At 39.0% G+C, this 144,179-nt stretch overlaps 1 protein-coding gene and 2 long non-coding RNA genes across 8 annotated transcripts; 1 reads left to right on the top strand and 2 right to left on the bottom strand.

The window, feature by feature from the left end:
• Positions 1-39,516: 39,516 nt before the first annotated feature.
• LOC122675661 lies at positions 39,517-81,067 on the bottom strand. Its single transcript, XR_006335316.1, has 6 exons — positions 81,006-81,067; positions 73,129-73,251; positions 72,747-72,875; positions 71,530-71,731; positions 40,365-40,639; positions 39,517-39,966 (listed from the first exon to the last, which is right to left on the bottom strand). It is a non-coding gene; the product is annotated as an uncharacterized LOC122675661 (long non-coding RNA).
• Positions 41,137-88,043, top strand: LOC122675660. Its single transcript, XR_006335315.1, has 4 exons — positions 41,137-41,264; positions 57,223-57,305; positions 69,958-70,077; positions 87,918-88,043. It is a non-coding gene; the product is annotated as an uncharacterized LOC122675660 (long non-coding RNA).
• Positions 88,044-99,521: 11,478 nt separating this feature from the next.
• On the bottom strand, positions 99,522-105,910 carry P2RY1 (purinergic receptor P2Y1). Of its 6 annotated transcripts, none has more exons than XR_006335311.1 (2): positions 103,356-105,910; positions 99,522-101,869 (listed from the first exon to the last, which is right to left on the bottom strand). XR_006335311.1 is itself a non-coding variant. In XM_043874645.1 (2 exons), the coding sequence occupies exon 1, from the start codon at positions 105,268-105,270 to the stop codon at positions 104,149-104,151; it is 1,122 nt and encodes a 373-aa protein (XP_043730580.1). In that variant the 5' UTR covers positions 105,271-105,910; the 3' UTR covers positions 99,522-101,869; positions 104,112-104,148. The 6 variants fall into 6 exon arrangements, 2 of the variants coding, with proteins under 2 accessions (XP_043730580.1, XP_043730581.1); XR_006335313.1 differs by having other exon boundaries at positions 99,522-101,627; XR_006335312.1 differs by having other exon boundaries at positions 103,644-105,910.
• Positions 105,911-144,179: the final 38,269 nt, after the last annotated feature.

Raw genomic sequence — 144,179 nt, 5'->3', positions numbered from 1 at the left:
AAAAGTCCATAAAATCATACACTTAAATTTTATGCACAGTACTTTGGATGCTTGGATAGAACCAAGATCCTAAGCTTCTTAGCAGCTTTCATACTTACATGCAGCTGATAATATATTAAGTGCATTTTATGATTTTCTTTTACCAAAGTATCTTGAAAATTATGACAAGCTAATTAAATATCACTAAGATCTTGCATAGTGCCTGGCATGGCCAAAAAAATAAAATGAAATTTACATGGAAACATGAAAAAGCTTGAATAGTCAAAGCAAGCTTGAGGGAGAAGAGCAAAGCTGGAGGTATCAAACTAACTGATTCCAGGATATACAACAAAGCTACAATAATCAAAACAATATGGTGCTGGCACAAAGTAGACACACAGATCAATGGAACAGAATGAGTGAACTCAGAAGTGAACCCAGACTTGTATGGGCAATTAATCTAGGACAAAGGAAGCAAGGATAAACAATGGGGAAAAAGACAAACTACAATAAACGCTATTGGGAAAACTGGACAACTACATGCAAAAGAATTAAACTGGACTACTCTGTTATACCATGCACAAAAATCAGTTCAAAATGTATTAAAGACTTAAATGTAAGAAGAGTCTTAGAAGAAAACCTGGTCTTAGAAGAAAATATTTTCTGACATTGGTCTTAGCAATATATGTTTTATATATCTCTTCAGGCAAGGGAAACAAAAGCAAAAATAAACAAGTGAGGTTAAATCAAATTAAAAACTTCAAGGTGAAGGAAACCATTAACAAAATGAAACACAGCCTACTGAATGGGAGAAGGTATTTGCAAATGACCTATCTGATAAGGGATTAATAGCCAAAGTATGCAAAAAACTCATGTAATTCAACATAAAAAAAAACAAGCAATCCATTTAAAAAATGAGCAGAAGACCTGAATAAACGTTTTTTCTGAATAAGACATACAGATCAACAGGCACATGAAAAGATGCTCAACATCAATAATCATTAGGGAAATGCAAATTAAAACCACAATGAGACACTGTTTCATTCCTGTCAGAATGCCAATCATCAAAATGATAACAAATAGCAAATACTGGCAAGGATATGGAGAAAAGGGAACCCTTGTGCAGTGTTGCTGGGAATGTAAATCAGTACATACTTCTGAGGAAAAAAGTATGGTGGTTTTTCAAAAAAAATAGAAATAGTGTATGATCCAGAATTTCATTTTAGGGTGTTTACCCAAAGAAAACAAAAACACTAATACAAAAAGATATATATGCTCCAAAGTTCATAGCAGAATTATTTATAATAGCCAAGCTATGGAAGTAATGTTCAGTTCAGTTCAGTCACTCAGTCGTGTCCGACTCTTTGCGACCCCATGAACCGCAACACGCCAGGCCTCCCTGTCCATCACCAACTCCCGGAGTTTACCCAAACTCATGTCCATTGAGTCGGTGATGCCATCCAACCAGCTCATCCTCTGTCGTCCCCTTTTCCTCCTGCCCCGAATCCCTCCCAGCATCAGGGTCTTTTCAAATGAGTCAGCTCTTCGCATTAGGTGACCAAAGTACTGGAGTTTCAGCTTCAATAATATGAATAATATTTTTGCAATAATATGGATGGATCTAGAAGGTATGTTATCATGCTAAGTGGAATAAGTTAGACAGAGAAAGACGAATACCCTATGATATCACTTATATATGATATCTAGAACACAAACCAAACAAAACCGACTCATAGGTACAGAGAAAGAAACAGGTGGCTGCCAGAGGGGAGGGTCGTGGATGGTTGGGGATAATAGGTACAAGGGGTTAAGAGGTACAAAGTTCCAGATATAAAATATAGATGCCACAGTGGTTTTATGTTACGAGGTCAATAGCAGTATAATAGCTGTGTATGGGGACAGATCACTAGACTTGCCATGACGATCATCTTGTAGTGTGCATAAAGGTCAAGTCACTTTGTTGTTCAACTGACAAAAACGTAATATTATACATCAACCATATTTGAATAAAAACACATTGAATTGTCAGTTAAAGTATGCATAAGTGAATGTGGAGGATAAACATAACTCACCTTTAAATATCTTAATATCTTATGGGTCCATATATCCCTAAACTTTATAAAGGTCTCTATGCAGTTAAAAGTTTAAAATAAGGTTGTTATTTTAACAATATAAATAAGTTTATGGTAGCTTTGGGAAAAACATTTATTCTATCTATTTTGATAATGATATTCCTAACTGAATATCCATTCAAAAGCCCCTAAGAATAATTAAATAGATTTAAACACCATATGAATACATGAAAGCCAGTTTTGTATTATTTTTATAATTTGTAAAGAGTTTAGTTTTTAAAGATGCACTGGGATGAAAGCAGAGAAATGGTTTGTGTTGCAGGAACATCATGACGTAACTGGAAAGAGGAGAGGCTTGGTGGAGGGCAGAGAGCCGTGAGAGAGGATACGTGGATTTGAATCCACATTTTGCTATAACCTGTTTTCCTACATCAGATGGGTCCTTGGTGGCTTTGTTTATTTCTGTAGATGGTTTCTAACTTCCCACCCCCGTAACATCTAAACTTCAAAGGAAGGAATTCACAAGTTAAAAAGATAGCCAAGTACATTGGAAAGTCCCTGAAGGCAATCATGACGGTAGTGATGATGTTCTAATGCTCTCTAAGGCTCACCCAAGCTTCGGAAGTCTGATATTCTGTGGTTTGTTCCCGGATTTGCTATGAGATGTAACTAGTACTTAGTGAGCTGGCCTGTGATTCCATCCACTAGAGGACAGTAGTAAATGTGCACAAACATCTTCAGAAGAGTGACTCACTGAGATAAAGCCTGTCCTGCAGAAAGATGCTATGCAGCGGAGCACATGAATAAAATACATTTAGGGTCAGCAATCTGAATAAAGCCACATGCATTAGAGGGCTGTAGAAATTCCTTATCTACTAAATATTTAAGTACTCTAGTTCATAAATGGGCAATTGCTCCAGGACCAGCTCCTCTGTAAGAAGTCAGCCGTGTTGAGAGTGAAAGGCCCCTGCAATCATCCTCAGACAAGCAGCTGTGCCTATAGAGGCAGTGAGGGGAGCTGCCGGCCGTCCAGGGCCGCTCCCAGCCCGCGGCAGGCTCTAACGTCCTGGGGTGTGCCACATGGTTTATTTTTTTATCTCTACAGCCCAGCCCAGCCCAGCCCCTTGTGTTCGATAAGTGCGTGATCAAATCTTACTCTCCAGCCCTAGTCATCTCTGGACTTGGTTCCCTGTTTCGCTACTTCTCAGCTTTTTGATTTTTGGCAAATCACTTGACTTTCCCAACTCAATTGCTTTTGGTTTTGTGGATTCAAAAGTTTCTGAGGATCCGTTAACATCCTCAGTTACGTATACAGCAGTCTCACCTTTTGAGACATTTTCTGTATTTCCTTACTGCCCTCCCCGGCCTGAGAACAAGTGAGGCCTTTAATTGTGCTTCTTAACACAGTTTCATGCTAGATTACTTCTTTTCCTGATATAAAGCTTCTGATTAGGTCAAGTAAGTTCAGAGGCAGGGGGACTGCCTAAATGCGTGCCTACATGTGCGCTCAGCTGCTTCAGTCACCTTTGACTCTGAGACCCTGTGGACTGCAGCCCGCCAAGCTCTGTCCATAGGAGTCTCCAGGCAGGAATACTGGAGTGGGTTGCCATGCCCCCCGCCAGGGGATCTTCCTGACCTGGGAGTTGAACTTGCATCTCCTGCATTGCAGGCAAATTCTTTACCTACTGAACCACCTGGGAAACCAGCCTAAATGGATACCTATAAGTGAAAATCTTAATCTTTCTGAAACTCACATACCTTTTTGGTTTGGTAAATCTCTCTTCTTTCAGCTTTTTATTTATTTATATATTTTTGGAGTACAGTCAGTTAACATGTTGTGACAGCTTCAGGTGGACAGGGAAGGGACTCAGCCGTCCATTCAGATGGATCCCTTCTCCCACAAACTCCTCTCCTATCCAGACTGCCATCTACATGGTGGATCATATGGTGTCTTCTATAAATATAATTGGGCTTCCCAGGGGGCTCAGTGGTAAAGAATCTGCCTGCCAATGCAGGTGACAAGGGTTCAATCCCTGGGTGGGGAAGATCCCCTGGAGAAGGAAATGACAACCCACTCCAGTATTCTTGCCTGGGATACTCTATGGACAGAGGAGCCTGGTGGGCTACAGTCCACTGGGTTGCAAAAGAGTCAGACACAACTTAGCGACTAAACAACAGCAACAAACGTAATTACTAAATGCAGAAATGGCTTAATACCATCAGCCCAGAGGAAACTCCCAGGTGGCTCAGATGGTAAAGAATCACCTACAGTGCAGGAGATCTGGGTTCAGTCCCTGGGTCACGAAGATCCCCTGGAGAAGGGAATGGCAATCCACTCCAGTATTCTTGCCTGGGAAATCCCATGGACAGAGGACCCTGATGGGCCCCGTCCATGGAATCGCAAAGAGTCAGACATCACCGAGCAACTAACACTTTCTCACAAGCAATAGCATCCTGTCTTAAAAAAATCATTACAGTAGAATTCTAAATTTTCTAAAATAATTGTAGTAAATCAACATGTGCCCTGTGTATTGACCAAATTTGATAACAGTATTTGTATTGATGAATCTGTAATTAAAGATAAATGTTCTGAGTATTTATAGGTGATTGAAACAAACTCCTCTGTTTATAACATTCTTAGTCACTCTATAATTTCCCCCACATTTAAGTGTTAATTTTGTTAGAATTAGCATGTACCGTCATCCTTACTCCCAATGCAATAAGATGAAAACAACTTCAGCGTCTGAACCATTTATCTGTCAGTGACGGTGAAATAAACCCATAGCTGAAATAGAATTAAGAAATTAAGTGTTTTAATTTCAACAAAGGCAAAATGACAGATTGGTTTTGGAGTAGCTGTTGACAAGGCATAGACATAATGCCTATGACCAGTATAGACATGACATTTTATTTTCTGATTTCATAAGTAAGTGGGATGTGTCAAAATTCCAGTTCTTCTTGCTCCATCATGAGAAATGCAGAGATGATTGGACAACCAGGGCTTCTTCTTCCGTCTTAGAGCCTACCTTCTGTAAGAATCAAACAGCATCAATAGGGCTGGAAAGGCCCATGAAAGAAGACACTCAAAGTACAGAAACAGATTTTTTTTTCTTTCCTCCAAAGTTGCTCTGTGTTTCTAGGCCCTCTCTCTCTCTGTCAATTTTACTCAAGGTTTGTTTTTTTTTTTCCCCCCGAGGAATGGTTTCTTCTTAAACATAAATGACTATAAAACATTTTTCAAGGGGATGTCTTTTTGGGTTAATGCAGTCTCATCACAATAGGGGACCCCGACTGTGTTTGACCAGAGCCAAAGAAAAGAAATTCCCTGGATACTTTTATGTAAACCAGGTGGATAAATACACAGAGAATACTACACCAAATCTACAGATGTTTGAAGGTCTCAGAATACAAGCTAGATGCTGAAAAACCGGGATGTGAATGTTGAAGTGAAGAACAAAATCTTACCTGATAAGGGAGGTCTATTTGTAAGAATCTCTAAAACAGAAGACATAACTTCTCCCTTGACGATTCCATAATACTTTCAGAGCCAGATTCTTTGTAGCGTGGTCTACAGGTGCTTCACAATTCTGCCCTACCCAAGTGCCACAACTTTGCCCTTGTTGCTCCTAATGCCCTCCATGCCCACATCCCATCCCCACCCACAGTCACCATTTCCAGTACTTCCTTCCCCGAGTCTTTGTGTGGCTGCGTCCTCTGCCAGAAATATCTTTCCTCCACTTCAGGTGAACTGTGACTCAACCCTCAACAATAACTCGAATGTCAATTCTGAAATTAATAGCTTTCTGGGAATCTCTTCTCCCTAACCCAGAGCAGAATTAAGTTCTTCCCTTCTCTGTACCCCTGCAGCCCTGGCGTTTGCCTGCACATGGCACTTGACACGCTGCATGATGACAAAAATTATGAGGTATCATCAGTGCCATTTGCTTTATACCATCTTGCATGTGTTCATCTCCTCTACTAGCAACTGAGCTAAACTCACATTGCAGGGCCTGGAACACAGTATACTTAAATTGAATATTCTCAACCTAATTATTAAAATCCATACCATTCATGTTCACAAATGTCTTCAGACTGCCAGTCTGTTGTCTTAAAAAAAAAGAGGGAAGACTGTATCACCTTGCATATATTTGTTCTTTGAGTACTTGTTTATTTACTGATGAATCATCAGGGTACTTTTAACATATCAAAATTTTTATTGAACTTGGCAAAATGATAAGTTCATTCATTTCCTTCTATTTCCCAAGCTAATGACTGTATTTGTTTTATTTTAAACACCCTTTTAAAGGAGTTTTAAACTCTGTTTTAAACTCCTATTTATACACACGGACAGTTTTTTAGATTTAGGGTCAAGACACCCAGCATGTGAGAAATGGAGAAGCACAAGGGGCCAATGGAAACATGTAAGTTAAATTTAAATTGGCTTGAAAGTCTGCCTTTTGTTGGTAGATCATTAATTCATATGAGTTGTGAAGTGATATAATTTAATGTTAGAAAATACCAGTCTTTTTCCATAATTAGAATGACTTGGAAGTGGAGTGATTTGGGGAATATTTAGAAGAGAAAAGATAATACAGATAAGATTGTTGAAAGTCAGTTTGGCCAGATGGTTAGATGTGGGAGTTAGAATCAAAAAGAGGAAAATCCCATCCAACAAATATGTATAGACTTTGGCAACCGGGTCCTAGAGACAAGTAACCATGTTAATCATTAACTAACATATTAAATTAACATTAAAAAGCCTGAACAGTGGCTGAGATTTTGACACCCATCTCAGGGAAGATTCTTTGTTCTTACAAAAGAGAAGTGCAAATCTTTTTGTAGACCTAGCTCATTTCTTAGGTTGGGTGGGAGTGCCTGCCCTGACTAGAAAGGGCCTCTTCAGTCATATCTTATTTCAGGAACAGGAGTTACCATCTGAAAGGCTGAGATGGAGCTGTGGAGGGTGGGCATTTCAGCCAGAAGGGACAGTCAAAGCAAAGTCTCATTGTGATCATCAGTACGAGGTTCGGAGTGTGGAGGGTAGTGCTCGAAGGAGGGATTCGTTGAGATGAAGACGGCAAGGCAGCAGGGATCAGGCCCCGGAGACTTGACTTGCTACATTAAGAATCAGATTTGGGGAAAACACCTGCAGTGATTTTTCTTCCTGACACGGTCCACTGTGCAGAGAGATGGGATGGTTGGGGACATGAGCTTTGTTTTCCCCAAAATGTTATTTTCTGGATTTCTCTAGTCGAATTTTGACAGAAGTAATCTTCTGAAGGCATTTTATCTGTTCTCATAAGATGTTTGTAGATGCATATAGCAGTGTTTCAGGCCTCCCCCTGAGGGAACACCATGAGGAAGAGCTTTCTGGCAGTTGTAAGGAGCTATGTCACATGTGCGGTAAAGAGGATGTAGTTTGTAAGGCAGGCAGAGCTATTTCCAAGAAATCAGATTCCACCCAAAAGCTTTAGACACAAGTGTTAACTGCAGAAATGGCTGAATACCCTTGGTTATGGCAGGTACAAAGAGTCATTCTGAACCAATGAGGTCACCAACTTCAGTGCAAAAAGGCTGAGTCATTGGCAGTTACGTTTATGAAATACCTCCCAGACTAGGTAGGATGCTAGCTTTCCCTTGCCTTGGTGTGATTTAAACAACACAAGAGAATGTGAGGTACCACTCCTTCCTGTAGCTGCCCATAAGACTTTCTGTAGTGATAGGTTTCTACTGAAAAAATGAGCTTAACCACATTTGCTCACCAAAGTCCCCTTCTTTGAGGGTCAAAACTATAAATAGTCCTACAGTGAAAACAATATCCTGTTAATTCATAAATCTGTTATCTGGGTGTAATTTCTACCGTCTTTTGTTCAGTTCTTAAAATAGTAAAATCATAAATATGAATCCTCAGTTTCTTTCCTTCCTTCCTTTTTCCTGCCTTACACACACACACACACACAAAGCTAGGCAAATACACATACACAAAAATGGGGGATATATTCCTCTCAGAAGTATTTCTGACAGCACATTTAAAAAGGAGTGCCTTTGGCTTTTAGACAAACATACCTTTTCCGGATAATAGATTCTATCCAGACAGGTTTAGACACAAAACCTCAGCCACCGACTGATTGCAATAGGTAAAATTAGGTCTCTGAATGTATTATCTTGGTGTTTTAGAATTCTTAACTGAGATGTACTTTCAAGTATGTATATATAATTTATTTGGTGTGATGGCAATTTAGATACCAATAAGAACTTTAAAAGGGAACATGGGGAGATGGCTCAAGTAACTATAAAGAACTTAGTATTTGTATTTAAACTTCAACTCTTTCTGAATCATTATTCCTTGATTCACTTGTGACAACAACCAGTGTTGCTGGTCAGCAACCAAATCCAGGTTTTTCTGCTCACTTTATGGCTTCACCCTTCCTTGTAATAAATGATGTGTCAGATTGGCCACTGGGCAAGTGGTCCATTGCCATCCTGGGGGAGAACTTGCTAACTGAAACAAGAAGAGAAACTGTAGTGGTTACCAGGTCCCAGGCCCTAGTACAGTACTTATTCATCTCCCCCTACCTGTTTGGGGAACCATCTTATCTTACATTTCAAGCCCTATGGTTTGGTTGAGGTTTTCCTTACCCTTAGCTTCATTGATTAGTTTGGGGTTGGTTTAAGTCAATCAGCATTTCACACCCCTTTGACTAGAGCAATTGATGGGGGAGAGGGCAGTGAGCAGGCCCCAAACACTTGTTTATCTGTTAGCAGAGAAAAGTTCCATTTTGTGGACTTGCAGGTGAAAAAGTATGAATCCTGCGGCAATAATAGCTATCTAGAAACCAAGGACACCTTACTTCAGAATGAAGATGAAGAGCCAAGTTCAGAGATGTAGAAAATCAGGCCTCAGTTAATTCACTGAAGCCCTTGAATTAAGGCTCATCTAGTCCTTATTCTTGGACTTCTCATTACAGCCCTCAATGGCTTCCCTATATGTTTAGGCCAGTTTTGTTGGGTTTTAAATGGCTTGCTATGGAAAGAATCCTGTCTAATGCTTCATGTTGTATTGCTCAGTCATGTCCAACTCTTTGTGACCCCATGGACTGTAGCTCGCCAGGCTCCTTCTGTCCATGGGGATTCTCCAGGCAAGAATACTGGAGTGGGTTGCCATTTCTTTCTCACTAATGCTGCATATCACTTTATTATTGAAGCACCAGCTTAGACTTTTACCTTCATAGTTGTGACTCCATTAGAAGGATAATGACAAGTAAAATCATGACCCACAGCTATCAATGACATCAAAGACTAGTATCTCATCTTTATTGATATTTATGATTATATATGTATGTAATCATGTGTATGTCTGACTCTTTGTGACCCCACAGACTGTAGCCCACTAGACTTCTCTGTCCATGGGGATTCTCCAGGCAAGAGTACTGGAGTGGGTTGCCATGCCCTCCTCCAGGGGATCTTCCCAACCCAGATCTCCTGCACTATAGGCAAATTCTTTACCATCTGAGCCATCAGGGAAGCCCAAGAATTCTGGAGTGGGTAGCATATTCCTTCTCTAGGGGATCTTCCTGACCCAGGAATTGAACTGTGGTCTCCTGGATTACAGCCAGATTCTTTACCAGCTGAGCTAACAGGTGAATATGTATATGTGTGCATATATATTAAATATGTATGTGTGTATGTATAATTGTATATCAAAACAAAGCTGTTTTTGGTGAATTAATGTCTTTTTGATTAAGCGACAGGAGATTGGGTTTGCTGATTCTGTGTCCGGTAATCCATAAAGCATGCAAGTACAATCATGTAACTTGAATGAGGAAAATAAGCCTCAGGAAGATCTAGATCTAATATTTTAAGGATTAAGCAGTGTTGGGAGAGAAAGGCATGCTGATTAATAAGGACCCCTCTAGTGGCCATAAACAGGTAAACAGAGGGAATCATAATCGTATTTTCTCATCTGTCCTGCTCAAACACTTTGCTTCCTCTCATACCCTGCAGCTGAAGTTGTCTCATTGTGTCCAAGTGAGCTCAAATAAAGTTGGATGATGAAGAATTGCAGCCCAGAGGCAAGCAGCAGTCATGTGCATTGAATTGTAGCTTGAAAACTGACAGGCTTAAAATGGCTCCTAATATGCGAGAAAAGGGATGGGGTCAGCTGTTTACTGTGTAATGTTCAATGGCCCCATGAAGAATCTACTAGAGGAAATGTGACGCCTTGTTAAGAACCAGTAGCAGAGGCTAGGAGAAACAGTGTCTGTTATGCCATGTTTTACTGCATGAACATGAAGTTTATTTCAAAGAACCCTCACAATACTGTTAACTAGTATTGAGAGTGTAGCTGTAATATAAGCTGTTCAAAGTATTCTACATTTTGTATTTACACAAGTGAAAGTGTTAGTCACTCAGTCGTGTCCAACTCTCTGCAACCCTGGACTGCAGGCTGCCAGGCTCCTCTGTCCATGGAATTATCCAGGGGAGGATACTGCAGTGAGGTGCCATTTCCTTCAACAGGGGATATTTCTGACCCATCATACCTAGTTCTCCTGAAATACAGGCTGATTCTTTAGTGTCTGAGCCACCAGGGAAACCCCTTGTACAGAAGAAGGCTTCTAATATATCTGCTTAAAAATGTAGCAGTTAAACCTAGGCAATTAAATTAAAAAGTAATAATAAAGATAATATGGAAAATTAGGGAGTTCCCTGGTGGTCCAGTGGTTAAGAGGGGCTTCCCAGGTGGTCAGTGGTAGAGAATTTGCCTGCCAATGCAGGAAATGCAAGAGATGCAGGTTTGATCCCTGAGTCTGGAAGATCCCCTGGAGAAGGAAATGGCACCTTGCCCCAGTATTCTTGCCTGGGAAATCCCATGGACAGAAGAGCCTGGTGGGTTACAGTCCACAGGGTCACAGTCCATGGAAACTGGGATGGAATGAAAGAAAATAAAGAGAAATAATAATAAATATTTCTTCAGATTCATGTTAAAATCATCTTGAGTTTCTGAAAGGAGAATAAATATTAATTGATAAGAAGTAAATTTAAGGTTTACTCAAAACAATATAAATGTGATAATAATTTGAAATGTTTTGTTTGATGGGAAACTTTCAAGATGAATTTGACTATATAGTGTGGTTCTGATAACAGGTGGGCAGACATGGCCCTTTGAATTCAATGTGGCCAAGCACTCTTCTAGCTATTATGGACACATTAGAGAATAAAGCAATAAGGACACTCTCCCTGACCTCATGAAGTTTACATTCTCTGGTACAGGGAAACAGGAAATGAACCTGAGAAATAACTATATTATATATATAGCACTTCCCAGGTGGCGCTAGTGGTAAAGAACCTGCCTGCCAATGTAGGAGACATAAGAGATGTGGGGTCTGTCCTTGGGTCGGGAAGATCCCCTGGAGGAGGAAATGGCAACCCACTCCAGTATTCTTGGCCTGAAGAATCCCATGGACGGAGAAGTCAGTTCATAAGGTGGTGAAGAGTTGGACATGACCGAAGTGACTTGGCAAGAATATAGTATGTAGTATTGACAGAAGATGTTAAATGCTATAAAAGACACAAGAAGTAGAACTGAGCTGCTGCAGTAGGGGGTTTATTTAAATAGGGTAGACAGTGATGCTTCAGCAAGTATTTGAAAAAAGTAACAAAAGGAACCTCATGGATATCTGATGGAAGACTATTACAGACAGGAAACAGCAGCGCAAAGATTTTGAAGAAGAAATGTACCCAGTGTGTTTGAAGAATAGGAAGGAAGTCTAAGTGTCTGGTGCAGAGTAAAAGGGATACATTAACAGATGATGAGATCAGACAGGTGTGAGATGGAGTCTTGTAAGGATTTAGATATTTTTAATTGAAGTATAATTGACATATAATATTATATTAGTTTCTTCAATATCTTGTAATAACTTATAATGGAAAAGAATCCGAAAAGCAAAATATATATGTGTGTGTGTGTACTCACACACACACATATATATATGTAAAACTGAATCACTTTGCAGTATACCTGAAACATTGTAAATCAACTGCACGTTAGTTAAGAAATTAAAAAATTAAAAATAGCATTAGTTTCAAGTGTATAATGTAAAGACTCCATATTTCTGTATAATAAGAAATGATCAGCATAGTATATCTAGTTAACACCCATCACCATACATAGTTACAGAATTTTTTTCCTTGTGATGAAAATTTTTAAGATCTACTGTCTTAGAAACTTTCAAATAATGCAATTCAGTATTATTAACTACGGTCAACATGCTCTACATTAGTCCCCATGACTTATTTTATAGCTGAAAATGTGTCCCCTTTGACACCCTTCACCCTCCATGCCCCTTTTCTGCCTCTGGTTACCACCCAGAGGTGGTTCTCTGTATTTTTGAGTTTGGATTTGTTTGTTTTGTTATGTTTTCAATTTTTCCACATAAATGGCATCATGTGGTATTTGTCTTTGTCTGACTTATTTCACCTAGCATAATGCCCTCTAGATTCATCCATGCTGTTGCAAACATTAAGATTTCGTTCTTTTTTAGGACTGAATAATATTCCATTGTGTGTATGTATGTGTGTGTATATATATATATACACACACACATAAATATATATGCATACAGTCACATATTCTTTATCCACTCATCAATAGATATTTAGGCTGCTTTCATATCTTGGCTGTTTTAAATAGTGCTACAATGAACATGGCGGTTCATATATCATTTCAAATTAGTGTTTTTCATTTTCTTCAGTGAGATACCCAGAAGTGGAATTGCTGGATCATCTGATAGTCCTATCTTTAATTTTTTTGAGGAACCTCCACACTGTTTTTCATAGTGGTTGCACCAAGGATTTAGATTTTTAATGTGCATGAAATAAGTCCTAAGAGAGTTTTGAGCAGAAGAGTGGCATGACCTAATTCAGTGTTTTAACAGTGTCACCCTGGCTCCATTGAGAAGAGACTGTAAGAAGGAAAAGGTTCAGGAGTATCAATTATTGCAATAATCCATGTGACGGTTGATGCTGATTTGGATCATGGTATTAACAGTGGAGGTGGTAAAAGTAATGCTAGATATGCTTGGAAGGTAGAACCAGTAGGGATTTGGATATGTGACAATGAAGGATGGAAGACGAAGAGGCAATAATTATTACAAGATATTTGAACTAAGTAATGCAAATTTGCAGAGGTCATTTCCTGAGATATTAAGACTGTATGTGGAGTAAGTTTGGGAGGAGTTAGATGAATCTGGAGTTCAGAGAAATTCTGACCGAGAGGTCCATTTTTGGGGGGGCACCTGTGTGAAGTCATGAGACTGAATGTATAATGGCAAATAGATAAGTGAAGTTTCTATTTTAAGCAATTTGCAAGACTAAATATCTATAAAAATTCCTTCTGGTATAGAACACTTAAAATGCAAAACATCTAGATAAAACATAATAAATTTTAAATAAATACATCTGAGCTCTAGTAATGAAAGCAATCAGAAGCCAGATAAAGAATAAAGAATGATTGCACAGTGGTAAGCTAAATCTAGAGTTTCTTTGGATCTGAGGGCATCTCTCAGTTTTTGAGGGCTCAGAGCCTGGCTTTTAACTGGGCCCACATATTTAGGACTAGAAACCAAGCTGCAAGGTCCTAGAATATGGTGGACAGATGACACATTTTAGTAAAACAACTTGAAATTACTCTCTTAGAAAGTGCCTTTGTTGTTGTTTAGTCACTAAGTCATGTCTGATTCTTTTGTGACCCTATGGACTGTAGCCCACCAGGCTCCTCCATCCATGGGATTTCCCAAGTAAGAATACTGGAGAGGGTTGCCATTTCCTCCACCAGGGGATCTTCCCAATCCAAGGATTGAACCCATGTGTCCTGAATGACAGGCAGATTCTTTACCACTAAGCCACAGCTCATTAGGATAAATCAACCCACCACTGGAAAGGAAATATCCCCTCTGGGGGATAGGCTGGGTGGTGGGAGTGAGGAGATATAGTAGGAGTTTGGGATTAATGGATACACACTACTATACATAAAATAGATAACAAGGACTACTGTAGATCTATAGTCAGTAGGAATTATACTCAGTTGCTTTAATGATCTCTACTGTGGCAGTCCCCAACCTGTTTGGTACCAGGCATCAGTTTTGTGGAAAACAATTTTTCGATGGACTGAGGTTGGGGATGTGGTTTTGGAATGATTCAGTCACATTACATTTATTGTGCACTTTGTTATTATTACATCATCTCCACCTCAGATCATCAGGCATTAGGTCCTGGAAGATGGGGACCCCTGCTATAATGGTAAAGAATTTGAAAAATATATATATATAAAACTGACTCACTACTAAACACTTGAAACTGACACAACACTGTTAATTAACTACACTTCAAAAATACTTAAAACCTACAGAAACCATGTTACAATAAAACCAAAAAAAGAGAAAGGAAATAGTAATAGACTTAGCACTGGGCAGAGGCATGGCCTTATGATTAGGGGGCAGAATTGAAACCACTTACATGGTCCACAAACCCGTCAGTCTGAAAGTTAAGTTTCTAACGTTGTCCTGGGTTGTTGGTGATATCAGCAGTAAAGCAAATGCAACACAGTTCCTCTCTGAAGGAGTTGATTTCATTACTTACCCGTGTAAGATATTTCTTCTCTCTGACTCTTTCCCCCTCCCACTTTTATCACGACATTCTTCCCATTGCCTCTCTTGTCCTTTATCCCATTTCATTTTGATTGTGTGCTCGGCAGTTTTACTCAGTGTAGAGATTCACTTTGGAAAGAGAGCCTATCAGGCCAGGCTTCAGAGGTCACAGAAACGAGACTGCTCGCATCCCTTGTAGTCCCAGGACAAGCCCTTTCATCCACCTGCCCAGAGTAGACAGGACCCACTGAGGTTTTAGCCGTGGCTCCTGACCTGATCGACTGCGCTTTGTGCACATGTTAGCTCTCAGAGTTCCTGTGTTCTTAGACACTGACTTCTTTGACATTGCTTCCTCCTGCATAATATGGGTCTTAGGGATGCTGGAGGATTGTCTTCACTCACTTGCATTTTTGACCTTATGAGGATAACTTGTCTCCTAGTTATTCTAAATATTGTCTTTCAGTCTTTGGTTTTGCTATCAATTTTCTCTGTTTTTATATGGGGATTTGGGATGTGTCAGAGACAATGCTCACCATTGTTACTATCTTCTAGAATGCCCATTTAAATCTTTTGAAAAAAGGAAATAGATGAGGGAGAATGAATATGTATATATATATATATATATATATGGCTGAGTCCCTTTGCCTTTCACCTGAAACTATCACAACATTGTTTGTTAATTGGCTATATATCCTAATACAAAATAAAAAGTTTTTTAAAGAGGAAATAGAATGACTTAGTTTTTATAAACATAAACTAATATATATTCACATATATGTAAATATATATGTTTTCATAAACAAAAATCAAGACAGTTCTTAGGAAATGGTATATGAAGAAAGAGCAAGCAGAGATGGCTAAAGAGTAAAATGCATTACTGGAAATAATTATAACGTGCAGCAATAAGACCAATCTCAGGAAAAATTGCCAATAGTAACAGATTTTCTTTGTTGCTCAGCATCTCCTGGTTCTGTGGTCAATGCCCTCTTCTAGCTTGCCACACCTAGTGTCCCAGAAACCTGTATTTTGTTCCATGTAGGGCCTACCGATAACTACTTTTTGATCCTTATTTCCCATTCAACCATAATTCAGTATTAAGAATGTTCACTAGTGTTTTTGGAATGAACGCTAGACTAAGTGGAAATCTCAGTTTAGCCATTAACTGACTGGATCAGCTCTGATAAATCAGTCCCCCTCTGTTCTATAGATGTGTGTATATAATTATGGATGTGCTTGCTTGTGCTCAGGTACTCAGTTATATCCGACTCTGCAACCCCATGCACTATAGCCTTCCAGGGTCCTCTGTCTGTGGGATTTTCCTGGCAGGAATACTGGACTGGGTTGCCATTCCCTCCTCCAGGGTGTGTTCCCCACCCAGGAATTGAACTCACATCTCTTACACCTCCTGCATTGGCAGGCAGATTCTTTACCACTAGTGCCATCTGGGAAGCCCATAAATTATAGATAAATTTTAATAAAAATGAAGAAAAAATAAAATCCAGACTATGTAATTCTTAATCAACATATAAGCATGAAGCACATACATATGGAAAAGAAGCTTGAGAGACATGGGGCCCATTCATCCCATGTCCTTTTTTATCTGATTACAAAACTCAGCTCTGAACTCTTAGAAATCAGCGTGGAAAAAGTACATTCATGGCTCTATGTGCTTTGCTCACCCATGATGCTCTTACACAGCATGACTTTTCTCTCCATGAGACACAAGGCTCTGGCCACCCTGTCAAAAATATAGTTCCTGACTCCACTCTACTATATGTTTCCTAGCTGGTAATATTCATTTCCCTTATAGAATTTATCACCTCTCCAGTTATTTTATATGTCTGTGTATTTGTTTTTGACCTGTCCTCTTCATGACCCAGATAATCATGATGGTGTGATCACTCACCTAGAGTCAGACATCCTGGAATGCAAAGTCAAGTGGGCCTTAGGAAGCATCACTATGAACAAAGCTAGTGGAGGTGATGGAATTCCAGTTGAGCTATTTCAAATCCGAAAAGATGATGCTGTGAAAGTGCTGCACTCAATATGCCAGCAAATTTGGAAAACTCAGCAGTGGCCACAGGACTTGAAAAGGTCAGTTTTCACTCCAATCCCAAAGAAAGGCAATGCCAAAGAATGCTCAAACTGCCACACAATTGCACTCATCTCACACTCTAGCAAAGTAATGCTCAAAATTCTCCAAGCCAGGCTTCAGCAGTATGTGAACTGTGAACTTCAGATGTTCAAGCTGGTTTTAGAAAAGGCAGAGGAACCAGAGATCAAATTGCCAACATCTGCTGGATCATCGAAAAAGCAAGAGAGTCCCAGAAAAACATCTATTTCTCCTTTATTGACTATACCAAAACTTTTGACTCTGTGGATCACAGTTAACTGTGGAAAATTCTGAAAGAGATGGGAATACCAGACCACCTTACCTACCACCTGAGAAATCTGTATGCAGGTCAAGAAGAAACAGTTAGAACTGGACATGGAACAACGGACTTGTGCCAAATCAGGAAAGGGATATATCAAGGCTGTATATTGTTACCGTGTTTATTTAACTTATATGCAGAGTACATCATATGAAATGTTGGGCTGACTGAAGCGCAAGCTGGAATCAAGCGCAAGCTGGAATCAATGCCAGGAGAAATATCAATAACCTTAGATATGCAGATGGCACCACCCTTATTGCAGAAAGTGAAGAAGAACTAAAGAGCCTCTTGATGAAAATGAAAGAAGAGAGTGAAAAAATTGGCTTAAAACTCAACGTTCAGAAAACTGAGATCATGGCATCTGGTCCCATCACTTCATGGCAAATAGATGGGGAAACAATGGAAACACACTTTATTTTTTGGGGCCCCAAAATCACTGCAGATGACTGTAGCCCTGAAATTAAAAGACGCTTGCTCCTTGGAAGAAAAGTTATGACCAACCTAGATAGCATATTAAAAAGCAGAGACATTACTTTGCCAACAAATGTCCGTATAGTCAAAGTTTTGGTTTTTCCAGTAGTCATGTATGGATGTGAAAATTAGACCATAAAGAAAGCTGAGCACCGAAGAATTGATGCTTCAGAACTGTGGTGTTGGAGAAGACTCTTGAGAGTCCGTTGGACTGCAAGGAGATCCAATCAGTTCATCCTAAAGGAAATCATTCCTGAATATTCATTGGAAGGACTGATGCTGAAGCTGAAACTCCAATACTTTGGCCACCTTATGCGAAGAACTGACTCATTGGAAAAGACCCTGATGCTGCGAAAGATTGAAGGCGGGAGGAGAAGGGGACAACAGAGGATAAGATGGTTGGATGGCATCACCAACTCAATGGACATGAGTTTGAGCAAGCTCCGGGAGTTGGTGATGGACAGGGAGGCCTGGCGTGCTGCCGTCCATGGGGTCACAAAGAATCAGACACGACTGAGCGACTGAACTGAACTGTCCTTTTAGTGGGCTGTGAGCTGTAAGGTCTCTGCCTGTTTTCAATAATCTGTGCCCAGTGCCCAAGCATAGTAGGCTCCCAGATATTGGATAAATCTCAGTGCAAATGAAAAAAGTGAATGAATGGAACACATGGGGAACATTTTGCATGGGACTAGTCTGTGATGTTTGAAAGTGGGCACTGGAACCAGAAAATAAGTTGTTCAACAAGAATAATGTCTCTAAACTTAAAGTGAAAGAACAAAAAGTATAAAGAAAACATAAAGGTTCCTAGAAAAGCACACTGCATGGTTAGACAGAACCTGGGAACGGTTGCTAAGCAGGAAAACAAAACCTTCAGATAAGTGAATCAAGGTATTGGTTAAGTAAAAAATAATTTGATAAAATATGATGTTATTTGAAGCAAATTTTATTATTTAAACAATTTATGGCAATGTGAAAAAAGCTAAAACTGGAAAAAAGTAAGTTAGAGTTAAAATTTCCTGGGATGTGTAGCAGTAAAAGAGACACTGAAGGAAGGGCATAAAAATTCATTTCTAGTGAAGAATATGAAAGGTGCTGTGTAAAATGAGAGTAAAGAAGTCATGGCCAGGCACTTCCCTTGTGGCCCAGTGGTTAAAACTTCACCTTCCAATGCAGGGGCTGCAAGTTCGATCCCTGGTTGGGATACTAAGATCCCACATGCCTCACAGCCAAAACACTAAACCATAAAACAGAAGCTATATTGTAACAAATTCAATAAGGACTTTAAAAATGGTGCATATAAGAAAATCTTTTTAAAAATTGAAAGAATCATGGCTACAAACACTGAAAACATGATTATCATGAGTAATGGAAATGTCACCTGAAACAATAGAAGATGTAACTCAAGTCATGAGTCTGAGTAGAAATTGTAAGCTAATGACGTCTTGTGTAATTCTCTAGTTCAAGCATCAGCAAAACTATTGAAAAGTATTCCATGACCATAGCGCATATGTCAGACCACATACCCAATAGTGTATGTTTGATTAAAATATTAGAAACAATTGTTTAAGTTCAGGAAAAATGGATTAGCCGTGTGGTTGGTGCAATTTCAAGACCGGAAGCCTTAGAGGAGGACAGGGGTGAGGGAGGGCATGTCCCGCGTTGGCTCTATGGTCACACTGGTTAATACTTCCTCACAGGGGCAGATGATCCTCTGGGAACAGACAGACAGTAGGAACATGTAGCCAAACCGCACAGCAATTGAAATTCTTAGCATGAGGAGTCTAATCCAGCTCCTGCTTGATTCATCACTTCCCTTACTCGCATTTTCCTGTGTCAGGAAGACGGGACACAAAATGCATGTTTCCCTAATCTCTGTGAGTCAATGTCTTGATCAAAGTGTAATCAAGCTGTGTACAAGTTATACTAACAAACTGAAAAGACACATGACTCCAGTCTATCTTCTCTGAATTGGAGGAGATTCTTAATATTTACCAGGTAAGACTTTCTGAAAGTCAGGTTACTGCTGCAGCTGATGAGAAAGTGCCTACTTTGGCACATCTTCCAGCTCTAGGCAAAGTCAGTCTCAAGGGCTATTCTTTAAGCCTGAAAAATGTTTTGAGGGTGATCCTATGAGGGTTTTATTTAAGAATGGAATCTTCTAAGCCTAAAATTAAAACTGTAGCAATGATAAAACTAAGAGAAGAGAGGAAGTGAGTTAGCTACCTGCTTATGAGCCATTTATTCTAAACGGATAACTTGAAGGGTTTTGTCAAATCCATAGCTCTTCAGCAAATCTATATCCTATGATGCTCCACTTATCCAGCACCACCAGGAAAAACTGGTTCGCATAGATCAAATTTCCAGATAACAGAAGCAGCAGAACTACTATTTGAAATACATGACCTAACACACTGATTTGCCAATGGAGGATTCTGAATTTAATAATCATTCCTTCTTTCCCTGAGAGGCTGATTCAAAACCGTCATAATGCATTGTCTTTAGTAATAACCTGGGGCTCCACCAGAATGTGAAGGACTAAAAGATTTTCTTCAGATCAAATGGGCCCTACATATTCTACTTCTGTAGTTTAATCAGATTTTAGAAAAATTTTTTGTCTTATTCTTTGGGCATTTTTTCTCTTCTCCTGTTTCCTTGTTTTTAACTTCTTGGCTTCTTACAACTGTAATTTCCCAGTTTAAAAGCTTTTTCTCTTAGAGTGAATTACTCTGGCTTTATTATAACTGTTTTGCCATAGCATTCATCACTCAAAAGTACTTTTTGTTTAAATCCAAGTTTGCTGATGGGTTCTAAATGGTTGTGGATTTCTGAAATCTCACATCTAAAAAATACATTTTTCTTTTTTAGTGAATAATTTGAAAAATAAGATAAACCAGTATTGTTTGATGCTCAACATGTAGAAATACCAGTTCAAGGATAAAAGCATGGCTATTTATGAGAAGAGAGTAAATGACAATTTTCTGCTTTAGTTCTCACCTGCCTATTATTCAATCCACAGAACTTTGAGGAAGTTTAGAGTATTCCTACTGGATTAGAATATTCCACAAACAAACAAATATAATTTCATATTCCAAGTTAATGGGCACTGTGTAGAACCACAGCAGATATGTTCTTTACATCCTTTCCCATATAGATTTTTTTTGGTGAAACTTTGCCTGCCCTGCTGAAGCCAGTATTGTATGCATCACATTGTAATGAGGAGAGGAGGGCTTACTATTTACAGTGAGTTAGACGTGATACACTTGATTGAATTCTAAAATATTCAAAAGGATTCAAAAAGATTAATCTGAACAATACATTTCTTTGAAAAATCCACAACCTAAGCTTTATAATTTATTTTAGATAGTTTTGGGTTCTTGTTCCTCCCTCACTTGCGTAATCCTAGCCTGGAATCTATGCTTTCAAAGACCACATAGAGAAAAGCAACAGTCATAACCAAGCGCAATGACCCTTGAGGCTCCAAACTGTCTCTATAGATTAAAACTTCTGCTAGGAGAAATGCAGACTGTGAGGAGAAAAACAAATTTTATCCAAACCCTGAGCTAAGAGCAATGCTCTGAAGTTAGCCTGAAGAATTGTACAACAGGAGATCTAGCTCCTCTGAATTTCTACTTGGTTGTCTCAGGGTTCCATCCTTCTCCTATAATATCTGCTTACTACCCTGTTTATTCATTTCACTCTTATTCTTTTAAACTTTATTGTATAATTAACTGTTCTAAATATATACTTCTCCCTTATATGCAGTCCTTTCTGCAAAGAGATCAGAGGCTCTGAAAAGGTTTCTTTGGGAGTAAGCATGTTCAGAAAATTTCTTTTAACTGTATCATTAATCCTCCCCAAATTTCTGTGGATTGAATAATACACATATGAGAACAAAGCAGAAAACTGTTTTTTATTCTCTTCTCATCTTCCTTTAGTAGTGTACACAGTATCCAGAGCAGGAAATGATTACACATCTTGAATTTTGCGAACTTTCCAAAAGGTATGCAATAGTCACTTTGCCTTCAATAAAACTGCTTAAAACATAGAAATAAAGCCAAAAGCAAAGATATATCCATACCTAAATTCTTTAACTATCCATGAAATCAGATATCAGGCAAACACTAGTTAAGAAGATAGTAGAGAAACATGTAGTACATAAAAAATATTTCTCAGGAGTCTTTAAGTAAGTTAATGCATTTTAATTAAGTTTTAATTTTTTTCTGTTTATTGACTGCTTCATATATGAAATAAGGATATAAAATATAAATAAAACCTTTTCTTATCACATAGGTTTCAAGAATTTTCTGTCTGTTATTTAATTTGTTTGGAAGTTTCTTTATAGTCATGGAAGTTTTATATATACATTGTCTAAACTATCTGTTTTCTTCACTTTGTCTTTTTTGCTTTGGGTATAATGCTTTGAATAGCTATTCCCTCACCAATAATGCACAATCACTCTTCTAAATATACTCTTCTCTTTTCTTTATGGGTTTATTTAGCTTTTACGTTTATTTGGAATTTATTTTAGTGCATAGCATGATATAAGGATCCCACATTTCTCATATGTTAGGAACACACACTCCCAACAAACACAAACCAATAATTTTAGAACATGTCACATTCTCTGAATTGGAGTCTGGGATTAATTCTTATAGAGTGAATCTGAAGTTTAAAATGTTTGCAATCGATCAATAATCTTTCTTTTAAAATTAAGATAGCTTTCTTGAATACAATGTCACTGTATTTCTGAATTTAGAGATATATTTATTAAAGTTCTTATTGAGTGCCGATTATTACCAGGAACTAGGAACTGTGGATAACTGAACTATATAGATCTATAGTCTCTATCCTCAAGCTCATGACCTAGCTGGGATGGGGCTGGGGAGAGGATTGTGAATACAAGCAGACACCTCCAGAACACTGTGGTAAAGCCTATGCCATTAAGCTCTGCCAAAGTTACCTTTGTGGCAGTGAGGGCTCCCAGAGGAGGAGATATTTGAGCTGTGTCTTGGAGGATAAATGGGGATTCACCCAGAAGACAGAGGGAGGAGGCATTCCAGGTCAATAGAGCAGCAGTTGGCAAGATGCACTTGTGAAGTATGCCAGCACGTTGGAAAATTATGAGAAATTTGCTATAATTCAAATAAATGTGCCTGCAAATATGCCATGCTTGGAAGGGTCATTGTTGTGGCTGTTCAGAGGAAGTATTAGAAGAGAGGAGAAAGTGAAGGTCATTGATGGAGAGTTATTTTTTAAGCCCTGGTGAAACATGATGAGTGTCTGAACTGAAGTCATTACAATAGGGACGAAGAAGGAAAGAGAATAGGAAAGAGGGAGTACTCCGAAAGCAGACTCCTAGCTTTTGTTTGCTAAGCAGAGTAGATGGTGGTACTAAAGTCAGGATGTAAGTGATAGGAGGCACAGCAAGTTTAGACATTACTTACCTCTGTATACCTGAGTTTCAGTCACCCAAAGACCACCCAATTGGTTATTGATATCTGGAATATAGCAGAGATACCTGAGCTAAATCTTTGGGCATAAGGGATGTGAATCAAAAAATCAAATGTCTACAGGTTATAGTTACTAAGTAGACAAAGTAAATGAGTAAAGTGGATAATAAGGGGTCGTGGGGACTGTCATGAGCTGGAGAGAGCGTGCCCTGTCTATGGGGGATAGCTGCTACTCAGGTATAATAGGTTATTGATGTGAGACTCTGGGGGGGGGGGGGTGGCCAGAGCTGGCAACTTTTTAAAAAAGGGAAACCAGAAACCTGTATTTTATTATAGGCTTTCCCAGTCTTGAGTTAGTGTAAGATTAAAAACTTGTGAGCCAAGCAAATTAGTTGCCTGGCCTCATTAAATCAATGGATACCTCTATTTTAGATGGTAGTGTCAAATGTAAATATGAATGAAATTCCTAAGAAGAAGGTAGTCTATAGTGAGGAAAGGAGAACCTCAGAGTGAAACTCATAAAAGCTTGAGGTTGAAGAGAGAGCCTTGAGCCAGATACTGCACAATATAATTCATATTTTTAGTGGAGAAAGAGTAAAACTAACATTCCACAACATAAAGATGTGTCTCATTAGAAATCCAAGAGTACCAACTTCAAATAAGCCCTCAATGGTGGGCAATCCTACATTTCTTTCATCAACTCACCCTCATCCATCTTAGACATCATTTCAAATCTTCTCCACAATCTTTAAATCTCTGACCCTCTCGATTAATTCCAACTATACCCTCTCTTAGCTGGTGACCCCATCTAATAGTTTATACAGAAAATAGAAACTATGAGATAGGCTCCTGTATTTAGTTTCAGGGATATGAGAAATTCCTATGCTCTCCTGTTCTATCCTGTTCTCCTCCCTCCAGTCTCTCCTAAATCTTACACTCTCAGTACTTTCTATGATATATTCAGATACCCATCTTAATCTTTCCCTAGGTTTTAAAACACATCCAGGCTTCTCCCATTAACAAGAATGAAAAACAAAACAATCACTTGAGTTCCAGCTCACTCTAGCTTTCTTCCCTTTTATAGTTAAGCTTCATGAAATAATTCATGAAACACATAAAACACACCCTGTCTCCAGTTCCTTTTCTACACTCATTCCTTAGACTATCTGATCTAGCTTCTGTTTCAAAACCCTACCAGACTGTGTCTTGTTAAGGTCACCATGGTACTAAATCTATTGAAAGTTTTCAGTCCTCACTTTTCTTGTCCTCTTAACATCATTTGACCTTCTTGGCCAGCCTATGGTTTCCCTGGCTTCTGTGATACTTGGCTTCCCTGGGCTTCCCTCCTACTCCTTCTTCAGATCCCATATTATTCTTCATTTCCCCAGGGAATCTTGCCTTGACTGGCTCAGGTCTCACTATTATATGCTCTCTGAGGACAGTAAAACTCTCCTTTGTAACATTTTTCACTGTGAAATTTTATATTTGTCTGTGTGCTCTCCCCACTTATAAGCTGAAGATAGGTAGGAAATATGCTGTTTTCTCATCATCATGTGCACTCTGGCTGGTCAAAGTCCTGACAGGTTACTATCTATCTATCTAAAGAATGAATGACTAAATAACTGAAAATGAGTGAATTTAAAGCCTGAAACTACAGACAATAGAGGCTGCCTCACTTGTCTAGCATCTTATTTCACATTTGGATCATTTTCATTTTTATTAATGAAACATGCAAAATATATTTCAGAAGTTTAAAAGGGGTTATTTCAGTCTATTTAATTTTGAATTATTTTTATTTTTACTTTTTATTCTTCAACTCACACTTAGTATATGATATGACCTCTAAGTAGAGTGACACAAAAATGAACAAGAGTTTGTCTCTACTCTGAAAGGCATATTTTTTTCCTTTTTATGTATTAACATTGAAATCAGAAATAAAATTTAAATTATCTATTAATTCAAACAGTTGCAAATGCAAAGAGAATAACAATAAGAATGATGAAGAACAAGAGGACAAAAGGGTTAGAAGTCTTAAAAATCTCATTGAAATTATATAAAAAGGCTTTGTTACACCTAAGATATTTTTACATTGTTAAATACGTTCTTGTGAAGGATCTATATCTAGAGAGATGTATAAAGGATCTATATTTAGAAACTAGTATGAATGAACACTTTCAGTATGAGAAATGAACCAAATGTTATTACTTATGATCATCAGCTATATTCATTCAACAAGCATTTTTGGAGCTCCTGCCTTTTGCTAAGGTAAGCTAGGTCACATCTGCAAGACCAGCTGAATGTGAGATTGAACACAGCGGGGAGAAAAAGATCAAAGGGCAGAGAGACTTCTAGATGTGTTGACTGCATGGGGAGGGATGAACAGGAATTACTTTTTTGGAAGTTTTCAATTTAGGCTGTTGATGTGTAACTAAATCAGAGCATTTGACAGTGTGCCTACAGTGAAAACTAGAGTTCTTGCTTATAAATATCATCCTGGTGATGACTGACACGTCACTAATGGAAGGGCAGGGAGGAGTCAACAGTGTTGGAGGGTCATGGAGAGATCAAGCCATATAACCAATGAAAAGGCTTTGAGATTTTCTAATTCAATATATATGAGAATCTAGGAAGTAGATTCAGAAATTAGAAAACAGAATTTTCTGAAAACGGAATGTGTCAACTCAATTCAACCCATGTCAGACAGCCCTGTGTTCAAATCCAGTGTTTTCACCTTCAATATATGACATTGGTCAAATTTACTGAACCTCTGAAAGCCTCAGAGGCTTCTCATCTGTGAGGTGGAGATAACAATACCTGCCCCCACAATGTTTAGTGAAAGTGAAGTTGCTTAGTCGTGTCCGACTCTTTGTGACCCCATGGACTGTAGCCTACCAGGTTCCTTCGTCCATGGGATTTCCCAGCAAGAATACTGGAGGGGGTTGCCATTTCCTTCTCCAGGAGGATCTTCCCAACCCAGGGATTGAACCCCGGTCTCCCGCATTGTAGGCAGACGCTTTACCGTCTGAGCCACCAGGGAAGCCACAATGTTTAGGGAAGAATTAAATATGATGCTTAGTACAATGTCTTTCACATTGTATAAATGCCAAATATAGCATTGAGGAGGAGGACAGTGGTGACAACCATCCAGTGGTGACAAACCATCATGTGTTTATGAGGGCCAGGAAAAGAGAAGAGAAAAGAGGGAAAGAGATTTTGATTCAACATAGAGATGACATTTTAAAAGACTAAGTTGTCTAGATGGAGAGGTGAACTGTAGGAAGGGTAAATTTCCCATCATCAGAAGGAAGGATTAGATGCTCATTTGGTGGCAAGCTGAAAATGAAGTTTCAAGCATGAGATATAAGTTGACATTCTAGATCTATGACTTTATTATAGCTCTATATTCTGTGAGAGATCAAATTGCCAACATCCATTGGATCATTGAAAAAGCAAGAGAGTTCCAGAAAAACATCTACTTCTGCTTTTTTGACTATGCCAAAGCCTGACTGTGTGGATCACAACAAACTGTGGAAAATTCTGAAAGAGATGGGAATACCAGACCACCTGACCTGCCTCTTGAGAAATCTGTGTGCAGGTCAGGAAGCAACAGTTATAACTGGACATGGAACAACAGACTGGTTCCAAACAGGAAAAGGACTATATCAAGGCTGTATACTGTCACCCTGCTTATTTAACTTATATGCAGAGTACATCATGAGAAACTCTGGGCTGGAAAAAGCACAAGCTGGAATCAAGATTGCTGGGAGAAATATCAAAAACCTCAAATACGCAGATGGCACCACCCTTATGGCAGAAAGCAAAGGACTAAAGAGCTTCTTGATGAAAATGAAAGAGGAGAGTGAAAAAGTTGGCTTAAAGCTCAACATTCAGAAAACTAAGATCATGGCATCTGGTCCCATCACTTCGTGGCAAATAGATGGGGAAACAATGGAAACAGTGAGAGACTATTTTTTTGGGCTCCAAAATCACTGCAGGTGGTGACTGCAGTCATGAAATTAAGAGATGCTTGCTCCTTGGTAGAAAAGCTATGACCATCCTAAACAGCGTATTAAAAAGCAGAGACATTCTTTGCTGACAAAGGTCCATCACAGTCATTGCTATGGTCTTTCCAGTAGTCATGTATGGATGTGAGAGTTGGGCCATAAAGAAAGCTGAGCGCTGAAGGATTGATGCTTTTGAACTGTGGTGTTAAGAGAAGACTCTTTGAGAGTCCCATGGACAGCAAGGAAATCCAACCAGTCCATCCTAAAGGAAATCATTCTTGAATAATCATTGGAAGGACTGATGCTGAAGTTGAAACTCCAATACTTTGGCCACCTTATGTGAAGAATTGACTCATTGGAAAAGACCCTGATGCTGGGAAAGATTGAGAACAGGAGGAAAAGGGGACGACAGAGGATGAGATGGTTAGATGGCATTACCAACTCAATGGACATGAGTTTGAGCAAGTTCCGGGAGTTGGTGATGGACAGGGAAGCCTGGCGTGCTGCAGTCCGTGGGGTCACAAAGAGTTGGACACGACTGAGTGACTGAAATGAACTGAGACTCTGTTTGCTCTATGATTATATCGGTTCCAAAGGAATAGGACATGTAGTGAGCATAATTTGGGGGGAGAGGGGGAAACAGGCAACTTTCTTATCAGATTAATAGAAAATCAAATGATCCCCAACTGGATAATGACGATTTTGTTGTCAAATGCAGACTGGAAACTATTACAATTGACCCTTGAACAATGCATGGGTTAAGGGCACCGGAACTGCCCAGTGGTAAATCCTAGGGTAACTTACGGTTGGCTTTCTATATCCATGGTTGCTCTGTATCCAAGGCTCCAAATTTACAGATTCAAGCAACTATGAATCATGTAGCACTGCAGTGTTTACTCTTGAAAAAATCCATATATAAGTGGATCTGTGTGTGTGTGTGTGTTGTGTGTGTGTGTGTGTGAAAGTCGCTCAGTTGTGTCGACTCTTTGTAACCCCATGGACTGTGGCAAGAATTCTGGAGTGGGTAGCCTATCCCTTATCCAGGGGATCTTCCCAACCCAGGGATCAAACCCAGGTCTCCCACATTGCAGGCAGATTCTTTACCATCTGAGCCACCAGGGAAGCCCCATAAGTGGATCTACACAGTTCAAGCCCAGTGTTGTTCACGGGTCAACTGTGTACTCAAACACATCCTTATGCCACTTCTGCCCACACACTGAGTTTAACTAATAGCAGCCTCATTTCCTTCACTGTAATGTCAAAACTTTAGGAAAAATAAAAAGAATTTTATCTTCAAAAAATGTTGGGACCCCAGATTTGTGGAAATAACAGTTTGTATTTTCCTAAGAATAAAACCCTGGATTTTGAAAACAGGCTTTTTGGTGGGTGATTAGTAGCATTACCAAAGATTTATTCAATTAAGAAAATCATTACTTAGAGAAATCTTTTAAGTGGCAACTCTCCAAAAGCATTTCGCTTTACTCTAAATGTGTAAAGTCCACATAGGATGAAATGCTTATTAATGCAGCCATTTCTGAAGACTGTGTTCTTTTCGTTGTTTTTAGAGTGTGGTCATGAGTGATGGAGCCCTCCCCAGTTGTTCTTGTGATGGTTCATATTTAACTCTCGAGATGACTGACTAGGACTACAGCTGTAAATTCTAGCTCGAAGCCTAAATGACAGTCACAGTCCTGGACTCACTCTCACAAGCTCAAACAAAGAACTCAGGGACTCTAAACATTGGGATAAGATTTAACATGACATTATTCTTCTGAGGAAAGTATTTCAGATAAATCTTCCTAGTCTCTAGATGACAGAGAGTATAGGCTGCTTTGTGCAATAATCCCTCAGAGGAGAAACTTTGAAGGAGTCCTATTTTTCTTATGGCATATGGAATCTGAACATGTGAATTGTTCTTACATACAATCAGCTCTAAATTCTCCAGGGTAAGAGTTCTTTCTAGTCTTAAACATACTAAAGAGACCTGTTCTGGATCTGATTCTCTCCCAGGCTAGCCGACTTAGATATAAAGTGGATTTATAGTTCACTCGCATACATCCTGAGTGCAGTGTTGTATGGAGGACAACACTCCTCTGTTCTGAATAAGAAATAAAATCACCAGGATAGCTAGGGTCTTCTAGGGTTATCTCAATCACACCCTATATCTTGAGTCGTAATTATGAGAAATGCATCAAAGCAACTCCTCATTTGTGTATGGATGAAGAGGAGGAACAGGTCTCTTTATCCTTGAAGAGTAAATAAGGGGTATAGAGCAACATGTAAGCAGTCTGGCATTCTTGGATTTCACAGTCATGGTTCTACCTAGTCTTTTGTGATATTATTAGACCCTGGCTGGCAGTGTTTTATACTTCTCCTGAGGCATAAATGTCACTTGAACATGCAGCAAAGCCAGAAAGTTTGGATTAGCTAGTGAGCAAATTGTTTGCTGTTGTTTAGTCATTAAGCCATGTCTTACTCTTTGCAACATCATAGACTGTAGTCCACCAGTCTCCTCTCTCTATCCATGGGATTTCCCAGGCAAGAATCCTGGAATGAGTTGTCATTTTCTTCTCCAGGGCATCTTTCCGACCCAGAGATTGAACCCACGTCTCCTGCGTTGGCAGGCAGATTGTTTACCACTGAGCCAACAGTGAGCAAATGGATAAGTCCAACTGACTACTCAACATCCACATCTCAAGGCACCTTTGTCTTCTTCCTTCTGGGACGTATTTACAATAACTGGAATAAAGTTATTTTATAATAAACCTTTGTTACTTAGGAAATCTGGTCATGAAGTAGGAAAGGAGACATTTGAACTTGAAACTGTGTATAATGCATGCTCACTGTAATGGAAGCATGATTGGATCACATTTTGAATTTTGTCCAAACTTTTTTCAGGCTTCCCTTTTGGCTTAGCTATAAAGAATCTACCTGCCATTTTTTTTTTTTTTCATACCTATGAATTTAGGGGATTCCCAGGCCCACATTTTCAGAAATATCTTTCATGGAAGCAAGGAGTTAACTGTATTTATAAGAAAGATGTGAAACATATCAAGGCACATGGAAAGGCATTTGCAGATAAGAAATAAAATTTAATTTCTGCCTTCCAGGAAAAGGCTTCAAGGCAATGTCTCCTTTTTCCAATGTTTGATCTCTTATAAGATTTATTTGGAGGACATAAAAATTATCAAAAAATATTTTGTAGGATCATCTTAAATGTTGCCCTTGTTGTTGTTCAGTCACCAAGTCATGTCTGACTCTTTGCAACCCCATGGACTGTAGCACACCAGGCTTCCCTATCCCTCACCAACTCCAGGAGTTTGCCTAAGTTCATGTCCATTGAGTCAGTGATGCCATCCAACCATCTCATCCTCTGTCGTCCTCTTCTCCTCCTGCCTTCAGTCTTTCCCAGTGTCAATGTCTTTTCTAATGAATCGGTTCTTCACGTCAGGTGGCCAAAGTATATTGGAGCTTCAGCTTCAGCATCGGTCCTTCAAAAAAGTACCTTACAGAGAGAAAATATCTAAAACAATCCCCCATTTCAGTCAATAAGACTCAGTTAAATTTAGCAATATAAATTCATCCTGAAAATTCATTTCTAACAAAAATTTTAGTATAAAATACAGATATCATTTGACAAATAATTATTTTACCACTTCATAATATAGAAAATAAGATAAATTTTTCCTATGAAAGTACCTTCTGATTTGTTGTGAAATCCTTTGGTGGTTCCTCATTGCCTTCAAGATAAAGTCCGTATTCCTTCTCTTGGTTCATAAGCCCCTTTATTGCCTACCAATGGAGCCTCACCTTGAACCACACACACCAACTTATATTTCTCCAAGCACCAGTCACACTGAACTATTTGCACTTTGGACCTTTTGGGCCTTTGTTTATGATGGCTTCTCTGTCTGAAACTCTCTCCTCAGTCTTTTGACCTTCACAACTTGTTTCAGAAACATGTCTTCTAAAAGGCCCAAGAACCTCCCCAGTCTGCACTCACTGTCCATCAAACCCTTTCCCAAGGACTCCATGCTTCTGTGTATCATAGCAGTTTTGATACTACATCCTAATTGTCTACTTGTCAGTTTTTATCATTCATTCATTCAAGCATTGCACAAATACTGAATGAATATTAACCACGTGACAGTCACTCTTTGAGGCACTGAGGACAATGAACAGAAAAACTACCAGCTATCATGGAACTTGGCTTCTAGTGGGGACACAAAAAACAATAACACACAAACATACAATAAAATGCCAGGCAATCTTAAACGCTATGAAAAAATTAAAAACTCAACAGGGTAAGGTAAACAGGGAATAAGTTAGTTCTGGTGAGGACAGTGGTTGCTTTTACAAACAAAGTGGTTTATTTTTAGAAAGATTGTCCTGAGAGACCCTTTAATGAGATGGCAGGGTTTTTTTTTTTTTTTTTTTTAATTGTTTATTTTCTACATAGATTTGAAGTAAGCAAGAAAGCAAGCAATACTGGTGTTTAAATGAAGCTGTGTTCTAGGCAGAGGCAGAGGAAATTATACATGCAAAAGGTGTGAAACAAAAATATTCCTGGCACATTTGAGGGAATAGCAAGGAGGGCAGAATGGCTGTCGTACATACACTCTGTGAGGGAGAGGAGTAGAAGATGGCATAAGAGAAGTGTCCCAGGATGGTCAAGTAGAACAATGGTTCTCAAGAAGGCTGCACATTAGAGGCAACTGGTGAACTTAAAAAAATGTAGGAAAAAAAAAAAAATGTAGGACAGCCCAGTCTCATCCCAAGAGAGTCTGAAATTAATAGCTTGGAGTAGAGCCCAGGCATTGATATTTGTTGTTGTTTGTTTCTCTATCATTCTTTTCAAGGTTTAATAAACTTTTAATTTTAGAATAGTTAGGGGGTAGATTTAAGGTCCACTTTTTAGAGGGAGTGGGCACAGATATTTTTAAATAGATCCTGTGATAATTCTCATGTGTAATTTATTTTGGGTATTTTAGGCCAGTGTAGGATTTTGACCAGCATTCTGACTAAGATGGGAAGGCATTGAAGAAGTGTGAACCACTGAGTAATATGATCTGACTTGTGATTTCAAAGAATTTCTCTAACTTTATAGGGGACTATGAGGGAAAGGGCAGGAGCAGTGAGATCAGTTGAGAGATTCTTTCAGTAATTCAGGTGAAGAATCTGTAGATTTTGGGACCAGGGCTGGCTATGTGCTACCTGTATGGAAAAGGATCATGATTTCTTTATATCTTCAGGGTCTAGCACATGTAACAGATGCCCAATCAATATTGCCTGAGTGATTGTGAAACAGATGGTTTATGTACTGCTCTTTGGGAGACAGCACAGCTCAAAGGGTAAGAAGATAAGAAATCTGGGAAGGTTCTAGGCCATAACATGGCCTGGATCATTTACAACTGATTAAACAACTGAAAACTTACATTCATTATCTACAAAATGGGAATAACAGTCCTTCACGGGGTTGTTAGTGGACTAATAAAAAGAGTCAGATATAAGGAGTAAGTTTATACTGCTGGTAATCTGCCATAATTACTCAAAGCTTACGTACACCTTGTCATACAACAGTGATAAAGAGTGTGAGACCTGGGGTCCTAGAGACTTGGTTCTCATCCCAGCCTTAGTACTTATTGCTTTGGCCAAAGGATATCACCTCCGTAAGTCTCATTTCTTCACCTTAGAAATGAAGACAATAGTTCCCATCTCATAACATTGCTGTGAACATCAAAAAATACCATATAAAAATACTTTGATTCCTAGCATATAATAAACTCTCAACATTCAAACTACTACTGTTGCTATATCATCACTAGAGTATGTTCTCAGAACATTTTCTCATTTAATACCAGTGTGCTGCATACTCTCTGTTTGCCCCCCCAGATCCATTCTCCACTCTGCTCTGGGCCTGGGCAGCTGACCTTTATGGGCCATGTGAGGATAGTGCCCAGTTGAAAGGCAATCAGAGGACATCATAGGGTAAAAGGAGAATGATGGTAGAATATCAGTCCCCCTCCAAAACCTCCCCCTGCTATCGAGTTGATGTTGGCTGTGTTTTCTTGTGGTAACCCTCAGCTCCGGGCCAGAAGGCCTCTCTCTCTACATTCTCCGCTTCCATTAATCATTGTCTTTTCTGCCCTTGAAGGCCATGAGGTGGCACCTAGCCAGGGCACTGTCCCTTTTTCTATATATGTACTCACCCTCTAGTAAATAGTCCCTTTATTGGAATCGTCAATTATTTAATTTGGGTGTATATCAGTTTCCTGTTGAAATCCTGACTAATACATCTGGAAATATGTGTCATTCCCATTTTGAAGGTGATGACACTGAACCTTTAAAAGATAATACTAAAGATAGTGAGAAGAGATTTCAAATTAAACAGCCATGAGTTCAAATACTGTGGGAATTTGAGCAAATTTCTTGAACTCCTTTTTGCTGTGTAAATTATGGAAAATTACTTTTAGCTGCGTGAGTTTGGACAAGTTATCTAAACTCTCCAAGGCTTAGTGTTTCCTACTACCACATAGGATTTCTGTATTGTAAATAATACTGCTTTTAAAATAATTATCATAGTATCAACCAGAGTGGTTAATTTTTTAAAAATGTTAGTTTTATGTCCCAAGAAGTCCCCACAAGTCATAATCTTTGGCAACTCCTCTGTCCATGGCATTTTCCAGGCAAGAATACTGGAGTGGGTTGCCATTGCCTCCTCCAGGGGATTTTTCTGACCCAGGGATCGAACCCATGTATCCTGCATTGGCAGGTAGATTCCTTACCTCTAGCATCACTTGTTGTTGTTCAGTCACTCAGACATGTCCAACTCTTTGGAACCCCATGGACTGCAGCACACCAGGTTTCCCTGTCCTTCACCATCTTCTAGAGCTTGCTCAAATTCATGTCCATTGAGTTGGCGAGGCCATCCAACAATCTCATCCTCTGCCGTCCCCTCCTCCTCCTGCCTTCAATCTTTCCCAGCATCACGGTCTTTTCTAATAAGTCAGCTCTCCACATCAGGTGGCCAAAGTATTGGAATTTCAGCTTTAGCATCCATCCTTCCAATGGATATTCAGGATTGATTTCCTTTTGGTTTGATTTCCTTGCAGTCCAAGAGAGTCTCAAGAGTTTGCTCCAACACCACAGTTCAAAAGCATCAATTCTTTGAGTCCAACTCACATCCATACATGACTACTGGGAAAACCACAGCTTTGACTAGACAGACCTTTGTTGGCAAAGTAATATCTCTGCTTTTTAATATGCTATCTATGTTTGTCATAGCTCTTCTACTAAGGAGCAAGCGTCTTTTAATTTCATGACTGCAGGTACCATCTGCAGTGATTTTGAAGCTTTTCTTGGGAAGACCATAAAATTTTTGATATAGTTTGGTAATTTCTGATTCAATATCAGTGGTTTTTTGAAGGCTAATTTTTCTCTTTGTATTATCTTGTAAGTACAGCTGTGGATGTAAAAAGTGTCTTGGCCTAGTGTAGAAAGTTTTCATCAAAATGACATTTACTAATGATAGCAATCATCAATAGCAAATCTCCCTTTTAGATATTAGCTTTTTCCTATTGGTGTATTTGATAGTTGCTTATCTTACACAGTGGGACAGATTTAATTCAAAGCTATTTCTGAAAGCTTTTCAGGAGATAGCAAACAACTTTTTTCAACAGCATTTGGTTTAGAATAACTGTTTCCACATTGGGGATTTTCAGTGATTATCAGAAATCATTTACAATCCGATTGGCAATGCAAGTGGCATTGAATGGCTTTATTGAATCTGGCGTTTTGTCCAACTAGTATGTTGACTGGAATATGTCAGCTCTAGGCATATTACCATTTTGTAACACAATGTAACTGTCACTTGGAAATTTCATTATAGAGTGGTGCTCTGGGCTTGATCCTACCAGGAAAAATATAAATTGCTTATTAAAGAAAATTAGACTCTCAGACTGCCAATTCAAAAAAAAGAAGTCTTTTTATTTTAAAGAATTCATTCCCATGGATTTTAGAGGTGAAAAATAGGGCAGAAAGCAAGCTAATTGGCTATCCATGTGCACCAAATACTCTTCATAATTTATTTAAACATCCCAACATTTAAACATCTTGCAAAGCAGGAATTACCTCCAGTTCACTGAGGTTCAGACTGGTGTCTGACCATGAATAATCCATCTTGGAAGTGATGGATGTAGGTCTCAAGTGTAGGCTTTTCTGATTTCCACACTCAATCCACCCCATCTAATGACCTATGTTATAAGTGCAGAAATTTTTAGAAAATGGCTCTTTAAAAATGACTAAAAATCTCATTTTTCTTGATATTTAGGTAATTTTCTCAACTACTAACTAATCTCAAAGCTTCCTCTCCCATTCTATTGCTCTATTCTCAAGTTAAGACCTCTTAACTGGATTGCTATAATATCATTTTAACTTATCTTCCTGAGTATTGTTTTGTCCACAGCAGTACATTATTTATATTAATATTTTAAGCACAGAGACCTGATTATTAATTCCTATTGATACCTTTCTATGACTCCTACCTGCAGTTCAGGAGACCTGGGTTCAATCCCTGGGCTGGAAAGATCCCTTGGAAGAGGGTATGGCAATCCACTCCAGTATTCTTGCCTGGAAAATCCTATGACAAAGGAGCCTGGTGGGCTACAGTCCATGGGGTCACAAAGAGTCAGACACGACTAAGCAACTAACACTTTCTTTCTTTTCTTTTTTTTTTTTTTGCAACTAACACTTTCATAGCTCCTTATCACCAATGAGATAAAGTCAGAATTCCTCAGTTCCATGTTTGGCATTCCTGACTAAGTATTCAGCAATCAGGGTAACTTCTCATACCCTTTGTTCCCAGAATATGGAATTTTCCTAAATCTACCACACTTTTCCATGCCTCCCAGTTTGGACATGTTTCCCTCAATACTCACCCCCAGCTTACCCAGAGAACGTTTATTTATCTTTCAAGAGCTTGGTAAAAATCCCCCTTTCAATGAAGTCTTCCCTGTCCTTTCCAAATGATTTTATGCCCATATTATTATTTCTCTTTGTAAGAACAACACTATACTGAAGGCTTTTTGTTATGATTTGTTGTTTCCTTTTTGCCATTTTGTTTCCTCCTAGCAAATTTTGAGCTCTTTGCAAGCAGGGACTATGTCTAGATGTTCAATAATTATTTGTGAATTAACAAATCTGTTGAAACCTTTAGAGTTAATTTCATGCTCTCAAGCAAATACCTTTCAAAATAGCAACTTCAGGGACCTAATTCGTTATATTGATGCTTCTGACAGAGTTCCAACAGACTTGACTTGAGATCTTCTAAATGGGCCCTGGGTATGCCTAGAAAGTGATAACTGCTCACACTATAAAAAGTTGGGAAGAGGGCTCAAGAAGAAAGAGAAAGAAAATATAAGAAGCAGAGAGCAAAAAAAGAAATTGCCCAGAGAAGAACCTGGATGTCACAGAGTTGAAAGAGGTAGAAGCTGCATAAAAAGTACAATCTATAGAGTCAATGCAATCTCTATCAAGCTACCAATGGTATTTTTCAGGGAACTAGAGCAAATAATTTCACAATTTGTATGGGAATACAAAAAAACCTCAAGCAGCCAAAGCAATCTTGAGAAAGAAGAATGGAACTGGAGGAATCAACCTGCCTGACTTCAGGCTCTACTACAAAGCCACAGTCATCAAGGCAGTATGGTACTGGCACAAAGACAGAAATCTAGATCAATGGAACAGAATAGAAAGCCCAGAGATAAATCCACGAACCTATGGACACCTTATCTTTGACAAAGGAGGCAAGAATACACAATGGAAAAAAGACAACCTCTTTAACAACTGGTGCTGGGAAAACTGGTCAACCACTTGTAGAAGAATGAAACTAGAACACTTTCTAACACCATACACAAAAATAAACTCAAATGGATTAAAGATCTAAATGTAAGACCAGAAACTATAAAACTCCTAGAGGAAAACATAGGCAAAACATTAGCTGACATAAATCACAGGAGAAGCCTCTATGACCCACCTCGCAGAGAAATGGAAATAAAAGCAAAAATAAACAAACGGGGCCTAATTAAACTTAAAAGCTTTTGCACAACAAAGGAAACCATAAACAAGGTGAAAAGACAGCTCTCAGAATGTGAGAAAATAATAGCAAATGAAGCAACTGACAAAGAATTAATCTCAAAAATATACAAGCAGCTCCTGCAGCTCAATTCCAGAAAAATAAACAGCCCAATCAAAAAATGGGCCAAAGAATTAAACAGACATTTCTCCAAAAAAGATGGCTAATAAACACATGAAAAGAGGCTCAACATCACTCATTATCAGAGAAATGCAAATCAAAACCACAATGAGGTTTGATTTGACCACGCACCAGTCAGAATGGCTGCTGTCCAAAAGTCTACAAGCAATAAATGCTGGAGAGGGTGTGGAGAAAAGGGAACCCTCTTACACTGTTGGTGGGAATGCAAACTAGTATAGCCACTATGGAGAACAGTGTGGAGATTCCTTAAAAAACTGGAACTAGAACTGCCATATGACCCAGCAATCCTACTGCTGGGCATACACACCGAGGAAACCAGATCTGAAAGAGACACGTGCACCCCAATGTTCATTGCAGCACTATTTACAATAGCTAGGACATTGAAGCAACCTAGACGTCCATCGGCAGATGAATGGATAAGAAAGCTGTGGTATATAAACACAATGGAATATTACTCAGCCATTAAAAAGACTGCATTTGAATCCATTCTAATGAAGTGGATGAAACTGGAGCCTAATATACAGAGTGAAGTAAGTTAGGAAGAAAAAACACCAATACGGTATATTGACACATATATATGGGATTTAGAAAGATGGTAACGATGACCCTATATGCGAGACAGCAAAAGAGACACAGATGTAAAGAACAGACTTTTGGACTCTGTGGGAGAAGGTGAGGGTGGGATGATTTGAGAGAACAGCATTGAAACATGTATACTATCATATAAGAAATAGATCGCCAGTCCAGGTTTGATGCATGAGACAGGGTGCTCAGGGCTTGTGCACTGGGATGACCCTGAGGGATAGGATGCAGAGGGAGGTGGGAGGGGGGTTCAAGATGGGGAACACATGTACACCCCTGGCTGATTCATGTCAGTGTATGGCAAAAACCACCACAATATTGTAAAGTAATTAGCCTGCAATTAAAGTAAATAAATTATTATTATTATTTTTTTAAGTACAGATGTAGCTTCAGAGTAACTCAGATGGGTTGTGGCTTCCTGAGCATGGAGTAGTCAAGGAAGGGTTATGAAATAAGAAAGGGGGACAGTAGGCTGGGTTCCTCTGTCCTTGGGATTCTCCAGGCAGGAATACTGGAATGGGTTGCTATTTCCTCCTCCAGGGGATCTTCCTGACCCAGGGATGGAACCTGTGTCTAAGTCTCCTACATTGGCAAGCAAATTCTTTACCACTGAGCCACCTGGGAAGCCCCCATGGCATTTGGGACCCACACATGTCAAGTCTGACCTCATCTTAACTTGATTCCATTTGCAAAGTCTATCTCCAAAAAGGTCACAGTCAGGGGTATCTTGAGCTAGGACCTCAATCTCTCTTTTTTTGTGGGAAACAATTCAACCTGCAAGCTCCTTAAGTGATTCTAATGCACAGCCCAGTTTTAAAAACAATGGTTCTGAAACTTGAGCATACAACAGAATCACCTTGGGGCTCGAAAAATGAAAGGCTGCTGAATCCAAACTCAGATTCTGATTCTTGGGCCTAAGAATTTGCATTTTTTCACAAGTTTGAAAACCAGTGGTGTAGGGGAACAGAAAGTAAAATGAATGTACACTTTGACCCTTAAACAAAGCAGATTTGAACTGGGTCCACTTTATGACATTTTTTCAATAGTAAGTATTACCGTCCTATACAGCTTGTGGTTGGTTAAATCCACAGAATCACAGATGCAGAGGAATCTCATGAACAAAGGGCCGAGAATAAGTTATACACACAGATTTTTGACTGTGCAGAGGGTTGACACCTGCAACCCCTTTGCTGTTCAAGAATCAACTTTCTTTCTTTCCTACCGTTGGAGGAACAATGTAGCTATCATCTGGGAGCTGAGGAGAAATGCAGAACTTTGAGCCCAGCCCAGATTTCTGAATCCAAGACTGTATTTTAACAAGATTCCCAAGTAATTTGCACATCCATTGAAGTTTTAGACACATTATTGTATACTATTCAAAATAAAATTGATCTTAAATCACTGGTTGAGTTAGTTAGTAAAGGGATGGCTGGATAAAGAAATAAATGTGTGCTAAGCTGCTTCAGTCGTGTCTGACTCTTCGAGACCCTATGGGCTGCAGCTCCCAGGCTTCTCTTCCACGGGATTCTCTAGGCAAGAATACTGGAATGGGTGGTCATACCCTTTTCCAGGGGATCTTCCTGACCCAGGGTCAAACCCGCAGCTCTTATGTCTCCTGCATTGGCAGGCGGGTTCTTTAACATTAGGGCAACCTATGAATGAATAATAAAAAAGACTCCCTAACTGCCTTTCTCCCAGGAGACAGAAAAGTGGTCCTTCTAAGTCCATTGATCAAGTTGCCTTAGCAACTGTGAAGACAGTGGCTCATCATCACAGTGGCTCCAAGGCAATCTTGTCTGTTGGTTCTTCAGCAATGGAGTGTTCTTGCTTACTTGGCCTTTCTCAGGCTTCAACCAAGAAATTCCATACTTTCATTTCCCTGCTTCTTCCCAGATGACCTCATCTTAACATTTTGTGGCTTCTCTATCAGCAGTTTGTCATTTGTGCCAAAATCTGAAACAGGAGGCTGGCTGGAATACGCAGAAGTAGAGCACAGTGTAGATTTAGTGATGAACTGGCTTTGGGCCAGAAGGGTAGCAGGTAAGTTTCAGAGTTTCAGCTGAAGAAGAAAGAAAAGCTTTTAGAAAGCTTAGAGCCAAGTCAAAACATGCCTTATATGATTTTTTTTTTTTTTGGCAGATATACTGTAAAATAAGAGTAGACCAAATTCCCCAGGTAATAGTAATTGACCTATAAATGTCATTATTGATAGATTGTGTTTCTGGAAACATTGTTCTAGAGCTAAAGTACTCATGTGAATCTCAAAAAGGAATTTAGAGACAAGCTTTGAAAGTCTTTCTTTTTCTCTCTCCACTACTGATTTCCATTTTCCTCTTGGAGAGCTGCACTTTTTTTTCCCCTCTTAAACAAGTCACACACCCAAGCTGTCACAAACAGTTGTCTTTTAGAAGGCCAATGTTTTCTTGGGGAAAAAAGTTGTTTTTCAAAGGCCATCACCTTTTATTCCTTCATGGAGCCATTTCACATCTACAATGAATCGTTTAGTAGAAAGATTGATAGAGTTTGCATTAAAGTTTGCTTTTTTTAACTTGACAGCTTGAGGAAGAGTTGATATTTCATTTTAATAAAATGGGTATTGTCTGGAGAGGCACAGTCTGATTTCAGGAAGCACTGCTATACATGTAGTACCTCCTGTCACATGGCTTACGGAGTATTCCTTTAATGTTTTGTTGCCTCCTTCTCTTCTGTAAAACAATCTGTCTCCCAGATGTCTGTTGGAAAGAAAGAGGACACACATCTCATAACCAAGAAAAAAAATCTCTCATGTCTTTAGCCACATGATATAGGTACATTTCTGTAATCACCGCTTACTTTAATTTAAATTTTCTTTTCTTTTTGGTATGAACTTATGAAAATCAGTTTCCACATTCTAAATGTTCAGTTAAAGCATATAAGTTTGTTTTCTTTTTTTTTTCTTTTCTTGTCTGAAATTAACCAGTTATACACGTTAGCAGCTCTGGAATAAAGAACACATTAACAACTCTAGATATTTCTTTATCTGTCCACAATGAGAAATGTTGCCTACCTAAATCCAGGATGAAAAAATTCTCCTTCTCTCTGTCATATATTCTGCTAGTAAATTGCTGAATCACTGTGTGTGGCAGCCGAGTTCAGCTCTTGGGCATGCCTCTTAGAGAACTGTCAGGGGCACCCAAGGTCCCTCTGCTATTTCTAGATGACAGGAATAGCAAAGCAGCCAGATGCCATACTCTCAACAGCTATGTGAGTATGTGTGTGTATGAGAGAGAAATTATTTTCTTCCTCTTTATTAAAGCTGGTAGAGACTGTATCCCCGCATATTTATGCAAGTCACAGTTTGTACAGTTTGAGCATAAGGTAAGGATCTTAAGAAATCTTGTAATATGACTCTAAATGGTAGTGTGATAAAATCTAGGCAGCCCTGGATAGGAGTCTGGGGAGTTGGGTCCTGTCTCACTGAGGTACATAAACTATAAATCACTTTCTAAGACTACGGTGAGTAAAAATTTCATACTTAAAATTTTCCTTCTCTCACTTTAAAATTAAACCACAATTTGCAGGCTAACTCTACTTTTAAAAATTCTTGTTGGGAGTATAGTACACCATTCTGGTAATAAAGCTTTATTGATTTCTAGTTCTGCTACCATTTTTGTCTTCCTCAAATTGAAACAAGTCTCTTTAATCCATCTTTGAAAAAGTCTTCTGTAACCCCTTAATTATTATCCTTTAGAGCGAGACATAATAACATAGTAAAGAGCTGATGAACACTCAATGAAACTAGATTATTTTATAGGTCAAGAGTATTAGCTCTATAAGAGAAGAAACCAACTTAAATGCTGGAAAAGGCCTGCCTGGATTTGACTGAATATTTTACTAGTAATGTGATACTGAGCAAGTTACGTAAATTCTTGGAGTATTAGTTTCTTCTTCCCTAATAGACCCTACACTACAGGGTCATTGTAAGAATGAAATGTTGTAAAACATGTAAAGTTTTTAGCATGGTGCTTGATATGTAGTAAATGTTTGTGACTTACACTGAAATACTATCCAGTGAAATGTTTCTTAAAATGCTTGCTAGCTGGGTCCTAGAATCTCTGGATTACGCAGAAATTTATTTTTTGTATTTTATTTGTTATGATGGATTCTATTAACACCTATTTGAATTTACAGTATTGGGCTCTATTTTAGTTACTGTTTATTACTGACTGATTCTTTCAAATAATGTGTTACAATCCTTAAGCCTTTTTAGTTTCACTGATATGTCATCAACCTTCCCCAATCCTCCAATTCTTTGTCAGAAGATATGACTGTTTGTTTTTTTTTAACACAAAATTATCTTTAAAAATGTTTTTAAGATTTATTTATATATATATATATATTTTGGCTATACTGAGTCTTCATTGCTCCACATGGGCTTTCTCTAGTTGCAGAGAGCGTGGGCTACTCTTCGTTGCGGTGTGTGGGCATCTCACTGCAGTGGCTTCTCCTTGCAGAGCAGAGACTGGAGGGCGCGTGGGCTTCAGCAGCTAACACAGGCTTCAGTAGTGGCAACATTTGGGCTCAGCAGTTGTGACTCCTGGGCTCTAGAGCACAGGCTTGACAGTTGTGGTCCATGGGCTTAGTTGCTCTATAGCATGCGGGATCTTCAGGCAGCAGGGATCCAACCCATGTCCCCTGCATTGTCAGGCAGACTCCCAACTACTAGACCACCAGGGAGGCCCATGACTGCTTTTGAAAAAACAAATTCCAAAAGAAGGTCTATTTCCAACAATCAACCCCTCTAGCTGAGTAAATAGAATTTAGATGTGGAAAATTCATTTTTTAAAAAAAGAAGATAAGAGAACATTGTAAGAAAACTTTCACAGTAGGAAGATAAGGCAATTTTCTGAATTATTTAGGGAGAAAATCTACTTTTTATTAAGTTGTATGAAGATGTCATGTTTAAATACCCTTCATCTGAAGGCTTTGAATATCCAGTTTACTTACTGAAGTAAAAAAGAAAAAATTCTTTGATGTTGGGAAAATTTTGCAAATGCTAGAGCAATTGAAAGACATGTTCTCATTATTTTCTATTTTCTTCTGCTGTCTCTATAGCGTATGTCTCAATACGCTATGGTTAATTATCTAGAATATCTCTTAAAATCTCCAAAGGCCATTGTAGATAATGGGCTGATTATGTATTGTGAAAGTTCATAGGTTTTTTTTTTTATCTTTGGAAAGAATTATTGTTTCCTTTAATCCAAACTGCAGTTTATACTCTGAAAACACAGTCTTGCTATTTATATACTCTAAGATGGGCTTCTCTGGTGGCTCAGACATAAAGAATCTGCCTTCAGTGCAGGAGAGACCCAGGGTCGATCCCTGGATTGGGAATATTCCCCTGGAGAAGGGAATGGCTACCCACTCCAGTATTCTTGCCTGGAGAATTCCATGGACAGAGGAGCCTGGTGGGCTACAGTCCATGGGGTCACAAAGAGTTGGACATGACTGAATGACCAACACTTTCACTTTCATACTCTGAGATGAATAAAAGTTTATTATTGTCATGATAATGGTAACTGTTAAGCTATTAAACTCAACAATAACACACGTGGAGAATTAATAAGGTTTTTAACTGGGGTTTCAAAGCATTTGTTGAAATAAGAAGAAACAACTTTTCATATCTGGAATTTAAATGGAAAATTCCTGATTCAAGTTATATCTATCACGATTTTCAAGATAGTATGATGACTGCAGAGAAAAATTGAAGATGACTACAACAGGAAACTGGCTAAGTATTGATTAAACCAAGATGACCACTCATGATGTAATGCCTCTAAGTAAAACTTATTAGAAACAGTAAAATGGAGGAAAAAAAGAAACAGTAAAATAGAAGACTGATGGAAAACAGACAAATGAATTTATCATTAGAAGTATAACTGTCAAAGGGACTAGATATTTGTTTTGTCTGGGTAGTTTTTCTCTTTTCTAATACAAGGATTTAATGCTATAAATGTCCTTCTCAGCTCTGATTTAGCTGCATTCCATGAATTTTGGTATGTTGTATACTCATTTTCATTCACTTCTATGAGTTTTTAAGTTTCCTTTGAGATTTCTTTTCTGACCCATGGATTGTTGAGAACCGTGTTGTTTAATTTCCAAGTGTTTGTTAAGAGGGCAGATCTCATGTCAAGTGTTCTTAACACACACACACACACACAGCCAAAGGGACACAGGAGAATTTGGGAGGTGTTGGATATGTCCTTTACCTTGATTGTGGTGATGGTGTCAGGGGTCTTTGTCTATGTGAAATTTATCAAACTGTGCACATTAAATTGGTATAATTCTTTGTATATGAATTATACTTTAATAAAGCTATTAAAATGATTTCATTTGAGTCTAATCTACTCCATTCTGTAATGATTTTACTAATTAGTTTCATTTTGATGTTGTTTTACATAGTCTTATTTGCTCATCAGTGATACTGGCATATCACTGAGATATGATATGAGAAAAATGAGAAAAATTTAAAATAAGAAAAAATTTAAAAGAGCACAACTATTTCTAGGTATTAAACTGACAGATTAATATTAAAGACAAGAGCATTTGCTTCAGATTACTTATAGGAATAATAGATGTAAGTGATTAGATTTGTTGTTATGCCAAAAAGCAGGTAAGATTATTGTTCCAATAATATAGCTCTGCCAACTTTAACTTGTTCACCCTTCAAAGTTGTTTAATTATTAAGACCATTATTGATTACAGAAACAACTTGACCAAATAATTTATTCAGTAAATATCAGTTCAACAAATATTGACAGATACCCTGCCACTCAATAGACTCTAATCTGCTGTAAGAAAAATAGTCCTTTTTCTGGAATGAATCTTACTATCTGCATTGTTTTTCTGAATCTCATTTGTTCCATTAATAGAGTACTGGTCCATTTAGCCTCGGTCAAGCCTAAATAGACTGTGAGACCTCAGCTTCTTTCCTGGTAGAAAACTGAAGTCTAGTGTCATGGTGGCAGGTATGTAGTCAGGAAGCCTCCCTGACAGCTGGAAGTGCCGTGTGTAATAAACACAGTCCAGCCTTCCCTCTTGAGATCAGTGAATTAGGGAAGCTGGAGGGTGTAGCATGACAATTACCCAGCCACACCAGCGTTTCTGCGTTGTTATTTCATTTCCATGCCCCTCAGCCTCTTAAACTTTACCTAAAGCAATTATTATTTAATCTGAATTATTACTTATCAATTGACAAGATTAATTTTTCAGAGGCAGCATCCATACCTGTATTATATTTATGAGAAAGTTCTAAGGGTGGCTTTAAAATACCACACATATCTTAACACTGGGGAACCTTGTTCAATTGAAATACAGTCACCTTTAATGTATTTAAAATCAGTCCAGATTTTTACATCTATTTGACACAGAAATTTTATAGTTACTATATAATAGATCATTATGCAGTATTTACCCCTGGAGCAGGGCATGGCAACCCACTCCAATATTCTTGCTTGGAGAATCCCATGGACAGAGGATCCTGGCGGGTTATGGTTCATAGGGTTGCAAAAAGTTGGACAAGACTGAAGTGACTTAGCATATCACAGCACAGGATCCATATTTCAAAAAATGGAACTGATTGAAGGTGGAAGAATTACTTATCAGTCAAGATGCAGATGTTATAGGTTTAATAAGTCCCTCAGACTATCTGAAGCTGGAGAATTCTGGAACCCTAACAAACTATTTCATTTTGTTCTCTGTGGCTCATAAACCAAGACTGGCATCTCTTTGGGCAGGTTTTGGAATACTATGCAATCGGAGCCTCATAAGGACAACACACAACTTCATACTACGGCAGCCCTGGCACCCAAGGGTGGCCCTTGACTGCCAGTGTCCAAGCTGATTTTTTAGGTCCAGCGTTCTAAGGAAAAACTTGGTCCAATTAATTGCATCTATATTTCTCATTTCTTTCTTTCTCACTGCCCTTAAACTCAACCAGTCCTGCTGTTGGAGCTTGATTCCAACCACAATAGGGAACCCAAGATTTACTTCCTACTAGGTCTATCCACAAGAAGCTAAGGACTTGAGGTAAGCCATTATTGAGCTTAGACCTTAGTGCATAATGAATGAATGGGCTAGAAACTGACAGTGTTGTGGTGTAGACTGTGGACATTGATCTTCGATAAGCATTCATCTACATAGATTATTTTTCTTTCTATGCGCCTCTAAGATTCTTTAAGTAGGTCAGCCACTCTCCTGTTGGGAGATAGTGCCAAGAAGTGGGAGGATTTCAGCTGTTCATAAACTTTTGATGAGCCAAAACCTAGAAAACTCAGAGACTTACAGGAACCAGCCAGATAATTACTGCTGCTCTGGTAGTGACTCTGGTGAACTCCAAACCACATTGCATCAGTCTAAAAAGAGTGGCTCCTCCTAGGGTTTCCAACAGGCTTTGTAGATTAAGGGAATTTTCAAATGTGGGATTCTCAGGACTAAACCTGGAAATCCCTGGGCCACTGGCATGAGTTGGCAACCTTAGCTTCTACTCAACATAGCCAGTTGTTACTATATTTGAACTTCCTTCTTTCTAATTTTCCTTTCTTCATTATATAAAATCTTCTAATGTTGGGAATTAACTCAAATCTGAACAATAACCTATGGATAAAAACAATGCCTAAACTTGGTCCAGGAACCTCCCAGTTTGTAATCTCTGTTTAAGAGATGAGAGTGTGGACTGAGAGAGGGAGAGTTAAGTAGATGACCTTGGTTTGCTTTTAGTCTGTATTTTAAACCAGAGTCAAAAATTAATCATTGTGGCTCATGTATCCATAATATCTTGCTAACCCTGGGGCTTCCCTGGTGGCTCAGACGGCAAAGAATATGCCTGCCAATGCAGGAGACCTGGGTTTGATCCATGGGTCAGGAAGATCCCCTGGAGAAGGAAATGGTCACATACTAAGATCCCCTGGAGAAGGAAATGGCCACACACTCTAGTATTCTTGCCTGGAGAATTTCATGGACAGAGGAACCTAGCGGGCTACAGTCCATGGGGTCACAAAGAGTCGGATATGACTGAGCAACTACAAATGTTCCACGTAAGCCTTAAGGCTGAAACTTAAACTAGTTATAAATTGTGTTATTTTAATAGTTTTTTTTTTTTTTTAATTCTTGTATATGTATATACCCTCTTTGGGAATCCACCAGAGGTATCTGTGAGAAAACAGAATTCAGAGACTCTGTTTATGGCCAAGACTATCATCACAACTAATATTCTAATTATCAAAATGCTCTGCATGTTCTTCTGTCCTTCCACCACTGACCCTGTCACTTTTTTCTTTTTGCCATTTTTAATTTGCTTATTTCATCAAAAACAAACACCTTTACATCCTCAGCTTTTTCTTTTTCACAGATCATCCCCTCCACCCGCTAGACATAAATAAATTAATAAATATAAAAATACTTAGAGCAGTGCCTAGAATGTAATGTGTCAATAAACATTTTAATCACAATCACAATAGTTATTAACTGAAACCTGACTCTGCTCAGAGGACACAATATTTTGCAGTTCTCTCAAAGGGAAGCTTCCTGTTGTCTATAATGCCTCAGCTGTCCTCACGGGGACAAAATGGCTGTCTTCTCCCAGCTACCCACTGTTGTTGATATGTCATTATTTTTCTTTCTTCCCGTGAACACTCCTTGTGTTTTCGGATTCTTACCATTGACCCAAACGCTGTTTTCCTCATCGTTGTCGCTTAATCACAACCCTATTGTCACTGAGGCTTGGTGATGCCTCTGCGTTTTCCTCCATCTTGAATCCTGTCAGAATCCCAACAGACTTCACGCCCCTGTGAACGAGCCGTCCATTATGGCTTCCTGCTTTCTGTGCTTCCAGTTTCACCGTGGGCCTTTTCAGAGTCGTCAAGAGGAGCTCTGAAGTCCTAAGTGTCAATATTACCCTCTCAGACGACATCCTCCTTTAAAAAGCTCTTTTACAAAAGGCACCTGAGCCTTTGTCTTTCTCAGCATCATCCTTCATAGAAGAAACAATAACTGCCATGTGGAAATAGCCTTAACTTCTCTATGTTGAACCTTGACAGTTAGGCATCTGTCCTTCTACTACCTGACTCACAGGAAAAGGACCATGGCACCATCGTGACCAAGCTAAACGTGCCACTTGTGTTTTTCATCTAATCCACACTGTCTAGAACATTTCCAGATCACTTCTTTCCATCTTTTCATTATGTGTTAGTTCTGGATCCTTACTGCTTGCCTGTCAATCCATTTAAGTCTCTTAAGTCTCTTGCATCTTAAAAAAATACCCCAAACCCAACATAAATGCCTCTCTATATCCTCCCACTATTACCCCACCTCTCTCATTCATTCACACCCTAAGTTTTCAAATGCTCTTGTCCAGCATCTTTACTTCCCACACCCTTTTAAGCATTTCACACCTGGGCATTTTCCAGTCACTCTAATGAATAACTTCTGTTTAGCTTACTTAACACATTTTATTTTCTAACACACTTGCTACTAAGGAGTATTTGACTAACCTTCATTCACTTTTTCCTCCATTGCTTTATGTAGAGAATTTCGTATGTGTGCATGAGTTTTTGTCATTTGGGGGCCATTTTTTAGCCTCCTTCATTGTATCCTCCATGATTTTTCTCAGTTTTATACTTACTCCTCATACTAACCAATATCCTTGTTATTCTCATTCATAACCACAGCACAGACCACCACCGATTTGATAACTGTCAAATCTATACCTGTGTCTCTGAGCTCTCTTCTGATTTCTTGATTCATAATACGCAGTTCTCTGTAGGGCTTCCCAGGTGGCACCAGTGGTTAAAAAAAAAAAAAAAAATCCACCTGCTAATGCAGGAGAAACGAAAGACATTTGATCTCTGGGTCGGGAAGATCCCCTGGAGGGGGAAAGGGTAACCTGCTCCAATAGTTTTGCCTGGAGAATCCCATGGACAGAGGAGCCTAGCAGGATGCAGTCCATGAAGCTGCAAATAGTCACACATGACTGAGCACACAGGTGGGAGTGTGGGAAATCTGTCCCTCGGTGCCCTAGAATCCTGCAAGACGACACATACCAAACTGACCTGGTGTTTCCCAGACTCTCATCATAGTCCTTATCATTGTTACCAGAATTGATTATTTTTTTCTAGTATTAACCTGAGAATCCTTTCGAATCTGCCTCCTCCAATTTCCCTACATTTAATTAGTACTATGTTACTGTGATCGAGGAGTTTTACGCTCTATAGGAATGGCCTGCACGGGCCCAGCCAAGCTCATTCATTGGTTGGGAGCAGCCCACGGGAAGCACGACCTTGTCATGAATAAAGTGGTGGACCCGGTGTGATGGCCACTGGGGCCACTGGTCCATTATACTCTACACACTGCAGGAGATCTGAGAAATACATTTTCATGGCTGCCACTTTCCAAATCTTCTCCGTTCAACCTCCCAATTATCTACGTACTTCTTTCTGACCCATCCCTCTGAACATGGCCTCCTCATCTTTTTGGGGGGTTGGAACACCACCTCTTCTCTCTGCCATCATTCTTGCCTGGTTTTCTCTCTAGTTCTTTCTCCAAGGTGCTGACAAAATGCTCCTCTGCACATTCAAATCCAACTTGGTAACTCCCAGCAACCAGATTATAATATTCCAGTGGACACTCAGGGATAAAAAAAAAAAAAAAGCCAAGCTTCTTAGCACGGGAACAAGGATGTACCAAAATTTCTACTGGGCTGGTCCAACTGCATCTGTCAATGTGACTTCTCCAGAAATTCATGGTGCAATCCACTGGCTGAGTTTGTAGTCCCTCCAATGCATTTTCCTCAATTCCATGCCTCACACCTTTACACACACAGTTTCATTTGCCTTAAGTGTCAACTCTTCACTCTCCTGCCTCTGCCTGCCTCATGGGCTCGTTATTTACGGCACATGGCTCAGTATATTCTTCTAAACCCACAGTTCTTGTCTTGGCTGTGCAGCAGCTGGGGAGCTTTCAAAGTAAAACAAAACTGAGGCATAAGTACCTAAGAGTCTTATTTAGTTAGCCTGGCTTCTTTTTCTCAGCACAGCATGTTTGAGATTCATCCATGTTGTATGTATTAGTAGGCTGCTTAAGTAATTACTGAACTGGTGGTAACTGAAAAGACATGATTTTTTTGAATAATTAGTGAACATATATGCTGTTGACTTAGAGTCGTTTCTAGAGTTCTTTTGCCAATGACCTTACATTGAAAGCAATTTGAAAATTAAGTATTTAAATGGATCATTTGAAATAAAAGTTTGGCAACTGTTTAGTGATAAAGCTGCTGCTGCTAAGTCGCTTCAGTCGTGTCCGACTCTGTGCGACCCCATAGACGGCAGCCCACCAGGCTCCCCCGTCCCTGGGATTCTCCAGGCAAGAGTACTGGAGTGGGGTGTCATTGCCTTCTCCGAGATAAAGCTGGTTGTTTGAATTCAACTAATTTTTTTTTTAAGCCAATTGTTTCTCTGAATTATTTTTTTTTCAAAACATTTTAGAAATTTCTCTGAAAAGGTCATGTACATAAGACAACTAATGACTACTGATTCTATTTCCTTCACAAAGGGAAAAAGAAAAAAAAAACATATATTCGTGAAAGTTGACTCTTAGGAGTGTCTGAATTCTTGTTCTGAATAAGAAGGTTCTGAGGCAGGAGATTTGGCTTTGCCTCCCGGGGGCCTGCTTTCAACCAGATTTGGGCTCTAGAACCAAGAAAAAGATGGCAGACAAGGTGCCCCACCAGCAGAATGTAGGCAGCCTGCTTCACTGAAGTGTAGGTTGCAAAGGCCTAAGCAGAGAGTCAGGACCCAGGTATGTTTGTGAGGAAAGGAGAGCCGCATAAGCCATGTCAGAATGGAGGAGAAACGAGAGCCCCTGGGGCCATGGCTACAGGCTCTTCATAGGCAACTGTGTTTTGACTGAGTGGGTTGTGAGTTGGGAATAGCCTCAAACTGGTTCAGCTATTCCTGTGGAAAAATTTTTTAAAAACTGACATGGTAGCGACAACCAAAAACATAACTAAATGTCGCTTTCTTGAGTTGAATGCAAGGACTACTCATATCTGAAACGTTTAGTAGACTATCAGAGAAAATTTTGAACCACAAGGGGAAATAGTCTTAAAAGCAGCCACACAGAAAATGCAAGTTACCTACAAAAGAAAGAAACTATCCTGCTTTGGTTTCCTCTTGGTAACAATGAAGGGCAACAGGGGCAGAGCGCATCCACGTCATCGTGAAGGAAGAGGCTGTACCCAGCACAGTTCTTGCTGATGTACAGTACCTACATTTTCAAATGTCGATTTGAAAGACCTTCAAAAGATTTTGAAATATTTTCAAATTAGTCACACACTAAGATTTTCAAATATGCAAAGATTCCAGAAACATTTCACTCACTTATACTAATGCAAAGAAAATTACTTGAAGATGTGTGTAGTCAACTGAAAGATGTCTAAAATGTAAAACTTTCTGAGAAAGTTATGCTATAAAAGATTGATGATAAGCATCAGTGTCAGTTAAATATAGAAGTAGGCCAACAAATCTATAATATACCACACAAGAAAAAATAATTTGTATAGGTCACACCCTTTCTACAATGCAAAAAACCAAGCCATAACAAAAAAACTTTGCATAAAGAGCCTCCCCTGCAATGTGTCAAATGCCTTATAAAAATTACATCTTGTCACCCAATAATCCTTTCCCTGAGCTAGCCTAAGAAACCATCTGAGATACAATGTATACACAAGGATGTTCCTCACATCATTACTTATTATAGTAAAAATCTGAAATGAAATATTCAACTGTCATTGAATGGGTACCCAATTACATGTGCATTTAAAATAAGTGGAGAAAAAATTATAAGGCAGAGTATGGCGTGATTTAGGCAGGCATTTGATCACAAAGGATATTGACAGTGGATATTTCCAGGCTTGCAAACTGCTGAGCTAGCTTACATGCTTCCCTGGGCAAGGCCATCCCTCTTTCATACCTAAACTCTCTACTCTGGAAAGGAGTATGCAACAATCATTTCTCGTTTTCCTGATGGTTAATTGAAACCCTACTTGTAAAATTCTCCCCCAAAATGAACTCAGATTTGTTCCAGGGCTCACTATTTTCCACCAAATTATATACATCCAATCCATCTAGAAAGAAATCCAAAGAAATTGTTATGAGCTCTTTGATCCCAAAGTCTTCACAGAGAGTTTCAGAAACAAGGGATGGAAGAGTACTGGCACACAAATATTTATTTATGTCCAAAAAGCATTTATTGAAATTATTTGAATGTATCTGATGAAGAGAATGCAGTGTCAGTAAATTTTGAGAAGTTCCAGGACTGATGTGGAAAACTAAATGATTGTTCAGCAAATGTTCACTCACTGCCTAGTGCTCCCACCTCTTTGGGAGGAATGTCTTCTCTGTGCTGTGGATAATGGGTTTGGCCGTGTGACGTGTTTTGGCTGATTGGATGTAGGTGAGATGACTGGCAGAGATTTGAAATGTGCTTGTGAGATTGGATGTAGCCTTTTGACTTTTGCCACAAAAATAAAATGTTTGGGTAGCCAGCCCAGGAGAAATGAGAGATCCATAAAGTAGGTTTGGATCTATCCTACAGTTTGGCACCCAGCACAGTGAACCCATTCCAGACCAACAAAATTCTAACAACTTGAAGATATGTGAGCAGAAAATACATGCTTGTTGCTCTGGGTCACTGAGTTTGGAGACTTAGAGCTTTCTTACACAGCATATGCTGGCAGCAGCAAGCTGATAAAATTCTGTCTGTAAACTTGGAGACAAATCAGTGAACTAAACAGTATGTTGTGAAAAATGTTAGTACTTGTCAAAGATGAATGTAAAATATGAAAGACTAATGTTCTTAGGGAAAAGAATACAGAAGTAATAGTTAAGTATATTCAGAAGCTAAGCTCATGAGAGAAGGAGAATAGAGGAAATTAAAAAAAGAGAGGTTATTCAGAATCTTAGAACCATCAGCAGCTGAGGACTAAAACACTTGGACCAAAACCTTCTAAAAGTTAAAAGGAAGTGGGGTAATACACACGGTCTATATTTTGACCCAGTTATTTTATTTATTTGGGCCTCTGCTTTATCTTCTAGAAAAGAAGAGAATAGCAGTGGGTAAGCTGTTTCAGCATTAAAGCTTGATAAGCCTTTGAGATCATTTTAAATCTCTTTAGTAAAATAAGCTTAAAAAAGTATGCATCAGAGATTTTAAGGAAATTAAATTTTCATTATTTTGGTAAACCTGACTTTTTATAGTTATTCCTTATTCAGGTTATTAAATAGGACACTCATAATTCAACAAGAAATCAATTCAATAAGTAAATAAAATTCCAGCTTAATGTAAAAACTGATTTGAACAGGTTGCAGTTTTTGAGTTAGCTATCTTTAATGCAATTACATCCATTTTCTTTTAAATTACTTCTCTGCTAAATGTTATTTCAATATTTTAAGATACCTTTTACATATTTCTAATTTCCCATATTAAGGAAACAATTTCTCTTTCAACATCCTCTAAGTGAAAATACACTCTATAAGACATTTTCATTTTGAAAAATCATAAAAGCAGCTGAGAAACAAATTTCTATCAGTTTTTATCCAAATGATCACTCAGTCACAAATTTTTATTAGTTTTGTGCTGGTACACAAGTTAGGGGGTTTCCCTTATGGCTCAGCTGGTGAAGAATCTGCCTGCAATGCGGGAGATCTGGGTTCCATCCCTGGGTTGGGAAGATCCCCTGGAGAAGGGAAAGGCTACTCACTCCCGTATTCTGGCCTGGAGAATTCCATGGACTGTATAGTCATGGGTTTGCAAAGAGTTGGACATGACTGACCAACTTTCATTTTCACACAAGTAAGGGTTTAAGGATAATAAAGATTCTAACAGATCTGGAAGGTCACCTAGTTGATAAGACTGAAACTATCTAATCTCCTGAAGAGTAGTATAAATATAAGCTTGAGAAATTTATGACACAACATAAATCATATAAATATGACAAAAGTGCCTCACATTCTAATACCCATTTGCTTTCAAATGCTACCTGATACATGGATAGGGCTTTCTCCATATGCAATTGCCTTTTGTGAAGAATAAGTGTGAGAAGTGCAAAGCCTATGTAAGACAGGTCTATGAACTACTAATTGGATTTTACAAAAGTACTGATAAACATCAAAGTTTATTACAGTCTACTGAGGTTAAAATTTAATTAACAATGATAAATAATTTTAAGAATTTAAGTATTGCCCAAACCCCAAACTAAAATTCTTGTTTGATGTTTAAGTGTATTTTTCATTGCAGAGAGTATCAGAAAGAACATTGAACTCATCCAGTGATGCTTATCCATAACTTCAATCATATTCATAGCCTCACACTATTTCTGTTTTGCTGACCTATGCATAAGAAATATGACTTTAATTTTTATTTCTATAAGCATAATTTTCATTTTTTAAAACCTTTGGCTAATCCCATTTACTCTTTATATTTAAAGAAGTTCATCAGTTACAAACTATTTGGTGGTTGTTGTATTTCACAATTTATTTATGTACTGTTCCAAGATGGAAAACCAGGAATAACTTTTAACCATAAATTAAGGGAAAAAGTATTTAACACAGTTTCATGATTCAGAATCACTTGGTATTTTAAAGAGTAAAATGTTGACTTCAGTGTGGGCAATACAAATGAGATCTATGCATTTACATAATAGAAATTAAAATTGTAAAATAAAATTTCGAAGGAAAAACAAAACTCATGGCTAGGCAAAGAACTCTATTTCACCAAAAATCTTTCAAAAAGTAAGTTTTATATGAGTGAACAGCAGAGAGTTGTTAGCAGTTACATAGGAAAACTAAATAAAAAACATGAAATATGTTCTCTGCTCAAGTCTTAGGGAGCTAAATTTGTAGCTCTAATGTCAGAGCATTGTGATCCATGGGAATTTAAAATGATATACCATGTTTTAGCAATGTTCACAAAATTATTTTTAAAGAAAACTAAAATTTTTATTTGTTTTATTCTCAACCCTCCAGGGGATATTTGACTTCGTAGAAAATTATCTCAAAGTAAGCATGGGAGAGGAAAAGCAGCAAGATGGTTGCTCTTCTTAAGGGTGTATTGATTGCTTAGTATTTGGGGAAGAGAGGGAGGAAGAATAGAAAATGTATACAAGTAACTACAATAAAAAAACTAGTAAAATGTGCCATCAGAATCAAAAATAATTCTATCCATGTTAAAAAGGGAGGAGGAGTGGAGAGGAGAAAGAGGATAGATAAATTCACTGATTAAATATTTATTGATAGTCTCCCATATACCAGGTGTTGTGCAAGGTTCTTAACCAACTGTAAAGATAAAGAAATATAATTTCTGCTCCTCAGGGCTCAAAATCCAGAAGGAACAATATGATAGGAAATGTGCCCACAGCAGTCTGTGAGTTCAAGAATGGCAGGGACTGTATTTTGTTTGTTGTGGCATCCTAAGCGGTGAGTGAATGCTCAATAGATACTTAATTCACATTTCTAAAGAATCAGTCATCTGCACATAGACAACTTAAAGCTAAGCATGACATTTTTTTTTTCCTATTTAATCCTCACAACTCTGAGGAAGCAACTGTCAAGTGATGAAAATGAGGGTTCACCATAGATAATATACATGCTGTTCTTTTGAAACATCCCACCCTCACCTTCTCCCACAGAGTTCAAAAGTCTGTTCTGTACTTCTGTGTCTCTTTTTCTGTTTTGCATATAGGGTTATCGTTACCATCTTTCTAAATTCCATATATATGTGTTAGTATGCTGTAATGTTCTTTATCTTTCTGGCTTACTTCACTCTGTATAATGGGCTCCAGTTTCATCCATCTCATTAGAACTGATTCAAATGAATTCTTTTTAACAGCTGAGTAATATTCCATGGTGTATATGTACCACAGCTTCCTTATCCATTCGTCTGCTGATGGGCATCTAGGTTGCTTCCATGTCCTGGCTATTATAAACAGTGCTGCGATGAACATTGGGGTGCACATGTCTCTTTCAGATCTGGGTTCCTCAGTGTATATGCCCGGAAGTGGTATTGCTGGGTCATATGGCAGGTCTATTTCCAGTTTTTTAAGAAATCTCCACACTGTTTTCCATAGTGGCTGTACTAGTTTGCATTCCCACCAACAGTGTAAGAGGGTTCCCTTTTCTCCATACCCTCTCCAGCATTTATTGCTTGTAGACTTTTGGATAGCAGCCATCCTGACTGGCGTGTAATTGAGGTTTTGATTTGCATTTCTCTAATAATGAGTGATGTTGAGCATCTTTTCATGTGTTTGTTAGCCATCTGTATGTCTTCTTTGGAGAAATGTCTGTTTAGTTCTTTGGGCCATTTTTTGATTGGGTCATTTATTTTTCTGGAATTGAAGCTCAATTCCAGGCAGATTCTTTACCGACTGAGCTACAAGGGAAGATATTCTGGACAGAAGGGACTATGAAAACAGGGAAAGCAGCAAGGAAAGAACGTTCAGGTCTGTTCAGAGAAGATCAGGGTGTTGAACTTGATGATAGCATAAAGTCCTTGTTACTAAGTAGGACATGATAAGTATGTGCCAGATATATTTTTGATGATGTTAAGTGCCAAGAAGTAGAATTTATGTGAACATGGAATGCACTGAGAAACATGGAGGATTTTTCACTAAGGAATTATGTTATTGGATGGCCTTCCCAGGTGGTGCTAGTGGTAAAGAACATGCCTACCAATGCAGGAGGCATAAGAGATGGTGGTTTGATCCTTCCCCTGGAGGAGGGCATGGCAACCCACTCCAGTATTCTTGCCTGGAGAATCCCATGGACAGAGGAGTCTGGAGGGCTACAGTCCATGGGCTTGCAAAGAATCGGACACGACTGATGTGACAGCACGCATATGCACAGTCTGTTCTGGAGGTGGTTCATAGGACTAATGAGACAGTAGGAGCTGATGGTTGGAAAGCTGGCCATGAGGCTGTTGAGCTTGGGAAAGGAAAAGCTGAAAAGGATGTGAGAAATTTAAGTTAGAACCTCTATGACTTGATATCCTGAGGAGAAAATGAAAAAGAAGGTTGAATAACGAGGAGAGTGGTGTCACAACTGGGAGAATGGTGTCAGAATGGGAGAATATTGTCAGAAATGCAGAAGTCAGGAGGATGGGATTTGTTTCAAAGGGAAAAAAAATAAGTGTAGTTTTGAACATGTTGAATTTAAGGTTCTTTTGAGACATTTATTTGGAAATTTCCGTGAAGCACTGGAGAAATATTCCAAATCCTTTATTTTCACAGAAAACTCAATGGCTGGTCTGTGAAGATGAGGTAGATGGGGAGACAAGGAAGTCATCACCAGCAGGAGGACCAATATCCAAAATGTGAGGAGTGAAGTCCAAAAAGGTGCCAGTTAAGAATAGCAGATATGAAAGTTGAAATAAAAAGCCAAGAGTTGGGGATATGACTGATGTAGTCTAATTTGTCTCTTACAGCTTTGGAATATTGTGCACTTTCTTAGCCCTATTGGTTTAACATCATTTCCCAGAGAGACTACTACTAGGAAAGTTCCTAAATGTTTCAATTTCCCATTGTTTGCTAACATCTTAGATGTTTATGACAGTATGACAGTGACTTTGCTGTGTATGAAATGTTATTAGAAATTTGTGTGGGATCCTTCTAAATTTTTTCTATGGACTTTCATACATGATACAAATTGTTATATTTCATTAAAGCAGAAATCCTCATAAGAGTTGTAAACTATCAAGCCTGTTGTTTCAAATATCACAGAGAATCATGAGGATTTCTTTCACCTTAATGTTAATAGATTCCAAGATCCCTGGGTGATTCTCTTTCACAAGAATTTTTCTATTCAGTATTTAGATTCTGATAGTGTAATTGGTGGTAGAAGGAAAGAACCAGCTATATAATTTAAAAGGGAAAACAGAACACAGATGGTAAGATAAAGCCCAACTTCATGAATAGAGACAGGAAGAGATAAAGATCTTTCTATCTTTCAAAAGATAATTAAGTCTTTGTCACAAATGAAGACAAGTTACTTTTGACAACCAAGATTTTAGGGAAAAAATAATGTAACATAAAAGGATGGGTACTAACCCAGAATTTTGAAGTTTTATACAGTGGATTCCTGAACATAAGGCAAGTGTTCTACCAGACCTCACTCTGTATGACTGAATATATAAATGCTGATTTTGTTCAGTGAGTTAGTTGTTTAAAAAGGTTAAATACTTGTAATTTGTACACTTCCCAAGGCTGTAATTACTAAAAAGCCATTGAAAGTCCTTCAGTTGGGGAATTTTTAATGAGTTAATGCTTGATCCTCCTTGAGATATCTTGAGTTCAAAAGGAAGGATGCAGGTGCAAAAATCCACAAGAGAGGTGAACTGAATAACCTCCAGTAGAATCAGGATTGAAATGCAGACCTCCCAAATCTCAGTGGCAGTGTACATTAGTTAGAAAAGCAAAACGGACTTGACAGCAAAGGGAAGAGAATTAATATGAAGAGGAAACTGTGATAGTGTTGAGAAGTTAGTCATTAGCTATAGCAATTAACTGCAATTACCATTACTTACAAAAGCATAAGATATTTTACCCAAGCAACTATTATTCAGTAAAAGATAATTATTTCTCGTGATTATGGTTGTGTGACAGGTTGTGTGCCATAGATCAGCTAAGACAAAGTGAGAGTAATTGTCTCAGCAACTGTATTTCAAACAGATACCTTCTGCATCAAGACTAATGTTGACAGCATCTATCCAATCCCAAACACCCAAAGGAAAGGTGAATGCATTTTACTCTCATCCCCATATGCTGTATACACAACGTCAACAATATAGGTACCTGAAAAGACTGTTTTTCATTAAATAATGGAGAAACTAGAATTCTACCATTAATATTTTGATCTGAATTTGGATTTTTCACTTCTAGCCTTAATTCTAGCAATACGGTTAAGACAGGAAACAAGAACTCACAGAATTTCTCTAACATGAACTATATTTTTCCAGTAGCACAACATGTATTTGAAAGCTTTTCTTGACTGCACATAGTTACCTTTGAAAATGCCATAAAAGCAAAGATGAACAGAACAATAGCAAGGTGGAGTTCAGTCAGTTCAGTTCAGTCGCTCAGTCGTGTCCGACTCTTTGTGATCCCATGAATCACAGCCTCCAGGCCTCCCTGTCCATCACCAACTCCCGGGGTTTACTCAGACTCATGCCCATTGAGTCGGTGATGCCATCCAGCCATCGCATCCTCTGTCTTCCCCTTCTCCTTCTGCCCCCAATCCCTCCCAGCATCAGGGTCTTTTCCAATGATTCAGCTCTTCGCATCAGGTGGCCAAAGTATTGGAGTTTCAGCCTCAGCATTAGTCCTTCCAATGAACACCCAGGACTGATCTCCTTTAGGATGGACTGGTTGGATCTCCTTGCAGTCCAAGGGACTCTCAAGAGTCTTCTCCAACACCACAGTTCAAAAGCATCAATTTTTCGGCGCTCAGCTTTCTTCACAGTCCAACTCTCACATCCATCCATGACCACTGGAAAAACCATAGCCTTGACCAGACGGACCTTTGTTGGCAAAGTAATGTCTCTGCTTTTTAATATGCTATCTAGGTTGGTCATAACTTTCCTTCCAAGGAGTAAGTGTCTTTTAATTTCATGGCTGCAATCACTATCTGCAGTGATTTTGGAGCCCAAAAAAATAAAGTCTGACACTGTTTCTACTGTCTCCCCATCTATTTCCCATGAGGTGATGGGACCAGATGCCATGATCTTAGTTTTCTGAATGTTAAGCTTTAAGCCAACTTTTTCACTCTCCTCTTTCACTTTCATCAGGAGGCTTTTCAATTCCTCTTCACTCTCTTCCATAAAGGTGGTGTCATCTGCATACCTGAGGTTATTGATATTTCTCCTGGCAATCTTGATTCCAGCTTGTGCTTCCTCCATCCCAGCATTTCTCATGATATCCTCTGCATCTAAGTTAAATAAGCAGGGTGACAATATACAGCCTTGACGTACTCCTTTTCCTATTTGGAACCAGTCTGTTGTTCCATGTCCAGTTCTAACTGTTGCTTCCTGACCTGCATACAGGTTTTTTGAGAGGCAGGTCAGGTGGTCTGGTATTCCCATCTCTTTCAGAGTTCTCCACAGTTTATTGTGATCCACACAGTCAAAGGCTTTGGCATAGTCAATAAAGCAGAAATAGATGTTTTTCTGGAACTCTCTTGCTTTTTCGATGATCCAGCGGATGGATATTGGCAATTTGATCTCTGGTTCCTCTGCCTTTTCTAAAACCAGCTTGAACATCTGGAAGTTCTTGGTTCACGTATTGCTGAAGCCTGGCTTGGAGAATTTTGAGCATTACTTTACTAGCGTGTGAGATGAGTGCAATTGTGCAATAGTTTGAGCATTCTTTGGCATTGCCTTTCTTTGGGATTGGAATGAAAACTGACCTTTTCCAGTCCTGTGGCCACTGCTGAGTTTTCCAAATTTGCTGGCATATTGAGTGCAGCACTTTCACAGCATCATCTTTCAGGATTTGAAATAGCTCAACTGGAATTCCATCACATCCACTAGCTTTGTTCGTAGTGATGCTTTCTAAGGCCCTCTTGACTTCACATTCCAGGTGTCTGGCTCTAGGTGAGGGATCACACCATTGTGATTATCTGGGTCGTGAAGATCTTTTTTTGTACAGTTCTTCTGTGTATTCTTGCCACCTCTTCTTAATATCTTCTGCTTCTGTTAGGTCCATACCATTTCTGTCCTTTATTGAACCCATCTTTGCCTGAAATGTTCCCTTGATATCTCTGATTTTCTTGAAGAGATCTCCAGTCTTTCCCATTCTGTTGTTTTCCTCTATTTCTTTGCATTGATCACTGAGGAAGGCTTTCTTACCTCTCCTGGCTATTCTTTGGAACTTGCATTCAAATGGGAATATCTTTCCTTTTCTCCTTTGCTTTTTGCTTCTCTTCTTTTCATAGCTATTTGTAAGGCCTCCTCAGACAACCATTTTGCCTTTTTGCATTTCTTTTCCATGGGGATGGTCTTGATCCCTGTCTCCTGTACAATGTCACGAACCTCTGTCCATAGTTCATCAGGCTCTCTGTCTATCAGATCTAGTCCCTTAAATCTATTTCTCACTTCCACTGTATAGTCATAAGGGATTTGATTTAGGTCATACCTGAATGGTCTTGGTTTTCCCTACTTTCTTCAGTGTAAGTCTGAATTTGGCAATAAGGAGTTCATGATCTGAGCCACAGTCAGCTCCTGGTCTTGTTTTTCTGACTGTATAGAGCTTCTCCATCTTTGGCTGCAAAGAATATAATCAATCTGATTTCGGTGTTGACCATCTGGTGATGTCCATGTGTAGAGTCTTCTCTTGTGTTGTTGGAAGAGGGTGTTTGCTATGACCAGTGTGTTCTCTTGGCAAAACTCTATTAGCCTTTGCCCCACTTCATTCCGTACTCCAAGGCCAAATTTGCCTGTTACTCCAGGTGTTTCTTGACTTCCTACTTTTGCATTCCAGTCCCCTATAATGAAAAGGACATATTTTTTGGGTGTTAGTTCTAAAAGGTCTTGTAGGTCTTCATAGAACTGTTCAACTTCAGCTTCTTCAGTGTTACTAGTTGGGGCATAGGCTTGGATTATCGTGATATTGAATGGTTTGCCTTGGAAATGAACAGAGATCATTCTGTCGTTTTTGAGATTGCATCCAAGTACTGCATTTCAGGCTCTTTTGTTGACCATGATGGCTACTCCATTTCTTCTAAGGGATTCCTGCCCACAGTAGTAGATATAATGGTCATCTGAATTAAATTCACCCATTCTGGTCCATTTTAGTTTGCTTATTCCTAGAATGTCGACATTCACTCTTGCCATCTCCTGTGTCACCACTTCCAATTTGCCTTGATTCATGGACCTAACATTCCAAGTTCCTATGCAATATTGCTCTTTACAGCATCGGACCTTGCTTCTATCAGCTTCTGTGTAATGTAGCAAATTATGGAGAAAATATTGTAAGCTTTCTACAAAAAATTCAGAAACAATTTTTGGACTTGTATTATCTATTTTACCTGCTGTAAGTAAATAAGTGAATTATGCATCAATTGGCACATCTTAAAACGCTTGTATAGCATACTTTGTTGAAAGATAATCAGGTAAATCAGCTTTGAGTTCTTCTGATTTATGATTTTAGCTGTTTACAAATTAAAATTCATTAGAATGGGATGAATTTGTATATTGTACAATCAGATTGAACTCTCTAAATGCCAGTTGCATAATAATAATCTTTGTAAAAGACTTGTCTGATGGTGAAGAGAACATTATTTGGAAGAAGGCTGTCTGGGTTTGAATCCCTGCTGCTCTTATATTAACAGTGAAATCTTGGCCAAGTCATGCCTAATATGCCTCTGCTTTTTCCATCTGTAAAATGAGCATATTAAAAGTACTTGCTTCACAAAATATTGTACCAAATAGTTAATATATGTAAGACCCTTAAAACAGCACCCATGACAAGGTAAGAGCTATAAAGTCTCATCTTATGTTATTATAGGTCTGCCTCATATTATACACAGCTGGAGGCCAATATGTGTGCAGTAAATGCAGGAAAAAAGCTTGCAAGAAGTTAAAGTTTGATAGTAATAAAATAAAAATCTTACAAGATATACTTAAAAAAATACCTTAAGATTTCAAGAAAGCGCTCAGCTACCAAAACAGTACTATTTCTAATAACCCAAATAACTTATTAAGACTAAAAAATCCTTCCATCAACTGTTTATTCACTAAAATGCTTTTCTTTAAGTTGTTAAAGTTTTCGCACTTGAAATTCATGATGACTAAGTTAAACTGACTGGAGAGTTTCTATCATATTATAAGGCAAGTCATATGAAAAATAATTGAGAGGACTTTAAATAAAGCAGTGGATAATATCCAAACTTTTAATTAGCTGTGATAATTGGGAAATGTACCCTGGATAATTAATGTTCACAGAAAATTCTAAAAGTTTATTATTTAAGTCTCTCCTGTTTCCAAGTTATAAAATTTATTTTTGGTTGGAACTGCAAACTAAAAACAAAGATACAGATTTTCTCTGTTTTATAATTTTCTACCACAATTTTTATTAGCAAAGATAAAGATGGCCAAGAATTAAGGACTTCGTGGTCTAGTAGCTAAGATTCTGCCCTCTCAGTTCGGTGGGCCTGGGTCGGATCCCTAGTTGGGGAACTAGACCCCACATGTCACAACTAAGACCTAGAGCAGACAAGTAAATAAATAAATAAAAATATGTATAAAAAAAGAAATGACCAGGAAGTAAAGCTATGTGAGGTTTCAGTGGTCTGTAATGACTGAATAGTCTGTGAAATAAATTCAAATTGTTTCTGAAAAGAAAGTTTAGGCAGATACAGACCTTAGTATGAGTCTGGGCCGTGTCATTTATAAATTATTTCATTTTGCACAAACTATTTAAACATTGTCAGCCTCAGTTTCCTCCTCTGTCAAACTCAGATAGGAGTAATTATGTCTTATGATTTTGGAGAGTTAAATTAGATGACACAGAAGAATACACAGTACATTTCTTGGCATAAATAGTTTGATAAATGTGAGCTGCTAATGGTGGTGGTGATGATGATGATGGTAATGATGGCTCCACTTAAACATTTGTTTTGCTCCACTTAAATTTTGGTCTTTAATCACTGATAGGTTTCCTTATTCTAACGTTTCTTTCCTACTTCTGTAAGTATTCTTTCTCCATAGGACTTTTCTTTGTGTACCTCTTTCTTTGAGGGTTATGATTGGTTACTAAGATCTTTACACAGGAATTGAGATATGGGTAAACATACAGTAGTCACTCAACAACTTGTTTCAACTTTTGTAGTGTTTCACACACCTTTAAACCTATCAAATATGTAGAACCCATATAGGAATTTGAGGAAGAGACAAACTATTTCTGAGGCATAGTTTCCTCTGAGGTTAAAGTCTCTTAGAATTCGGGATTTGTGACACAGGAGAATTTCTGGCCAGGGGTCTCCTATGACACAGACCTATAGATCCATCTGGGAGGGGTGAGGTAAGTAGTCTTCATGAGTAGACAGAAGGTAACTGCAATTTATTGGATGCCACTCTATGCATCCGGATAGCTCAGCAGGTAAAGAATCTGTGGGCAATACAGGAGACACAAGAGACGCGGGTTCTGTATCTGGGTTGGGAAGATCCCCTGAAGGAGGGCATGGCAACCCGCTCTGGTATTCTTTCCTGAAAAATCCCATGGACAGAGAAGCCTGGTAAGCTACAGGTCCACAGGGTAGCAAAGAGCCAGACCGGCCTCAGCACAAACACTCTATGTGCCCCTTTTAAGTAAATATTCCTCGAAGATCTACCTGGTTGCTATTTAGCTTCTCACGATACTTCTCCCATGCATGCATGCATGCTCAGTGTCCGACTCTTTGCAACCCAATGGACCAGAGCCCTCCTCTGTTCATGGAATTCTCCAGGCACAAAAACGATATCTAAAATTCTTTACATCTTTAGATATATATGTTTTTTCAGATGGTTCAAAGGCCCTCTCTCTGGCCCTGACTTATCTCCAAGTCTCCAGTCTGACAGGCAAACTTCAGGGAGATGGCCCACCATTACTCCAACCAGTGAAGCGCTGGTAAACTGGCTCTCAGAAACGTTATTTATGGACTTGTCTTTCATGCACTGGAGAAGGAAATGGCAAGCCACTCCAGTGCTCTTGCCTGGAGAATCCCAGGGACGGGGGAGGCTGGTGGGCTGCCGTCTATGGGGTCGCACAGAGTCGGACAGACTGAAGCGACTTAGCAGCAGCGGCAGCAGCTGGTGGCCCAGCAGTGAAGAACCCACCTGACAATGCAGGGCACACAGGTTTGATTCCTGGTCTGTGAACACCCCACAGGCCTCGGGGTAACGAAGCCTGTGTGCCACGACGACGGAGCCTGTGCACCAGAGTTCCCGCTCTGCAGCGAGAGAAGCCATCGCAATGAGAAGCCCACACAAGTGCAGCTAGAGAGTAGGCCCCGCTCACCAAAACTAGAGGAAGCACACACACAGCAGCGAAGACCCAGTGCTGCCAAAAAGAAATAAATACATAAAAGATTTGAAAAGCTATTTGTAAGCACTTGTCAGTTTCTATCCCTGCTAGCTCAGACGGTAAAGCGTCTGCCTACAATGCGGGAGATCCGGGTTCGATCCCTGGGTCGGGAAGATCCCCTGGAGAAGGAAACACCCACTCCAGTATTCATGCCTGGAAAATCCCATGGACCGAGGAGCCAGGTGGGCTACAGTCCATGGGGTCGCAAAGAGTCGGACACAACTGAGCGACTTCAGTTCACTTCATAGCGTAAATACTTTCAACACGGCCTGTTTCCTAGCTACCATCTTAACATCAGTGAACGCAGACTTGGAAGGAGATGTGCACACTTGCTCCAACACAGACCGGACTTTCCCTAACTTGTAATGCCCCAAACCAAATTCATCATCTTTGCTCCAATCCTAGTTAATAGCACTTCACTCACCAGCATATCCAGACTAGAAAAGTAAGAGTCAGCCTCAGTGGAATAGGAGGTATTCCGCAGCTGTCTCCTGCCTACCCCTCTGCCTTTGCTGGTGCTGCTGCCTCAGACTTCACTGTCTCTGTGTTCACAGCAGAAAAGCTTCTTCAAGTCTGAGCTCAAACATGGAATCTGTTGATAAGCCTTCCTTACTTGATGCTCCAGTTGGAAGTAGTCCCTTTTTCCTCTGTAATCATGCTAAGTATTTTTTCTTTAAATAGAAACATCTAAAGTTGGTACATTAAAAGCAAACCCAGATTTCTCTATGTGAGTAAAGAAAGAAGAGCTCCACCTGTAGGGTGTGAAGATGGGTCTGAAGTTCTGAGCTCTGGTCTGCAGTCATTCACCTTCCTCCCAGGAGGATTTCATATGGGTCTTCTTTCCTTAATTCTGTCATCACACTCCAGTCAAGATTGGAACTTTAAAACAAAGCATTCACACCAACTCAAGAGGGGCAGGAAGGAAACAAAGGACTTTGCGTGGATCAGGTCAGTGGCCCACTCCAGCATGAAGGTCTGAGTTTGTAAATAAAGCTGATCTTTCAAAAGCATTTATTTGTTTATTAATGCTAATTATAGTCTTCACCAAATATAAACTTCTATCTGCTAGGATGGTGTTTTACTCATCTCTAAACCACTCATACAGACTGGCACTATATTATGTATAATACATAACTCAAAATTTGTGAACACAATTCATGAATGCATGACATTAGAACTTTGATTTCAAAGTTTCAAATCTTGAGAAGATTGTGACAGGTAACAGAATATAAATATGCCACTATCCTGTGAGCATCCATAAGAGAACTTTTGTGATCATCCCGTTTGACCTTAAATGGAATATAATAATTTTATTTTTACTTATTTCTATGCTTCTTCTGAAGAAAATATAGCTAGAACTACACTATTCAAAATGCACAATAATCCATTAAAGGGAGATAACTTTTAGCCTTTCTTTCTCCTTCAGAAACATTAAGAGCCGTGACTTTGTTTTCCAGTCCTTAATTTGCAGGCAATTGCTTCTAAAGAATCCAACTTCAAACTGACATGAGGATTGCAGAATAACGTTGTCCTTTGAACTTCATTTCAAAAGATCTGAAAACTTAGATGGTTTATTTTTCTTAACTGAAGAGCCTTTAACTTCTGGGACAAAAGAGAAAGAGGAGTTGTAGCAAGGACTGTGATTAAACCTTAACCTGAAAGACGAACTGGCCAGACATGGATGCATGTGTTGGTTTAGCTCGTTCAGACTTGCTGCTCCTTGCGTAAACATTCTCATCAGACCCACCCATCCCTGTCTAGTAGAGATCAGTGAATCATGCTGAATCCAGATCTTTACCTTTTCAAGGTCTATCTATTGCTTTTGCCTCCAATCACCTTTTCTTTGCCTCCTGCCTGTTTGCTTGATGTCACTGTTTACCAGGCATCTGGAAAAGGAAATAGGTTTAGAAGGAGATTTGGAATGGAGTGATATTTGGAAATAATTAGGCAAGAATTCAGAAGACCTGGTTTCGTTCTAGTTCTAGCTGATTTTGAGTAGCTATTGACCTTGAATAAACCCCATTATGTTTCTGGATAGAATTTATAAAAATTATTGAACTTGGATAAATAGTATTAATGAATTTGTAATATTATCATATGTTTAGGTGCTATCTTTGCCTTTTTAAAAAATAGACTTTTAGTGATATATACAATGCACTAATAAGCACAGAAGTAGATATAGCACTGTAATGAGAAATTAATAGGATCAAAACAGTTGATATGGGAAGAGAGGAAAACAGGGAAGAAAATATAGACCTAGGTACAGTGATGGGTAGCCTTGACCTCCAGATTTGTTATATAAAATTAATTTTGCACAAAGGAATTGGTTTTAAGGGGCAGAATGTACTGACAATTTATGGTTTTACTTAGTTATAGACATGGGTTGCTATTTTACACTGATAATGTCTGCTCCTGTTTTTTACTTTTAGTCTGTATCTTTTGCTTTATAATTAAAAAATGAAAGCATACCTTAAAGAAAATAATTAATAAAATTAATTAATTAATTAATAATTGAGAAAATAATTATACTCATTAACCAGAATCATTGAGTCACAGTTTTAGAATTCTAGTGTTTTTATTATTTGTACATAATGTGTATATTAGTCTGTATTCTTCCAGAAGAAGATCCTCCAACAATTACTTGAGGGCAAATAGTTTATGTGAGCTGAGCAGGGGACATTAGAAGGGCAGTTGGATAGGGAGAGAAGGGGAAGCAGCTGAGAAAGAGTACGTTAGCCAACCCACATCTATGGTGGGTAACTGGAGTTCGTCCCTTGGAAAGACTCTGGGACATAGTATGAAAACAAACAAATACCAGGTCTTGATAATCCCGTCTGAAGTTCAAGAGGGCTGGCTTTAGGGCTGCTGGTGTGCATACATGCTAAGTTGCTTCAGTCACATCCGACTCTTTGTGACCCCATGGACTGTAGCCTGTCAGGCTCCTCCGTCCATGGGGTTCTCCAGGCAAGAATACTGGAGTGAGCTGCCATGCCCTCCTCCAGGGGATCTTCCCCAGGATTGAACCTGCATCTCCTGCATCTCTTAAACTGCCAGAGAATTCTTTTCTGCTGAGCCACCGGGGAAGCCCTAGGGCCACTGTGGGGGGTGTTTGTGTGTGTTAATCCCTCAGCACCTGTAGGTCATTTTCCATGTATAGAGGGCACAGCAGCCTTCCATGGGCTGGAGGATGGCCCTTGAGCACAGAAATGTGGGTAGTGGCAGCAGGGGGTCAACTGGAACACACAGAAGAGTTAGAGAGATTTGGGTGTAGTGCCAACAATGTCTACTTCAGTGTATCACTGAATTTTTTAAGTAAATAAATTTTTTAATAAAGATGAAACATGTTTACCTTGAGCAAGTTAGAAAAGTTAAAATGATATATATTAAAATCATTCTAAATTTGACCATCTTATAGTAGTCATCAATATGTTTAGGTGAACACCATTCCCATTAAATAAGTTTATGTGTGTTTCCATGTGTCTGTGTAGACATGTGTATGCATATGTGTAGAGAGACAAATTTTGTGAATTCTTCATTTCAGGAAGAAATTTTTATGTCGACTGAAAGAAAAACACACAATAGAAAAGCTGCAAGTTAAGTTTCATTGGGACCTTATTGAAGACTATAACCCGAGAGTCAGCCACTCAGATAGCTCTGAGGAATGGCTCCAAAGAAGTAAAGGACAGGCCAGGATGTATATCAATTTTCTACTGGGGGAAACACACACACACACACACACACACACACACACAATATGTACTCTAATCACAAAGAATAGACATTTCAAGTTAATGATTTTAGTGCCGATCTAAGTATGGGAAGATGCAAGAATCTGAGGTCATTGAAATTTTCCTTAGATATGCATCTTAATGATCTAGGGGCCAGTACATCCAAAGCACAGGAGGCTTTCTGTTTTTCTTCATTGCAAATTCCTCTCAGGGTGCACTTGTCCCTAGGCGACAGCAGTATCTCCTGGCTTTGATTCTTGTAGAACTGAAATGGCAACAGCATTCTTTTCTTTACAGATAGATCTGCTTTTCTTTGGTCAGATTCCTTATTTAAGGAGTGCTGTATATGCTCATGTTGGATTTTCCTTGTCTTCAATATCTATTAGCCATTCTGTGGTTGTTTAAAACATTTTTTTTGCCTCTTTCATATGCATTTATTAAAATTATCTTAAACTCTTCTTCTAGTCAGTATTTTGATATTTAGTGAAGTTTACTTTTTACTTTGCTTTCTTTAATTTAGCTATTTTTGTGATTATATTTTAGCCTTCTTTTATTTTCTTAAATCTACACTTCCCTTTTTCATTTATTTTTATTGTTCTGACATCTTATCTTTGAGTTTCTGAATTCATATTCTTACTAAGTTATTCTCTAAGTTAAGATTATTGTGATGAATTTTCTTGTGCTTTGAAGTATGTTTTCTTTCACCTTCAGGATCCTTATCTTCCTTGGAAAGTCACATTTCTTTCTTGCTTGCTTTTCTCCTCTTCTCTGCGTATTTTGTTTTGCTGTGGTATGTTTGCATTTTTGCCATGGAACTGTCTTTCACATTGTTCAAAATTGAATGGTTCTATTCAGACTTTTTTTGTGATATTATGTGAGTATACACATGATTCTTCCTGGTACAGTTGAACCAAGTTTCTTTTGCCCTTCTAGCTACTGTTAAGAGATATTTTGCTTTCTGTTCATTTAAGAACCCAGCTGAAGTGCTATACCGTCTATAATACCATGGCTCTGGTCTCTTCTGAGATGTTGTTAATTATCGTACTGTGTTCTGTGTGTTATTTGTGCTTGTGTTCAGTCATGTCCAACTCTTTGCGATCCCATTGACTATAGCCCACCAGGCTCTGTCCATGGAAATTTCCAGGCAAGAATAACTGGTGCGGGTTGCCATTTTCTCCTCTAGGGTATCTTCTGGACCCGGGGATCAAATCCGCAACTCTTGCATCTCCTGCATTGGCGGCGGATTCTTTTACCACTGTGCCACCTGGAAAACTGTATAGAAGGATTAAAACCATCTAGTTTGGTAAGTCACATAGTTTAGGGGGATTACACCTGGATTTCACACTATTTTCTCAATTCAGTGTATTTGTTTCACTTTTCTAGGACAGACATAATTCAGCTTCTTAGCTTCAGGACAAAAAGAAAAACTTAATCTATTAGTTTACTCTCCCTTATATTAAAAAAAAAATGCTTAGCTACTTATATTTTTCAAACTACATCTTTAGGTGGAAGAATACCCAAGAACTGAATGGGATAATTTACTTACAGTGAGATTATACATATATGGTTACATGCCAACCATGATGGTGCCTGTAATTGGGTGAGTCAGTTTGTGGTTTCTTTTAACCTTCATGACAAGGTGAAAGAGTTTGCTACACTCTCATTTTAAATAAATGCTTGTTTCTATTCTGGAATTATTTTTAATCAGTCAATATTCAGGCCTGTTTTATTGCAATATAGATTATTTACAATATTATGTTAGTTTCAGGTGTGCAACACAGTGATGCAATATTTTTATAGATTATACACCATTTAAAGTTATTACAAAATAATGACTATGTTTTCCTGTATTATGCAATGTATCTTTGTTGCTTATTTATTGTATGCTTGGTAGTTTGCACCTCCTGACCCCTTACCCCTCTTTTGTTCCTCTCCCCTTCCCTCCGCTCAGCGGTAAACACTAGTTTGTTCTCTATATCTGTAATTCTGTTTCCATTGTTATATTCATTTGTTTCATATTTTAAACTCTATATGTAAGTAGTAACATAGGGTATTTGTCTTTGTTTGACTTATTTCACTTAGTATGATACCACCTAGGTCCATTCCTGTTCCAAATGACAGAAATGTTGCTCTTCTTTTATAACTGAGTAGTATTCCATTGTATGTATATACTATATCTTCTTTACCCATTTATACATTGATGGACACTTAAGTTGTTTCCAAATCTTCATTATTATAATTAATGCTGCTATAAATATTGGGGTGCATGTATCTTTTTGAATTACTATTTTCAGATTTATTCTTGAATGATATTAATACATTATATAATTACAGATTTAAAAAATTCTTACAATACACAGAAAGAATTCTTACACTGGAGAAGTTAAACTATCTGAGCATTATGATAATTTCCAGTTGATTCATTTTATAATTCTAAATAGTATATTGTGATATGAAATATGTAACTTAGAAATAAGACAATCAAAGGTGACCTGTAAGAATACTATCAAATTCAACAGACATATAAGTAAACCAAAAGTATCTATTTTCAGTCAAAATCCATAGCAGATGGAAAAAATAACTGAATAATATTTAACATAACATTTAACAAAAAGACAAGGCAGTGATAGATAATGAGCACCTTTACTCAAGGACTAGAAACAATGGGAGAGTGTTACCACCCCTAAATTGGAAGGGGCAGGAGAAGGGAGGCTTACCGACCAGGTGTTAGAAGTGCAAAGGGGCTGCCCCTTACCTGGAGGAAGACATTCACAACTGAAACCTTGGAAACAGTGTTGCCATGGACTCTGATCCTTTTCTCCTTCCAACCTCAAATCCCCTATCAATGCTCGTTATTGACCAAACCCACAGAACGCTGAAGGCAGGAGTCCAGGTGTAGAAGAGAGGACAGGTTAATCTCCAGGACTTAGTAAGGCAGGAAAGGGTGGAGGATGGATCTGGAGGGACAAATGGAGGCCAGCCAGCAGAGCATCTTACCTTAACATTCTCTTTAAACATCATTTAAGTAACAGGAATGAGCTCTTTAGTTATAGAAGTAAAGAGCATACTTTTCTGTATTTACATAAACTTACAAAGCCACTCATGTATAATTTGTAAAATGGAATCACTTCATGCATGTTCTTTGTATGTAGGCACTCACATTCAGAGTTGTTTCTACTACTTGAATTAGCTCACACTTCTTGAGTGGTATATGCAAGGGACTTTTCCAGTGGTGTTAAGTGAATTTACTCATTTACTCTTCAGTAGTGGCAGTATCGGAGAAGGCGATGGCACCCCACTCCAGTACTCTTGCCTAGAAAATCCCATGGACGGAGGAGCCTGGTAGGCTGCAGTCCATGGGGTCGTGAAGAGTCGGACACGATTGAGCGACTTCACTTTCACTTTTCACTTTCATGCATTGGAGGAGGAAATGGCAACCCACTCCAGTGTTCTTGCCTGGAGAATCCCAGGGACGGGGGAGCCTGGTGGGCTGCCGTCTAGGGGGTCGCACAGAGTCGGACACGACTGAAGTGACTTAGCAGCAGCAGTGGGCACTACCGTCCCCACTTTGCAGGTGAGGAAACAGAAGCTCAGTGCAGTTGCCTCAGGTTAGTGACAAGAAGTGGGACTCTAAGCTGGGATGCTAACTGTGGCACCTGGCACCAGCGCATTTCCCCCCAACTACCATCCCTAAAGGAAGTCCGTGCTATTAGCCCATGGGCTAGTCAATTGCCTAATTCTGGAGTCTCATGAGTTTTTGTGTCACTTTCATTACACTTGAGTAATAACTACCGAATTGGCAAAGTAACTTAATCTGAAAGAAATGACCCACTTCCCAAATTTCGCACACAAAGTCTAAGAATCAGATTCCAGGATGTTCTGGGTCTGAAAGGAACTTAGCCAATCCTTCCTTTAGTTGTGACCAGACCAGTCCCCTCTCTAACCTCATTAGCATCTTGCTGATTCACTTACTGGAACAGATGTAACTCCTGTTTCGTAAGCTTAAAAATCATCCTCCTGAAATACTGCATAGCTTCTGAACAGTGGCCGTATGAAGATATTTTGCATCAGATATGATTCAAATAGCAATGTGTGGCAACTCTGTCAAAGGGAAAGAAATCTAAATAAGTTTCTTCTTGTGAAACAGAATAAAGAAATGGAGATTTTTGTAAAAGAAGTAATGAGTTCAGTAGCTTCTGAAAGTGAAACTGGGAATTAAATGCAATCACATAGAAGTCCTCTCTTTAAAATGAAAGTCAATTTGGGAAATATCTTAGGTAACCCAACCTCCATAACAAAATATCATAGACTACATGGCTTAAACAACAGAAATGGGAAACAGAAATATTCTCACCGTTCTGGAGGCTAGAAGGTCAAGATCAGGCTGCATGGTTGGGATCTGAAGAGAGTTCTCTTCCCGGTTAGCAGATGGCTGTCTTCTCACTATGTGTTCACATGGCCCTTCCTCAATGTGCGTCTGGTTTTGAAAACAAAGACAGCTCTTCCTCTTCTCATCAGATCAACAATTCCATTCAGTTAGAACTCCTTCCTTTCACTACTTCCTAGAAGCCCTATATCCAAATATTGGCACCTGGAGTTTAGGACTTCAATTTAGGAGGACACATTCAGTCCATAGTAGGCAACTACTTTTCTCCTGACTAGATTAGCAAAATAAAATTATTCTAAACGTTACTCAAGAATAATTTTATCACAGCACATTTATATTTAAAATAGGAATAACCCACGAAAGTTTATTAAAAAATAAACCAGCAATTACTGCTTTATGAATTGCTAAATGCAGGCCATAACATGGAATTCTATTAGCATTCTTAGCTTACTTCAAATTAAACTGATATATAAAATTTCTAAAATAGATTGGGCTTGAAATTGTAAAGATAATCAGTTTCCCTAAATGTGACCTCCTTCCACCGTCATTGTAAATGCAGACGACTATGGTGATTGGAGTGGGTGGGGGAGGTGAAGATTATATTGGGTCCCCTCCTTTGGAGCTTCTGTTTGTTTAGGGCAGTGAATCAAGGTGGCTGTTAATTGGGGAAAAATGATATGTCAGTGCATTTGTGTCAAAAAGACACAAATACAATCAACCCACAATTCCCACCATCCCTCAAATGAGTTATTTCATTTGTTCACCTATAAGAGGCTTGGTATTGTTCTTGTATTACCTCTTTCCACTCTGAGTTTCTTTAGATATGGCGCTTAACTGCATTTCTTAGGAATACTAATACCTGGGATTAGTTGGGTATAGCGGTTTAGGGGCATAACTGCTCTGGGTCCTATGCAATTCCAAAGACAGCCATACTATTAATACCTGAGAAGCCTGGATAGTGAAGATATGTGTGAGCATGGATAGTTGAGACACATTTTTACATGACAAACTATGCCTTTCAACTTATATGACTTATATAACTTTATGCAACCTCCTAGACTTCAATATATTTATTTATGATATAGGTCTAATAATAGTATATTACACATAGTGTTGTGAGATTTATTATATTATAAATATTATATATGATGTATATTTGTATCCACATATGTGTGTATGTGTCTATCTAGAGGGAAAGATCCTTTCAGTTGGGACCACTTGATAAATGTTAGTTGTTCTTACTACTTTTGATTTGGGGTTATAATTTCTATTTGAATCTTTTTAGGTAGATACTTTTATCACTGGTCCAATTTAACTCAATTTCTATGTCTTTTTAAAGGGCAAAAGCAAGAATAATTTTGAAATTATAAAAGAAATTATAAAATTAATTTATAAAATTGGATTGGGGTGGTAAATTAGCCAAGGTTGCAATATATGTCTTATCTGGCTCTGATTCCTTCAATGAGTAAAAATGACCTTTTGTGAACATAAGACTGCCTCTGAAAGAAAATCACATGTTTTCAATTCAATACTGAAAATAAACTTATAATACTAAAACAAATCATCTTATTTTCTGTTTAACAGTATACTTTATCACCAAGATGTTTCTTTTTTAAAATGGAGCGAGAATATGCTTCCTGACCATGAATACTAGTAAAACCCCAATGACGCTCTCTGCTGTCATCATCATTGAATGATCATATAAAATGCTTTACAATGTCCCTTGGATTATTTATTTAAACAATGTGATATATACAGCAATAATATGCATGATCCATTCTGAAGGATTGCCATTGACTGTCAAAGTAAATTCAAAATTATGATTTTAAAATAATCAAAAACTGACAGAAAAGTTGGAGGTAACTGTACAAGAAACTTTTTATTTTCCTGAACTGTTTAGAACAAGTTGCCAACCTGGTGTCCCATTATTCCAGAATACTGTGATGTGTATTTCTTACAAACAAGGACCTTTGCTGTACAACTGTAATAAGACCATTGAAGTCAAGAAAATTACCACAAAAACATCACTAACATTTAATCCTCAGAGTTCATTTAATTTCACCAATTGTCCCAACAATGGTCTTTATAGCAATAGGATCTAGGTTTGAATCACAGGATACAGTCAGTTGTCAGGTCTTTTTAGTCTCCTTTTCCTGGAACAAACTCCTGTCTTTCTTCGACCATCATGACCTTGAAATTTAAAGGCCGGCTATTTTATAGAATGTTGTTCTGTCTTTTAGAATGTTTGGGTTTGTCTGATGTTTCCTCATGATTAGGTTCAAGTTGTATATCTTTGGCAGAAATATCACACGTGAAATGCTGTGTTCTTTGTGTTGTAATCTATCAGAGAGCACGCAATTTTGATCAGTTTCATTACTAAAGAAGTTCACTTTAGCCACTAAATTAAGGTAGAGTCTGCAAAACTTCTCTGCTATAGTTTTCCTTGTAGTAACCAATAAGTATTTTGTGGGCTGGTACTTTGAAACTGGGTTGCTATTTTATTCCGTAGCGAACCTTCAATTTATTCACTTATTTGTATTCGAATGGATTCACAGTTTTCTGTATCATTCAGTGGGTTATAGTTGTTCTTTGCTGTTTCTATTTATTTTGGCATCCATACTGATCCTCATTGGGCCATGCAGGGACAACTAGTCCTATGGACACCCTCCTCACTTTCCTTAAACTTTTACACCCCACACCTGACTGCCTTCCTACACCGATGCTCTCTCAATCTACTGGGGTTCTTGTACCCTGATCTTGACCACTGCATCTCCCCCAGACTGGCACAAATGCCTACCTCACTCTGTTCCACCTAACGGCTTTCGAACTAAATTGTTCAGGAAGGAGAGATGAGGGGAGTAGAGGAAAAGAGAGGGGAAATGAGCCAAAGTTACAGCTTGACAATAAATTATGTAGCCTTAAAATGCGGCAACTTAAATTTTTTTCTCTGATATTTCATATGAGAAAGCCATCAAGTCACTCTCAGGCAATTCAAATCTATCTGAGCTTGTGTGTGTGTGTGTGTGTGTATGTGTGTGTGTGTGTGTGTGTGTGTGTGTGCATGCACACACACACACGTGCACACACTCAGTTGTGTCTGACCCTGTGAGCCCTTGGACAGTAGTTCTCCAGTTCTTCTGTCCATGGAGTTCTCTGGCAAGAATACTGGAGTGGGTTACCATTTCCTACTCGAGGAGATCTTCCCAACCCAGGGATTGAACCCACATCTCTTGCATTTCCTGCATTGGCAGGTGGATTCTTTACCACTGCGCCACCTGGGAAGTCCCTATTTGAGCTTACTGGTGAGAAATTTATTTAAATTTTCCTTTAAATAAATCTTAATGCTTGTCTATGTCTGCCTCCTGAGTCTGCATTAAAGAACACTGAGGGAGGATCTGGTCCTTTGAAGGAGAGAAGACTAATGATGGATTTCTGAAAGGCTTCTTTCAGAAGCTTCATAAATATGCAATTGAAAGTGTCTGTTCACTAAAGAAAATAATAGAGTATGGAATATATCAAAGATCTTTTTGATTATGGGTGAAAAAGCATTCCCTTTTAAGGATATAGAACTGTTATGGTGAAACTGACTTGGGACCTGTACCTTTTCTGCCATTCAAATGTAAACTTTAACCCCAATCTGACCTCAGTCATGTGTATACTGTTGAAGAAACCTGTCTGCATGCTTTGAGAAAATGTCCAGACAGGAAAAAGCCCAGTAGAGTGAACTCGGCTTTCTAAAGGCTCCACCTGCCCAAATGATCTATAGGGCTATCCGGTACGCAAAACCTGCACCGCCTAGGGATATCTCTTCTTCTGTTGTTTCATATTAATTCTCCTGCATGTACACATTTTATATGTTTCTGTTTTGCTTCATCAGGTTGGCTGCGAACAATCTGATTATACAAATGATACATTTAATGATTTTTTTCCTGGATATCATCCAAAATAGCAGTAGATATGTAACTGTTTGTAGAATGAATCAATGAATCAATGTGTGTGCTTGCAGTACTTAGTGGCTCAGTCATGTCTGACTCTTCGTGACCCCATGGACCGTAGCCCACCAGCCTCCTCTGTCCATGGGATTCTCCAGGCAAGAATACTAGAGTGGGTAGCCATTCCCTTCTCCAGGAGATCTTCCTCACCCAGGATAAAACTCTGGTCTCCTGCATTGCAGGCCGATTCTTTACCATCTGAGCCACCAAGGAAGCCCGAATCAATGGTCCAATTAATCAGTTAATTGACTCAAGTGCGTGGCATTAACCATAGCTTAAAAACATTTTTTCCATCCTAAGAGTCCTTAGGTTTGGGTTTTCAAGAGAGAAAATAAGTTTTTTTGCTATTAATGATCCCATTTTTATTGCTATAGATTCTGCAACTTAAAAAAAATAAAGCTTTCTTTCCCCCAATATACTGGAAACTGACATTTGGGAAGTGACAATATATGTCATTTCTGTACAAATGCCACTTCCATATATTTTTGCAATATTGTTTAAGAAAATCATCATGATGTTCTTAGGCCATTCATCTCTCTAGTTGTACATATAATCAGAAATTGCTACAGAAGATGAGAGATTTCCCCATATTTGTAGAAAAAGTCAAGGAATAATTTTAAAATGGAGTCTTCCTATGCTGACCCTAAGAAAATGCTTCAACATCAGATATTTGGTACTGTTAATGAATTAAGGCAAATACATGGTTTCACCAATCATAGCGTTTGTTTTTTTTTTTTTTTAACTTGCCTTAGATCTATACCAGTTATCTTTAACAAGGAGCTCCACAAATCTTAAGTGCATTGTTATCACTAAGGCAACAAACAGAACACATCTCCAGAATGTAAGTACACTTTTCAGTCAGTAAATACCATTTGGAGACAATGCTATACTTCTCCTCCTGGTCACTAGTGCTTTACGCAAATTTGAAAGGTGTTAATGATAAACAGTTATATGGCTTATCTCTTAGATGATATTCGCCTGAGGAAGGCAAGTATTTTACATAAAAACATAGAAAATAAAACAACGAATATTTTGCCCTTTTCCCTTCTAAATGTACTTTTTTTCTCACAGTGTGTTCTAAAAACAGTGACTGTACCAGATGATGACTTGAGGATTTAATATATAAAACAGAATATACACCCCCATCAATCACTTCCCTGCTCAGACCCTCTAATCCTCTTACTAGTGTCTGCGGGGCCAGGCGTGATGTGGCCCTCCCCCCAATTGCTTTCTGAGCTCATCTCTTACTCCTTATGCCTCTGCTTCTTTACCTGTTCCAGCTCCTGGGAGAGCCAGACTAGTTTCTGCTTTTGTGCCTTTTTCTTGTGCTCTTTGCTCTGCTTGGAACTGCTGGTAACCCAAAGTACCACTCTAGGTGTGAAGAGAGGTGGTTTTTTTGTTTGTTTGTTTGTTTGTATCAGCTTCCTCCATCTCAAATAAAAATGCACTATAAGTAAACAGTATTTTTTCTATGCAAATGTCACTTCCCAAAAAGGTCCTCTCAAACTTCTTCCAACCAGATGGCCGCTTCAGTAGATGAACTCTGGGATCCATGTCTAAAAGTTCTTCCCCTGTTTCTCCTCACGGCTGACTCTGCATCATTCAAGGCTCGGGTCAAATGCCAGCCCTTCAGAAAGACATAACACCCTCACCCCAGTCACTCTTTCCTTACTGTGCTCTCTACTAGTTTTACATTCTTCACAGCACGCGGTACCTTTCAGAGATCAGTTTATCTTAGTGTCTACTCATCGTTTCTGTTTTGGGAGTGGATTGTAAACACAGGGAGAGCAGGAGTTGTGTCTTTATTCCTCCTACTATATCCCCAGTTTTCAGTGGTGCTTGATACACAGCGCACTCAAAATCTGTGTGTTGAGTGTAAACAGACACAGTGAACAGACTTACGGCCATGGGGAGAGGGGAGGAGAGGGGGAGATGTATGGGAAGAGTAACGTGGAAACTCACATTCCCATGTGTAAAATAGAGAGCCAACGGGAATTTGCTCTATGGCTCAGGACACTCAAACAGGGGGTCTGTATCAACCTAGAGGGGCGGGAAGAGGAGGGAGATGGGAGGGAGGTTCAAAAGAGAGGGCATATATGTATACCTATGGCTGACTCACGTTGAGGTTTCACAGAAAACAGCAAAATTCTGTAAGGCAATTATCCTTCAATAAAAAAATAAATTTAAAAAAGTCTTATCTGTTGAATGTAGAAAAAAGTGATTTCTTTCCTTGACAAAGTTGGAGACTTGACCCAATTCTAAACCAGATGACTCTACAGTCATATTTAGCAATCCTATAACAATTTCAACTGCCCTCTCACCAGTATTTCTTCAGAATATTTAAATCTTGCTCTGTTTATAACAAGACACTTTTAAATAAAAGCAAATGAATAGGCTGGTAAACACAAAATGATATTTATTGGAGCACCACTTCTGGACCCAAGTAATCAAAAGAGAAAGTCAGTCAATTCCCATTCCTTTTCTCGGGCTTGATGAATGGCTCCACCCTTTGCCCCATTCACCCAAGCTAGAAATTTGAGAGTCATAAGTGTTTACAATCCACTCCCAAAACAGAAACTATGAGTAGACACTAAGACACTAAGTATAAGTCTATACTGCTGCCTCTCCCTCATGAAATACATTTGTGTTCAGAGAATTTGATAGATTTTTTTTCTAAGTGGTATTAAATATATTGCAAAAAAAGTTTAAATTTATGCTTTTATTTGTTATAGATTTGGAAACTCTGAAGTTGTTTCAGTTTATAATTTGTACTGAAGAACATATTCTTCTATTAATGACAATATAGTATTTTAAGAATCATTGTCTAATATTTGTAAAATAAACAGTTGAAAGAGAAAATTACTTGAGGGTACTTTTATTTACCATGGCAGACTTAATTTTATGTAATATTGGCAGAAATAATAGTAGCTATATGGAGCTAAATGCATTCTGGGAAATTAACATTGTTCAAGTGGTGTAATTAGGCGGTTTCATAGTATTATCACTTGCATACAATTAGGACCAACTCTAGTTTCACTCCAGCTTTTTTTTTCCCCAAAAAAAGCGATTTTGAAATTTCTAGATATTTGTGGTATTAAATATTATCATTATTTTTATTGACTTGCTCTTTTAGCAGACCAAAAGTGATACTTGAACACTTCTGATGTGAAATATATAGCAGACAATGAACTAGTTGAAATATTTTACAAAGGTATAGGAAATGAGTTTTAAAAATCCATTATTGTTATTTCTATTTTATTTTAGTTTACAAGGACAGTTTGGTTTTTAAATTGATAAATAACTGATAAAGTGAAAATTTTCTTATTATGGAGAAAAACTTCAATATAAGAACACAAAAAGATTAATACTACTTTTAGCAGTTGATTTTAAAACTGAGGAGATGTGAAAAGAAATACTACAATCTACAAGTTAAGATGTGCTGTGCCATATAATGGAATTTGACAAGGCTGAAAAGATTTCAAGTCCTAATGAGTACTGTATGAATGCTAGCAGAAATACCATGGGGAGTGACTGCGCTTGCCAGAATTGGATTTGGAGGCAGTAGGAATAATATATCCTGGCAACCAGGGTCTGCTTGTTCTTCTAGAGTTTGAGATTTGAACAACAGCAGCAGATATAAACAAAGACTCACAACACACGAAGGAATCAATACATTTTGCTGCTTGACCTTTCAGAGTTCTCTTGATCCATCCCTGAGAACACAGTGTTTCTTAATATGTACTTCTTGACCCTCTGCCCTCTGGCTTAAATACCTCCCTCCCCTCTAACCATCTCTTTATTGCTAAGCCCATTTCTCTGTTCTCCCTCCACTCATTCTCTTTTCTCACTTACCCCTGCTTATCACTACTTCCTTCCAGGTTTCTTCAATGTTGTGTTTCCTCCTTCCCCTCTTTGCGTCCCTGGATATTCTGTCCTGGCTCCTTGAGCTGAGTCTTTTTAGATCGACACCAAGTCTCTCAAGTTTCCGACTCCCTGCAGCTGATTCCATCGACCATCTCAGGTATCCTCTGCCCAACTGCACTTCCTAGGTTCCCAGCCTCAGACCCCTCTTCATTGAGCACTGCCTTAGTGCCAGGCAGTTGTATAGAGTTTCAAATAAATAATCTCATTCATATCTCATAACAACCCAATGAGTTAGGCACCACTCACCCTATTTTTGGATGAGAAAACTGAGGCTCAGAATGGTTAAGTATCTTGCCCATTTTCTCATGCTTAATAATTGTCTGTGCCGGGATTTGAACCCAATTGAGTCTCACTCTTTTATTTATTTTTTTTTTGGCTGAGCTGGATCTTAGTTGAGGCACTCAGGATCTTTTTTTTTTTTTAGTTGCAGCATGCAGGATCTAGTTCCCTGAGAGGGATTGAATCCTGGATGCTGCATTGGAAGTGTAGAGTCTTAACCACTGGACCACAGGGAAGTCCCAAGTCTCACCGTTAAACACCATAGAATATTAGCTTCCAACTTTGTTAAGCATTCCTATTACGAGACTTGCCCTGACCTGATGCTGTGATTTCCTTCATTCTCACTTCACTCAAAACTCACAGTTTACATCTTGTACTGGTGTCTGGTACAACCCTACATCTGAGTTTCCGCCTTGTAACTCCACTTCCTCTTTGTCTGGCCAAGGGAGGCCAGGGAAACCTGGGCAAGAGAAATACATGTAAAGTCTAGTCTTTCTTTGGTCATCAGACTTTGGAAGGGGCAGAGTCCTGTCTTGTGATGACATTTCAAGGCTGGAGACCCAGGAATGAAGTGAAAGGTATTGCCTCACAAATCAGCCTAGTAAAGTGGGCAGACTCTCTGCCCGATGCAAAGCTGACTGGGAAACTGGGGAGAGGTCGGTGTTAGACTCTCGAAAGGGACAGCTTCAGTCTCCACACAGATGTCCCCACAGAGCTTCGTGACAGAGTACGGCAGCCTGGATTCTGTTATAACCTGCCCTTCTCCATGACCTTCTCTAACTCTCTCTGATCTAGTCTGTTGGTGTCTCATGAGCCAGACATCTCCTCTGGTGTAACTTCTTAGTTCAGACCTTACTCACACTCCTGCTAGCTGCCCCGCTCCAGTTACCTCATCTATCACTCCCGGCACATGCTTGACCTCACCATTCCAGTCCACCCCGGGCTGGCTGTCGTCACAGGCTGTTATTGTTGTTAAGTCGCTAAGTCACGTCTGACTCTTTGTGACTTCCCCCCCCCCCCCGCCCCCACCATGAACTGTAGCCTGCCAGACTCCTCTGTCCATGGAATTCTCCAGGCAAAAATAATGGAGTGGGTTGCCATTTCCTTCTTCAGGGGATCTTCCCGACCTAGGAATCGAACCTGTGTGTCCTGCATTAGCAGGCAGATTCTTTACCACCGAACCACCAGGGAAGCCCCATCCTCACAGGCACCATGAGTTAAAATCCACCCATCCCACAGATAATGTGCCTACAGTTGTGACCATCAGCCTCGCTGGGCCTTGCTCTGGAGCTGCATGCCCTGCTCTCCCCACATCTTCCTCGACCATGGGCAACTATTTTAGCCTTCAGCCTCCCAGTTCACCCTCCACCCTAAGATTAACAGGCCAAGCTGTTAGAAGAGAGATCTCTCTTCACTAGCCCCTGAAACATGTATATTTGCTTAGATCTTACCTTTCAACTCCTCATTTGCACAGAACTCCTTAGCAATGCATTCTTTCTCATGCTTTTCTCATGATGTTCTCATCACTTCCAAATCTATCTAGCTTTGAGTATCTGTTTTAAAAGCCTCTTCCTATTCTGAGCCTTGCCCCTCTGAAAAAAACATTTCTGGATATGTTCCTCTCTTGTTATAGCTTCTAATGATAATAATAATAAAAAAAAAAAACTCACAGTATCAGCTCTAATTTCTCAATTGCACTCATTATTTCTCTTTCTTTAAAATGAACTTTGTATTGACAAAGGTGGATACCTGTAACAATTACCTCAATCATGATATAAAACACCACATTCATCAGTCCTAAAATTCCTTTATGGAGCTTTGCCATCATTCCCCTATGCCCCATAGTTCTGGCCCGAGGCAATTCACTTTGCCTGTTCCAGAACCTCATGTAAATAATCTAGAATGATCTGTTGTGCCTGGCTTTTTTCTTAGCACAGCATTTTTGAGATTCATCCATACTATATGCATCACTAGATTGCTCCATTTTGTTTCTAAATAGCATTCCATTGTAGGGCTCTATCGCAGTTTATTTTGCTATTCATCTGTTGAGGGATGTTTGAGCTATTTTCATTCTCTTTTTATTTAACTTTTTATTTGATAATTAAAGAGTCACATACAGTTGTTAAGAAATAATACAGAGATCCCATGTACCTTTTACCCATTTTCCCCTAATGGTAACATTTCTATCACTGCAAGAATCCCTCTTGTTACCATTCTATACTTACATCCACTTCCCAACCTCGCCTACTCTCTCTTTAACCCCTGGAAACTACTCATCTGTTCCCCAATTCTATGATTTTCTCATCTCAAGAATTATATAAATGGATGAGCATTTGACCTTTCGAGGGTTTTTATTTTTTCCCACTCAGTCTATTTTTTGGAGATTCACCCAGGTCATTGGCTATATAGTCTTTTTCCCCTCTTCTTGCTGAGTAGTATTCCATGAGATAGTTTGTACCACAATTTATTTGATTAATAATCACCTACTGACAGATACCTGCGTTGTTTTCAATTTTTGTCTCTCATGAATAAAATTTGTATAACATTTTTGTACAGGTTTCATTGTGAATACAGTTTTTCATTTTTCTGGAAAAAATGTCCAGTGGACAATTTCTGGGTCATATGGTAGTTGCATGTATACTTTTTTAAAGAAATTGCCCAACTAATTCTCAGAGTGGTTGTATCATTTTACATTTCCACCATCAATGTATGAGTGATCCGTTTCACCATATCCTTACTAGTATTTGGTTTTGTCCCTATTTTTTACTTCGCCCATTTTGATAGGTATGTACTGATATCTCACTGTAGTTTTAATCTGCTGATGATGTTCAACATACATTTCTATATCCTTATATATTTGCCCACTTTCTGCTTGGATTATTTGTGTTTTTACTGTTGAATTTGGGGAGTTCTTTATATATTCCATTCCTTGTTCTTTGTCAGATATGAGGCATGCAAACATTTTCCAAGAATGTCTTTTATCTTCTTAACAGGATCTTTTACAGAGCAAACATTTTAAGTTTGGTAAAATCCAATTTATCAATTTTTCCTTCATGGATTATGTTTTTGATGTCATCTAGAACTCTTTTTCTAGACCTTTAAGGTTTTCTCCTGTGAGTTTTCTAAGTTTCATAGTTACAGGTTTTGTATTTAAGTTTACGCTCTATTTTGACTTAATTTTTCTATCAGGAATGAGGTTTACAAGGATGGCTTCTCCTTTCCTTCATTCATTTGTTCCTTCGTTTATCCCTCCTTCTTTTTTCCTCTCTTCTTTCTTTCATCTTGGTCATGGATGTCCAACTGTTTTGGCACTATTTGTTGAAAATATTATTTTTCTTCCATTTAATTGTTTTTGTATCTTAGCTAAAAAGCAACTGGATATTTTTCTCTGGCTCTATGTCAAGGATCTCTGTTTTGGTCCATTAATCTGTTTATTCCTCTGCCAATACCAAACAGATTACTTTAACTATGTAAGTTTTGAAATCAGGAAGTTTTTATTTCTCCTGCTTTATTCTTCTTTCTCATAATTGTCTTAGCTATTCTAGATCTTTTGCTTTGCTATATAAATTTTAAGATAATCTTGTCTATAACTACAAAATGTCTCGCTGGAGTTTCAATAAAATTGTGTTAAATCTATATATCAGTTTGAGGAGTATTGAAGAGGAGTATGCATTTTCATTTATTTAGCTTGTTGTATTTTTCAACATTGTATAGTTTTAGCATACAAGTCCTGTAGATGTTTTGTTAGATTTCATTTTTTTATTATTTTTTATTGAAGGATAATTGCTTTACAGAATTTTGTTGTTTTCTGTTAAACCTCAACATGAATCAGCCATAGGTACACATATATGTGCTCCCTTTTGAACCTCCCTCCCGTTTCCCTCCCCATCCCACCCCTCTAGGTTGGTACAGAGCCCCTGTGTGAGTTTCCTGAGCCACACAGCAAATTCCTGTTGGCTCTCTATTTTACACATGGGAATGTGAGTTTCCATGTTACTCTTTCCATACATCTCACCCTCTCCTCTCCTCTCCCCATGTCCATAAGTCTATTCTCTATGTCTGTTTCTCCACTGCTGTCCTGCAAATAAATTCTTCAGTACCATTTTTCTTGATTCCGTATATATGCATTAGAATACGATATTTATCTTTGTCTGCCTCACTTCACTCTATATAATAGGTTCTAGGTTCACCCACCTCATTACAACTGATTCAAATATGTTCCTTTAATGGCTGAGTAATATTCCATTGTGTATATGTACCACAACTTCTTTATCCATTCATCTGTTGGACGTCTAGGTTGCTTCCATGTTCTAGCCATTGTAAATAGTGCTGCAATGAACAATGGGATACACATGTCTTTTTCAATTTTGGTTCTCTCAGGGTATATGCCTAGGAGTGGGATTGCTGGGTCATATTCTCAATGGTGAAAAACTGAAAGCATTCCCCCTACTATCAGGAACAAGACAAGGGTGTCCACTTTCCCCAGTATTATTCAGCATAGTTCTGGAAGTCCTAGCTACGGCAATCAGAGAAGAAAAAGAAATAAAAGGAATCCAGATTGAAAAAGAAGTAAAGCTCTCACTGTTTGCAAATGACATGAGACTGTACATAGAAAACCCTAAAGATACTATTAGAAAACTACTAAAGCTAATCACTGAATTTAGCAAAGTTGTAGGATACAAAATCAATACACAGAAATCATTGCATTTCTTTATACTAATAATGAAAAATCAGAAAGAGAAATTAAGGAATCAATTCCATTCACCATTGTAACAAAAAGAATTAAAAATTTAGGAATAAAATTACCTAAGGAGACAAAAGAACTGTACACAGAAAATTATAAGACACTAATGAAAGAAATCAAAGCCAACATAAACAGATGGAGAGATATTTCATATTCCTGGGTAGGAAGAATCAATATTGTGAAAATGACTATACTACCAAATACAGTCTACAGATTCAATGTGATCCCTATCATTTCATTTTTTTTAAAGTCAGATTTATTGGGGTGTGTCATTTTTTAAAAATTAATTTTTTTTCCCTGTGCTGCTCAGCTTTCTTTACTGTGCAAGGGGCTTTCTCTAGCTGTCACAAATGGGGGCTGCTTTTCATTGTGGTGTGCAGGCTTCTCATTGCAGTGGCTTTTCTCTTTTTGGGTCGCACAGGCTCTAGGCTCAGACTTCAGTCCTTGCAGCACATGGACTCAGTAGTTGTGGCACATGGGCTTAGTTGCCCCATGGCATGCGGAATCCTCCTGGACGAGGATCGAACCCATGTCCCCTGCACTGGCAGGCAGGTTCTCAACCACTGGACTACCAGGAAAGACCGAATTTCATTTTTCAGCTACTATAAATGTTTATTGTTAACATACAGAAGTACGATTGATATTTGTACGTTTGTTTTACTCTGTGACCTTGCTAAATTCACTTATATCATTTTAGGACTTTTATTTTGGAGATCCCTAGGGCTTTTCTACAGAGGCAGTCATATCATATGCAAATAATTAACTTCCTTTCCAATCTGTGTATCTTTATATTTGCTTTTCTCACCTTACTACACTGACTAGACCTTCAGGTCCTGTGTTGAATAAGAGTGGTAAAGGCAGAACTCTGTGTTGTTCCTAGTCTTTGGAGAAAATCATTCAGTCTTTTACCTTAAATATAATGTTAGTTGTGTAGTTATAGTGTTTGTTTGTTTGGGTTGTTTTTTTTTTTAAGATGCTCTTTATCAAACTGAGAAAATTCCTTTTTTCCTGTTTCTCTGAGAATTTTTTGTCATGAATATATTGTCATATATTGTCCATTGGTTTTTTCCATCAATGGTATGATCATGTGATCTTCTTTTTCTGGTTTTTTTTTTTTTTTTTTTGGAGGAGGGAGGGGAGGGGAGTAAGAAGTGGATTTATTCAGAAAGGAACACACTTCATAGATAGAGTGTGGGCTGTCTTGGAAGGTAAGAGGCAATGATCTTTCTTCTTTAGTCTATTAATCTAATGATTATATAGCTGGATTTTTAAATATTAAATCAGTCTTGCATCACTGGTCCCATCTGGTGATGAAAATTCTTTTTATATATTCTTATATTATATTTGCTAATATTTTGTTAAAACCTTTTGTGACTAAATTCATCAGGGATATTAGTCTATACTTTATTTTTATCTTTAATTTTTGGTACTCTCTGTCTCACTTTGGTTATCAGGGTAATACTAGACCCATATAATAAATTGGTAAGTGTTCCTTCTTCTGTTTTCTGGAGGAAATTGTGTAGAATTGGTGTAAATTTTCTTTAAACATGTGGTTGAATTCTCCAACAAAGTCTAGTAAGCCTGGAGATTTCTTTTTTTTTTTTTCATTTATTTTTATTAGTTGGAGGCTAACTTTTTTCCAGAGGGAGGTTAAGTTACAAATTCACTTATTAGTCATTTCAAGATGGCTCAAATTATCTATTTCACATTGGGTGAACTGGATAAATTTGTATTTTTGGAGGAAATTGATCTAATGTCAATTTTTTTTCTAATGTCAGGTTTGTTTTTTTTTTCCTTTTTGGCTCTGCTTATTCTAGATTCTTGACATGGGAGCACAGATTATTGATTTGAAGTTTTTACCTTTTCTAATTAAATATTTAGTGCTATATATTCCCCTCTTATTAATGCTTTCATTGGATCATCAAAAAAGCAAGGAAGTTCTAGAAAAACATCTACTTCTGCTTTATTGACTATGCCAAAGCCTTTGACTATGTGGATCACAACACATTGTGGAAAATTTTTAAACATATGGGAATACCAGACTACCCAACCTGCTTCCTGAAAAGTCTGTATGCAGGTCAAGAAGCAACAGAACTGGACATGGAACAACAGACTGGTTCCAAACTGGGAAAGGAGTACATCAAGGCTGTATATTGTCACCCTGCTTATTTAACTTCTAAGCAGAGTACATCATGCAAAATGCCAGGCTGGATGAAGCACAAGCTGGAATCAAGATTGCCGGGAGAAGTATCAGTAACCTCAGATATACAAATGACACCACCCTTATGGCAGAGAGTAAAGAGGAACTGAAAAGCCTCTTGATGAAAGTGAAAGAGGAGAGTGAAAAAGTTGGCTTAAAGCTCAACATTCAGAAAACTAAGATCATGGCATCTGGTCCCATCACTTCATGGCAAATAGATGGGGAAACAATGGAGACTGAGAGACTTTATTTTTTGGGCTCCAAAATCACTGCAGCTGGTGACTTCAGCTAAGAAATTAAAAGACACTTGCTCCTTGGAAGAAAAGTTATGACCAACCTAGACAGCATATTAAAAAGCAGAGACATTACTTTGCCAACAAAGGTCCATCTAGTCAAGGCTATGGTTTTTCCAGTAGTCATATATGGATGTGAGAGTTGGACTATAAAGAAAGCTGAGTGCTGAAGAATTGATGATTTAGAACTGTGGTGTTGGAGAAAACTCTTAAGAGTTCCTTGGACAGCAAGGAGATCCAATCAATCAATACTAAAGGAAATCAGTCCTGAATATTCACTGGAAGGACTGGTGCTGAAGCTGAAACTCCAACACTTAGGCCGCCTGATTCAAGAGTCAGACAAAACTGAGCGACTGAACTGAACTGATGCAAAGAACTGACTCATTTGAAAAGACCTTGAGGCAGGAGAAGAAGAGAATGACAGAGGATGAGATGGTTGGATGTCATCACCGACTCAGTGAACATGAGTTTGAGCATGTTAGGTGATGGACAGGGAAGGCTGATGTGCTATAGTCTAAGGTGTCATGAGTTGGACACGACTGAGCAACTGAACTGAACTGATTACTCCTTTCGCACCAGTTTTGCCTTGTTTCCCATCTTTGGGAGGGAAACATTGTCTTTCACCATTGAATATGATGTTAGCTGTAATTTTTTAAAGGTATGTGTTATTGTGTTCCATAAATTTTAATATTTTATATTTTAATTTTAATTCAGTTCAGTATATTTTTAAAAACTTTCCCTTGAGATTTCTTCTTAATTCACGGGGTATTTTGTGGATTATATATGTGCATTTTGTAGTTTCTAAGTGCTTGGATCTGTTATCTTTAATTTATTTCTAGTTTGCATCCATTGTGGTCAGAAAACACATTTTATATGATGTCAGTTCCTTTAAATTTTTTGAGATTTGTTCTGTGGCTCAGGATATGAGTGCTTCCAAACAGTGTATTTTCTGCTATTGTTGAGTGCAGTGTTCTATACATGTTGAGTCCTCTTGTTGATCACACTGTTGAGTTCTATATCCTTACTGATATTTGGTCTAACAGTTTTATTACTTGTTGGAAGAGGAATGTTGAAGTCTCCAACCATGTTTTTGGATTTGTCTATTGCTCCTTCCAGTTCTACCAGTTTTTGCTTCACACATTTTGTATCTTTTTTGGTGCATATGATACAAATATATATATATATGTGTGTGTGTATATTTTAAAGATTGCTATGTCTTCTTAGTGAACTGACCCTTTTATCATCATAAAACACCTCTTGCTGTTCCTGCTAATTTTGTTTTCCTTGAAGCATAATTTATCCTTAATTAATATAGCTAGTGGGGAAGGAAATGGCAACCCACACCAGTATTCTTGTCTAGAGAATCCCATGGACAGCGGAACCTGATGGGCTGCTATCTACGGGGTCGCATAGAGTTGGACACGACTGAAGCGACTTAGCTTGCATGCATGCGCTGGAGAAGGCAATGGCAGCCCGCTCCAGTGTTCTTGCCTGGAGAATCCCAGGGACGGGGGAGCCTGGCGGGCTGCCGTCTATGGGGTCACACAGAATCGGACACGACTGAGGCAACTTAGCAGCAGCAGCAGCAATATTTTCTTTAGTGTTTCTTTAGTCCTATGTTTCGTTAGTGTTTATATAACTGCACTCTTTTACTTTCAATCTGCTATACTGCTATGTTTGAAGTTAGTTTCTTATAGAAAGAATAAAGTCGAGTCATGTTTTAAAATCCAGTCAGTCAATCTGCATTTTACTTGCTATACTTAGACCCATTCACATTTATTGATATGTTAAGTGTTTAAATCATTTTTTGTTTGCCGTTTATTGTTTTTTTTTGTTGTTTGTTTCTGTTTTCTTTTTTCTGCCTTTCCATGGGTTATTTGAAAATTTTTAGAATTCCATTTTATCTATATTGTTTTCAAGTGCATCATTTTATATAACTATTTTTTATTTGTAGCTTTAGCTATTACATGGATATAAGTTTTCCTGTTTACTGTTGACATTTTACCAGTTCGAGTTAAGTGAAGAAACCTTAACTCCTCTTTATGTCTCTTTGTGTGTGTGGGGGGGTGCTCAGTCGCTCAGTCAGGTCCTACTCTGCGACCTCAGAGACTGTAGCCCAGCAGGCTCCTCTGTCCATGGAATTCTCCAGGCAAGAATACTGGAGTGGGTAGCCATTCCCTTCTCCAGGGGATCTTCCTGACCTGGGCCAGGTCCCCAAACCTGGGTCTCTTGCATTGAAGGTGGATTCTTTACCATCTGAGCACCAGGGAAGTGCTTATGTCTCTTTACTGTCCCTCATTTAAAATTATCTTAAATATTTTCTCTACATATATTTAGAGCCAAATCAAATAGTATTACAATATTGCTTCAATCATCAAACAATTTAGAAAACTGGAAAGGAGGAAAAATATATTTTTACATTGAAACATGGCTGATTTACAATGTTGTGTTAGCTTCCAGTGGAGAGCAAAGTGATTCAGCTATACACACACACACACACACACACAATTATTGTTTTACATTCTTTTCCATTATAGGTTATTACTAGGCTATTCAGTTGTTGGTTATATATTTTACATATAGTAGTGTGTATACTTTAATCTCAAATTTCTAATTTATTCCTCAGCCCCATCCCCTCTCGTAACTCTAAATGTGGGTCTGTTTCTGTTCTGTTTTGTAAACGGGGCTTCCCAGGTAGCTCAGTGGTAAAGAATTCGCCTGCCAATGCAGGAGATGAGGTTCAATTCCAGAATCAGGAAGATCCCCTGGAGGAGAGAATGGCAACCCACTCTAGTATCCTTCCCTGGAAAATTCCATGGACAGAGGAGCCTGGCGGGCTTCAGTCCAGAGGGTCGCAAAGAGTTGGACATGACTGAAAAACGAGCACTTCAAGGAGAAGGGCAGAGGAACGGGATTTCCGCCAGACTAGCAGAGGAGGGACCTATAAAAACAAAGTTGTAGAACAGAAAAATGAATGGAGTGATAGTGCTTGCACCGGGGACTTCAAGTCTTATGTTCTATTTTCACGCTTTCCTAAATACTCTTCCGCTTCACTTTCCAACATCCTACTTCCATCAGAATCACTGCCATCATTCCTGGTTCTCCAGGTGGAACCTCAGGGATTTTTGACTTTTCTTTTCTCCTCTCCATTTTATCCACGTACCATTATTTCTTCATATGAAATAGTTTGGGCTTCCACCTCCTTTATTTACCACACCGCCATCGTCTGAATGTCTTGCTTACAGCAACAGTGTCTCTAGTTCCCCTTGCAGAATTCCCTATGTCCTTCCTTTGACTTAAAACTAGTCATGACTTTCTGTTGCCTTCCATAATGAACACAAACCTCTTTGCTTATTCCTTCACAGGGTGCTTTTATTCTTCCTACTTAACCTTAATTTTTCTCATCCCCTGAACCACAGTGAATCTGTTGTCTCCCTTTCTTCCACCTAAGTCCATCCTCTTTCTAATTTGCTGCCTTTGTTCATTTTTCCATTACACCCCAATACATAGAAAGCCTGGCATACTTTCCCTTCTTCATCCTGAATATTAAATTCCATTCTACCTTTAAATCCAACTTTATAATGATTACCTCCATGAATACGCTTACTCAGTCTACTATAGTTAAACTGAAATTCTCTTCTTTGTGAAATTCTTTTATACTCACATCTTCTTGATACAATTTAACTCTTAACTATTCTCCATATAAGATTTTTTTTTTTTTTGGTACCAATGTAAGTGCCTTCTAAATGCCTGGTACTGTTTTGGAAGCATGGGTTATAATAACAGAAATATTTAGCCATGATTAAGCACTAACTTTAAACAATCCGAATGGGCATCTGGTCGACCATCCAATTCTCTGTATATGTGCATATCACTGAATATCATCCCTGGCTGAGGATCCCTAAATTGATCCCACCCCCCATCCTCTACCCTACCTGAGCCACACCTACCTAAAAACAAAAAAGCGATTCCCATGAGAGATAACACTGCATCGGCAGTCCCATCCCAACTGCTGTCTAACTTAGGCTTATCAGGTTATCTATTGCTGTGTAATAAAATATCCCCAAACTCAAAAATAAACACAATCAATTTTCCTAACAGATTTCGTGGGTCTGATTTTCACACACACCTCAGCAAAGATGGCTTATCTTTGCTTCTTGTTGTCAGAGGCCTCAGCTAAAAAGATCTAACCAGTTGGAGGAACTAGAATGGCTCAATGAATCAGCCTTCTTCATGTTCATGTCTTGTGTCTGGGCTGGTATGATTTGAATGGCTAGAGGCTCCTGGTCTCTTGTTTTCTCTCTCTCTTTCACAAACACACACATCTCTACATCTCTCTCCCTGTGGCCTCTCCAACATGTGGCCCCAAGGTAGTCAGCTTCTTAAACCATAACTCAGGATCCAAGAGAGAATGTTCCAGCCAACAAAGCAGAAGGTATGTAGTTTTTTACGACCTAGTTGTAAAAATCAGAGTGCATTACTTCTACCGTATTCTTTTCGTCAAAACAATCGCAGATGCTCTCAGATTCAAGGGGAGGGGCCATAGACCCCAATTCTTAATGGAAAAAATGCCAAGGAATTTGAAGCCATGTTTTAAGACCACGACACAAAGCCAATCTATTTCCCTCTTCCCTGATTCCATCCAACTAAGTATGATCTGTCTAGGCTCTGGGGAAACGTAACTGCTAAAGTGCTTGAAGTATCAGTTATTTCTACCATGGGATCTTTCTACAATTTGCCTTTTTTATCCTCATGATCTAGCATGATCTCCTGGAAACAAGTTTGCTTGTCACAAAACTTTTCTTCTCCATCCATTTAATTACCCTCTTCTCCCACTTCTGTCTTCTCTCGGCCATGCTTCCTAGCCTTTCCTCCTTTTTGGAGAGACAATTCTTTCCAAAAGAAACTTCTGTACCCTCAACCTTCTTTTACCAAAAGTTGTTGACAACTTCCCAGTAAAATATTTTGCTCACTTTTTTCCCCCAGTAGAAGTCATTTCTTCTACCTCACTATCCTAACTGATCAGAAAAGGGATAGACACTCTCCCAGATCCTCACTGCTTCTTAGCATTATTCTCCCACTTAGCCACGTAAGTCTCTCTTTGGAGAATTGTTGTTGTTTGGTTGCTAAGTCCTCTCCGACTCCTTTGCGACTCCATGAACTGTAGCTCGACAGGCTCCTCTGTCCCTGGGATTTCCCAGGCAAGAATACTGGAGTGGGTTGTCATTTCCTTCAGGGAATCTTCCTGACCCAGGGATCAAACCTGCATCTCCAGCATTGGCAGGCAGGTTCTTTAATGCCAACTAATTTTTGCTAGCCATCCCCTTCCTTGGTGCTCTTTTTGGCCACCTAGTTTCAAATCAGTTTCCTCCACAATCCCCAGTCTTCTTGTAACTCAGTGACCCATCAGGTATCCTGGCCTCACAATTCTGGCTCTCCTCTGCAGGGATGGCTTTTACTGCCATTCAACTCCAAAACCACAGCCACTGCTTCCCTTTGTCCTGGTGACGTCCTCCATCTACTCCAGAATCACCTCACCGACTCTTGTTTCCTCTGGCATTATCACGCAGTCTCTCTCTTTGTACCTTTTTCTATCTCTAATCCCTGATTTCTGCTCAGACTACTCACCTCTTTTCCTCAATGGCATCACCAAAACACTTCTTGGGTGATCAGTCATCATAGCTTTTTTACAGTTTAAAAGTACTCTCAATTAAACACCAATGCTTCTAATCTCTAAATCCAACAGACTGTATATGGCCCTTGCTATAACAAGGGACACAGTGATTTACCTCCTTCCTGAAATCCTCTTCTGAGTCCGATTTCTTCAGGAGCCTGTCGGGGACTTTCTGACACCAGTTCTTCCCGCTCAGTATTCTTTATCACACTGGTGTTGCTTATGGGTCAGTTCACTCCCACACCCCCTTTGCTGGCCCTTTTTTGTTCTCTGATGACACATGCTTCCTGAGTGATTACACCTCCTTCCTTGGTTACAGCTATCATTTGCACATGGGCAATTCCCAAACCTCTATCTCTTGCTACAACACTAGAATGGTCTTTGTAATGACATGTTGTACCTTTACAACTATGTCTTTTAAGTCTCCCCAACTTAGCAAATGTTGAAATCTTCTTTACCACACCTCTCTTCCTACACCACCATTGGGAGACATTACTAAAACATAATTTGCAAGTGAAGAAGTATGTGTTGGTCGAAAAAGTATGGATTGGCCAAAAGTTTGGAGTTTTCCATAAGATATTATGGGCTTCTCTGGTGACTCAGTGGTAAAGAATCTGCCTGCCAATGCAGGAAACACAGGAGACATGGGTTCAATCCCTGGGTCAGGAAGATTCCCTGGAGGAGGGGCAACCCACTCCAGTATTCTTGCTTGGAAAATCCCATGGACAGAGCAGCTTGGGAGGCTACAGTCCAGGAGGTTAAAAGAATGAAAGAATTCTTTGAAGAATCAAACATGACTGAGAACGCACGCGTGCATAAGATGTTATGGAAAAACTTGAATGAACTTTTTGGCCAATACAATAATAATGGTGGTGACTGATCTTGAAAGAAAATAAGCAAATGTGAAATTTTCAGTCTATGTGCTGCTAAGCTAAATTCACCAGCAGGTGGAATTTCTTCAAAGTACAGAATGGATGCTGATCATCATGACCAGTAGCTCTAGGGATAAGCAAGTCTTTTAGCTCTTCTATCTTACTGAAAATGCCTTTCAAGAATGCCTCTCTTTGTTCTTATTTTAAGCTCTGCAGGCAACTTTCTGATACATAATTAAATTAAACAACAAGGCAGATGCCTGTTACTGTGAGTGGGATATAGCTGCTGTATACTTATAAAGTGACATTCTAGTTGGTAAATGATTCTCTTGTCACTTTGCTTGGTGTGAGTCAGCGCCCCATCATTGGTGAACTCTAGGTGAACTGTTGAGATCAAGTTTCTAGATCTGCAAAACTGAAGACCAGGCTCTGGACTGTGGTGACTGAAAATAGACCATGAACTTGAAGGTGAAGCACTTTAAGGAGGTCAGCAGACCATTTTTGTATATATATTTTTAGCTGTACATACTCGGCTTTGTACATCTTCAACTTACACAGTGGCTAACATGGTACAAAGCACCAAAAAGTTGAATACTTGCTTATTATTTGAACTCAGATATTCAACAGAATGTCCAAAAGAGCAATTAAATATATATATTATATACATATTATGTTTGTACATATATGTAATTTTTCAGATTATTTTCTATTATAGGTTATTACAAGACATTGATGCTTACTCCTTGGAAGGAAAGTTATGACCAACCTAGACAGCATATTAAAAAGCAGAGACATAAAAAAAACAATAAATAAAAAAATAAAAAGCAGAGACATTACTTTGCCAACAAAGGTCCGTTTAGTCAAGGCTATAGCTTTTCCAGTGGTCATGTATGGATGTGAGAGTTGGACTATAAAGAAAGCTGAGCACCAAAGAATTGATGCTTTTGAACTGTGGTGTTGGAGAAGACTCTTGAGAGTCCCTTGGACTGCAAGGAGATCCAACCAGTCCATCCTAAAGGAGATCAGTCCTGGGTGTTCATTGGAAGGACTGATGCTGAAGCTGAAACTCCAATACTCTGGCCACCTATGCAAAGAGCTGACTCATTGGAAAAGACTCTGATGCTGGAAAGATTGAGGGCAGGAGGAGAAGGGGATGATAGAGGATGAGATGGTTGGATGGCATCACCGACTCAATGGACATGGGTTTGGGTGGACTCTGGGAGTTGGTGATGGACAGGGAGGCCTGGCGTGCTGCAGTCCATGGGGTCAAAAAGAGTCGGACACGACTGAGTGACTGAACTGAACTGAACTGAAGACATTGAATATAGTTCCCTGTGCTATACAGGCAGTCCTTGTTGATGATCTATTTTATATATAGTAATGCATACCTGTTAATCCAAAACTCCCAGTGTATCCCTTCTCCCATTATTTTCCTCTTTGCTAACCATAAGTTTGTTTTCCCTGTCTATGAGTCTATTTCTGTTTTGTAAAAAAGAGTTCATTTGTGTCATTTGATTTTTAGATTTCACATATAAGAGCTATCATATTTGTATTTCTCTGAAAAGAGCAGTTTTAAATGCACTCAATCTCACAGCATGAATTTCTAAGAGACCTACTCTCAATCTCATGATGTAAATTTCTAGAATCACAAAGCCTCCATGGCATGAAATAAAACAGAAATTTTAATATCTCTATTAATAAAAACATAATATAATAATAACAAAATAATATGCAAAGTGGCAAAACCTTAGCAGCCTCAAGAATTATAGACCTACCATTTATTAAGTGTGTATTGTATGGTATGGTAGGCTTTGAATATTTTATTTCACTTAATTCTCCTAAATATCTTAGGAGATGCAAATTATTATAGACATTTTATAGTTGAGAAAAACTCAACCAAGACAGCTGAATTAACTTGCCCAAGATACAGAAGTAGTAAATGGCAGAGGTAGCCAATGGCAGAGGTAGCTTCAAACCTAAGGCATTCTGACTGCAAAGCCAATGTTCTTACACATAGTGGACATTTGCTATTTTGCTGTTAACTGCTCAAAACCGAGGGAACAGCATGAAGAGTTAAGCTGTCAAAGTGTACAGAGTTTCAATTATACTACCTTTAACTGCAAATAACCATCTCTACATGTAGGCTAAATTCTGCTTTAGTCTTCTCTTTGGGAATTTCAAGTGAAATCTAGAGAAAAAAACATTTTAAAAAAGAGAATGCATGTAACAAAATGAATAATTAAGATTCTTTGTGTTGATTTAAAATGAGTTTTGAAAAACAATCTCTCATGCCCCATTCTGTAACTCCATGCTACCTTTTTTGTAGAGTAGTGTAATTTTTTTGTAATTTTTTAACTTTTTTGACCAGGTCCTCAGTAAGAAATTAAATATCCAGTGTGACCCAGGATACAAGTACGTGTGTGTGTGTGTGTGTATATATATATATATATATTGCATATGTGAGCATGTGCGTGTGTGTGTCCGAAATTGAAATCACAAAGCCTTACTCACTGACTACAGATTCTGATCTGTTCTATTACGTGAAAGAGTATCTATCATAACCCACTATACTCATTTTTGACCCATCAGTGGGTCAAGATCCACAGTTTGGAGAGCCGTGGGAGGTGGGAAGAATGTGTTAATAGGAGTGAGAAGCCTGAGTTTTTGCAAGTTCCACCTCTAACCATGAAAATTTTACTCTCAGGTGGTGACCGGGTGGGATCATCCCCAAAACCTCCTTCTGTTCTAATCTATCATCAGGCATCTCCACCTTCTCATCCGGCAAGCAGGAAGGCATTTTCCCCTCAGTGCAGTACTGACTGCTCCACATGCCTCCCACCCACCCCCTCACCCATGTCCATGTCTAAGGGACTTCAGTGCTGGCAGCTGCTCAGCCCAGGGGCCTGACTCCATCCACAGCTGTCGTTTGGATCATCAGTCCTAGAAACCAAGCTGGCTGGGGATGTGAGTCCCCACGGTCTACCCCAAAGCCACATAACCTTGCAGGGTTAAAGCAAGCAAGCACAGTATTAATGTTTACATGAATTTCTAGTGACATATGTTGTGTCTTAAATGGCCCATCCATCAGACTTCTAAACCACAACAGATCTACTTTGAATTTAGGACATGCTTTTTACATTTAGAAACAGAAACTGGGACCATATTTGGGGGCAAAATTTTAAACCTCCTAAAAAGAAAACATAAACTTTCCAGTTCATCACAGAGAGAAATTAAACACAGTATATTTACTTGAGAGAGAAGGTTCTCTGACTGCGATCCTGAAGTGTTTTTGAAAATTGCAGGGTGCCCAGAGCTTTATGGCAGATTCTTCCTAAATCAGAAAGATAATTATCTGTATAATTTCTATGTATGCACTAAACAAAACACACAAACATATGTACACAGCCACAAAACATTACCAAAGCTGATGTTAATAAGTGAGGATTTCTGAGTGGTGAAGTCTGGATAGTAGACTTCCAATAAGGAGTAGACAGCCAATTAAGGAGTTAAAACTGAGTGACAGTATCTTAGGAGTGGCAAAAGATTTTTTTCTATCCACAGTATTTTGTGATAGGGGACCTGCCTCAGCAGACAACCAAAAAATCCAATGAGGGACCAATTGTGTGCTTACCTTCTCCACTAAAGAAAATAAAGCAATGCTTTAAGCGTGTGTCCATTCCACGTACAGCTTTTCACTGCATAGCTACACACACACACACACACACACACACACTTGGAAGAAGCAGGCAGTGTAGACTAATAGATAAACAGAAACCACAAAGGATTATTAGAATGACTACCTCCATGGATTAAAAATTACAGGAGGCATTACATTACATTACATTACATTACAGCTGACATCTTAAACACAGAACACTAGTATGAGAAATATGATTATGTTCCATATGTTCTTCAAAGAATTAAGTCAAGTTCCTGTTAATAATTACATAATAAATAATGATGATCTCATCAATTATCTTGTACCAGCATTCTTTCTTTAACACTTCACTTCTTACAGTCCAGGCTGCATGTTAAGAGATGCCTATACTAATTCAATACATCCTATAGTATTTGCCAGCCAGTGCAGTGGGCTTCCCCAGGGGCTCACCAGGTAAGAATTCACCTGCAATGCAGGAGCTGCAGGAGACACGGGTTCAATCCCTGGATCGGGAAGATCCCCTGGAGGAGGGCAAGGCACCCCACTCCAGTGTTCTTGCCTGGAGAATCCCATGGACGGAGGAGCCTGACGGGCTACAGTCCAAAGGGTCGCACAGAGTCAGACACGACTAAAGTGACTTAGTGTGCACACACACAACAGGACAGGTCAAAATTTGAGGAAAGTTGCAAGTGTTAATGCTGTAATAACATAGAAGCCATCAGACCACATTTCATAGTTTTATTGAGACTTTTTCGGTTTTAATTGTCTATGGTGGGTATAATTCTAATGACCACGATGATGCCAAAGCTCTGCTGTCATTATCAACAGCAGATACAAAGCTGGCCGCCATGCTGTGGACACACACACACACTCCAAGTTGTACACTCCTGCATGCAAACTTATAGGAAATGCACATTCCTTTTAAAACACAATTATGCACAATTAGTCTGGAATCTGTTAAGCTACCATTGATACAGATAAACCTGAGAAAGCACAAAATGTCAAGTAACACTGTTTCCATACCAGTCATTCAATGGCACTATTCATCACAAAGAAATCTAGTTCAATTACCTATATTAAAATCACAGATATTATAAAAATAAACATTTTTGCAAAAGCACTAACACATACTAGAGTTCAAATTCACAATTTTTTGATATGTAATATATATTCCCCTTCATATTAATTTGTAATGATGTGTACAATACCATGTACAACAGAATTTATTGTAAAACTGTAACAGGATTCAGCAAATAATATATAGATATTATTGTAAAAGTTGGAATTAAAGTTATCAAATGAACAGAGAAAACATTAAAATCACTAGCAATGTTGAACTTGCTGGTAGTGTGTTACTTAGAAACTTCATCTCAAAGAAATTAAGATTATGCTATTTCACCTTAAGAAGAAACATAACATAAAAACTGAAGCAGAATTGAGCAGAGTAATTGATTATACCAGCTGTCTCTTTCTCTCTCCATCTCCCTTAAGTATTTCCTTAAATGCTAATATTGTATCTATAGTGCCCATCTCACCAGAGTTCTAAAACATAAGTGATGTCCTCTGAATTTAGGACAAAACTTTTGCACTTAGAAATGGGAAGCTCTGACTGTATTTGGGGATACAATTCCAAACGTATTGAAAAGACAATATAAACACTTCTATAACAATATATAAAATGTAGCCAGTACAGACCCAGTTTGGCTAAGATATTCTGTATTTACTATTGATCCTAATGAAAGTTTGACACCAAACTGTGTCTATGTAGGAGGAACCCTAAATAAAAAGATAAACGTGCAAAAGCATTTCTAGAGAAAATGAATCACTTGTATCACAAAACAGATTTTCATATTTTAGATTAAAAAAATCTAAAAACTTAAAACATTTCAAGATACTGATATTTGAAAAGCATCATAATATACAGTAACTCATTTTTATGCATCATACATTATGTAAAATACACCAATGTGACATATTAATATTATACATTGCAATAAATATAATTTACATCAGTATGTTGGAACTTTCAAGGAAGTTTTTCAATCTGTACAATGGAAGGACCGTGAGCTTCATCAATAAATACTATTATGATAGTTACAATTTGACCAGCAAAGTTAAAGCTTTACTATATCTCTAACTAGTTACACACCTTTATTTTCACGAGTCCAATTCCAGCTGCTGTAAGCACTGGCATCTCTGATATCCGAGGCAGTATAGCGCACTGCCCTGAGGAGACAGAAAACTTACAGGTCATATCCATTTCACAACCGGTGAACTTTGTACGAGTTCTTTTAGCCAAGGACTGGTATCCAGCAGTCCTGGAAAGTACAGTAGCAGATTTCATGCACCTCTGGCTGCCTGTAGTTCTCTACTACATCCCTTAAGGCCCCAACAGATGGATATCATCCAACCCTTTTAATCCATGGAGAGTGGTCTTGACAGGGTCAAGAAGTCCCACCGCTGGCCAATGGGCAATATCCCCATTTTAACTCCAAATTCTACTCTCATGGTGTATCTCTCCTGGGTCTGTGTGTTTAGCGTTTCAATGCAAACTCACACACTGATGTTCAGTGGGTCAAAGTTGCCACCTGATGAGCCATAAAACACTTTGGCATTCAGTTTTGTAGTGTGAAATTTAGTTAATTGTTACATTCTATAATTTTAGCTTTCCTTTTTATCAAAATGCCAGCAGATTTCTGCCTGTACTGGTAAAATACCCACTCTTTATCATAAGCCATGAATCAGATCTTCAGCCAAGAGATCACCGCTTTATCTTGACCCTCGGTATGGTTTCATCATTAGCAGACTCATCCCAGAGACCACTTCGTGCCTGGAAGGGGTTAGAGAGATCATTCTTGTCACTATTAGGCAGGCAAGTGCATGTCATCATTGTCCACGACGTGATGCATGACGCTAAGGAAGAAACACTGTGGAAATAGCATGTCAAGAAGTAAAAGGGCATTTCTAGTCCCTGCTCACATCCACACTGGAGCCACACTCCAAAAAAAGTTCCCTGGAAGCTGAATCAATGTACCTAACATATTCTGTAAACCAGGCTGGGCGTCTTCAGACCTAAAAGGAAGAACACTGAAGTAAATAAAATGGTGAAGGAATATTATAGAAATGTGTACCATTAGCCTTCGAGTTCAAGGATGGCACGGGCTTTGATATTTCCACTCTGGCCAATTTAGTGGTATTAATCATGTCTCATTGCACATGATAGTTGACAGGGGTAATACATTCATGACATAGCTTAGTCTTTTTCTTTTAGGGTTCCACAACAGACAATACTGCAGGATCATAATCAAATGAGAACCTAGCTAACACTTCTCTTTCCTCAAAATGAGGTGTAGGTAGGACATCTGAAAGGTTTCTGTTTGATTTGGTTTTTATAATCCTGTGCCTTAACACTGAACATGGGGAAAAGTCGCACTCTTTAGGATGGTTAAACACAGCTTTTCAGCTTTTACTCATTGGTCTTAGTAGTCGGAGAAAGTCTAAGAAACTGCAGGGCTCACAAATCTGCAATCCATCCAGATGCTGCAAGAACTGAAGCCCAGCTCTGACTTTTTTATCCCCAGGTCCCACAGGGCGCTAAGGTTCTTACCTTGGACGCAGCCCCAAATAGCTCTACATATAAAGTGCTTTCAAACAAGTTTCCCCACCATCAGTTGCAGACTCTGATGCTGGTTTGCTGGCGTGTCTTCACCATGAGAAATTCCTTTGATATCGGATTTATTTATTTGGTGTTGTAAACGGTCACCTCACTCATTATTCTACATATTTCGAATTTGACCGTTTCAAGGGCCAGAAATGCAGCAATTCACTATTCACTGAAAGTCATTATGAAAGTTATTGAAGTATTTAATAGATTTGTCATTACTGCCTGACAGAGGTAAAATATGAAACACTGTCCAGTAGTATTCGCTTAAACTATTATTAGTCTGATTAGTAGTTTCTACACCTCACTTTGTAGTGCTGTGGTACTTCAAGTATTTAAATTTAATTCTTCATATTTCCCTTTCCCATATGTTTGGAGTTTTCCCTTCAAAAGTGAGGATGTAAGACCCAGCAAAGCATTATAGCACCTCATTCTACTAACACAATCCATGCACATTCTGCCTTCTTGTTACACTGCATTCCATGTTTTCCAGCATTTGGAAGAAGTCAAAAAAAAGAGAGAGAGTGAGCTTTTACACCATAATTAATTTAAACTAAAACCCTTATTCTAAAAATGTCATCTCCCCCTCCTTGGCCCCTCATACATTTGAGAACATGCTTGCAGGCTATGCATTATGGATGACTGTCAACACTCTCCCTCCAGCCGACATCCCTCAACTTGCTAATAGCTATTCAACTTTGATCTGTAATCTATCTGTGATTTTTAAAAATTGTTTTTACAGATGGAAGTGAGCATTTGTACTGGAACACAAACATACTCCTTGGGCAGTGCACAGCGGTGGTGCAAGTAAAAGCTCTTCGTCACAGGAAGTCTAACAGAGTTTGTGGTGTTTACAAGCAAAGTACATACACTTAGATTATTTTGAAGGCATTTTACCTGTAAGATAATATACAGATAATTCCATCCACAAACATTTAGCACCCAACACAGAGTAAGCAGTTTTCTAGAAACCATCGTGAGATAATCACTTGGGAGACTTGTAAATTCATTGACTTGATTTTTCTATTCAGTTCTCCAGAGAAATTCAGCCAGCTACCACCTATGCTTACAGGATCAAAAAAAGACACTCGGCAGCAATCTGTTCATCTGCTACTGAATGAACTGACTTTAGTATTTTGGTCTATGACTCTAATCTAAGAATGTGAAGTTTCAATTTGTTCCTACCTCAGATTATTAAAGACAATAAAGACTAGACAAATCACAAACTCAGGTTTCCGGTGGTCAGTTTTCTTGGAGAAAATATTAATATCGACAAATCACAAACTCAGGTTTCAGGTGGTCAGTTTTCTTGGAGAAAATATTAATATCCAAATAGCTTCAGTACTCATGTACACTTTAAAGAGAAGAGTTTGCAAATTTTAAAGGCAGAAGAGAAAGTAAATACTTAAGTAGGGCAGTATAACTTTATGTTACATACTTCTGGTTAGAAAGAAGAAAGCCCTTGAGCGAAGGAAGTTAGACCAGAAGTCTAACTTCTGGTTAGAAAGCAAATCCAAACAAGCTAAGTGTGGGTGTAGGCATTTCCACTTCTATTTTATTTGTTAATTCACTGCCTTCTTGGTTTGAAGTTTCTCTAAACTCACTAGAAACTGAAAGGGGAAAAAAGGCGCTTGGCTCTATGAAGCATCCTACCATGTCACAAAGTGGGTGTTTGGGGATTCCTGCATCTTCACAAGCTTGTATCTCCATTCTGCTTGAACTCCGATAAAATATTGAGTGTCATGTCCTCACTCTTGGACTGCAAGTTTGCCTCACTTCTTCTGGAAGCTTTCCTGGTGGCTCGGGAGAGTCTCCTTCTGAAAGTATCTCCTGCCAAGAAATAGAGAATGGGGTCCACACAACTGTTGAGACTTGCTAGGCCTCTTGTCACCTGATAAGTGGCATACACCCTATCATTGAAAGCACACATTTCTGGGGTCTGAAAATCCAGCCGGGCCCTCAAATTCATTGTTTTCATCACGTGGAAAGGGATGTATGACACAGCAAACACAGTCAGTACAATAATCACCAGGTAAATGGATTTCCTCCTCAGAGGCGAATTGTCCAGGTCTTTGTAAATCAGAGCTCTCACAATTAATCCGTAACAGCCCAAAATCAGCACCAAGGGGACGCAGAACATGGCCACGGTCGTGCACATGCTGTAGATGAAATAACTTCGCAGGTACTCGTCCGAGGTGGTGTCATAGCAGGTGACGGTTTTGTTTTTCCGGATCCCGGTGCCAGAGTAGAAGAGGATGGGGGAGATGCCCACCACCACGATGAGCCACACCAGCACGCTGATATAGACCGCGTTCTTCTTCTTGAGCCTACCCAGGGACTTGAGCGGGTACACCACGCCGCTGTACCGGTGTGCGCTGATGCACGTCAGGAATAAGATGCTGCCATAGAGGTTCACGTGGAAGATGAACCTCTGCAGTTTGCACATGGCATCCCCGAAGATCCAGTCGGTCTTATTGAAGTAGTAGAAGATGAGTGCCGGCAGGGTCAGCACGTACAAGAAGTCGGCCAGGGCCAAGTTGAACATGTACACGGAGATGCCGCTCCACGGCTTCATGTGGAAGACGAACATCCAGATGGCCACGCTGTTGCCCAGGAAGCCGATGATGAACACCAAGATGTAGACAGCTGGCAGATAGTAGAACTGGAAGCCTGTCTTGGTCAGCGCGCATTTGAACGGGCCGGCGACGGCGGCGGTGGAAGTCACTGTGCTGTTTCCCCAGGGCGAACCAGGGTCGGCCAGGAAGGCAGTGTCCGTCCCGTTGGGGACCGCCGGCCACAGCACCTCGGTCATTCTCTCCTCCCCGACTTAGGCGGCGGCTCCAAGGGACAAGCGGCGGCAGAAGGGCGGCGGCGGCGGCGGCGAGGGGCGCAGCGAGCATCGGAAAGGCGGGCGAGCAGACGGGAGCGGGAGCCGGGGATCCCTGCGGGAGGGGGCGCGCGGGGGCTCGCCCACGCCGGCTCCGGCCCCGCGCTCGCCGCGGGCCATGAAATCCGCTCCGAGCGGCGACCGAACCTGGCTGGCCGGTGGACCCGCAACTTCCCCGTCCGGCCGGCAGCGCCGAGGTTACACAACAGGGCGCTCAGGACACCGCAGCCGACAACTTTCCGACCGCGCTTTCCCGAGGGACCGCGGGTTCGCGCCGGAGAGCGCGCCGGGGGGCTCAGTGAGGTTGAGCCAAATTCGCTGCGCTGCGCTCCGGCGTGGGGAGGGCGCGCCCCAGCCTCCTTCCCCCGAAGATCAACTTCGTTTGGGCATCTTCCTTCTCCCTACCTTGCAAGCCAGCAGCTCGGGTCTAGGGCCCGAGCCCCGCTGCCCTCAGCTTCTGGGGGCCATCGGAGCGCGCGTGGCCGCGGACTCGTGCGCTTCTGGATCGCAGTCGGGCTGATCTCGCAGGCTCTTCTAGAGACCTGCTCAGTCTGGAGTGCAGGCGGCCGGACGGCGAGCCAGGCTCCCCGCGAGGGTGGGCGGAGTTTGGGCGCCGGGCGAGTCCGCGCGCCGCGGGGAGGAGAGGGGCGTGCCTCCGGGAAGCCCGCCCGGCTGCCTGCCCGCGCTCTCCAGGGTGTTCGCCCCGGGCCGGAGCCGTCTTCGGGGAGAAGTGGTCTTCGTTCTGCCCCGGAGCCACTACCGGAGTCGGCGGAGGACGCGGGGCGCACTCGGTCAGGGTCGGGGCTAGGGCTGGCTGCCGCGAAGCGATTGGCCCGCCAGCGTTCCTTGGCTCTTCCGCCGGCTATCTTCGGCAAAGTGAAGTTGCTGACACACAGGAAACCCCTCTGACCGCCCAGAGCCTTCTGCCTAACACCCAGGAGCCGACCGAAGGAGACTGAAGTCTCTAAGGCCTTCAAGAAGCACGCCAGGTGTTCGCCTGTTTCAGGCAGCCTGCAGTCCCCAGCTGGGAACGCCCTGGCATTGCAGCGCTCCGCGCTTTAATGAGACCGGATTCCTGGCGCTTGCAGAAACCTGCTACTCCCAGAAAGATTTCAAAGGCGGGAGGGAGGGAGTGGAGGGAGATGGGGTGCATCTCTTTCTGTCCTCCAAGTCTGCCTTTCCCCTTTTATTTTCGTATTGTTTTTCGTAATTAACGAAATGCTAATGAATCGACGTCATTGTTAACATCAGCCTGAACTTTTCTAAAAGGGCTTTGTAAAAATATTATTAGTTGAACCTTGATGTTGCTTCAGCACAATTTAATTTGTTACCTACCACCTACCTACCAGCTACGCAGGGTCCCCAAATCTTCCTGTTCAGTACGTTTAATTAAAGAACAAAGGCTTCAATAAAGAATAATTAAAAACATATTGTTCGGGAAATGACTATTAAATACAACTTTACATAGATACATGTGAAGACATATGGGCTTCCTTGGTGGCCCAGGTGGTGAATCTGCCTGAAATGCAGAAGACCCTGGTTTGATCCCTGGGTCAGAAGATCACCTGGATAAGGGAATGGCAACCCACTCCAGTGTTCTTGGGGGTAGAATTACGTAGACAGAGGAGCCTGATGGGCTGCATAGAATCCATGGGGTCGCAAAAAGTCAGACAAGACTGAGTGACTAACACACACACACACACACACACATACACGAAGACAATTTCAACTCCAAAGTAATTAAGGTGTGGTTGGGGGTTTTATTACCAGTCCTGTTTCTTTAAGTTAAAGCGATTAGTCCTAAGTATCTCTGGTAAGTACCCTAAAATACTAGTTGAGGCTTCCTTAAATACATTTAGTCAAAAAACTGGTCTTCCTGGCTTGAATGTATCAAATTTTAAAGCAGTGTACTTCAGAACTGTAGGTAAATAAGTGTGACTAGAGAATAAATGAATCGTTAGATATTAAGGGACTTATGGGCCTTCCCTGGTGCCTGGGTAAAGAATCTGCCTGCAATATGGGAGACCTGGGTTCGATCCCTGGGTTGGGACGATCCCCTGGAGGAAGGCATGGCAACCCACTCCAGTATTCTTGCCTGAAGAATCCCAGTGGACAGAGGAGCCTGGCGGGCTACATTCCATATGGTTGCAAAGAGTCAGACACGACTGAGCTACTAAGGACAGCGCAGCAGGAGGACGTATTTGGGCTTCCCACATGGCTCTAGGGGTATAGAACCTGCCCACCAATGCAGGAGACGTGAGATCTGGGTTTGATCCCTGGGTGGAGAATATCCCCTAGAGGAGGCCATGGTAACCCACTCCAGTATTCTTGCCTAGTGAATCCCACAGACAGAGGAGCCTGGCTGGCTACAGTCCATAGGATCACATGGAGTCAGCCACGATTGAAGTGACTCAGCATGCATGCATGCAAGGGACATATCTAAATGGACCCACACAGGGATGGAACCTAGCAGTCTTTGACAATTTGCTAATTAACAATATGCTTTATCAGAAATATTCACAAAGGCTTTTCTCTTTGAAGAAAAAATAATCCAGAAAGAAAATATCTGTAAAATACATACCATAAAGATTTCTTTCTGGCCCCAGATGTTTCAGGATAATGTACTCCTAAAAAAATACTCCTGGCTTTGGTATCACAAAGGGAAATTCCCATCCAGGACCAGACAGTCCTTTTGAGGGACACATGTAGAAAAGACCATATCCAAACACACGGCATTGTGAGCAAACTGGTGTTTTGAGTTGTGGTCAATGAAACAGCGTGAAAACAAGTGTAGAACTAAAGTCAGTAACCCAAGGGCACAGATGATGTTTTGAAAACAAGTTTGAATTGAAATGAATGTGATCAGCCTCAGTTTTCTCATCTATGAAATAAGGGAGTTGACTTTTATTTTTTTTTTCCCATTCATATATGATTCTAGAATTCTGAGCCTTAACATGAAACATTTTTGTATTGTTTTATTAGGATGATACTAAGTGGGATGGATTTTCTATTCAGAGAGAGGAAAGCATTAACAGTTCCACGAAGTATTCAATAGGTCTTAACTCCTGGCTCTTGAGCATATTTCATTTGCAACATAAGCAATATGTAACCCCATGCAGAAGTCTGTTGCAAAGCATTAACTCATAATGTGAATGTTTGGAAGTGTACACTTAGTCTAAGTAACATTAAGTACTCTCAGAAAACTTGACACTTGATTAGGAATTTGAAGAAGATAGTTGTTCTAAGTGCACCACAGGCTTTTTACAATAACGTAAAAAGGTTAATTTTGTAAACACTGCTTTTGCATTCCACATATTTCACTACAGATTTATGATAGATTTGTTATATTTTAAATCAAAATTTTGTCTTTGGTGAATAATTTATATGTATTCAGCTATTATTTGTTGACTATGATAACTTTCTATTTGTAATACATTGAACCAGATTTAATAAATAAAAAATAAAATACCATCTAAAACTCAATAACATGTCAACATTTACTGACGCTTAAATATCAATTATAAATGCCTTAAAAGTATGAAAAGAATATTTCATATCTTTAAGTGATTATCTCAAATATTTTGTATTAATTTTTATTTGATTAATAATGCAAGTGCCTGGCTTTAGGATATTAACGATTTAGTTGAAAATCCAAAGAATGTACTGAGCTGACCATAATAACATATAACAATAGCAATAATAAATAATCTTTCCTGTATCCTCAGCACTATGTGCACTGCTGAGTCCTTTAATCCTTAACATGTTAGCTGCTCAGTCATGTCTGACTCTATGCAACCCCATGGACTATAGCCTGTCAGGCTCCTCTGTCCATAGGATTCTCCAGGCAAGAATACTGGAGTGATTGCTATTCCCTTCTCCAGGGGATCTTCTCTACCCAAGGATCGAACCCAGGTCTCCTGCATTGCAGGTGGACTCTTTAGCATCTGAGCCACCATCAACACAATCCCTGACACACCCTATGGTAAACGATAACCGTGTCCCTATTTTATGAGTTATGAAGTGAAGGCAGAGACATTAAGTAACTCATTCATAGTCACAGAGTAGAAACTGAGATTTAAACTTAAGCCGTCTATCCCTAACGCTCCTACATATAACCACTATTCTATAATAAAATACACATTCATACAGGGCAATGATAGGAAAATTAACTGTTACTGGCCACTACTAAAAAAGATTGAGTACAGAAATGCTTTTCCCAGAAGTCTTCTATCAAAGAAAGAACATTTTTAGCTAGATTTTGAAGATACTGATAGTCAAAAGAGTATTTCAGAAGCCTCCCAAATGTTCTGCTCTACTCAGGCTTTTTAAAAATAGCCAACAATTTATATATAAATTGCAAAGGACAGACAATTTTAGGGAAGTCAGATCTGCTCAGTTTCAGACTCATAAATGAAAAGGCTACCCTTTTTGCCTTTACAAAAATTCTAGTAACTATCGTCAGGAAGGCTCTTCTCTCTCTCTCTCTCTCTCTCTCTCTTTTTTTAAAATTTGGTTGCATGCCGTAGCATGTATGATCTTAAATCCCCAACTAGGAATTGAAGCCAGGCCAGTGAAAGTGCAGAGTCCTAATCACTGGACAACCAAGGAATTCTCTCTCTTTTTTGAAAAGTCACAAAAAATTCAACAATTATTGAGGATGGAAAGATTACTGAAAAAATTTGAATCAAGAGCTACAAGTGAACTTCTGAGAAACAGGAAATGTAAAAGATGGCAGTGTGATAGAAGGGAGAGGCGACGTGTGGGCCAACTCTTAGGATCTTGCAGGTGAGAGAGAACGAGACCAGGATTTGGGAGATAAGGGGATCCTTTGAGAGGACCTTCCAAGTATAATAACCAAGATGTGATAACTTCTGAGATACACATTGAGAAAGTGAGGCGACTCTTCTTTTCCCTAGAATGATTATAGGAGAGAGAAAGGAGCAAGATGCCCAAGGAATTCCCAGCTGATGTCCTCCAGTGGGGTAGAGAGGGTGAGAGGCTAGGACAGAGCAGAAGTGGGAGAAGCCCACAGAGAAAGGATACAAGGTGGTCCCGGCGCTGCGAGGGCCCAGCTGCGCCAAAAATGATGCACCTGTCATGGATCCGGTCAGGAGGCTTCCTGACATTGATTTCATTAAGAATCACATCAGGGCTACAGGACACAGATCAGGAGACACCCTAGTTGCTCCAGGGTTAGAATGAGTAAGAGAGGAGAGGAGAGTGAGGGACGGGACAGAGGAAAGGGCAGGGGAAGGAGGAGGGGGGAAGCAGAGGGACTGCGGGAGGGGAAACACCAGGTGCGTGGGGGAGAGAAGAAAGCAAGTTGCTTGCACAGAACTGGGTATGGACCTTTGGAAATCTCACTGAGCATTGCTTTCCAATTATTTAGGGGTGGCTATGGGGGAGGGGTCTGGGAGGCAGTGAAATGACACATGAGACGGCCTACGGGGTCCTAGAGTCATGTGCCTACTGAGTGTCTGCCCCTTGAGAGATGAAAACAAACAAGGTCTTTCTTTCTTTTTTCTTCCCCCTGGTTCAATGAAGACTCTTTTTTTTTTAAATTGGAGTATAGTTGATTTACAATGTTGTATTAGTTTCAGGTATACAGAAAAATGATTCAGTTATACATATGTATGTATAACTGAATCATATATATACATATGCATACATATATACATATACATGCACATATACATACATATACATATATATGTATAACTGAATCATATATATATATATAGGCTAGGTTTCCCATCTGTGCCCTATCTTATAAGGACCAGTAAAATCCCAGGCTGCCTAAATCTTTTCATTCTTTGCAAAATTTCTTGCTCCCAAAAGTTAAGATTACTCAAGGAAACTGCCTCTGTACAGTCCCCTTTTTTAGTATTCACTTTCCTCATTCCAATCTACATGAAACCCTAGTCCCTAGTCTTGGGCACTTTATAATATTTTTAAAGAATTTTTTATTAAATCCAGAATAAAAGATGCCAGTCCTGGCTTGTCATCTTCCTCTAATCTTTCTTATCTCATGAATATTCCCTTTGCTCTCTTTGTATGTGTGCATTTGTCTCTCAGTCGTGTCCAACTCTTTGTGACTCCATGAACCGTAGCCCACCAGGCTCCTCTGTCTATGGGATTCTCCAGGCAAGAGTACTGGAGTGGATTGCCATTCTCTTCTCCACTCTTTGTATGTGACCTCCCTGGTTTCACAAAGGCATGTCTCACAAGATTTACTGATAACAGATTAGAAATGTTATATTATTATGCTGGTTATGCTACAATTTCTTTATACCCTTAACTGTTTCAGGACACAGGGAAGTAAATGTTTGTAAAACCTGTTGGTGCAGAAATATCTTTAGAGCCAGTTGCCCATACCTAGGATCTTATACCATAATCATGGACCCATGGAGGGTTTCCATTATAGCACAAAGGATAAGAATATGACATTATTTGAGCATTACTTGTCATCATTATTATATCTACCATAACTAAATTGTTGACTTCTGGTACATCCATGCTTTGAATACTTAAGCTAAATCCCACATAGGTAAGTGAAAACCATGTGTGAAAATGAAGAAATACTTGTTTTCCTCATGTTAAGTCTCATGTTCTATCTGTTCATTCCTGGGATGTTGATCTCCATTATGTCCTGAGTGTTCCACATTTTTCTTTTTATTTTCTATTCTTAAAATTTTGTTTTATTGAAGTATAGTTGATTTACGATGTTGTGGTTAATTTCTACTGTACTGCAAAGTGATTCATATACACGTGTGTGTGCGCTCTGCTTAGTCGCTCAGTCGTGTCCGGCTCTTTGCGACCCCGTGGACTGCAGCCCGCCAGGCTTCCCTGTCCATGGGGATTCTCCAGGCAAGAATACTGGATTGGGTTCCCATGCCCTCCTCCAGGGGACCTTCCCAACCCAGGATCATACTCAGCTCTCCTGCATTGCAGGTGGGTTCTTTACCGTCTTAGCCACCAGGGAAGCCCACATACATGTGTGTGTATGTGTGTTTGTGTGTGTGTACATTCTTTAAATGTTATTTTCCATATGGTTTATCACAGGATACTGAATATAGTTCTATGTGCTCTACAGTGCTATACACATTTTTTAAGATGAAACTTAATGGCAGTTGTCATTCACATTTCATATTTTGGAATTTGGCTTCCTGAAAAGTTGGTAGATTTTCACCAGTGGCACTCAAATTGTGAGCCAGTTTTAAGCAGATGAGCATTGTGTCCATTTTTATAATCATTTAATTTAGATATGCAGATGACACCACCCTTATGGCAGAAAGTGAAGAGGAACTAAAAAGCCTCTTGATGAAAGTGAAAGATGAGAGTGAAAAAGTTGGCTTAAAGCTTAACATTCAGAAAACGATCATGGCATCTGGTCCCATCACCTCATGGGAAATAGATGAGGAGACAGTAGAAACAGTGTCAGACTTTATTTTTTTGGGCTCCAAAATCACTGCATATGGTGACTGCAGCCATGAAATTAAAAGACGCTTACTCCTTGGAAGGAAAGTTATGACCAACCTAGACAGCATATTAAAAAGCAGAGACATTACTTTGCCAACAAAGTTCTGTCTGGTCAAGGCTATGGTTTTTCAGTGGTCATGTATGGATGTGAGAGTTGGACTGTGAAGAAAGCTGAGTGCCGAAAAATTGATGTTTTTGAACTGTGGTATTGGAGAAGACTCTTGAGAGTCCTTTGGACTTCCAGGAGATCCAACCAGTCCATCCTAAAGCAGATCAGTCCTGGGTGTTCATTGGAAGGACTCGTGCTGAGGCTGAAACTCCAATACTTTGGCGACCTCATGCGAAGAGCTGACTCATTGGAAAAGACCCTGATGCTGGGAGGGATTGGGGGCAGGAGGAAAAGGGGATGACAGAGGATGAGATGGCTGGATGGCATCACCGACTCGATGGGCATGAGTTTAAGTAAATTCCGGGAGTTGGTGATGGACAGGGAAGCCTGGCGTGCTGCAATTCATGGCGTCACAAAGAGTCGGACACGACTGAGCGACTAAACTGAACTGAACTGAATTTAGATTTTTGGAGAAAGGCTGGGAGTTTTGGCTCATCCAGGAGAGTCTCCTTACAACAAGCCAAAGCATGGATACTCTGCTAGAAAGATACCTGGGTGGCCAAAGAAAGCACTTAATATGTCAACATACTAAGATGAAATAGATCCAGGCTTTGTCTATAAAAACAAAGTTGTTGTTTAGTAATTAAGTTAGTTTGACCCTTTGTGACCCCATGGACTATAGACCACCAGATTCCTCTGTCCATGGAATTTCTCAGATAAGAATATTGGAATGAGTTGCCGTTTCTGTCTCCAGGGATCCTGACCCACAGGTCAAACCCACATCTCCCTCATTGGCAGACGAGTTCTCTACCATTCAGCCACCAGGGAAGCCCATAAAAACAAAAAATGAAATAAAATAAAATTCAATACTGAATTTATTATAACTGACAGAGAACCCATATAGTCTAGGTAATGCTTTAGATATAAAAATAATCAGTTATTCCTTGAGAAATTCTTATGTTTTCAATGATAGGGTTTAGCAGAATCTCAAGTTAGTTCAGATTTTCATCTTTCAACTTCAATTCTAGACACCTGATACTGCAGCTAAATATTTACCTTAGAGACTACCATAGTATAATAACCACATAAGTAAAATACTATCTTAGCTCACCAGCAACATCTACTTTGAGTCTCTTAGTACAGTTTCTCAAACTTGACTGGACATATAGATCATTTGGGGGATCTTGCCAAAATGTAGTTATAGGTATGGGGTGGAGCCCCCAATTTTTTTTTTTTTTTAACAAGTTCACTTTGATGAACAATCTCCTCATCCAACCAATACACTCTGAGTAGCAAGATTTTACATGATCCTGCCTGGACATTGCTTTTCTATGCCAATTTAAATATGCTATAGCTGCTTCTACCTAGTGACCAAAATACATTAAAGGCTTAGCAGTCTTGAACTGTATGTACCACGTGCTATTTGGAATGCCTTTTATGGCATTTTTGGAATACCACATACCTTACAGTACATGGTTTAAGAGAAGACAGAACTGGGTTCAAAGACCAGCTAGGGCTACTTAACAGCTGTGTAACTAGACACATTGCCAAACCTGTGTCATTTCCATGTTCTTATCAAATAACTCCTAAGTCACAAGATAGGTGTAAGAATGTGATTGTGTATACAAAGTGTTTAGGACTGTGCCTGGTACCTAGTAAGTGCATCATCAGTTCAGTTCAGTTCAGTCGCTCAGTTGTGTCCGACTCTTTGCAACCCCATGAATCGCAGCATGCTAGGCCTCCCTGTCCATCACCACCTCCCGGAGTTTACTCAAACTCATGTCCATCGAGTCGGTGATGCCATCCAGCCATCGCATCCTCTGTCTTCCCCTTCTCCTCCTGCCCCCAATCCCTCCCAGCATCAGGGTCTTTTCCAATGAGTCAACTCTTCGCATGAGGTGGCCAAAGTATTGGAGTCTCAGCTTCAGCATCAGTCCTTCCAACGAACACTCAGGACTGATCTCCTATAGGACGGACTGGTTGGATCTCCTTGCAGTCCAACGGACTCTCAAGAGTCTTCTCCAACACCACAGTTCAAAAGCATCAATTCTTCAGTGCTCAGCTTTCTTTATAGTCCAACTCTCACATCCATGCATGACCACTGAGAAAACCATAGCCTTGACTAGACGGAACTTTGTTGGCAAAGTAATGTCTCTGCTTTTTAATATGCCATCTAGGTTGGTCCTAACTTTATGGTAGCTATTTTATTATCATTATTATATATAATACTATCATTTTTACCTTAACGGATATAACTTACTAAGTGGACATTTGGATGTAAGAAGAAAACTAATTTGGACAAATAAAGCAACTTTGTTAATGAAAGGTGTGAGGTCTGGCTGCATGCCTCTCAAAAGGCAATAAACAGGCCAGATTGGTGGAAAGGAAAGTTTGCTTTGTTTCAGATGTGACAGCTGAGCGGGAGGGCTGAAGTCTGTCCAGAGGCCGACTCCACCCTCTGACAAGCGGGAGGTGAGAGCTCTCAGAGACTGAGGCGGGGGCTCCGTGCAGAGACAGCACAGTCAGCTCTGAGGGTCATTTTCAAATCGGTCATCCGTGGTTTTGTCATCTTGTTTGTTTTCAGTACAATCTTCAGTTCCAGGGTCGGTTCGTTTCCATGTTTTTGAGGCCAGTTCTCGGAACTGTGGCAGCTTGTGTCACGGCTCCATCCTGGTGATAACCATCCCGTAGTTAACTCTCCACCTGGTGAGGGATTCAGTATCTATAAGACAACTCACAGGACATGGCTCAGAATATTCTCTATAGCCCTTCAAGAGGAACTAGAGGTCCTTGACTACACGTAATGAGTATATTATTATCATTTGGTCTCCGTTCACTGTTTATTTTTGTTTCTGCATGTTCTCATTTCTCTGATCAAACTTATTCTTTGGCTCAACTTTTCCTCTGACAAAAAGTAGGCAAAGGGCCTTGGGGAAGGACCATAGGGTCCTATTCTGTTTCAACTTTATGGAAAGGGTACAGGAGTTTGGCCTTTTCGGGAAAGGTACAAGAGCTTGAAAATCATGTATTTTGTCTCTTCTCTCTACTTCTTTAAAGGTACGGGGTCTCTGTTCTCTGTCTTTTTCTAGTCAACCATTTGCTTCTCTTTCCCTCCCTCTTTCTTTTTCTTCCTTTCTTCTTCCTCTCTCTCTTTCCCTCTCTCTGAAAATCAGTTTTCTCTTCCTACATGGATATGACTCAACAGAACAACTCAGAGACTACCACTATTTCCAATAATAAATTCCCAGGGAAAGATTCTGGACTGAGATGGTCAAGCTCACTTTGGCCTGGAGGTGAAGAGGATGAGCCAAACCATCAGAAGTGAAGTGAAGTGAATTCGCTCGGTCGTGTCGGACTTTTTGCAACCCCATGGACTGTAGCCTACCAGGCTCCTCAGTCCGTGGAATTTTTCAGGCAAGAGTACGGGAGTGGGTTGCCATTTCCTTCTGCAGGGGATCTTCCTGACCCAGGGATCGAACCCGGGTCTCCCACATTGCAGGCAGATGCTTTACCCTCTGTGCCACCAGGGAAGCCCTGAGCCTTCCGCCAATTCTGTGAGGTACTTAAGGAAAAAGACAAGGGTAGCTGACTTCTCTTAGGAGGAAATGTGGGAGCAGGGAGTGAGATTGCTATCACCTCTGGTCTAGAAGGCAGTAAGACCCTGGATGTGACTGGTGGATAGAAATGGGAAAAGAGGAAAACAAGGGTTTCCAGAATGTGACTGTGACAGGCAAATTCCTAAGTTTCCAGGAGGCTAGAGGATTGTGCTTGGGGCATTCAAAGCCTGGTGGGAAAACCATGCTCCGAGATTCCTGAGATCTGGTGCTGCACATTTACTAGGCAGGGAAGTGGGTGAGAGTTAGGTGGCAATGAGAGCACCCAAGGGCAGATCTACAGAGCATATGGAAAAACTGAGCAGATGAGTGAACTAAGAAGACAGAAGGCAGAAAAATCCTGTTGCCTTATCTCTTTTGTCTTTGCTAAGGATGTATGGAAGACAGGATGAAAAAAATAAAAGGAAAATAGAATCTTTGCATTCCTGTTAGGAAAATGGAAGTCTTCTTTTGATCAAAGATAAGTTATGAAGTTCTGCTTCCATTTTGGAAACCAGCCCAAGGTATGGTAATTTCTTCAAGGGCTCTAATTATTAATTCAGTTGGGAGGAACCCAAGGGACCTTTGAGTCTCCGGAGATAAGGAGTTTGATACAAGCCACAGAACAGCAGAGAAACTGAATTTGGTTTAGAGAATGAGTGCCTCAGAAGAAAGTAGAAAGCAAGTCTGGAAAAACTTTGTGGTGATTGCATGAACCCATCATGGCCAAGAGCTCTGTTCATTCTCCTTGGGTATGAAATTCTTATTGTAGGATACCTTATAATTTATTTTAGCAAGAGATAATGAGAGATTAGATTAGATTTCATCTCCAATGAAAGTTGTGGACTGGTAAGGGTTGGGTTTGAAAGTGTGTGTGTAAAGGACCGCTGTGGCAAGCTGAGATGGACAAACAATCCATTACTTTTCATTTAGAGACAGATGAAGACTACTACCAGTGTGGGGATCCTGAGGGATCTGCCAGAGATAGACTTTACAAAGTTATGAAATTACTGTTCAGTAAGTAAGGGAAAGTGGTTTGACATTGGAAGATAAGTTTTATGTCCTTAATTATAAAAAAAAGGGGGGGAGGGAAGAAAGAAGGTTCTTGGAAAGAAGGTCAATTTCATAGTATTCACCCCAAAGCATGCTGTATTGCATAATATATTTTATATGCTATATTATAATTAACAAAAGGGGAAATGAAAGACCTAAGCTGGGAACACCTGCTCAGAATAAATGTAAGGAAAAGATGTAGGGCTCTAAGAGAAGGAAAGGACATGGAACAAGCATTTCAACAGAAAAAAAGGGAAAAAAGGAATTGTTATTCTGGCCATGGAAAGAAAAAGGCAAAGGGAAAAAGATATAGCAGGTATGATGGGCAAGATCTAGGTCTGTAAGTCATCCAGTATATGACGAAAGAGACAAATTCTCCTTACCTCTGAAAAGAACATTTTGGTTAGAGATTCTTAGAGGTAATATATGAGGAGGAGAAGGGGACCCACTGCATTTTTCTCATGGATGGAAAGGCTTAAGGAAATGAATAGAACATCTGCCAATATAAACATACAATATTAAATATATTAAGTATAAAAAGATTATATGAGGAAATTGGAATATAAGGAATATGGTATATAGTGATGTATGAGGAAATACAGGAAGAAATAAAGTATAAATTGGCAGGCAATGAGAAAACGCAGAAAAAGAAGAAGAAAAAGAAGAAAGCAATGATAAAGGAAAAGTTGGCCATCAAAGAAACCTTTAAGGACTGATAAACTTCCTCTGAATAAAGCAGAACTTAAAGTTAACAATGTGGAATAAGAGAAATGTCAGGCCTCAGAAGACTGATTATACAGCACTCTGAAATGAAAAACATATATGTCTGAACATGTAAACACATACGTGTGTGTGTGTGTGTGTGTGTTAGAGAAAGGAGCAGGATCAAAGATGAAGGAAGGAGTACTTTTGGCTCTTCAGCAAGGAAAGTTGAAGAAGGATTATTGATTATCTTGTGGGTAATCTAAAATGTAATTGGAAAAACAACGTGGCTAATGCCATGGTGACAGCAATGAAGAAATGAATAATTTAATTATTACCATACTTCAACATTCCGGAAGGGAATGACCTGATGGCATTTTTAGAGGAAACTCTTTCTAGGTTAATGGCCTCGGCTGAATTCCTTTTGTTAGACTGCTGACTGACTTGTCTCCTATATTGCTGCTTGTGGGAGTCTGTTAGAATGAAAAGAATGATGAAATAAAGAGATTCCTCAATCATTTTTTAAGTGTATTTAATTTCTAATAAAAATTATATAGCTATTTACCCAAGAACAGGATGGTTGTGGGAAGAAAAGTTACTGCAGATGTCACACACCACATATATGCATACACAGAAAAAATAAATGAAAAATTCTAAACCCTGGGACAACCAATATTAACAGCTACTCATCCAGAGATTTTTTCTTTCAAATCTAATCGAGTGAATATATATTTATATGTATATTTTAAATTAGAGTACTATATGGTTGTATCCTGCCTTCTTGCAGGAGATATAAGAGACATGGATTCAATCCCTGTGTTGGGAAGATCCTCTGAAGGAGGGCATGGCAACCCAGTCCAGTATTCTTGCCTGGAAAATTCCATGGACAGAGGAGCCTGTTGGGCTGCGGTCCATAGGGTCACAAAGAGTCAGACACAACTAAAGTGACTTAGCAGGCACGCATATATATCTTACCATTCCTTTCCATTTTCTTAATGGTGGCAGGACACCAGGAGTAGCTGAAAGGATAAAGGAAAGAACACTATTTAGGTAAATTGTTTCCTGGAATTGCTAAATGGGAAAGACTGACATGATAACAGAGAACTAAATACATAAAATTACAGAGATGCACTATAAAGGGACAAAGGGAACTAGGTTTCCTTAAGATGTCAAGCTGCATAATTAAGATTAGATCAAGACTTTGAATCAGGTAAACCATAATTTTCTTTCTGGTAACAAAGGAAAAGCTTCTTCCCTCTGAAGTTACTGCAAAAACTCTATATCTCACCATTCCCTGGTCAGAAGTTTTCAGATGGAAAAGAATCAACATGGCAGATGACATGGATATATAATATTTTAATGTGCTAAATAAAATGGAAGAAAAACCCACAAACACAAAAGAATTAGCATTTAAGGTGCAAAAGTGAAATGGATAGTCTGAATTCATTAAAAGGACAAAGATGAAATGTTTAAGACAATGAAAAAAAATATGGAAGAGATATTTAAAAATACATTAGTAACCTATTAAATATGTTTCAGTAAGAGCCATTAAACCAAAAAGAGAAGCCAAAAAGTTGTAACTATATGGAAAATATAAGGAAGATTCAAAGATAAATTAGAAGTTGGCAAGAAGAAAGTGAATAGGATGAGACATTATAAAAAAGCTGTTTTTGAAAATAGGATGATGCAGGATGTAGTAGTTATTCACAGCAATCACCAAGATAGTTATAAAAATAATAGCTGATAGTTAATGGGCACTTACTGTGGTAAGTCTAAGGACTTTACTTTTTTTTCTAACTTAATCTTTGAGAATAATAAAAAGATAGTGCTCTGCCAGAGAGTCAGGATTTTATAGAAATGGAAAAGAGACAAACAAGAGAAGACAAAGGAAAATAAAGACGCTGAGACACAGGAAAAGACCCTAAACTCAAAAAGGAGCATACGGCTTGTTAAATACAAGGAAATGTCAAACCAAATCAATATCTACAAAATAGAAGCTGCTGAATTTGATGATGAATGTATTTAAAAAATCTATTAAGAAGCTATAGGAAGTAAAACAAGGCCAAAGCAGAGCTACCACACAGAACATTTTGTAAACCACCCCCCAACTCCTAATTAAAACCAATATAAGAAAACATGGCAATTCTCCAAAAGAAGCATGTAAGAATAAAGTACCTCCTATTAAGGGAACACACTATAGGAAAAGATTTGGGAACCAGATGGCTGAGGTTATTAACTGGAGAAGTCAGATCAAGGAGCTGGGAGAAGTGGGCAAGTTGGAGGCTTAGATACAAATTCATTGGGTATTTTTAGAAGGAAAAGAAAGAATCCAAAAGGCCTAATCATGGGGATAAAGTCCTTCTGGGAGAGCAGGAATGCAAGAGTCTGTAAATGAGTGAAAGAGACAGGAAGACGTGCCAAATGGGAAAAACCACATCATAGGAAAGATGGGCAAACCACATCATAGAAAAGAGGAGGAAGAAAGAGTTGAAGGGAAAAGAAAATATAGGAAATCGATGTTCAAAGCCATGCAAATTGTTGGTTGGGGAAGAGTAATAAATGCATACATAAGTAGTATTTTTAAATGTTATCTGTAATAGTGAATGTATAAGATAAAATATTACATATAGGAAATCAACATCAGAACTCAATACTATTTCGTTTGCTAAATTCTGAAATATGAGAAGGTGGGATCCATTAGGCTCTAAGTATTGGAGATGCAAGGGTAATCCCAATGGCTTCCTTGTAAAGGTATCAAACTATGACTAGGACATTTGTAAATTGGTTCTCTCTGGCTATTCCTCTTGAGACATAAAGACACCCGAGATAGAGTGGTTGCCTTTTTTTAAACTGGAAATTTTTATTTCCATCATATGCTTCAGTTTCTATATTGAATATGTATAATTTTATTATCAGAAAAAATGCATAAAATGTTTACATATCGAAGAGTGGTAAAATTCTAAAGCTATCTGCAGCAGGTAGCAACTAGCTGAATATGTATTTCTCAAACCTTCTACATTATTGCCAAGTAGCTAGAAGCCAGACTCCTTGAGAAACTGGTATATGATCCCAAAGAAAGTAAATCTTGATATTGATAATATTATTGTTTTTAAGCAGAACACATATTCTTTTTTAAGCAAGAAGTACATTTATTAATATAGGATACTTGTAAGAGATGCAAGTGGGCAGGTGAGGAAGCTATGCCGGAACACATTTTTTTTTTGGTGAAATTTAAGCAAAATCTGTACTCCAGTTAATAACATTGTATCACTTGTTAATTTTCTCTTTTTTTATAACAAAGTATTTCTTTATATTCTCCAAACTGGATTAGAAGTTTAAAGGCTCATTCAGATTTTTTTTTTTTTAAAGATCACTAAAATAAGAAGCTTTCTAGACTTTTAGCCGTAATATTCAATCCCAGAGTAAATGGAGCTATATAAAGTTTTGAGTGAATATAAATTAGAGGTCTAGAATTCCATTCATATTGAGTCAAACAAATGGAAACAAAATGTCATGAATTTTTGGTTAAGCAAATATCCACAAATTTTCTAAAATACATATATTATGCTTTACATTATATGTATGTGTATATATACTTATATATTTACACAAAAACTTTTTTTATTACACTTGATAAAGCCTTGAGAAAGAGCAGCAGAAGAATGAGGCAGAGAACTTGGAAAACATAAACTAAATGAAATGAGAGCACTGAATATGAAATAGAAAAAGTGAAACAAACTAGGTAAAAGATCAAGATCAGCATATAATCCCGTTGTTTTTAGACATGGATGCTCATTAGAATCATATCTGGAGCTCTGGAGAAAAAAACAATATCTAGGCATTTGTATTTTACACAAAATTCCAAGAAAATTCTAATGTACATCTAGATTTTAAAATGTGATTACAGGTTTTTCTAATAAATGGTAGTTTTAGTGATATAGAATTCTATTTTTCTCTGTTGATTAATCATGGCACAATGGTATTAAAAGAAATAATGGTATTAAAAGAAATATAAAGTTACATAATCACAATAGTAAAGGAGGTTTATCAGTTTTCACAATCAGTAGCCAGACAAAAAATAATGGAAACATGATTAATCTGACAATATAAAATGAAAGTGAAAGTGAAGTTACTCAGTCATGTCCGACTCTTCGCGACACCGTGGACTGTAGCCTACCAGGTTTCTCTGTCCATGGGATTTTCCAGGCAAGAATACTGGAGTGGGTTACCATTTCCTTCTCCAGGGGATCTTTCCAACCCACAGATCGAACCCATAGTTACATACAATTTGGGGGGTTAAGTAGAGTGATATGGTAAGCGGAAGTGCATACATGAACATGTTTTCATCTACTCAGCCAATCTATGTCTTTTTGTAGGTGCATTTAACCCATTTACATCTAAGGGAATTATTGATATGTATGAGTTGACTCTTTGGAAAAGACCCTGATGCTGGGAGGGATTGGGGGCAGGAGAAGGGGACGACAGAGAATGAGATGGCTGGATGGCATCACCGACTCGATGGACATGAGTTTGAGTAAACTCTGGGAGTTGGTGATGGACAGGGAGGCCTGGCGTGCTGTGATTCATGGGGTCGCAGAGAGTCGGACATGACTGGGTGACTGGACTGAACTGAACTGAACTGATGCTCCTATTACCGTTTTCTTAATTGTTTGGGTTTATTTTGTGTAGGGCTTTTCCTTCTCTTGTGTTTCCTGCCTGGAGACGTTCCTTCAGCATTTGTTGTAAAGCTGGCTTGGTGGTATTGAACTCTCTTAACTTTTGCTTGTTTTGAAAGCTTTTGATTTCTCCCCATCAAATCTGAACAAGAGTCTTGCCAGGCGGAGTAGTCTTGGCTGTAGGTTCTTCTCTTTCATCAGTTTAAATATATCTTGCCATTCCCTTCTGGCTTGTAGAGTTTCTGTTGAGAAATCAGCTGATAATCTTATGAGATCCCTTTGTATGTTATTAATATTTGTCATTTTTCCCTTGTTGCTTTTAATATTTTATCTTTGCTTTTAATTTCTGTCAGTTTGATGACCATGTGTCTCAGTATGTTCCTCCTTGGGTTTATCCTTCTTGGGACTCTCTGCTTCTTGGACTTGGTTGACTATTTCCTTTCCCCCTGCTAGGGAAGTTTTATCTATTATCTATTCAAAGATTTTCTCAGGTGTTTCTCTCTCTTTCTTCTCCTCCTGGGACACCATAATGCAAATGTTGGTGTGTTTAATGTTGTCACAAAGGTCTATTAGGCTGTCTTCATTTTTTTTTTCATTCTTTTTTCCATATTCTGTTCTGTTTCAGTGATTTCCACCATTCTATCCTCCAGATCACTCATCCATTCTTCTGCATCTGCTATTCTGCTATTGATTCCTTCTGGTGTATTTTTCATCTCTGTTTATTTGTTCTTTAGTTCTTCTAGGTCTTTGGCAAACATTTCCTGCATCTTCCCCATTCTTTTTCAAAGATTCTGTATCATCTTCATTATTCTGAAGTATCATCAATCTGAATTCTTTTTCTGGACGGTTGTCTGTCTCCTTCATTGAAAGCAACTGGAAAACAACTTTATTTGGTTGTTTTTCTGAGGTTTTTACCTTGTCCCATCATCTGGGACATAATATGTGCCTTTTTATTTTGATTAACTTTCTGTGATATCGTTTTTGTTCTGGCTGCTGTGAGCCTGTGGGTTTCCTGGGTGGCACTAGTGGTAAAGAATGTGCCTGCAATGTAGGTAGACATATGAGTCCTGGGTTTGATCCCTGGGTCCAGAGAAGATCTCCTGGAGGAGGATATGGCAACCCATTGCAGTATTCTTGCCTGAAGAATCCCATGGACAGAGGAGCCTAACAGGCTATGATCCATGAAAGAGTCAGACATAACTGAATCGATTTAGCATGCACAGTCACAAACTGTGGGATTGTAATTCTTCTTGCTTCTCTGTCTGCCCTCTGGTGGATGAGGTTAAGAGGCTTGTGTAAGATTCCTGATGGGAAGGACTGGTGGTGGGAATACTGGGCCTTGTTCTGGTGGGCAGGACTGTGCTCAGTGAAACTTGAATCCAATTTGCTGATGAATGGTGCTGCGCTCCCTCCTTGTTAGTTGTGTGGCCTGAGACAGCCCAGCCCTGGAGTCTGCAGGCTCTATGGTAGGGTTAATGGTGACCTCCCATAGTGTTCACACAAAGGGCCACCTCCCAGGACTGATGCTGCTAGGGCCCCGTCTCCATGGTGAACGGCTGCCAGCACACGTCTCCATAGGAGACCCTCCAACACTAGCAGGTCATTCTGGTTCAGTCTTCCGTGGGGTCCCTGCTCTTTCCCCCTGAGTCCCAGTGCATGCAAGATTTTGTTTGTGCCCTCCAAGAGTTGAGTCTCTGTTTCCCTCAGTCCTATGGAAATCATGTAATCAAATCCTGCTGACCTTCAAAGTCAGTTTCCCTAGGAATTCCTAGTCCCTTTGCTAGGTCCCCAGACTGGGAAGCCTGACATGGGGCTCAGAACCTTCACAAAAGTGGAAGAACTTCTTAGGTATTATCGTTCTTCAGTGTGTGGGTCATCTACCCAGCATGTATGGGATTTGATTTCATCATAATTGTATCCCTCTTACCATTTTTTTCGGCTTCTCCTTTGTCTTTGTGTTATCTTTTTTGGTGGATTCCAGCATCCCCCTGTTGGTGGTTGTTCAACAGCTAGTTGCAATTTCTGTGCTCTAGTAGGAGGAGATGATCACATGTCCTGGCCATCTTGAGAACAGATTGGCTACCTTGAGGCTACCTTTGTAGCTAGGGTAAGCAACTCAGTACTCTAGATATGAGGTTTGTTTTTTCTCAATAATGAAATTGCTACATTATGTATTTTTGTGCTTTTCAACAGACACTGGGGCTTTGAAAATGACTGAAGTTTCCTGTTTATCCTCAAAGCAGAGAGTGTTGCAATACTTATCTAATAATTCTCTGTTCTTTCTCAGTAACCCTTAAACACTGCTTGTTTAAAATCAGCAATGTAAACTTCCAATATATCTCTCGCATCTCTTTTCCTGTGAATTTTAAACAATTGAGACAAGTAACAAAATGAGTTACTAGCATTATGTAAATTTGGATGACTTTCAGGATGGATAAAGTTGAAAATTACCTAGAACTCAAAAAAGGTAAGTGAAAAGTCGAAGCAATATTAGATTTTAACCTCAGCTCTCCCACTGCCTGACAATGGGCACTTAGTCTTCCTGTGTAGCTTAGGAGTATTCATTTCTAGGTCTAACCACCTCTGGGAATATTAGGAGAATTAGATAATGAACTTGTACTTTGTGCTATTTAGAAAAACCAATGCTATGTAAATTTTTTTAATTGTTTAAAATCTTGTTCTTTGCAAAAAAAGTGTTAGCTATTTGATATTCTATTTTTAGTCAAATATGGATTCTTTGTATAGCATCTATCATGAAAGCATGCACTAAGTACTGGTTTTTAGTATTAATATTTACCACATCAATAATAACATGGAATCTGGATTATTATTCTATTGCAGGCTAATTCTTTTGAAACACAATAAGAAAATAAATAATATGAACCTGTATACAGCAAAAATATGTTTCATTTTATTTTTCCTAAAAAAGAACTTTCTTTATGTTTTGGAGGCTAAAAGAACTTATATTTTCTCCCAATTTCAGTAAATTGGGATTTTTACAGACCCTATGACAGCCCCAAGTCTTCCTTTCCAAGCTCAGTCCTTAAGTCAAAGTGCTCTATTCTAGTCAAGACTTCTTATTCAGTCTATCATGCTATTCATCATTTATTCTATGATAATTATATTCTATTCACTCTATTCACCTGATAATTCAGGTCATTTATTCTTCTTTTCATTGTTCTCTGTGCCTTTTGCATTTTTTAATCATTTAATAACCTTGAAGAACTGATTCAATGAAAAACTGTATATATCCAAAGACATATGCTTATATAAGTGTATATGTGTATGTGATATTTTATATTCAAACCTAATCATAAAATGCTTATTTATATACATTTTAAACTTCCTTACAATATTCAAAGATTTTGTTTTCATGAGACCATTTCCAATGTTCAAACTTCCCTCCCACTTTGTTGTTTTGTCTGATGAGATGCACCCAGCTTTACAGTCTGCACCCTGGGGGACCTGGGGGAATAAGGAAGAAGAGGAGAAAATGATAGGTTCAATATCCACAAGCTAAACAACAACTTGAAAGAAAAGTTATGACCAACCTAGACAGCATATTAAAAAGCAGAGACATTACCTTGCCAACAAAGATCTACTCAAGGCTATGGTTTCTCCAGTGGTCATGTATGGATGTGAGAGTTGGACTATAAAAAAAGCTGAACACTGAAGCTTTTGAAGTGTGGTGTTGGAGAAGACTCTTGAGAGTCCCTTGGACTGCAAGGAGATCCAACCAGTCCATCCTAGAGGAGATCAGTCCTAGATGTTCATTGGAAGGACTGATGTTGAAGCTGAAGCTCCAATACTTTGGCCACGTGATGTGAAGAGTTGACTCATTGGAAAAGACCCTGATGTTGGGAAAGATTGAAGGCAGGAGGAGAAGGGGACGACAGAGGATGAGATGGTTGGATGGCATCACCGACTCAATGGACATGAGTTTGGGTAAACTCTGGGAGCTGGTGATGGACAGGGAGGCCTGGCATGCTGCAGTCCATGGGGTCAAAAAGAGTCAGACACGACTGAGCTGAAACAACTGAAACAACAACTCTCAAATTCCTCTTGCCCAGCATCCTGGGAAGAACGGTAATCTGTTTCTGATGAAGGAATTACTATCTTTGCAGTGATCCTTCTACTTTTTTTTTTGCAATTCCTGGAGTCTTTCAAATTCTATTTTTCTGTTGAAGCCAATTTTTAAAAAGTCATAAATGAGAAAACATCTCATTGTAGGTAATATCTTCATTTTGTTTTATTAAAATTATTAATTTATTCAAAATATAAAATATTGGTTATGTGTAAGAAATTAAATAGCTTATATATTTTAAACATTCATTAATATACATTTAGTGTATTTTTTATTAAAATGATAATGTACATTTTTACTTAAAAATTAAAATCCTGAACTTGAATTTAAATAGCTGTATAATGATAGTAGAGAGAATCAAGAGTAATAGAATATTCCGAGCAGTGTTATAAAAAAGTTGCAACAGTTAACCTTAAAATTAACTTTTAAATATTGTGGATACTTCCTTTCCTTTGTCATACATTGCTAAAATAGTTACAAAAGATGAAAAATGATTAACCCACAAAAGATTTCAAAAAAAGAAGGCTGAAACATTCAGATGAGAGATTTAAACACATTTTTGGTAATGGTGTTAATTGATAGAGAAAAGAAAGCTGTATCTTGACGTGGCGAACTTCTGGAGGAAAAACATGAATTTATCACTTCAAGGACCACTGTTTAGAAACGCTAAGTACTAAAAGAGAGCATAAGAACAAAGGGATTGGTTGAAAACCTGGACAAGATGCAGGCTGAGGACTCCGCGTTTTCTCACTTCTGTGCAGTGGGTACCTAACTCTTCCACTAACTCCTTCTCTCCTCACGAACCACCAGTTCTGAAAGTGAACCAGGATACCAGCTCAGAAGACTGTGGGGATATCAGGTCTAAAACCACGAAGATTAGTTAAGAAACTACACGATGAACCAACGGGCCTTTGACCTCTTTGCAAGCACACAGCGGGCAGCTTATTGTACCCTTCATCCTCTCTCTCACCACCTCACCCCCATGCCTGGCACTCCAAGCACACGATCCACTAATTCTCAGCATGGCCAAAGGCCTTTCCTTCAATCCCACCCATCACCCGAAAGAAAGGTTTCTGAATATAGACATTTCTTAATTTCAAACCTAGATAGTCAAAACACTCCAATCCTTTTAAGACAGCCTTTAGTTTGAAACAAATGAGTCAAAACAAATGAACCAAGAATTCCTACAAAACGAAGGACAAACACAGTGAAGACATAAAAAATTGTGAAAGAAAACCCTCAAACTGTAACATCTGCAGTGAGTAAAGAGAAAATATTTTACCCATAATAAAAACATAATACCACAAAAGAATGATATAACAATAAAGTACATTTAAGATGCTTCATAGTAATTTAGCAGTAATAGTCTACAGATAAATTTCTAATAGGGATTTTGGAAGCCAAGATGCAAAGTGTAAACATTGAAAAATCAGTACAATAGACATTATTAATATTGAGACAAATACCCAAAGAAAGAACTTAAAAAGTTGGAACTATCTGTTTATAGAAAGATTTGAAGTTTGATAGAAGACCTACTGTATAGCACTCAGGACTCTGTAATAACCTACATAGGAAAAGACTCTGAAAAAAGGATAGATGTCTGAGTATGTCTAACTAAATCACTTTGCTGTACATCTGAAACTAATACCACCATGTAAATTAACTATGCTAAGTCGCTCCAGTCATGTCCGACTCTGCGACCTTATGGACTGCTACCAGGCCCCTCTGTCCATGTAGATTCTCCAGGCAAGAATACTGGCTTGTGTTGCCACGCCCCACTCCAGGGAATCTCCCCAACCCAGGGATCGAACCCATGTCTCTTATGTCTCCTGCATAGGCAGGCGGGTCTTTTTACCATTAGCGCCTCCTGGGAAGCCCCAAATTACCTGTACTCCCATATGAAAGAAAAAAGAAAAGAAAAAAAAAAAAGAAAAAAGCTTGATAGAGCTTGCTATACATCCTTAGCACTGTGTTTATTTTACCTGCTTATATGAATGACTGGTAAACAAACAATGAAAAAGAAACAAGTGAAAAACCAAATATAGTCAAAAGGAATAGCACAGACTACACTTTTGAAATTAAAGCCTTTGGTGATTTTTGTCAAAAGCAAAGCTAGCATGTTGTGTGGAACAAGTAATGTTATTTCTGATGATTCAATATTCGATAACAATTCAGGGTCAATCATTTATGGATGTCAACTTGGTTATATAAGTAGAAACTGTAGAAGAGACTGTAATAGATATGTATCTAATCTAAAATGCAAGTAAGAAACAAAACTAGGACATTTTTTCTTTTGGTAAGTGATTTACCTATTTTTATTTTCTCAGATTGGCAAGAAGCAAATTAGTAAAATAAGATTTTGAATTAATTTAGCTATAGAAAATCTAAGTTAAAAGTCTCATTTTGATATTTCTTAAAGTGAAAGTAAAAGTCACTCAGTCATGTCTGACTCTTTGCAACCCCATGGACTATACAGTTCATGGAGTTCTCCAGGCCAGAATACTGGAGTGGGTAGCGTTTTGCTTCTCCATGGGATCTTCCCAACCCAGGGATTGAACCCAGGTCTCCCACATTGCAGGCAGATTCTTTACCAGCTGAGCCACAAGGGAAGCCCACTGTTTCCTAAGGAAAGAGTCAATTTCGTTATTATGAAGCATTTTAGTTTTACTGATTCCTTGTCAGTGGTGCATAAAGTGTTTTTAAGATTATGTCTAACTACAAAATGTATGTGATTCATATATGGTTAATTACTATTTTAATCACAATACCATGTTGATTTTACTCTTCTATTTTAAACACAAAGAATTCTTTACTTTGTTGTATTTGGATCAAATGAGGATTAAGTTTTATTCATCTTTATGAATATTTATTTGGTGGTTTAGAGATTAACCATTTATGATTTGAAAATTGTATTTATAATAGAAACTTTCATCAGAGCAAAAAAGAATACTGAAATTGCATTTGTAAATTCCAAGTGAAAGAGTTCTGAATCACAGAATGTAAAGGATGTCTCTAAAACTGGCAAGTTAATACTTTCCAGAAGCATCTGGGAATGAAGCTGATAAATTATACCTCTGGTATTTGATAATCCTGTGGTCACTTTAAAGTAGGTATGGAAAACAATATAATATCTGTCTGTATTTAATGAAAGCATTATGATTTTATCAGTTAATGAAAGAGAGCAAGTTACTTCAGCAAAACAAAGTTTAATTTTTTAAGAATATTAAACAGATCTAAGTTGATAGGTAATTCCTAGCTACTTTGAGTTCCATCTTACCTGCCAGAGTGATTGTGCTACAGTAAAAATATATATACTTTCTTACCTTTACAAAAGAAATGGAATCAATATCATATTACCAACCACCCTTTAGTGTGAATTGTTGATTTGACATGGATCCACTCTCCCCAACCTCCTCCCTTCTTTCACACAACAGATCCAGGTAGTCACCAGTCATTAATTGTCCATCTAGATGGTATTTGATCAATAGTCAGTTAAACTCTGACAGAAAAAAAAAAAAAAATCTTTCCACTTTTTACTAACAAAAATGACCTCAAAAAATAGAAGGCTTAGAACAAAAAAGTTTTGTACTTTTTTAGGGATGAGTAGGTGTTGGCACTTACTAATACTAGCTATCATATATGTTCTGCAAAGCAGATAGTAATGTGAAAATCAAAAGCTCTGAGAAAGTTAAGAGATGTCAATGACATGGACTATATAATATACATATTTTCAAGCAAGGTTTTAGGAAAAATATATTAATACTTGTACATTTCTACCACTCCATTTTTATTATTCCTGCTTAGAACAATCATGTCTTGGAGAAAATAAAGAAATAACCCTAGCAAGACGGTATCCTACAAAAACTGCAGGTACAGTGTGCAGATTGTTTTTCCCATCTCTTGGCTAATATGGAATGTATCCATTTCTTCATTACCAAGTAATTTACTTCACAATACATTCAGAAAACCAAGATCATGGCATCTGGTCCCATCACTTCACGGAAAATAGATGGGGAAACAGTGGAAGCAGTGTCAGACTTTATTTCCTTGGGCTCCAAAATCACTGCAGATGGTGATTGCAGTCATGAAATCAAAAGACACTTACTCCTTGGAAGGAAAGTTATGACTAACCTAGACAGCATATTAAAAAGCAGAGACATTACTTTGTCAACAAAGGTCTGTCTAGGTTTTTCCAGTAGTCATATATGGATGTGAGAGTTGGACTATAAAGAAAGCTGAGCACTGAAGAATTGATGCTTTTGAACTGTGGTGTTGGAGGAGACTCTTGAGAGTCCCTTGGACTGCAAAGAGATCCAACCAGCCCATCCTGAAGGAGATCAGTCCTGGGTGTTCATTGGAAGGACTGATGCTGAAGCCGAAACTCCAATACTTTGGCCACGTGATGTGAAAAACTGACTCACTGGAAAAGACCCTGATGCTGGGAAAGATTGAGGGCAGGAGGAGAAGGGGATGACAGAGGATGAGATGGTTGGACGGCATCACTGACTCAATGGACATGAGTTTGGGTGGACTCTGGGAGTTGATGATGAACACGGAGGCCTGGTGTGCTGCAGTTCGTGGGGTTGCAAAGGATCAGACACAACTGAGCAACTGAACTGAACTGAACTGAACTGAGGAATGAAACAGACTCCAAAGCCTACATCAAGAAATGGACTTTTCATTTTTTAATGCAATAGTCACTCTACATGGAAAAATAAATGCTCTATGTTGGTGGTTATTTTGGGGAAAACAAAAGATAATCTTTATTTACTCTGGGATTAAATAAACTAAGCATTACCAAGAGAAATTCCTAAACAGGTATCTAATATCAGAAAAAATTCAAAGCTAGTTAAAGAAGTATTTTATTCATAAAAACAGGTCATTTGGGACTGAATAATGTGTCTGGATTCTTTAGGTATGAGAAATATGAGAGACACATATTAGAAACTGGCAAAAGGATTCCTAACTAAATAGGGTTGAAATTCTTCCAAATGAATCAATCCCCTTCCTTAGGCCTTGTCTTCCCAATCTCTCCCTAAGGAATATTTGGCCAGATCTAATATTTTATTACTTATAGTCTTAAGTCCATACAATGTGCTTTTTGCTGTCACCTCTAATTATATTTACATACTGAAGTACACATGTTCCCAGTTATAAAGTTGTACTGACCTTTGTCATTAAAAAAAAAAAAACAAACAACAAACTAAAAACTCAAAGCTAAAAAATGTGTTCAAAGGACTTCCACTTGCAATTGGCAGAAAATCCAGCTAAACTGACTTTATAAAAGGTGCTGATTCACTCACTTAACTGAGATACTTAGGGGAGGGCTGGCTTTCTCTCTGCCCCTCTCTTCTTGGCTTCCTCTCTTTCCTGTTTTCTCTCTTTTGCTCTCTCCACTGTTGCATCTCTTCCTGGTCTCCACCTGCCTTCACACTTACGCCAGTTTCCCATCACAAACAGAAGATGGCTTCAGCAGTCCCAGATCTGACATCTTCTGAGATTCAGTCTAGGAGGAGGGAGAATTCTCCAGTCTCTTTCCAGTGTTCCCGGTGAGTGCTTGCTATCACTTCTGATAGGGTAATGCAAACCATTACTGAACTCTCCATGGTTCAGACGAGGGGAATGTGGCATATAGATTGGCTTAGAACCGAGTCCCTCCATATTTCATCTCCCTCCTGAATCCCATCTGTATGAGATTCCTATGGCTGCTCTATGAAAAATCACCACCAACGTTGTTGGATTAATAGAACATATTTATTCTCTTACAGTCCTGAAGGTCATAAATCCAATGTTGACTTTGCTGGGCCAAAGTCATGCTCCCTCAGGAAACTCTAGGGGAAGAATCCATTCGTGAGCCTTTTCCGGCTTCTGGAGCTGCACTCCTGGGCTCTTGGCCCCATCCTCTATCTTCAAGGCCTGCAGTCTAACAGTATGCTATAGTGGTCAGACTGCCTTCTTCTGTGATCAAATCTCTCACTGCCTCCCTCTCTTAATGACATTTGTCATTACATTTAAGGCCCATCCAGATAATGCAGGATAATTGCTCAATCTCAAGATCCTTAACAATCATGTCTACAAAATCACTTTTGCCACATAAAATAGCATTTACAGATTCCAGGAATTGAGACCTGGGTATCTCTGGGGCCATTATTCAACCTACCACACAAAATATAATCATAAAAATAGAGAGAAGGGGAGAGAGAAACCCAACAAATGTTAGGAAGAAAAGTAACAAGTATCTAACACTGATGTGTTTTAGAAGCTGGTTTTATTTTGTTCCTTTGTCTTCTGTAATTATATTATCAGAGCAAGGGTCCTCCTTGTGCTTCTTATTTTAACATCAATGGCCACATTATCAAGTGCATAGGCATATTTCCACTTATATTTAGTGGGCATTGGGAAGCTAGTGATCCAATTGTGACCTGAACTTCGATTTGTTGTTGTTCACTTGCCGAGTCGTGTCCAACTCTGTGACCCCATGACCTGCAGCACACCAGGAAATGGCCTATTCTAGGGATAGTTTGGGCGTTAGAAGTTTCTGCTCCTCCTGCTTAGTCCCTTTAGTTGTATCCGACTCTGTGCGACCCTATGGACTGTAGCCCACCAGGCTCCTCTGTCCATGGAATTCTCCAGGCAAGAATACTGGAGTGGATTGGCATGGCCCTCCTCCAGGGCTCATCCCAACCCAGAGATCCAACTCAGGTCTCCTGCATTGCAGATAGATTCTTTACCACAGAACCACCTGAGAAGCCCCGTAATATTAATTCCTTTCTTTGACTCAAAAATGGAACTGTGCTTTGTTCACCTCAAGTAAGTGAATCAATAAAGATTTTTAGTCAAGTACAATAAGACATTATAGCCATAAAACAGGTCAGTTGACGATGAATATGCTTTCTATTCTGAAACATACATGAAAAACTAGGTTAGCATCAATTATAGCTGAGATTAAATAACAGATACTTTGTAAAATATCTTATGTTTGAACCTCCATATGTACAAAAAAAACCCCTCTTCTTAAATTGGTTGTTCAGTATACCTTCTTTTGTGTGTTACTGGATTAAAAGCTTGCTTCTTCATTCCCTCAATGCAATCAAACGATTGCCTCCTCTCTTAGTTTTCAGATTGTCATAGGAAGATGGAACCTGTTTGTTTGGCTTGGAATTAAAATTTCTTATCCTTAAGTTTTCATGATCTTTGACTGATCTGCTTGAACAGAAGAATTAAAAAAAATTATGAGAGGCAGAACTATGTTGTGAATGAGAATCAGAAGATTTTGGTTTAAATCTTTATTTTGGCTAGTTACCAGTTATCAGATGTGAGAGCTTGGCAGAATTACTGCACCTCTCCGATCTTCTGATTTTTTTTTAATCCATAAAATGGAAAATGATAGTTATTATCTATGGCTACTTTCTGCCTCGGATGTGTAAAGCATAGTATGTAGCACCTGATTTGGGGGTATTTTTCTTATCATTGTATTCATTCTGTCACTTGCATATTGCTTAGTTTATACATTTATTCAAGTGTTTTGAAGGAACTGATACATCATTTAACAACAGTTTAGTGAATAATTACTCTATGTGCTGTCCTTAGGGAGCCTTCAATCCTGCTAGGTACAGTTTTTAGTAGAACCCATTAAAACTGTTTAATATCACCTAACAGAATACGTATAAATATGTCTGATATAATTTAGCCACTGTTTTAAATAATTCAAAATATTTTTAAAAGCATTAGATGATAATTTTCAGTAACTGAAAACAACTTTCACTTTTGGACGTGACTCAAGAAGATTTTAAGTGTAAAGTGAAAAACCAGATAATAAGGTCTGTCTTAGTGAGTGGCCTGGCAGTTGAATTCAGCAATCTAGGCCAGATGCTAAAACTGGTAACACTTTGAAGAATTCTTCATCCTTGTGATTCGTGTATTTGCAGATATCTCTCAGCCTCAAGTTTATCTGGAGGCATTATAAAATTATATGAAAATAGCTATATGAAGAGAAGCTTTAAAGAGAAACAGCTTGTTTTTGTTTATTTTGGGTTTCACACATAAGTGAAAGAACAGAGTATTTGTCTTTCTCTGTGTGACTTATTTAACCAAGCGCAATGCCTTCTAGGCCCATCCATGTTGTTGCAAATGGCAAGATTTCATTCTTTTTTATGGCTGAGTAATTCGTATATATGTGTATATATATATATATGCCATTTTCTGTATCCATTTATCTATTGATGACATGTAGGTTGCTTCTACATCTTGGAGGGGAGGGGGTAGGGGAGTGGGTAAATATGTATAGGAGGTTAAGAGGTACAGACTACTAATTATAAAATTTAAAAAGTCATAGGCCGGCCGTTCGCAGAACAAAGGGACGGAGAAAGTCCCGAGAAGAGCTCGCAGGCTGCGGACCGGCCCAGCCCCGCCGGAGGCAGGAGGCAGGGGGGAGGGGAAGGTCGCGGCGAGACACAGGGCGCAGGCACCCGACCGGCGCGGGCGGGGACTGGGGCTGGGGACGCGGAGGGCGGAAGGCGCGCGCACCCGACTGGCGCCAGCGGAAACTGAGACTGGGACCGTGGAGGGGAGTGGGCGCGCCACACCTGGGGATAGTGCGCCCACCAAGCCCCTGGCTGCCTGGACCGCTCTGACGGGGAAGGCACAGAGAGCAGGCGCAGCTTTTCCTTCCGCGCTTTTGTGGAACACCCGAGGGCTGGAACCTAGCCCAGCGCGGGGCGCGCTCCATATAGAACAGCCGGGAGCCTGAGCAGCGCAGACGGAGAAGGCAGCGTCAGCCCCTCCCGGCAGCGCCAGCCCGACCCCGCGGCGCAAGCCCGTCCCCATAGCGCCAGCCACTCCCGGCAGCGCCAGCCCCTCCCAGCAGCGCAACGGAACTAGCTACCTGAATAAGAGTCCACCTCCGCCCGCCTGTGTCAGGGCGGAAATGAGGCTCTGAAGAGACCCGCAAACAGAAGCCAAATAAACAAAGGGAACCGCTTCAGAAGGGACTGGTGCAACAGATTAAAATCCCTGTAGAAAACACCGACTTCACCGGAAGGGCCCTGTAGATATCGACAAGTGTAAGCTGGAACGAGGAGCTATCTGAAACTGAGCCGAACCCACACTGACCGCAACAGCTCCAGAGAAATTCCTAGATATATTTTTACTTTTTTTTTTCTAAGTAAGGAAAAAAAAAAAATTTTTTTTCTTTTTATATTTTTTCTTTTTTCTCTTTTATTTTCCTTTAAAATTCCCTATTACTCCCCCATTACTCCTTAACTTTCATTTTCATAGATTTTTACGATTTTTTTAATTAGGGGAAAAAAAAATTTTTTTTTTCTTTTTTTTTGTTTTTTTTTTCTTTTTCTTTTTTCTTCTTTTTTTTTCTTTCCGTTTTCTCTTTTATTTTCTATTTTTCTTTTTCTCTTATTTCTTTTAAAGTCCTCTAGTACTCCTCTACTACTCTCCATTTTCATTTTCACTACACTATAACCTTACAAAAAAAAAAAAAAAAAAAAAGGGAAGCCTTATCTTTAAACCGAAGATTATTCTCTCCCAATCTCGACTGTTTTCTACCTCAGAACACCTCTCTATTTCCTCCTTTCCCCTTCTCTTCCCAATCCAATTCTGTGAATCCTTGTAGGTGTCTGAGATACGGAGAACACTCTGGGGAACAGACAGCTGCGTAGATCTGTCTCTCTCCTCTTGAGTCCCCCTTTTTCTCCTCCTGCTCATCTCTATCTCCCTCCTCCCTTTTCTCCTGTTCATGTAACTCTGTGAACCTCTCTGGGTGTCCCTAACGGGGGAGAATCTTTTCGCCATTAACCTAGAAGTTTTATTATCAGTGCTGTATAGTTGGAGAAGTCCTGAGACTATAGTAAGAATAAAACTGAAATCCAGAGGCAGGAAACTTAAAACCTGAGAACACCAGAAAACTCCTGACTACATGGAACTTTAAGTAATAAGTGACCGTCCAAAAGCCTCCATACCTACACTGAAACCAACTACCACCCAAGAGCCAGTAAGTTTTAGAGCAAGACATACCACGCAAATTCTCCAGCAACACAGGAACATAGCCCCGAATGTCAACATACAGGCTGCCCAAGGTCACACCTAACACATAGACCCATCTCAAAACTCATTACTGGGCACTCCATTGCTCTCCAAAGAGAAGAAATCAAGTTCCACGCACCAGTACACTGACGCAAGCTTCCCTAACCAGGAAACCTTGACAAGCCAATCGTCTAACCCCACCCACTGGGTAAATCCTCCACAATAAAAAGGAACCACAGACCTCCAGAATACAGAAAGTCCACTCCAGACACAGCAATCTAAACAAGATGAAAAGGCAAAGAAATACCCAACAGGTAAAGGAACATGAAAAATGCCCACCAAGTCAAACAAAAGAGGAGGAGATAGGGAATCTACCTGAAAAAGAATTTAGAATAATGATAATAAAAATGATCCAAAATCTTGAAAACAAAATGGAGTTACAGATAAATAGCCTGGAGACAAAGATTGAAAAGATACAAGAATTGTTTAATAAAGACCTAGAAGAAATAAAAAAGAGTCAATTAAAAATGAACAATGCAATGAATGAGATCAAAAACACTTTGGAGGGAACCAAGAGTAGAATAACGGAGGCAGAAGATAGGATAAGTGAGGTAGAAGATAAAATGGTGGAAATAAATGAAGCAGAGAGGAAAAAAGAAAAAAGGATCAAAAGAAATGAGGACAACCTCAGGGACCTCTGGGACAATGTGAAACGCCCCAACATTCGAATCATAGGAGTCCCAGAAGAAGAAGACAAAAAGAAAGGCCATGAGAAAATACTCGAGGAGATAATAGCTGAAAACTTCCCTAAAATGGGGAAGGAAATAGCCACCCAAGTCCAAGAAACCCAGAGAGTCCCAAACAGGATAAACCCAAGGCAAAACACCCCAAGACACATATTAATCAAACTAACAAAGATCAAACACAAAGAACAAATATTAAAAGCAGCAAGGGAAAAACAACAAATAACACACAAAGGGATTCCCATAAGGATAACAGCTGATCTATCAATAGAAACCCTCCAGGCCAGAAGGGAATGGCAGGACGTCCTGAAAGTAATGAAAGAGAATAACCTACAACCTAGATTACTGTATCCAGCAAGGATCTCATTCAAATATGAAGGAGAACCCAAAAGCTTTACAGATAAGCAAAAGCTGAGAGAATTCAGCACCACCAAACCAGCTCTTCAACAAATGCTAAAGGATCTTCTCTAGACAGGAAATGCAGAAAGGTTGTATAAACGTGAACCCAAAACAACAAAGTAAATGGCAACGGGACCACACCTATCAATAATCACCTTAAATGTAAATGGGTTGAATGCCCCAACCAAAAGACAAAGATTGGCTGAATGGATACAAAAACAAGACCCCCATATATGCTGTCTACAGGAGACCCACCTCAAAACAAGAGACACATACAGACTAAAAGTGAAGGGCTGGAAAAAAATATTTCATGCAAATGGAGACCAAAAGAAAGCAGGAGTCGCAATACTCATATCAGATAAAATAGACTTTCAAATAAAAGCTGTGAAAAGAGGCAAAGAAGGACACTACATAATGATCAAAGGATCAATCCAAGAAGAAGATATAACAATTATAAATATATATGCACCCAACATAGGAGCACCGCAATATGTACGGCAAACACTAACGAGTATGAAAGAGGAAATTAATAGTAACACAATAATAGTGGGAGACTTTAATACCCCACTCACAACTATGGATAGATCAACTAAACAGAAAATTAACAAGGAAACACAAACTTTAAATGACACAATGGACCAGCTAGACCTAATTGATATCTATAGGACATTTCACCCCAAAACAATCAACTTCACCTTTTTCTCAAGTGCACACGGAACCTTCTCCAGAATAGATCACATCCTGGGCCATAAATCTAGTCTTGGAAAATTCAAAAAAATTGAAATCATTCCAGTCATCTTTTCTGACCACAGTGCAATAAGATTAGATCTCAATTACAGGAAAAAAATTGTTAAAAATTCAAACACCTGGAGGCTAAATAACACGCTTCTGAATAACCAACAAATCATAGAAGAAATCAAAAAAGAAATCAAAATATGTATAGAAATGAATGAAAATGAAAACACAACAACCCAAAACGTATGGGACACTGTAAAAGCAGTGCTAAGGGGAAGGTTCATAGCATTACAGGCTTACATCAAGAAACAAGAAAAAAGCCAAATAAATAACCTAACTCTACACCTAAAGCAATTAGAGAAGGAAGAAATGAAGAACCCCAGGGTTAGCAGAAGGAAAGAAATCTTAAAAATTAAGGCAGAAATAAATGCAATAGAAAATAAAGAGACCATAGCAAAAATCAACAAAGCTAACAGCTGGTTTTTTGAAAAAATAAACAAAATTGACAAACCATTAGCAAGACTCATTAAGAAACAAAGAGAGAAGAACCAAATTAACAAAATTAGAAATGAAAATGGAGAGATCGCAACAGACAACACTGAAATACAAAGGATCATAAGAGACTACTACCAGCAGCTCTATGCCAATAAAATGGACAACTTGGATGAAATGGACAAATTCTTAGAAAAGTATAACTTTCCAAAACTGAACCAGGAAGAAATAGAAGATCTTAACAGACCCATCACAGGCAAGGAAATCGAAACTGTAATCAAAAATCTTCCAGCAAACAAAAGCCCAGGACCAGATGGCTTCACAGCTGAATTCTACCAAAAATTTAGAGAAGAGCTAACACCTACCTTACTCAAACTCTTCCAGAAAATTGCAGAAGAGGGTAAACTTCCAAACTCATTCTATGAGGCCACCATCACCCTAATTCCAAAATCAGACAAAGATGCCACAAAAAAAGAAAACTACAGGCCAATATCACTGATGAACATAGATGCAAAAATCCTTAACAAAATTCTAGCAAACAGAATCCAACAACATATTAAAAAAGTCATACACCATGACCAAGTGGGCTTTATCCCAGGAATGCAAGGATTCTTCAATATCCACAAATCAATCAATGTAATACACCACATTAACAAATTGAAAGATAAAAACCATATGATTATCTCAATAGATGCAGAGAAAGCCTTTGACAAAATTCAACACTCATTTTTGATTAAAACTCTCCAAAAAGCAGGAATAGAAGGAACATACCTCAACATAATAAAAGCTATATATGACAAACCCACAGCAAGCATCACCCTCAATGGTGAAAAATTGAAGGCATTTCCCCTGAAATCAGGAACAAGACAAGGGTGCCCACTCTCACCACTACTGTTCAACATAGTGTTGGAAGTTTTGGCCACAGCAATCAGAGCAGAAAAAGAAGTAAAAGGAATCCAGATAGGAAAAGAAGAAGTGAAACTCTCACTGTTTGCAGATGACATGATCCTCTACATAGAAAACCCTAAAGACTCTACCAGAAAATTACTAGAACTAATCAATGAATATAGTAAAGTTGCAGGATATAAAATTAACACACAGAAATCCCTTGCATTCCTATATACTAACAATGAAAAAACAGAAAGAGAAATTAAGGAAACAATACCATTCACCATTGCAACAAAAAGAATAAAATACTTAGGAGTATATCTACCTAAAGAAACAAAAGACCTATACATAGAAAACTATAAAACACTGATGAAAGAAATCAAAGAGGACACAAAGAGATGGAGAAACATACCGTGTTCATGGATTGGAAGAATCAATATTGTCAAAATGGCTATTCTACCCAAAGCAATCTATAGATTCAATGCAATCCCTATCAAGCTACCAACGGTATTTTTCACAGAACTAGACCAAAGAATTTCACAATTTGTGTGGAAATACAAAAAACCTCGAATAGCCAAAGTAATCTTGAGAAAGAAGAATGGAACTGGAGGAATCAACCTGCCTGACTTCAGACTCTACTACAAAGCCACAGTCATCAAGACAGTGTGGTACTGGCACAAAGACAGAAATCTAGATCAATGGAACAGAATAGAAAGCCCAGAGATAAATCCACGAACCTATGGACACCTTATCTTTGACAAAGGAGGCAAGAATATACAATGGAAAAAAGACAACCTCTTTAACAAGTGGTGCTGGGAAAACTGGTCAACCACTTGTAAAAGAATGAAACTAGAACACTTTCTAACACCATACACAAAAATAAACTCAAAATGGATTAAAGATCTAAATGTCAGACCAGAAACTATAAAACTCCTAGAGGAGAACATAGGCAAAACACTCTCCGACATAAATCACAGCAAGATCCTCTATGACCCACCTCCCAGAATATTGGAAATAAAAGCAAAACTAAACAAATGGGATCTAATGAAACTTAAAAGCTTTTGCACTACAAAGGAAACTATAAGTAAGGTGAAAAGACAGCCGTCAGATTGGGAGAAAATAATAGCAAATGAAGAAACAGACAAAGGATTAATCTCAAAAATATACAAGCAACTCCTGCAGCTCAATTCCAGAAAAATAAATGACCCAATCAAAAAATGGGCCAGAGAACTAAACAGACATTTCTCCAAAGAAGACATACAGATGGCTAACAAACACATGAAAAGGTGCTCAACATCACTCATTATTAGAGAAATGCAAATCAAAACCACAATGAGGTACCATTACACACCAGTCAGGATGGCTGCTATCCAAAAGTCTACAAGCAATAAATGCTGGAGAGGGTGTGGAGAAAAGGGAACCCTCTTACACTGTTGGTGGGAATGCAAACTAGTACAGCCACTATGGAAAACAGTGTGGAGATTCCTTAAAAAACTGGAAATAGACCTGCCATATGACCCAGCAATACCACTTCTGGGCATACACACTGAGGAAACCAGATCTGAAAGAGACACGTGCACCCCAATGTTCATCGCAGCACTGTTTATAATAGCCAGGACATGGAAGCAACCTAGATGCCCATCAGCAGATGAATGGATAAGGAAGCTGTGGTTCATATACACCATGGAATATTACTCAGCCGTCAAAAAGAATTCATTTGAACCAGTCCTAATGAGATGGATGAAACTGGAGCCCATTATACAGAGTGAAGTAAGCCAGAAAGATAAAGAACATTACAGCATACTAACACATATATATGGAATTTAGAAAGATGGTAACGATAACCCTATATGCAAAACAGAAAAAGAGACACAGAAATACAGAACAGACTTTTGAACTCTGTGGGAGAAGGTGAGGGTGGGATGTTTCAAAAGAACAGCATGTATACTATCTATGGTGAAACAGATCACCAGCCCAGGTTGGATGCATGAGACAAGTGCTCGGGCCTGGTACACTGGGAAGACCCAGAGGAATCGGGTGGAGAGGGAGGTGGGAGGGGGGATCGGGATGGGGAATAAGTGTAAATCTATGGCTGATTCATGTCAATGTATGACAAAACCCACTGAAATGTTGTGAAGTAATTAGCCTCCAACTAATAAAAAAATTAAATAAAAAAAAAAAAAAAAAAAAAGTCATAGGAAAGTAATGTACACTACAGAGAATATAGTCAATACTATTATAATAACTTTGCATGGTGCATAATGTAAAAATATCAAATTACTATGTTGTATACCTGAAACTAATACAACATTGTAAGTCAACTACATTTTAGTAAAAAAATAAAGAAACAAAAAGATTAAACTGTGGCTCTGTGGTCATATTAGCAATAGCCTAAGTCTGATTATGTTAGGTTGGCATGTGGTACCAATTACATAAGGCTTCCCAGTTAGCTCAGTGGGTAAACATACTGCTTGCAATACAGGAGACACATTGAGATGAGCGTTCGATCCCTGGGTCAGGAAGATCCTCTGGAGGAGGGCATGGCAACCCACTCCAGTATCCTTGCCTGGAGAATCCCATGGACAGAGGAGCCTGGTAGGATACAGTCCATGGGGCAGCAAAGAGTCGGACTCAACTGAAGTAGCTAAGAACACACTGAACTAAATGCATTGTGTTTAAAAAATTAACTCTGAAATGCAAATTCCTATTTATATTTTTCCCTTCTCCTCTCACTTTGAAGTTATACATTAAAAAGTGAAAACGTGAAACTCCAAATACTGGTATCAAAACCACTCCAATAATCAAATATATATAGAAAAGATTTTCTTTCTCTGACATTAACATTTACAGAAATAATGAAACTTTAGCGGCTTAAAAGAAAAATAATCTATGTAGTTAGTCAGTTTTCACCCAAAAGATTGTGAGGAGGCAAATTTTGGTTAACAACCCTAAAATATATTAAAGTTCCTTTAATTTTGGAACCTCAGACTTCCAATGAAGTAATATGGCATCAGAGATCTCTCTGTTATACTCTCCACTAGTGCTTCTCCTAGTACTTCATAAGGTGCATTAAGCCTTTAATGAATAAAGATGTGACTTTCTAAAATAACTAATACCTTTAATTTTAAAATGGGAACAACTGGCTGGCGTTGCTCCATGAAGAATACCATGTTCCAAAATTACAGAAAGAAAGAGAAGCTCAAATTAAGTTATTAGTTCCTGGTGAAAATTTAATGAAGTTGACATAGGTAACACTTCTTTTAGAAGAATAATTTTTGACTTACCTATTTGTTATTCCTAAGATCTGTAATTATTTGAACAGTTTTTGTAAAAGAGCCACTTGCATTGGGGATATGCTGAGCCTTAGACAAAGAGTTTATTTATTTATTTTTTAATCAGCAGGAGTGAGAGAGATTTATGTCATCCAACAGAGAAGGAAAACAAGCAAGCAAATTCATCTGTTTTCCACAACAATACCTTTTTATTTATTAACAGCTATGGAGAAGGCTAGACCATCAGTCTATAATTGAATTTTGTCTACTTTGTGGTGTAAGGAAGGGTGAATCTGGGAACTTGCTTGGTTAATTTTAGCCTAGTAAGTTTTTGAAAGCAACTCAGAAGAAGTAAGGCAACACAGCTAAGGATTGATTTTCCTGTCTCAAATCAGAGACATAAGTCATATGCCATGACTAACTTCTTCCTGAAGATATCAATACTCTACCCATAAGGCCATTAGTGGTTAAATATTTTGATCACTGAGGTGCAAAAATAGAAACCAGAGCCAACTGAGTTGGGGAAGAAGAGGGTGTACCTTTTCTGATGAAATTCTGTTTCTGTTAAACCTCT

Source organism: Cervus elaphus, chromosome 19 (genome assembly GCF_910594005.1).
Source record: "Cervus elaphus chromosome 19, mCerEla1.1, whole genome shotgun sequence".
In the NCBI taxonomy this organism is placed as follows: Eukaryota; Metazoa; Chordata; class Mammalia; order Artiodactyla; family Cervidae; genus Cervus; species Cervus elaphus.
Note: the sequence above shows the minus strand (reverse complement) of the source record. Positions and strands in the feature narration are given on the sequence as shown.

Excerpts from the sequence above, each read along its gene's own strand:
- P2RY1 (XM_043874645.1), bottom strand. The coding sequence starts at position 105,270 with ATGACCGAGGTGCTGTGGCCGGCGGTCCCCAACGGGACGGACACTGCC.